Source organism: Caretta caretta, chromosome 5 (assembly GCF_965140235.1).
Source record: "Caretta caretta isolate rCarCar2 chromosome 5, rCarCar1.hap1, whole genome shotgun sequence".
In the NCBI taxonomy this organism is placed as follows: Eukaryota; Metazoa; Chordata; order Testudines; family Cheloniidae; genus Caretta; species Caretta caretta.
The window spans coordinates 63,938,262-64,082,440 of NC_134210.1; the positions used below are offsets into that span (position 1 = coordinate 63,938,262).

Here is a 144,179-nt window from a genome sequence, read left to right on the forward strand (position 1 = left end):
TGTACCACGCATAGGATCTTCTAGAAGACCATCACTTCCTATGCATATAATACACTGCAAGGATTACCGCTTCTTGAAATTTAGTCTGCCTGCATGTGTGTGTATTTAAAGAGATCAGTAAATATCTATATCAGGACACTAAAGTTGTCCACCATGCCTTAGGTGACTGGTAATTACACACCCACGCACGCTGGGCTGGTCAAATTCTTTCAGGAAGCACACAGTAAAGCTGTATTGTGTCCATCACTGATACCCCTTTTCACAGAGTTATTTTAAATCATTTAAATAATATTTTAAATCATCAAAAGATTCTGTGATGGGGCAGCTGCCCCTCGCTGGCAGAAAAGGGGTTAAAAGCAGCCCTAGGGAGGCTGCGCCAGAGGCAGCCAATTAGAAAGGGTCTGAGACGAGTAGCCAATCCAACTTAGATTGGATTTGCAAGGCAACCTGGCAGGCTCATATAAGAAGGGCTCCAGGGCAGAGCAGAGGTCATTAGCTAACTGGAGAAGACTAGGCTCCTAGCAGGAGGAAGAAGCGCCAGCTCCTGGGACAAAGCAGTGCTGCAAGCAGGGACTGGGGAGCTACAGAGAGCTCATGACTGGCTGCTAGGGCCTGAAGGCTGAGGCCCTGAGGTAAGGGCAGAACAGGAGTCTGGCGTGACATGGAAAGTAGTCCCAGGACAAAGGACTGTAATTGCCACTGATGAAGTGGCTGGATGGAGATTGTAGGTCCCCTCCGAAGGGGAGAACACAGATTATGGCACAGCTAGAGAGCAGTGTCCCTAAAGAGGATGCCGCAGTCCTGGGAGTGGTGCAGGTCCTGGAACGAAAGTGATGGCAACGAGGCACCACCAGAGGAGGGTGCCCCTGTGAGCAGACCTAATTCCCATGACAGCCAGCAGGAGATGCCAGAGTGGTGAGTCCAACCACGTCACAGATTCCTACTACAAAATTTGCATATTCAGAGATATAAGATGAAACTGTTAAAAGAGCATGAAACTGCCATTGTGGGATTGTGGCTTAACATTTGGTTTTCACTGTGGCTTTATCATTTAATTTCGATCCAAATAGACAAGCTTGACACTATTGGTGTTCCTACTTCACATAGGGAATAGAGCGCTTTTAAAAAGTGAAGACATTTTCTACATCTGGACTTAGGTTATATGGTAAAATATCTAATTTTACAATTATAAAACAAGAACTGAATGGACCTTTGTTCAACTGTGCTGCTATTGACCCTCTTAATGCTGGAAGAACTCCGCTGGGCTGGCAATGCTGAACAGAGGATTCATTCAATAACTTAAAAATTCCCATGCTGTGTGACAGCTCTTTGTTTTCTTACTCAAGCAACTTGTTTTGCAAGGGAACCAGTGAGTAAAATTATAACAAGCAAGAAGAGAATTCATAACATAGTATAACAACATTCATGTTATGGTCCAAATGACAGAGAGCTAGATGAGGACTCGGGAGACTTGGATTGTGTTCTCAGTACTGCTCCTGACCTGCTGTGACCTTGGGTGAGTCTCTTCACCACTGCTTGCCTTTTTCCACTCCAACCCAATGTCTGTCTTGTCTACTTGGCAAAACAGACATATACCACTGAAACCTACCTGGATAATAATTTAGGTTTTATTTTGAGCCATTTAGCCTCCAGCCAAGTTCTCAGTAATTCAATGTTAAGGATCAGTATGTAAAGTGGATAGAGTGGCTACTTGATTTTTAGATTCAGGGTAAAATTTTCAAAAGGACCTGGGGTTCAAACCCTCAAAGGTCTTTAGGTCCCTCTCTCTCCCTTTAAGTGCCTGACTCTATCATTTAGGCACCACTGACATTTGAAAAACTGCCACTCGGTTGCTCCTAAGTCAGCTAGGTAACTAAATTTCTGGTGGTTGGCATTCACAAGCTGCCTAAGTCCTGCTACTACCCCACAGCTAAGGAGCAGCTCAGAGCCCAAGCTACTTTGAGAATCTGAGGAGGGATTCTCAAAGTAGATGGAAGAAAAAGTATCTCACCAGCAGGGCCCGGTACTTGGGTACTGTGTGTGTGCTCTGAGCTGATACCTGTCAAACCCCTCAGGAGGGCCTGATGCAGGCCATTGAAGAGGGCTGTCAGCTTAGCACCCACATAAAAGAGAGCCGAAACACAGGGTGAGTGTGAGTGAAAGAGAAACAGTTTCAGCAGCCATGGTATGGGGGGTACCTAAGCAGCCTTACTGACTGAAGTATTCCCAGGAGAAGGTTCAGGCAAAATCAAACCTTGGCTCTGAGTTATTAAATCTAAATAGGATATTTTCCCTGTCCTCCATCTCAATCACAGTGCTTCTTGTCAAAACACCATGAATGACATTTTCATTCAGAGATTCAAAATGCTAACTTAGTACCTTCCTTACCCTGAGCAATCATTTCAGGGAACTTCTGGAAATTGGCATGGCTATCTACCCCTCAATTCAGGAAAGCAGTCACAATCTCCTTCCCCCTACCCCTTCTCACAATTTAAAACATAATTTAAGCCAACAACAACAAATATGAACCCACCAGAAATGTGCCACGCTTCACTGTTCATTGAGGCAGCTTTTTGTCACTTCCTCGCATCTGCATATGGTCTACATAGATAGTAAGCAAATCAGAACACAGACAATATCTTTCTACACAGCTAAAATGCCTACCCCATTATTCATGTTATGTAAATAATCATCTTGCCAAACAAAGGGAGGAAGATGGAAGCACCAAGCCTGCTAGTGATGGGATTCTAAAGCAAAAGATTGGCAGTTGGACAAATTTTTGTCTTGGACATTCTCAACGTATGGCCTGTTCCATTCATACAGTGGTCTTTTCATTAATATACACTATTATTGATCCAAACTTTTAGAAACTCAATTTTATCTTTAGGCTTGTCCTACTAAAAGCAGTTTAAATTAGCCAGGCAGAAAGCCTCCCTAGAGAGGCATGATAGCATAACTTATTTTCTGCCCCAGCTGAGGCTAATTTGGTTGGCACAGAGGAACCCTGCAATCTGGGCTTTAAGCCCACCTGCCAGCAGGATTTCATGCCAAGTTGCCATCTCTAGAGGATGAGGATGGATTGGTGCCACTGATGCCAATTGTCAGATCTCTCTAGATGACAGCGATGCTGATAAAATTACAGTAGGGTGGTTTGCTGAGGAGCAGTCTGAATCGATTTCCTACAGGAGTTGAAGGAGGTGGGAAATGCTGGGCTCAGGTGGTTCCATTGATGAGGTCACAACCTTTGGATACTTATGACCCCAATTTAAACATTTGTATTTATGGTTGTGAGTTCTGCACAACCCTAAAAGAAATTACATTATCAGGCCTGACATGGTAATAACCTAATCAAGTCAGATTTATGCCACAGGCAGGATACATTTATTAGAGCTTATTTGCCACCATCCCTTGGAAGAGCATGTGGGAGTTCATCAGGAACAAAGGTATCTTCAGTGACTAAAGCAGAAAACAGATTTGTTATTTTCAAAGGATTAATAAACATCTCTCACACACACACACACACACACACACCCTTGAGAAATACTCCAGTTTAATCTGCTGACTACAATGCACAGCATAAAAAAAGAGCAGATAGTATAATGATGATTACACATGGCACAAGTATTCTTTGGAAGGTGTCTTTCTGCTTTCTTTCATAAGTTCCTGCTAAGTACAGTACTGGGCCCAACACCTGAAAATAGTATGCTTAAATTTGCTACAGTGAGTGGCACCATTGATTGAAATGGCCCTCCTGACAGTAGTAGTGTTCAGCATGTATGTTAGTGTTTGCAGGATTGAAGCCTTAGCATTACTCCACAGCATTAATGAATATTTCTTTCTCTGAATTTTCATGTAGAGTTTTGCTTTGGGTCCCAAAATCCAACTTTAAAAGCTAGATTTATTGACATTATTAGTCCAGGGCTTGCCTGTAGAATACTGCCAAACATACATCATATAGGTCTAATAGAAACCAAAGGCAAGGAAATTCAGGCAGATGGCTGCTAATTTGTCTATAACTCACTTTGTTTTGCTTTGGTATTGTGTCTCAATGCGTGCTGCAATACAATAGCTAGTTAGCCCTGAATTTCTTGGCATCTCTGTGTGCTCATATTGTGTTCCTTACCACAATGCTTTGCTTTGCTTTTCTGGGGTGGGGGGGGCAGGAAAGGGGGAGAGACAGACTGGAAGCATTGGGGGGAAATAAGGTAACAAAATAAATAAACTGAATATTAGAAAATGTTAATTAAATAGAAAATTATAAACACAGAGCCAGAAATAAAGCAAGACTGGTTTAAACCAACTAAGGATCTGGTTCACAATCCCCTAACACTGGAATGGGCATTTGAAGGAAAAAAAACACTTCAATGAACAGCCTGTTTAGCCTGTGATTCAATCAGATCCAGAGTGAAGCTGATGAAGTAATTATGATTCACTCACTATATGATACTCCTCCTTTGACTTCATATAGGGTGGACTTGGTCAGATACAATATTACAAGAGCCCTTATGATCCTTCCATTGTCAATAATGTAAAGGTTCAGAGAATCATACAATATCAGGGCTGGAAGGAACCTCAGGAGGTCATCTAGTCCAACCCCCTGCTCAAAGGAGGATCAATCCCCAATTTTTGCCCCAGATCCCATAAATGGCCCCCTCAAGGATTGAGCTCACAACCCTGGGTTTAGCAGGCCAATGCTCAAACCACTGAGCTATCCCTCCCCCTGGTGGTAGCTTCTCACTGCTCAGAGAGGAGGTTGTGAACCCAAAAGGTTGCAATCTGATTTAATTAAGATTAGGCAATATAACAATTTCAAACTCAATTCTTCTTACCAATATGCAGTTCTTGTAAAATTAACCCAAAAGTGCATTAACTGATTTTACAAGTTAGCTGATGTGCACTTGAATATCAATGGCAAAATCTAGGCCCATTTGCAGCAATAAAATGGTTTGAAAAGGAACTACTGAATAGGGGGACTGGGACCTAGATCCATGAAGGTTCTTAGGCATTGCAATACTAAGCATCACAGCACCCAACTTTTAGGCACCTAGAAAAATCACAGGACCAACACTGATAACAAAGCAGAGTTGGGCACCTGGACTCCCTATACAATGCATAGAGAGAGATAGGTACCTTAGAATGTGATACACAAAGCCATCCGACTAGGTGGGGAGCTGCCAACCTGCTCTCCAATGGGAGAGGCCAACCAGAGGGCCGTGTTCTAAGCTCTGCCCCGTCACAGAGATATAAGTCTGGGCTGCAGGTTTGTGGGCAATAAGCCGCACATAAGCTTAGCTCTGCTAGTCACTCATGAACCAGGGGAAATTAGGCATTTGGCCACCCAAGTTGCATTTGAAGGCAAGTACTTTGGTGTTAACATTTTAATGTTGCTTTTTAATGCAAAAGGGTCACCAAACTCCACTGAAGTTCTAGGTGCCTATGACATTGCAATTTTTAAAATTCACTTAAAGAATGGATCACAGAAAATATTTAGAACTAATCATTTTAAAACAACATCCTATACTTCAATTGCTTATCAGATTCAAGCTATTTTGGGAAGGATATAAGTTATGCAATCCAAACTAAAACACATAACATGTTTTAATCAGACTCAAACCAAAATGGCAGATCATATTATGTAATTCCATGAAAAATTGGGTTTGAAATGTAAACAGCTATTGATCCTCAAGTCTAATGGCACCTATGGAATTTGCTCCCGAAACAAATGGGGATCAGGGGAGATCAAAAATCAATAGTGTGAAGTACTCAAATTCACTGTTGTTGCTTAGGAAATAGGCTACTAAGTGTTGCTTGAGATGTAGCCTCTATATGGCAATTATGTTCAGTCCCACACAATAACTGTAATAATCTAACCTGAAAGTGATGAAAGCATTGATCCCTGGGGGTTGGTCCTTGTCTGAGAGCAAAGGATGCAGTCTTCTGGTCAATGGAAGATTGAAGAAGGCATTTCTTGCCACTGTTGTAATCTGCCCAGCAAAAGGGAGGAGTCCAGTATCAGCCCATTGATGGTCTGATGTCCTCGAGGCCAGCATTGTTTGACTGTTGGCCCATGACAAGACAATAGGTAGGGGTGTGTGTGTATAGTCCTAATTATTTTGTTCCATTTCTAGTTATGGTACACAGTTTAAAAAAACCTGTGCTTCTCAAATTACAATGATTTTACCATCAGTTTAAATATTAATGTCTTAATGTTGTATTCAGAAAAACAGGGACACACTGTAAACACTACATTTGAAACAGCAGCTAAAAATCAATTAAAGACCAGAAAATAATACACCAGTATGGTTGGAAAAGGGCAGTGCTAATTTGTGCCAGAGCTGAATTTACTGCATCAGTTATGAAAGTAAAAAAATTGTTTGAGCCCCAGCACCTCTCTCATTACAAATTAAGCACTGGAAAAGGGCACTGTTACTTTAAAGCCTTGTGTCTATTTCCATTGTGTTCAAATAATGGCCTTGGATAGGGGCAATGCAAATCTGAAAAGGAACAACAAAAAAGAGTATGAAACCAGGAGCATCCCTGAAAAGTAGAGATGTAGCTCTCTACTAGCTGTAGTAGCAGATATCAGGGCAGAGCACAGTTTGGCAGCTAGCTTCTGTCAAAGGGTTGCAGGGGAATGAAGAATCTAAAGCCCCCCCTTAACTTGTGAATTTAAAGTCACCTCAGCGCCTGCTCAAAAGGGAGCAGGAAAGAGGAGATGCATCCCATCTGATAAGAGAAGCCTCAATGGCCTCTGAAGCAAATCTACATCCCACAGTTTGAGTGCCAAAAGCCCCAGCTCCCCACTACCCACCTTTCCCCTGGCACTTTCTAAACATCAGTTCTCCATTTAGATACAAAAACCAACAGCACACTGAAAGCCTAGGGGCAGCAGAAAATGAATTAAATGTATAGTAAAAGAAACAAGGAGCACTGCACTGTTTGGATTATTTATTTCTTATTTAATTCATTAGAAACATCAATTTTTTTAACTGACTTTAATCTGCCACAGACTTTCTGAGGGAGTGCTGCAAACACAGGGGACTGCGCCACTATACTTAGGTACATCTTAATGCAGAGCATGGGGCCTGGCTCCTGAGGTGCTTTGGAGAGGTGGTTTGAATCTTGTGGACTTCAGGGAAACCATCTTGGGAAGTAGGTGGGCTGGTGGCTTTGTGGTTGTAAGGGGGCTTGAAGGACAGCAGACTAGAGGGGAAGGGCATAGGTGGGACCAAAGAAGGTCCAGTTCACTTTAGGAAAAGAGTAGCTTTCGTTTGCTGAGCCATGCCCCCCATTAGACTGCAAGAGCTTCAGAGCAGGGAATGAGTCAATCTATATTTTCTATAAGGTGCTGAAGTCCATTGTGCTATGCATTAAAAAAAAAAGTAGTAAACAACAATAAAAATGATGATAGAATGATAACCTTGCAAGAGAACAGAAGGCAGCTCTGCCACTCAAGTATTGGAAAATTTGAGTGGGTGACATGCTAGTGTAACCCTTCTGCCCGTCAGAGTTGGCAGCAACAAGGGCCGGGTTCAATATCTAGGGGATCCATTCCAATAACACAATGCAAACCGGCTCGAGCCCCCACCCAGTGACCTGGGACAAATATATACCACCCCTGCTGGGCGCCTCCAAGAGGCAATCCTTCCCCTCTCGCAAGCACATAGTCTGAGGTAGCAAAAAGCCTTTTAATAACAGAGAGAAACAATGTGGCATTATGTTGGGAAAACACCACCAACAGGATTCATAACACAACCCATGAGCAAAAAAAACCCACCCCAAGCAAATTGGGGCATGCCCCTTTCCCTTTGGTTCTTGAGTCCAGCAACCCCAAATCACCCAATGACCCAAAAGTCCAGTGACCCAAAAGTCTCTGCCCCTGGTCAGGGCAGCCCCAGAGTTCGAAAGTTTATCTGCAGAGCTTTACCTCCAACCTGGGTGGAGATGGGACAGGGGTAAGAGGCACCTTACATAATCTGAAGCTGACCGCCCTACAGCTCCATAGGCCTTTGCTCCGCCAGCCACCCCACGAACTCCTTCGCTCAGCTCCGCTCCGCGGCCCACAAGTAGCTCCTGCCATCCCACGAACTGCTCCACCAGCCTGTCCACAAGTCACTCCAGCTGTCCCACAAACTGCTCCACACTATATCTTCAGGCCCCCCCACTACTTAACACAACGCTCAGTGATTTTAGCTCTTAGTCAGTTCAGCTCTTTGGTGAATTCAGCTTGTAGTAGGGGAGCCTCAGTGCTGGTGCACTGTTAGCCCAAAGGGAGCTCAGCGCCTGTAACTAGACTTCTAATGAAATCAAAATTAGCTCTGATATTCTACAGTGGAGAGAGGAGGAAGTGCAATTAGCATGTAAGGCCCTCACCAAGGGGCCCATGCCACCAAATATTAATACTTGTCCCCAACCTCTCTCAATTCACAGAGTTTTGGAACCCATGACCCTTGCCTAGCGAGTGCCACTAAGTTGATGGTGAGTCCCTCCATCATAACAAAAGGCCAAGTACAGTTCCAAGCACAGTTCCCATAATCAGGGTAATAACAATTTATTCTTCCTGCCCCAATAACAGAGACACTGGGGATTCCACAGCAACCAAAGTGACCATTTGGGCAGCTATGGCTTCATTCTAGGCGGGGTGGGTGTGCCTATGCAAATGAGATCGGCCCCTGAAGTTCTTTTCCACAACTTGCCACACTTCACCACCAGATGTCAGGGTGGAGCTCATCCTGACACTGCTTACATCAGCAACAAATCTGCATTTGCAATGGTGTAGATGAAAGCCCTAGATCACTGCTGGACGTGCTGCTTCTCTCTCCTATTCATTCCTTTGCACTTACAGTGCTCGGCTCCAGGGCAGTGCAAGAATTCCAAGGGACTTTACAGTATGAAGAAGTTCACTAATCCCTGTCCAGGAGCTGGGGGATGAGAACTCCACTATGAGTGGCTTTGTCGTTGATAGGGACAGGGAAGCAACTGCAACAGCAGAAGGAGGGAACAAATTGCTCCTTTCCTTGGCGTTTGTGGGACCTTAGCATTTGAGTAGGACTCTGTCAGTTTTTCTCCCTCGGCTGGTGTAGTGTGATCCCTTCCTCATCTGGGTCACACCCAGCCAGTGGGTACCTGCTTACAGCCTACCTTATGATCACGCCCACCAGCTAAGAAGCACTGTACCATCCAGTAGGTCTTTTCCATCTCTAATTTTTGCAACTCTTTTACAATGTAATATTTGAAGCTTCTAAGGCTATGCAGTCATAATTTCCCTAGAATTATAAACTTGTAAATTAGTTCAGCCACAGACATAACTGATCCCCTCTATATTTGTACATTTTGACTGTTTTTCAGTATGAAAATCATGTAGCTATTTCAGTTTATGATTTTAGCTGAACATATTGGCTCCACCATCTTCAAAATTCCAAATTCTGGAGTGTAATCAAGATGATCTTTCTGTTCTGGAATTCAAAGCATGGCTAAATTAAATTTCCTTTACATATGAATTAGGATCAAGAGCAAATAGACACTAGCACAAGCCACAGTGAGCATAAAAATCTTCCCTGTTGGAACATCCACTGGGCTTGTAATAAAAAGAAGTTTATGGTTAATCTTCAATATTTCACTATCTGACCAATCATTGCATATCCTCAACTCTTCAGGAGAAATCATCCATATTAAACTGAAGGTCGCTCATTTTTGGAAATTATTGCCCATTACAAGTAAACTATTTTTAAAAAAATCAGTATTTACTAAACAGGTATAACTATATAAGCAAAAGTTAACACCTTGCCCCAGAATTTATTTAGGCATTTCAAAGAATAGTCTTTAAAAAAAAAAACAGACACAGATCTGAATTTTCTATAAAATATGCTTAAGCCAGGCTATTGTTCAGCATAGTAACTGAAGGCATACTCCCCTCTAGTGGTTTGAACTGGTCCTTTAAATATATTGGTAGAAAAAAATTTTTCCCCCCAAAGATTAGAATGTGTTTTCTACCATAATACCCACAGTGAAAGATTAAACCATAGTTGCAGGAATGCATCCATACCACATGAGAAGAATTAGCAAACACGAAAATGATGAAAATATATATATAATGCTAGAGAGACCAAATAATTCAAAGGCAATTTAGAAAATAAAAATCAGAAGTGATGAAGTTTGGTAAATAAAATACTGAGACCTTCATTTACAGCAATGCCTTTCAAACTGTGATTGACTGAGCACTTCCTGCTCACATAGTGCTCATTCTCATTTTCAGTTGCTAAAATATTTTAAAAAACTAAAGGTGCTTCACTAATATCAGAGTTTGAAGTAAGCAATTATAGCAGTTGTCACAGGAATGTTATTCAATAACTAATGGAAGGGGAAGTGATCTATGAAGGGCGAGTGTGGGACATAGGTGCTGGAACTAGGGATGCTGTGGGTGCTGCAATATTCAGGTTATTCCAAATCCCTGGCTTGAAGCGGCTTCCATCATACACAGGATTTACAGTTTGGTTCAATGGCTCTCAGCACCCCCACTATACAAATTGGTCCAGCACTCCTGGTGTGGGATGATTCATGAGACACACTCTCCTTTAAAATATGATTTACTCTGTCAGAATTTTGGTAACACCTTGTGACAGATATGGCAATTTCCTGGAATATCCTTGAAAAAACCTTATTGAATTGGGTTTAAGTATCTTGGGAGCCAACCCTATTAAATGCAAAGGGTATATATTGTTGTGAACATAGATGGTATGGAACCTCTCTACGGGGGAGACGGGATGTGAACCCAGGCAAGCAGTATCCTCTCAGGACCACGGCAGTGAGGAGTATCAGCTGCATCAAAGATTGAAGTACCACTCTCCCAAACAGGGCCGGCTCTAGGTTTTTTGCTATCTCAAGCTCAGGTGGGGCTGGGGCTCGCAGGCGGCGCTGGAAGCGGAGGGAGTGATGTCATCTCCTCCCAGCCCTTGCAGGGGCTTTGGCCCCTTCCCCGCCTGGCTGCGCAGATGAGGGGTGGCACAAGGCAGTGCAGCAGCCAGTGCGCAGAGGAGGTGGCGCAGCCCCGGCTCCCCGGCAGGACTCGTCCTCTTCTCCCCAGGTAGCGGCTGGGCCCTGGCAGCTCAGCATCCCGGGGCTGGGACTTCCCCTTCCCGCTGTGGCCAGGGCCCCGTGGCACCCTCGCCCTGTCTAAGTGGCGTAGCTCCAAGAGCGCAACTGTCTGGAGGAAGAAAAAAAAAGGCTGGCTGGAATGATGCCGCCCTCGGAAATGTGCTGCCCCAAGCACGTGCTTGCTTTGCTGGGGCCTAGAGCCGGCCCTGCTCCCAAATTTGGCATCTGAGCTAGCAGCTAAGTCCAGCGCATAGTGCTTTACAAATATAAAAGTGTATTGTGCCGCCTAGCAGCCTCGTAAATTTCGGATATTGGAACATTTTGGAAACTGGCTGAGGATGTTGCCTGGGCTTTGGTGGAGTGAACCTTAATAGACAAGTGGGAGAAGTACACTCGCCAGCTGGTAGCACAGTCAGATACAATGCACTGTCCATTTTGATAGTCTTTCTGATGAAATAGCCTGGGTCTTGGAGAGGCCAGCTATCCACCCAAATAAGTATGGGAACAGCGTGAAAGATCTGGCCCTGTAGATGTAATATCAAAGAGCTCTGGAGATGCAGAGTGCTTAGCTTCTTCTCCCTTTGTGAAGAATATGGTTCGGGGAAGAACCCAGGTAAATGTAATTGATTAACTTAAGTAGAAGTTGGAAACCACTTTGGGAATGAATTTTGCATGAGGTCTTAGTACCACTTTGTCCTTACGAAACTTATGGACTTGAACATGAGTGCCTGCTCACTCTCCTGGCTGAGGCAATGACCACCAAAAACACCATTTTGAGGGTGAGATGGTGGATGGAGTGCTCCAAGAGAGGCTCTAAAGGGCACTCCATCACAGCTTCAGAAGGATGATTTTGAGGTCCCATGCTGGAGCAGTTTCTCTGACAGGTAGATAAGTGTGCGTTAGGCCTTTAAGAAACTTGAAAACTGGTGGATGAGAGCAGTGGCGCGGGAACACTTTATAGCAGGGGTCCTGAAAGCCAGCTAACGAAACTATAAACCATGTGTGTTGAAAACAATGTGAAAAAGCGGGTTTCAGAGTAGCAGCCGTGTTAGTCTGTATTCGCAAAAAGAAAAGGAGGACTGGTGACACCTTAGAGACTAACCCATTTATTTGAGCATAAGCTTTCGTGAGCTCATCCGATGAAGTGAGCTGTAGCTCACAAAAGCTTATGCTCAAATAAATGGGTTAGTCTCTAAGGTGCCACCAGTCCTCCTTTTCTTTTAATGTGAAAAAGCACAATTCCTGCTCACACCACACAGGGGCAGCACAGCTCCTCGATTCTGAAGAATCATGAACTAATGCTAGCTTCCTTCTGACAGCACCTGCAAACTTTTCACAGTGCAACCTGGAGGTGCTGCAGCACTTGCTGCTCCCCTAGTTTCCATGCCTATGGATGAGAGAAGATTGAGAGCAACTGCACTGGTGGATGGTGTGCTCGTATTGCTGCTAAGTGGACTTTGAGCAACAGGAAAGGCCAGAGCCGTTTAACTGCAGCAAGAATTGGGGATCTTTTGTACCTGCACCAGATCTAGGCGGTGTTAAGCAGCCCTTATCAAGAATCTTTTCAACTTGGTGGAGTAAGTTGTTGGGTTGTTTTTTTTTCTTTTGCCCCCCCCTGGAGGTTTTCTTGCTTTGTAATAGGATTTCTTGACCAGAGCAGTCCTTCTTCATGGTGCTTCAGCAGCCAACATTCAACATCAATTGTAGGGACTGTAGGGCTGGGTGGAAAACCTGGCCCTGATCCAGAAAAAATAAGTCTGGCTGGCCTGGAAGCTAGATCAGTGACTATGTGGACATCTGCAAAAGGTCTGTCAGCCAGAACTGTATTGGCCAGTAGGGAACTGTGAGGATGAGTGTGGCCTGGTTTTGGCAGTCACCCTGGGGATTAGTAGCACTGGTCGGAAGGCATATAGGAGGCCTTAATTCCACTGTAGGCATCTGGCAATGATCCAAGTCTCATGCCACCTCCAGAACTGAAATTTGTACTGGTTCTTGGTGGGAAATAGGCCTATCCATGGCATGCCCCACAGACTTGGTGATGGACCTCAGCAGTGACCATTCATGATTCCTGAGAAGACAGTCTGTCACCAGGTCATTGCAGTCTTCTGGGGGGTGCAGCTATTGGGGTTATGACATCTGGCACCATTTCCACAGCTTGACTGCTTCTCTGCAGCAGGGGGAAGAGCATGCTTGTTTATGTAGGAAGTGGTGCATGGTTCCATGTTCTCCGAAGGAATTTTTGCAGGCAAATTTGGAGAAACCTTCTCAGGGATGAAGACAAAGGTTTAACTCTTGATTTTTCACCCTAGTTGTTCATTAGCAATACTAACTGCTGTCTTGAAAAGGCGAGGCTTGCTTCGGTATCTGTAGTGGGATCCTCACTGACACATACTTAAAGAAACTGTTTTGGCAGATCAAGAAGATCTGTATTTCTGAACTGTTAGGTCTAAGTTGGGCAACCAAGTTTCAATACACCTTGTTTGCTCATTTTTTAGAGTATGTGTGTGTGGAGAAATGGAGAAGTCTGGCAGACTTCACTACTGACTTAATAACTCACATTGGTTTTTATTCTTGCTGCTCACATCTGCTGGAGAGAATATATTGACAATCAAGTGAAGAGCCGATGTAAGGATTTGGTTTAGTATAAAAACAGTTACCTTTCTGTAACTCTTGCTCTTTGAGATGTGATACACATGTCCATTCCACTGTAGGGGTGTGTGCACCTCATGCACAGTTGTTGGAGAACTTTTTCCTTCAGCGGTACCTGAACAGTGATTGTAGGACAACCCACCCAAAATTGGCATTGTCCATGGACTGACAGGAAATGGTATAATGAGATGCAAAAATGTAGACTGATGACCAAGTAACTACTTTACAAATATCTGTGATCAGCATTTGTGCCAAGAAAGCCACCGAATTTGTCTGTGCTTTAGTGGCATGCATCAATACTCTATCTGGCAGGGCTATATTACCCAACTGGTAGCATAAATGAATGCACAAAGAGATCCAGGATGAGATTCTCTGAGTGGAAACTATTTGGCCCTTAGCCCTATTTGCAGCTGCATGGAAGATCTAAAGGACTTAGTATACTCCAGGTAGAAAGCTACAGCTCACCTCATATCCAGTGAATTAAATGTCTCTTGCACCTAGGGTTTTGAGGAGAGCATCAGAAAAGAGTGCCTGGTTAACATGCAAATTAGAAACTACCTTCATGAGGCTGGACATAAACTTTTTCCTTATGGAAAACTGTATAGGGAGGCTCAAATTAGGGCTCACAACTTGCCCATGCTTCTAGCTGAGGTAATGGCAACTAAAAATGCTACCTTCATAAAGAGGTGGAGCAAAAAAAAAAAACCAAGTTGCAAGGGGTTCAAATGGCTGTCCCATTAACTTTGGTAGGACCAAATTCAGATCTCAAGGAGGGATAGGACTTGCACACGTGGGTACAATCTGATCAAGCCCTTTAGGAATCTGGTAACAATGGGGCTGGAGAAAAGGGATCTACTATCCACCAAGGTATGGAAGGCTGAGATAGCTGCCACATGTACTCTTACAGAGCTAATCTCTGATGTTTTAGGTATAGAAGTTAGTCCGGGGGGGATTGCTCTAGGGATACACCCATATGCCAGGACCAATGGAGAAGCACATCCATTTGGCCAGGAAAGTGCTCCAAGCTGAAAGTTTTCTACTATTCAGAAGCATATCCTGGACATCCTTAGAACAGGATCTCTCAATTGGGTGGGGGAGGCAGAACCCAGGAATGGTGGTACCAGATCATTGGAGGCTTGCCCTTTGATTACATCAAGCATGGGATGTTATGGTACCATGAGTTTCTGACAGAGGTAAGCACTGCAGGCATCAGTACCAATTGCAGACCTTCTTTCACCACTGTGTATAGTAGCACCAAGAGGCTAAGCAGGTCCCTCTAAGCAGGGTGGTTGGGGGTAGAATTGACTGACGACTCTGCTGCAGAGATCTTTCAGGGAATGCCTTTGATGATCTTGGACTTAGGCTCAGGTTTTGGCAATCCCTTCTTCTTAGCTGAAGAGTGCTCCTGCAAAAGACTCTCCCCCAAATTTGTCTCTGCTTCTACTCTGTTTTGGCACAGACACCCCTGAACATGGAACTGAGTCTGAGGAGGGCCGAAGCCTTTTCTTTCATACAGGTAAACGGGACCGAGAAACTGCAGACATTTCTGGTGTGCTCTGTACCATGGGGGTCGAAGTGCTGCCTGCATGAGCAAATATTTGAGTCTAGCCACTCTCTTTTTTTGAGCAGGGTTTAATTCCCTTACAAATATGACATTTGTCACTTATTCAGGATTCTCCCAAACATTTCAAAAAGGATGGATGTGGGTCACTGACCGCATAGGTTTAGCGCAAGTGCGGCAGGACTTAAAAGCTGGTGAGTGTGGTATGGTTCCAGTACTGATCCCGGTATCCAAAGATGAAAACTAGTCCAAAAAGACCTAAAACTAAAATCTATTGCTAAAGCTAACTTAAACTTAACTAATTACTTCCTAACAATAACAGGATTTAGAGACAAAGGCTTGAGAGAAGCTTATGATAAGTCTGAAATTGCTCCAACAACTGTCATTGGAAGTAAGAAGGAAATGAGGCGAGGCAGGGGCATCTTGGCCCTCTTATACCAGCATACTGTGGTGTGTGACAGAGTGCTCGAGTCACTCTGATAGGTATCACTGAGGGAAAAAGTTCTGACAACTGTGCACTAGGTGCGTCTGCATCTTCAGTGAAATGGACACATGCAGGCACTCAAAGAAACAGCAGGATTCCCATGGATAAGCCATCTCCTAAGAGGAGAACAAGCCACTCCCCACCCTCTCAATGAGCTCAGACATGAGCACTTGGCACAGATCATGTTTGCTTCCCAGCTTGACCTGAAGTAGTTCCTGTAAGACACAGACAATGAGTTGTAGAAGCAAGCAACTCAAAGATGAAGAGTTCTGAAGCAATCCTGATGGTTGAAAGAAGGTATTATGGTACCTACCTGGAGACACCAAATGGACTCTGATCCTTTGTATCAGGTGAGTCTTGGAAGACCTAGAATAAGGCAAGGATCCAGGGAGGATAAAGAAATAGCAGGAATAAAAGTCTCCTTTTTAAGGTCTTTGCTGTATCAAGATGGGCACCCAAGGTTAGTGGACACTGACAATTTTGGCCTTAATGTCTCTGTGCCTCAGTTCCTCAACTGTAAAATGGGGATATCACTACCACCCCCCTCCCCCCACACCTCACAGGGAAGATAAATTCATTAATGTTTGTAAAACACTCAGATGGGGAATACACTATAGGAATACTCATGAGTAAGACTGCATGTTTGTCACAGAAGTCACTGATTCTGTGACTTTCTGGGACCTCCATGACTTCTGCAGCAGCAGTTGTGGCTGGCCCAGGGACTGCCTGAGCTGCTCAGGCAGTCCCTGGGACAGCCACACTGGCCGCTGCGGGGAAGTCTCTGGCCACTGTGCCCCCCTCCCCCAAGCAGCAGCAGAAGTTTAGGTGAGGGGTGGGGGGCAGTGGGTTGGGGCACAGGAGAGGGTGAGGGCCCTGGGCAGCACTTAGTTTGGAGCGGGCTCCCCAGAAGTGGTGACATCCCTCAGCTCCTAGGCAGAGGCGTAGCCAGAGGACTCTGAATGCTGCCTCCACCTGCAGGCACCACCCCCACAGCTCCCATTGGCCTCAGTTCCAGACCAATGGGAGCTGCAGAGACAGCTCTTGGGGCTGAGGCAGTGCACAGAGCTGCCTGGCCATGCCTCTCCCTATGAGCAGAGGGAGGGGGATGTCGCTGCTTCCAGGGAGGTGCAGAGTGGGGGTCCCAGGCCTTGCACCACCGCCCACCCCCAGGATCCATGGCATGTCCCAGGCCTCACCCATACCCCAAGATTTAGTCAGGAGGTAGATAGTACAAGACAGGTCACAGGCCATGAAATCTGTTTACTGCCCATGAGCTGTCTATGACTCTTACTAAAAATACCCATGACTAAAACATAGCCTTACTCATGAGAAAATTAATGATTCCGCATTCAGTGCAGAATTTGGATGGTGTGCATTACATAACTCCTAGGGCCAAACACTGAATGATGAGGATAAAAGGGAATACTGAATGGTTACCCTTTCAGTGAGCACTGTCCACCCTAGGAAATGAAGCTGGGGTACATGGGAAAAATAGTCTTTAATTACATGGCCACATACTCTCACAATGCATACACACAAGGGGGCTGACTTAAGGTTGCACGAACAACTTTAAAATCTGGTATTTCCTAAATTGTGAGTGCTTGAGTTTGCAATCTTAACACATTTTGGCAAATGTTCAGCTTTGTGGTGCAGTAAAGTGCCAACTAGTGAGGTGGTATTGTAAATTCTTTTAAATGCTACAAAACATTGTAGATGGTTTCTTCCATATCCTTGAATATTTAATATGTACAATGTTCTGAAAGTATTCTATTTGAAATTCACAGGTTATCAGCATATCTATTAATTTTATGACATTACAAGCTTTCGCTGTATGTTAAACCTCTGTTATGAATGCAAAAATAACAATTCATTATTAAAACAGCAAAGTTAAAATTAATAATTTTAATGCATACTGCATCTTTAATTATGGAAGTACTGGATGTTCTTGCAGATCCATAGTTAAGATTGAGTTGAATTCTGCACTTAAAGCAGGGATTCAATCTTTGTTATGTATGAAGAATGCAGTGAATCTTCCTTTTGTACTCAGAATAAATGCAATTTTGAGGAACTCTCTGAAATTTACAAGTAAATCAATTAGCTTGAGTTAAAATTGATGCTTTAAGAAATTGAGCACCCTGTCTCAGACCCATTTTTGTCCTGAATGATTTTAATAACCAAATAACACAAACTTTTCAAACTTTTCCATAAAGTTACAATTTACTGACATCTAGTAGATTGGCCACTCCTGAAGAACTTTGTTAATTAACATTCTTTTTTTGCCATTATTCTTCATAATGGTAAATTTCTCTCATCAGAAATTGACAAATGTTTTTTCTCAGAACTTCACAAAGAACTGCATTCTTTCAAAATGGTTGCCATCTTCTATGGTTCCCAATGGGAACGAGACTAAAGGCTCCCTTAGCAAAAATAGCTACCTCCTTCCCTTGACAACGAGAGTGAAGCCCAGGTGTTTTAGGGAGAATGATAGCCCCTAGCTGTTTAGAGATCTTAGAACATCCAGCTCCAGTAGTATCTTCTGTATGGCTTTCAGAATTTTCAGCAGTGATGTCTTTGATCAGTGAATAGGTACATCAGAAAATTTACTTGATGACTTAATATCTATGACCACCAACCTACGTTCTCTTCCTATGAATAGGATCCAAAGATGGCTAAACTCTTTGTCTAACAACCTTTTGCTTCATTATATCTCTTCCAATGGCCACCTCAAATGTTTGTAATGCTGTATAAATAACTTATCAAATTTGATCATCAGTGAAAATTCAACTTTAACTTTACTTTTACTGATAAACTTCTAATGACCACCCACAACAAAATTGCTATTAGTCGATTACATCATCACTTTTTTTGGGTGGTATGAGTTAGAAGTCTGGACACAGAAAGGAAGTGAACTGGTAACATTTTTAATTCTCTGTAAGTGGCGGAGTCCTGTGGCACCTTGTAGACTAACAGATGTATTGGAGCATAAGCTTTCATGGGTGAATACCCACTTCGTTGGATGCATGCATGCAGATCCAGACTAACATGGCTACCCCTCTGATTTTTAATTCTGTTTCTTAACTTGGGAAGTAGCAAAATGCTTTCAGTTTGTTTTTTTCCATTACAATGAGGAATATGAAGTGTAGCCTATAGAAAGAACCTCTCCGATGAAGTTTGTAGGAGTTGGGTAAACATCTTTGTGATCTTAAGACTTATGCCTAGACCTTCACAAAGGCAAATTTCACTTCGGAGGTGAAAACAATCTCAAACTATAATAGCTTTGTAATTGGTCAATTCAGAGAAAAGAGAAATGAAGATTTCCTATCCATCTGCTTTCATCTTCTTGCCCCTGAATCCAGGACATGTCTAAAGGCTTTCCGAGAGTGAAACCTATAATCCATTATATCCAACATATCATCCAATATATAAAGTTTCCTCTTTGAACAAAAAGGATGACATACTTGGAATTGAAGACTACACAAGAGCTGATTGGATAGATTGGGATTTCACACATCAACAATTTGACTGAACAGAGTAGAGGAGGGGCTACAGAGTACTTATTCAAATTCTTGTCGCCCGCAGATGCTGGTGTACACCTGATCAGAGATCTTGCTTCCACTATTAACTAGAGATTGTCTTGATAGAATGTGCTCGAGAGAAATAATATGGTTTTAGAGGAAAGTTTCAGGGTCTTTTTTGCTTCATTGAAATTGTTAGTGGAACAGTCTATTCCCAATCAATTTCCCTCTCTAAAAGGTTTATGATTGATTGGATCCTTACCCTTCAGATTCAATAACTTGAAAATGGCCTGGGCTGAGTGAGCCCTCAAGACCTCTTGAGGATACACATAAGTCTCCTATCTTGTTTACTTAGAGTCCCAAGGATAAAAGGGACACAGACCAAGGAGCCCCAAAGAGAATGCCCTCCTCCTTCCAGACATCTTAAATATACTCTTCTAAAATGGACATTTAGGTCAGACCCTGCATCACCAAATTCAATAGGAATTTTGTTCATGTCAGTTGGGCAGGATCACCCCCTTTAAGATTGCAGATCTTTTAACGCCTGATCCCTTTTCCTGCTTCTCTATCCTGGGAAGAAAGACAGGCCACAAAGTCACTAAATCTAAATTTTTACAAAGAGGGGGTGAAAAATAACCACTAAAAATTTCTTGCTCAGATAAACAATTTCCTGACTATGATGATACCAGAACTGAAGAGAACAAGATACACAAATCTACAGGGGGATCCATGTGGGCCAATTCTTGAAGAACTTTCATTTCAACTTTAATCTTTTCAGACATAGAAAAGTTTTATTTTATACAATTAGAGATAATGAGAAATCTGACTGATATATAATCTGACATTAGTCTGAAATTTAGGGATGATAAATTCCATGTCACACAATTACCAAACCAGACCTAACTGTTCTGAGGTATTGTATATTACAATTTTATTTTCATTGTATAAAACAAATTATTTAGGGAAAAAGCTTATTTTTCTAGATTTATTCTGTTCCAACAAAGCCAGCTGACAGACAGACTGTGGGTTAAAAATAGAAGAGCAGCTATTTTTTTTATTTGTTTCAAATGTGAAGTTACATTTCTTTTATTTAGCCAAGATCTCAATCTTAACTTATTCACTTTGTGTCTAAGTATATTGGATTTTTGTATATACTCATTTTTGTCTGTTAAAATACTAACTGTCATCTTCAGGAAAAAGTTTGGGAAAAAATTCTGCTTGCATACCTTTTTTCTGTCATTTGTTTTCCACATTTTATTAGGGACATCTGTATAAACATCCAGGATCTTTGAATTTTCTTAAATTGCATCTGCTTATTATCCTTCTGGACTCAACCTCTATTTGTGGCATCACAAATAATTACTGTTCAGATGATCATAATGTAAAAAACAAAAAAAAAAATCCACAAAGACAAATTGTAGGCAGGGATCACAGAACATGAACTAACTAAACAAAAGAGATGCTGACCTAAAAACACATGTCGTAAAAAAACCACCATGGAAAATAAAGACAAATATTATCTAAGTACCCTAAAAATATAATTAGAAGTATTCCATCAAGTCATTGGATTTTTAACCTTATTAAATTATTCCTCCTGACATACATTTTTAAAGTATGATTTTGCTACAATATTCTTAAATTTGATATAATCACTAAAATTAGTATACATTTAAGGGTAGAACATTTTAATAATTAACTTATAAGGAAGGCAACACCATCGGAGAACAGCATCAGAAAACTACAAGAGCCCATATATCCTTTAGTTAAATTTAATTTGTCAGATAAAAGTTATCTATTTACAAGCAGTGTGCATTGTAACAATTTCTATTAATAAAGTCACTCAAATCTTCTAAAATATTAACTGGCTGCATAGCACATTTGACATTATTGCCTATACTGAAGAGGGAAAACAAAATGATTTACAATAAATTTTGGCTGATATGGATTCTGAAGGGTTCATGTGTTGAACTCTCCTTTTAAAACAAATCACCTAAATTTTTTTTCAGAGCCTAATTTAGTTGTATATTTCTCACCATTTCATTACAACGATCACAACACGGACATTTTAATAGAAAAAACAAAACATGTATCGCACACAGTATCAAAAAAAGGAGCACTAAATGGAATAAAGTGTTTCCTTTCCCCAGTTTTACATTCTGAACAGTGATTCCATGAAGATATTTTATTCAAAAATGTAATACACTGATTTTGTTCCACACTTGTGACAAGAAGGCCTGAGTTGGTGGGGAAAGGAACAGTCAAAAAAAGCCTGAGGGGGGAAAAAGCTCATTTAATTAATTTACAATAATTTACAGCTCTTTTTTGTAAAAAGGCATTACAATTGATCACAAACAGGAGAAATCCTGGCTATTTTACAGTTCTCGGTACAGAATTTAAATATTCAAGCTTGTGATGAAAAGCGGCAAGGTGGTCGCAGTGTACAATGTAAACAAGTAGCTTTGGAAAGTGAACAAGGTCTTTGAGAGTTCTTTACTAAGAAAAATAAAACAAAATAAAACCCAAACGCCTCATTCCTTCCTGATACACGATCACAGGTCAGTGTGTAAGAGTTCATTTACAAACATAATTTAAACTGTATTCAGCCTAAAAGCACTTTGACATGAAGAGTTTTATAGTAAGATCCAGTCTGAATGGGGCAGTGTTGAGGTCCCTGTAAAAGTAAACATCTTCCATTTCTTAAAAAAAGTGCCACAACATTTGCAGCACAGTGCAGCATAAACTTTAAATACAAAAATATTTTTTTCTTCTGTTGGGATAATAGACCTTGCATCCTGGAAAGAAGTAACAATACTGCTACTGATAGAATATCCAGTCCATGTCTTTCAAGTCATGTAAGGCAATTACTGTGTTAGTTTACTGTATATGGCTAAAAGAAGGTCCAGAAAATGTTAGTCTTTGTTATGTTTTCCGGCTACTCCATGTATGTTCAGGTGTACTTTTGTGATCTGCTGAGTGTTCAAAGGGAGATCTGTGTCCTAAGGGAGACCTTGAGCCATAAGGAGACCTCTGATCTAGTGGTGACCTTGGACCACTACTGGAAGCTCTATGGTCCATCTGCCAGTCTGAGTGGTATCTATAGTCCCTGGAAGATTTATGATGGCTGTAGTCTGAACTGGATCGGTGATCTGAGTGTATCCGGTGGTCTGAATGGGAACGGTGGTCTGAATGAGACCGACTGTCTTTTAAATTTCCTTCCAGGCTTGACCTGTGATCTCTACTCCTGTGGTCATCCAGCTTTCTATGTTTACTATCACTGTAGTATCTGAAAGATAAGATAAATTGTTATTTTGGTAACAGTAATAAAACCAAAGGTTAAAATGGTGGCAACCTAGCAGAATTACTTTAAGAGCACATTCTTTTAAATTCTGCACTATACACAAAAATGAAGCTTTGGTGCTCAGAAACTTGGCTATTCTTGTGTTTGTCAAAGGGAGCATGGATATAAAAAAAACAGATGAGATATATACTTTGTCAAATTCAATTAGAAAAAATGGAAGTGTTATAAAATTAAGAGATTCCAAAGAGCCTGGTAACCATGTTTCGTTCCATGCTCTCATGCCCCATCATCACTGACGGCTTATTTGTCCAGTGTTACTGAAATACGTCTACCTCTTACGATATCAGAATATCAATTTTTTTCCTCCCATCCAACACAATTTCCTTCATTTTGATTACCTATTACTTCCTGTCTTATGTTGTCATCTTCTGCTTTTTTTTTTAGGGTCAGAATATTCACTTATCAGAACTTTCTATTCCTTGAACTGACCTCAAATCTTACCTTTATTGCTATTTATGATAAGTTTATAGTAGAACAAAATGTGCTAGGTATTTGTCCAAAAGAAAAGACAAAGTCTTTGAAGAAAGGAGCTCACAATCTAAGACAGAGAGGTATGGGGAAGTAGTACAGAGGGAAAGGATTTGTATATGTAGATGCACAGGGGGATGGAGGTATCCAGTTTACTGGTTTGATCCTGAAATAACTAGTTTCAAAATGCTGCATCTTGGCAAAATAAGGTCGGTCTCTCTCTCTCTCTCTCTCTCTCACACACACACACACACACACACACACACACACACACACAGTCTTCAAGAGGGATTTAAATGCACAGAGGGTAGATGGTCCTGTAGATGAACTCAGGAGAGGCATTACATTATTGGGTAAGTGTGGAAGAAAGCACATTTTAATTATAGCACAGTATTCTAATCAACTGAATTTGAGTTTCACTAAATTTCTGAAATCTTTGTATGTGAAAACATGTTGGATAAGTATCTACAATGACCAAACTGGCAACTTGTTTTTGGTATGAACCACCTACTTAACTGAAATACAATTAAAAAATCCCCAGAAACAATACCAACAACAACAAAACAAAACATCCCTCCCCCAGATTTCTATGGATTAACAATAAAACTCACCTGCTGTCCTGTTTGTAGTGATCCCAATCCCTGTGATCTTTTCCATTGCTGAAGGCAGAATAGGGCCTTTTCCTAGAGTCGCTTTTTTTGTAAGCATCTCCCTGATGTCTGTCTTTGTGATGATCGTGGTATTGTGACAAATGTCTGTCAGAGGAATAACTGTCCCTGCTACTGTCATCATGGTTTGTATTCTCTTTCAGTCTTTCCACATCTGCTTAATAAAATAGATAGCTATGATTATGCATTTCTGGTAATTTCATAAACTACAAAACTTCTAGTTGAAAAGTATGAAAGGATTATTGTACAGGACAACACTTCAACTTCTTAGATTTAACTGTGTGAGAGAAATACAATGATTTCTAACAGAAGCTGACAATAGGAGCAAAAATGTGTGAACTGAGAGAAGTGGGGGGTGAATAGGCAGAAACAAGAGTAGAAACGCAGGGTGGAATTTAGAGGTGTAGAGATAGAGATTATGTAGGATTTAGAATGAATTGATGAAAAGTTCAATTTGATTAATTAAAGCACAGGAACCCAAAAAAGGATGTGGGTAATGTTGCCTTTACCAGCGGAATGTTGAACAGTAGTAGGGGGAGCAGAGAAAGTTATAGTATTCAAGGTGAGAAATGTCCAAGGCATGGACAAAAGTTTTAGTTGTGCAACTAATGAAACAATGGCATTTTAGTGTAATTCAGAGGAAGTAGTACCATGGCTTCCTGATTGGATATATATATGAAAGAGGAAACACAAAAGTCAAATATTGTATTGTGGATGCAAGCTCATGAGAGTGGGAGGATAATGTCACTGTCAATGACAAAAGGCACATATTGCATCCTACACCATAGACTGCTGGTCCCTGCTTTAAATGAAGACCTTAGAATCCATGATAGTGATTACAACAGCAGCAAGAAAACAAAAAACAAAACAAAGAAAAAACCCACGCTGAAACTAGTCATCAAGTGTTTCTCTTTCTTAACATAATTAAACACAAAAGTGTATTTTCAAACATGTTCTACTAAAGGATTGCCAAATAGCAAATTATTGTTAAACACTAGCTGCAGTTGGATTTGTGCTTGACTTAGTTTCATCAACAAAAGTATGTATGCTGGGGCTCACTAAGTAAATCTATCCCTCTGTAGGGACAAGTTCACTTAGTGCTAGGAGGAGTTTTAGAACGTTTCAGAGTTATTGAAGTTTATTTCATTTCAAATACCCTACTCAAAAACATTTCAACACACCACCACCACGCAGAACATCTTACCTGGATTTCTAATCACATGTGTGTTCACATTGCTGCTGATGTTCTGATCATTGTGTTGCTAAAAGAAATAAATACAACATTGCTAAACATGGCGTTGCTAAATCTCAAAATTACAAATAGTAAGTGCTAAAACATTCCATCTGATCAAAAAGGTGATATTATTAAGACACAAAAATATATCCTCTAAATCAGACATTTTCATTTGTACAAGGTAAATTCAGAGTCCATTAACACTTTATCCTTAAGTTTTAATACTTTAAAAAAAATCTTTTCAGAACGTCTCTAAATATAAAACAATATATTACCTGAGATTCCTGGCGTTTTTTGATTGCGTGTTTATATAGTTTGTGCAGCTTTCTGGCATCAAATTCTGTAAACTTTGACACAAAAATCCACAAATTTCTAGAGAAAGGAAAATTAAAAAAAAAAAAAAGACAGGTTAGCCTTCCTGCGTGCACTGGTTTTCCTTTATGCTACTTTGTATACAAGGGGCCTGATTCACCATTGTGATATTTCAGTGCCACACTGGTGTAACTACATTGAAGTCAATGGAGTTGTACTGCAGTGGTGAATCAGCTCCCATCACATGAGAAGGTAGCATATCTAGCAATACAAGAAATAATTTTGCATAATTCTCGGAAGATATAAAGCACTAATGTACTTAAAGCTACACATGTATTATTAATTCCTCTCTTTTTCTTTACTGCTGTGTAATGTTTATAATAATTAGTTTATAATGCAGATATGACCATGAAGATGTAACTGACATCAGTGAAAACTCTGCTAATTAAGGGTAGGATGGACCTGCCTTTACAATAGGAGTTGAGTACTCAATTCTCTTAAGAGAAACAACATGGGTGAGGTAATATCTTTTGATGGATCAATTGTTAGTGTTGGACAAACTTTTGAGTGTTGATCTCTTCTTCAAGGTCAAAAAGCCCCCTCTTTTTTGAAAATCCCCTCTAAAATGGAAACTCAATGGTGTAACTTCCAAGATTTTTCCCCCCAGTGCAAGACTTTTGTGCTACATGCCTAATTTCCTGAAAATAGCAGAGGCAGATAGGATGCATCCATATGATTCCAAGGGTTGGTCATGTATCATCTATTGCCTTGAAACCAGATGAATTTTCACAAATGAGTAATCACAAAGATACTAGTGGAAATGAATCCTAATTCACTTTCTGGAAGTTTGTCCAGACTGGGAGAGGGAACAATTGGTGATAAAGAATTTGGTGGGAGGTCCCATGTGGGGAACAAAGTCCTTGAAATTTCAGGCCCCTACTGATTCAAGAGAGAGTGGGAAAGAGAAATTTCCTTGGTGCTGTCCCCAATTTAACTTTAAAAGCCAGGATTGCAATATAGAATGTGGACGCTTGAAGTGCCACTTTGATTTTCACGGTTGAAAGAGAGGGTGGAAGTGGCAAGGATAAGCCTGGAACTACTCGGAACTACCTAACACTATTTGGAAGGAAGTAATGAGGTGCAGCCCAAGTTCTTGGGTTGTGGAGAGGCCATTATATTTACTCACACAGTGGCTGTGCAAACTCTGGCTTCTTTTTCGCCATACATAGGGCACTGAGAGACAAACTACACCAATATCCGATTGGACAAACAGCATGCTAAAGACAATTATTCCCTACAGTTCTCAGAGATTCCATGTATGACCAATTATACAAGTGTAATTAAACACAGCTATTGTATATACTTAAATAAAGCTCTTAGGCCAAAGTAGTAATAATAAATCATTTGCCAGGAAAGAGCAAAGTTTAAGTGTACTGAAGAAGTAGTAAACTAAGCACTGAAGATGTGTTTTGAAACCCTATGAGAACATCAATGAATGCTTTGTGGTTTGTTTTCAGCACTACATCAGCAAACTTCACAAGTACAATGTCTTCTCCAGAACTGAGAGTTCGAAACTGACAGAAATCACTCTAGTTCAGTGGTTCCCAAACTTTAACAGCCTGCGAACCCCTTTCACTAAATTGTGAAATCTCGTGAACCCCCTCCTAAAAAAGAATATTTCCAGGGATTTAAGTTTAAATTTCCTCTGCACTCCGTGGGGCTCCCACTGCTGGACCCCATTGACTGCCCTGCAACTGGGTCCCACCTGCTGCCTCCAATGCCCGGGGTCCTCTGGCCGCCATTAGTGAAATTTTTCTGGTGAACCCCCTGTAACATTCTGCAAACCCCCAGGGGTTCGCAAACCCCAGTTTGGGAACCACTGCTTTAGTTAATAGAAACAGTGATGGATTTTTCCCTTTCATTCATGAAAAATGTAGGATTACTTACTTCCTCCACTGCTTAATTTGTTCCGGATTTGTGTACTCTTTTAGACATTCAGTGATGTGATCCCCAATTTTGATCAGACACTGTCTAGTATGCTCCAGCTGTTCCCTTTCCGAAAGACCTTTTTCTGGTCTATCCAGCTGTTTCAGCGCTGCTTTGACAGGCCTCATTCTTTCTTTGCACTGTAAAGTGGAAAAAGGAATATAAGTCAGGAAGGAGTGGGGGAAAAAAGCTAAATTCTACAACATGACCCACCTTACTACTGTGATATTTACACAGGCAAAGACAGTGCTACTCTAAGCCAAATGAATCATCAAGCCTCTGGCTCACAGCTCCTAAAATTCTTTTACACTACAGGTTTCCTTTGGAAAAGTAATAATTTAACCCGCTGCGATATTAGCTCCTATATGAAAACATTAGATTGTATTTAAGATTTAAGAAAATACTAATTTACATGGTAAGATTTTCTTAGAAATAGGATATTAGAAACAGATACGATGACTCTAGGTATTATAATTCTAATGTCTTTTTTTTTTTTCTGACCTTTCAGCACAAATACACAATACCAGACCTGTGTTACTTTCAAGAAACTTGTATACAAATTCAGTGTCAACCATAAATGACAGTATTCAATAAATTTAGAATACATGAATCCTAAAACAATTGGAGCCTAGAGGACAAGTGACATTCCACTGGGGAGAGGATCTGCATTCCTTTTCTTCTCTTGTTTGGGAGTGGTTCCCTACCCTTCAGAAAAATCTCTGCAGCTCTCTCTCAGACAATCTTGCCAGTGGATTGATCCCTCTGAATGAAGCCAAGACTACCAAGGAGATGCTGGTATGGACAGACAGATGAAACTCAGTTCAAGTTTTCCTTGCATGGGGAAGAGTGGAAGAGGCTGGCTCTCCTTGTCTCATATCCAGCCCTCCCAAACACCCATTTCTTCATGAACCAGTGGAAAAAAGGGGCTATTAGGCTCTGCTTGTACCTATCTTGATTCTCTAAGTGAAAAGAGAGAAGGGGGTAGAAGAGGACAGACTGAACTGTAATATCTTATAGTGGAAGTGATGCTTTCAGTAGGTGAATAGGAGAAATTGTCAAAAGCAGGGCCTGACTGGACTTTGTAGATAAGCTCCTGCCTGGTTCACTGATATTAGAAGGTCTTCTGGAGAGACTGCAGCAAAAGTGCTATGATTTCCATCACAACTTTGTCTCTTTCATCAACCTGTTCAGTGTCTTGAGCACTAAAAGCACCTGGACTACTCTCTTATTGTTTTCTTATTATGATGAATATGGGGAAGAGTATATTTTTTAAAAAACTCACACGGCCAGAGCATTCAACAAATACTCTTTATTCAGCCATTTGTAAGCACTGAGAGAATAACAGGATAATAAGCAATAGCCAGCATAGATTTGTCAAGAACAACACTGTGCTGAACCACAATAAGTCCCTTTTTTGACAGGGTTACTGGCCTAGTGAATGGAGGGGAAGCTCATACATGATAAATCTTGTTTTATAAGGTTTTTGACATAGTCCCATATGATATTCCCATCAGAAAACTAGGGCAATGTAGTCTACATGAAATTGCTATTAAATTCTGATTGAAAGACTGTACTCAAAGAGTAGTTATCAATGGTTCACTGTCCATCTGGGAGGATGTATCTAGTGGGGCCCCACAAAGATCAGTCCTGGGCTCGTATTACTAATATTTTCATTAATAATTTAGATAACAGAGTTGAGGGTATGCTTATAATATTTGTGGATGACATCAGGCTGGGAAGAATTACATGTACTTTGGAGGACAAGATTAGAATTCAAAACGACCTTGACAAATTGGAGAAATGGTCTGAAATCAACAAGATGAAATTCAATAAAGAGAAGCGTGAAGTACAGTAGATTTCGCTTATCAGCAACCTCTCTGTGGCCAGCAAAAAGTTGCCATTATCTGGCAGTTGCCAATAAGCAGAAAGCAGGTTTACAAGGCTGCAGCTGGAGAAGGAAGTGCTGGGATGTCGCTTCCCTAGCTACAGATCTTCTTGTAGCCAGGGCAGCCAGTGGGAAGAAGGGACTGAAGCCCAGATTCCGGGGCTTTCTATATGAAACGGGGGGTGCTGAGGGATCACAGAGCTGTACACCACCTTTCCCTACACTCTCCAGTGACTGGGGCTCACCATTTCCGAGTGATTTCTTCCCTGCATGCAGTCACCGACAAGGCAGAGCCAGGAGAGTCAGGGAGTGGTCTGACATCCAAGCTACAGCCCTCTCCACATTAGTGCCCTGCCCACAGCCTCCCCTCCGAGCCCACAGCCTTGACCTCATGCAGGTCCCCATGCACAAGTAGGTTTGTGGGGCTGCAGTCCCAAAAAGAAGCACTGAGACATGCTGAGCACTGGTCAAAGGCAGCTTTGTGGGGCTACAGCTGATGCCTCTCTTCCAAAAAATGTTGTTAACCTGTTAATAAGCTGCGTGCTGATGCAAACATCTGAAGCCCCATAATATTAAAGGCAGTGAGAAGGGATTGGTTCCTGGCAACATGTTGCTATTAACTGGAAGTTGTTAATATCCAGGTTGCTATTAAGTGGAATCTCCTGGATTCAATGTACAAGGAAAAAAAAAAAACAAATGCATAAATACACAGTGGGAAATAACTGTCAAGGTGGTAGCACTGTTGAAAAGGATCTGGGGGATTATAATGGATCACAAATTGAGTATGAGCCAACTACGTGAAAAAAGCTAATATTCTGGTGTGTATTAATAGAAGGATCATATTTAAGACACAAGCGGTAATTACCCCACACCACTTAGTGTGGTGTCCAGAACACCTGTGCTAAGAAAGATGTGACCAAATTAAGGAGAGCAACAAAAATGACAGAAGGTTTAGAAAAACTTACCTGTCAGAAAAGGTTGAAAAAACTGGGCATGTTTAGTCTTGAGGGAAAAAAAGACCCAAGGGGGGAGTTGATTTTCTTGTTACCTATCTCTCTTATGGTTCTCAACTTTGAGTTAAACCAATCTGGATTCCTTTAGATTCAGTGGGCCCAATTCAACAGGAATGTAAAATTGGTTAGTAAATTGGGTATGGATGTTAGTCAATCAAAGTCTGCACAGGTACAATATATACAATGAGAGCAAAAAAAAAAAAAATGTAAATCATCTCTGTATCTGACATGTTGTGCTACACCCAGACGGAAAATTCAATTGAGGGAGTCTAGGCAGTCTGAGAACTCCATGTTGCCTAAGGTAATCTGTCACAACCTTCCGCATTAACATTTTCTATTAAGGTAAGATGAGAAACCGAGTGACAGTCAGCATGATAGTCAGTGTTAAGAAATGCTTCTTGAGCATGAACCTGACTGCTGGTTTGAATGAACATGGCATATTGTGTCTCAGTATGCATGTTTTATGGCCAAACAATGGCCCCAGTATATGCATCCCTCTTGAACACAGACAGGCCCATCTTATAGATTGCAGGCCACAGCTCCCTCAGCATAGGCACAACCTCAATGATCAAGACAAGACGAAACAAAAGATGAAATATTACATTCGTACATTCCTCTCACAGACCAACAACAAGGATCCTCACACAGACCTACAACAATCCAAACTAATTCTAACCTATCTTGTCTGTGAAGCACACAGATCTCAGGATTTCACATTTTTAAATGTTATATGTTGTTGGGCATATGCATATCAAATGACCTGTGAAGAAATCAGAGCATTATTTAGGGACCATGATATCACTGGGTGATCATTGTCATAATGTTTTCATAGGACCTCACTAAAAAGGAGAGTGCATATTCAATATGTAACTCAGAAGTGCAAGCACACATCTGAAAAAGCTGCTATTGGGCTTGTGCATAAATTTTGTAATGTTTGTCTGCATGAAGACAGAACTGAACCTTTTATATATATCTCGCCCACACTTTTGGTGCGCTATTCTGAGACCTCACTGACAATGGATCAAGTGCCACAATGGCTAGGCACATTGGCATTAACTGAGCACATGGAAGCAATTTTAATTCAGAACGTCATACTTTCTGTGTTAAAAATCAGCATTAAGATAGCAATAAGGAACTTACTACACTGAATGTCTTCTGATCCAGTTCTTCAGATTCTTCAGATATAGGAACTGGGTCACTAATTGCAGTAATATGGACTGGAGTATCTGCTGATGTAGCTTTCTTGGTTTTGTCTTTGTTGTCAGATTTGACTTCATTTATCTATAAATAAAATATTAAAATAGATCTGAAAAGGGAATTGCAGTTTAGGTCTACAATTACACTATCTTACTACACATATTTACCATTCACATATATTTAATTTTTTCTTTCGTTTTTTTTGCCTAGGGATGTGGAAAGAGAGGGGGAAAAGGAGTGTGAAAGTTTCTTATCCCACTTGCACTTTCAGCCAGCGAAACTAGGTGGCAGTAACAATAACAGAGCACTACAGTGATCTGAAATGCCTTTCTACCTCAAAATCAACCTGTGCCTTTTTTTAAAAAAAATTGTATTTTATAATATACTGAAGTCTAATTACCTTCTCTTCCTTTGCTTCTTTTTCTTTCTGTGTGGACTCCTTTACTTTGCTTTCTCTCTTTTCTTTCATATCTTTTTCCTTTAATTCTTTCTTATCCTCTTTTTCTTTTTTCTCCCTTTTCAGTTCCCTCTTATTTTCCTTTTCTTTTATTTCTCTCTTTTCTTCTACCTCCTTCTTTATACCAATATCTGGTTCAGATTTTTCATCATTTTCTTTTTCTGCTTTTATTTTTTTATTTGGATGTTTCACTGAAGCGATCTCATCCTGCAATATTTAAGTATAGGCATCACATTGAAAACTCAATTCCTAGCTTTAAAAATTTTACAGTAGTCAGATTAAAAATAATACCATTCTTCCTCTAAGTGTGATTTAATATCTATAAAGTGCAGCTAAATCACACAGTGATAATGTAAAAACCAATTACAATTCTGAAGTTTAATAGGCATGTGCCAGAGAACGTTGAATTGGTCAATGCCAACTTTATGGGAACACAAGGGTATCACATTCTAAAAGTTTTATTGAGAAGGAAATAGAAAAGTCAGTTGGGCAGTCTCATGGATCCTTTGCTTGGAATGGAGGTGAAGAAGCTCATCTGGGGAGTGGACTGAAGATTCATTATTTAGCTTTAGGATTCCATTGCTCCTCCCAGAAAATAATTTAGCAGGTTAAGCTTCTGAGGCTACGCAATAGCATGACTGTAGTCTAAAATATCAAGGCTGATTGGAGGAGGAGAAAAACAAGCTTTACACATGGTCTTAGTGGTTGTTTATAATCAAAAGGGAATACATACAGGAATTCTTAACTAAAATTAAGTATTGATCCTTATAGTAAAGAAAACCAAGATGATTTACATCCGGTTCCGTCTTTGTTGTTGTATTTGTATGTATTCCTGATCTACACAAGAGAGTTGTACTGGTTTAACAAATTCTTTTTTTAAAACCAGTTTAGTTTAATTTATAGAAACCCTACGTGGATGCTCTTATTTCAGTTTAAAGGTGGCTTATTTTAGTTTAGTTTAAAACAATTCCTAATCTACTGAAGTTAAACGAAAATAAGCCTGACTCAAACCAAAATGACTTGCACCAGTTTATCCCATAAATGCACCAGTTTATCTCAATATTGGTTTAAAAATCACATCTTTAAACATGTGCAAAAAGGCCTTAGACCTTAAATACATTTTATCTTTTTTTATTGCTTTTCATGATACATTAAAAACAAATGGTAGCAAGGAAGCCTGGAGGTAGGGAAGGTATGTGTGAGAGAAGTTACTTAATCTTGCTGTGCCTTGCTTTTTCCAACCAATAAATGGAGAAAGCATTACTCAATATCATTTGAACATTTGACTGAAAATGATTCAAGTGCTAAAACTGGCTGTCTTTGAGGATTTGGTTCAGGCACCGACAAATAACTGTTAAAAAAAAGTTCCACCTGAAGAATCAGTACAGCTAGTAATGATGCCCTAGGCACAAAGCAGTACAGCTTTATCTATAGCTCCAATGCTGGATTAGTATTTCTAGCAAATTTGAAGTCATGGGTGGGAAACCTATGAAATCACAAAATGTCATTTTCCAGACTATAATCACACTATTACGTAAGAATTCAGAATCCCACACTTTATTATGTAAGAATTTAGAATACTGCCATAGCTGCAGTTTTCTTTATAATTAGGGCCCTACCAAATTCACGGTCAGTTTCATAGTCATAGGGTTTTAAAAATTGTAAATTTCATGATTTCAGCTATTTAAATCTGGTATTTCACAGTGTTGTAATTGTAGGGGCCCTGACCCGAAAAGGAAAAGGGGGTGGGGGGGGGGGCAGGGACTACAAAGTTATTGTAGGGAGGGCTGCGGTACTGCTACCCTTACTTCTGTGCTGCTGGTGGCAGCGCTGCCCTCAGAGCTGGGCAGCTGGAGAGCGGCGGCTTCTGGCCAGGAGCCCAGCTCTGAAGGCAGAGCTGCTACCAGCAGCAGCGCAGAAGTAAGGATGGCCTGGTATGGCATTGCCACCCTTACTTCTCCACTACTGCCTGCAGAGCTGGGCCCTCAGTCAGCAGCTGCCGCTCTCTGACCACCCAGCTCTGAATACAGCAGCGCAGAAGGAAGAGTGGCTTGGTATGGTATTGCCACCCTTCCTTCTGCACTGCTGCTGGCAGGGCGCTGCCTTCAGAACTGGACGCCCGGCCATCAGCTGCTGCTCTCTGGCCACCCAGCTCTGAAGGCAGCGCAGAAGTAATGGTGGCAATACTGCAACCCACCTGAAACTCACTTTTGGGTCAGGACCCCCAATTTGAGAAACGCTGGTCTCCCCTGTGAAATCTGTATAGTTTAGGGTAAAAGCATACAAAAGACCAGATTTCACAGGGGGAGACCAGATTTCATGGTCCATAATGCGTTTATCATGGACGTGAATTTGGTAGGACCCTATTTATTATTAAACTAAAAGGGATTAATCCTCCTCCATAATGTTTAACTAACATAAGATTAACAAGAGTTATCACAGAAAATATGAACAACTCAAAGGTTAAACATGCTTTGCTAGGAGAATGCCATTCTAACTATTTTGTGTAAAAGCAATATTTAAGTGAGATGGAACAAAATGAACTAACAGACAACATTTCAAAAATACCCACCTTGTTATCCTCCTCTTCATCAGATTTTTCTGAGAGCAGTGGAGAAGAATCACTTTTTATCTCCTCTTTAACTTTTGCGAGTTTTACCACTTTATTCTTCTTAGCTCTTGTCTTCCTCCTCTTTGAGTTTCCCTGAATACAAAAACATCATCTTAGTTCTGTCAACTGAAATGCCTCATTGCCATGAGCCATTCAGAAAGATTTATTTCTATATTAGATAGAAGTTGATTTTATTAAATGGTATTGAGATATACAAGTTACCTCGTTAGACCAGAAATAGGAAAGGGATCCAGCCTGACAATAAAGAGCACATACAAACTAAAGACAAAAACCCTACGTAATCTGATTTTATAAATCATTATTTGAGCTAGCCAGACACACTCTGATTAAATGGTCATCAGTGTGACGAACAACTGGCGAGAGCAAGGGTGAGGATCTGCTAACAAGCAGATTACTACTTTATCATATTGTTAAAGATCTGAAATTTCACTTACCGCACCAGAAAGTCTTTGTGCTTCCTTCCTTGCAAGATCTTTATTGAGTAATTTAATGAGGTAGTCTGCTCGGGTCTGCAACTGCTTGGCCTGGGGTTTCTTATCTGGATCATCTGGTAGAATCTGAGAGGAGAATAAAAAACATCAAGTATGAATAACAGTATTTCCAATTTGGAAGATGCCAGAGTGGAAAAGCTGCAGCAGGCTGGAATAGCAGAAATACAGAGGAGAAGAGCACTAGAGGTGGCAAAAAGCCGCATGATTCTGGATCCACTCTGACGCTACGCTGTAAATGTGCTAGTGTGCCTGAAGGAGTGGAAAACATCTTGAAACCCACCTTCAACTTTTTGCTCCTTCCCACTATGTACTGTGACAGGGTCAGGCCAGATGGCTACAGGAGAGTGATACAAGGCAGATATATTAGCCCGAGGTTAAGCAGGTCCCTTTTCCCTGGGTAAGGTAACAGGGGAAGGTTCCAGAACAATCAGGAACTTTCTGGAAACAATTAAGGCAGACAGGCTGATTAGAACACCTGCAGCCAATCAAGAAGCTGCCAGAATCAAGTAAGACAGGCAGGCTAATCAGGGCACCTGGGTTTAAAAAGGCGCTCACTTCAGTTTGTGGTGTTGTGTCTGAGGAGTTGGGAGCAAGAGGCACTAGGAGCTGAGAGTGAGAAGGCGTACTGCTGGAGGACTGAGGAGTACAAGCATTATCAGACACCAGGAGGAAGGTCCTATGGTGAGGATAAGGAAGGTGTTGGGAGGAGGCCATGGGGAAGTAGCCCACGGAGTTGTAGCTGTCACACAGCTGTTCCAGGAGGCACTCTAGACAGGGCATTCCACAGGGCCCTGGGCTGGAACCCGGAGTAGAGAGCAGGCCCAGGTTCCACCCAAACCTCCCAACTCCTGATCAGACACAGGAGGAGTTCACCTGGACTGTGGGTTCACAAAAACGCCAAACCGAGGGCAGCTGTGAATCTCTGAGGCGAGCAAATCCGCCAATAAGCGAAAGACCCACCAAGATAGAGGAGGAGCTTTGTCACAGTACACTAATTCGAGAGCCTCAAAAGCAATTCAACGACACAAGAGTTACCAGCCCTGGTTTTGTGTTTCTGCTCTCGTAACACATAATTCAGCTAGGAGAAGCTAGGCTCCTGCACCACATGGACATCAATGGATGGAACTTCCACCTCAAATAGCATACTTGCTTCTAGTGAGTGGGGGAAATGAGTCAGGTGAGCAAACAGGGATGGGGAGCAAAAAACAAGAGTAAAAATGAATGCAAATAGCCAAAAAAGAGAGGGGATGAGAGGTAATAGGAGAGGAGAGTGCTAATGGACTGAAAAAGAAAGATAAACATTGTACCAGGACATGGCACAATGGGGTAAAGATGGCCATGACATCTACCAGTCAACCACAAGAAGGGTTCCAATAAAGCAGAGTTGACGTATACTTTTTGTGAGATTTCAAATGACCATAAAATAAACAGTTTCAATGGCTCTTCCTTACCAACTAAGCAAAATGAATTTAAAATATGCTCACCAGCTGGATGACAGGACATACCTTGTGTGTCAAGCTGAGGTCAGGATCCATTTTTATCATTTCCCAACTACCATACCCATATTCATAGATGCCTATTAAAAGATTGGAGTCATCCTCTTTGCCCCAATCTATATCAAAATGAGCTGCCTTAGTGTGACATGGAATGGCATATCTAGAGGGAAGAAATCAGAAAGACACATATTTTTATTTCTGAAAACTAAAGAGGTTGGAGAAGACTCGCTGAGAAGGTAACTCAGATGTATTTTCTAAGGTTTTCAAAAACATTTCACAACAATTTCGTTTAATTAAATTAATGCTGTGATCTTTGCGCTAAACAGGCCAAGATTACTAAAGAGGCATGATAAGGCCCATGTCTGGGACCATCATTCCTGAAGTCATGTTACTCATTACAGTCTCAGCACTCATTTTAAAAAGTTTCTAACTCAACATAGCTGCGAAAAAAAGCTTGAAAATGTGACTTAAGTATAGCCAATGCAGTGTCTACAGACAGTCTAAAACTTTAGCTATAAGAGTTGTGAATCTCAGTGAGTTAACACAAAAGCCACACACTTTGGGAGGCCCGGCCATTACCACCAGAGCAGAAGCGTCAGCATATGGCTAGAGATAAGTGCCCATCTCAGCCATCCAACTAGATACATTCCAGTAACCAGGGTAAGTACTGCCATATCCCATGCTTCTTCAGTGATGGGAGAGGGAGGAGGGAAAGAGAGGGGCCCCCTGTTGTCACTCCTGGAAGGGAAAAGAAGGGAACTCTCCACCACCATTTTAAATGGAGGAGAAGGAACCACAGGGGAGCTCCCCTCAGGTCCTGGTATGCCTAAAATCCAGATTGCTTTAATCGGGCCTGGGTGCTAAAAATGTTTGCATAGGTCAGTATATAAAGGCATTTAATGTAATAAGTTAACAGAAAATAGCTTATTTTTCATATTAAAAACAATTACTACTACTCACTGTTTCCTTTCTTCTGGATCTGAAGGAATAGACTTGTGCAATGGTGCCAACTCTTCCTCATGAGAGATGACTAGCTTTGCATTCACTTGTACTCCTGATATTCGGAATGTTGGGCCTTTAACTTTTCCAAGTCTGCCCCCTTGAATTAAGAACCATAACAATGTAAAATATATTGTACATAAAATGGATAAATGTTAAGTGTATTTTATCAACTGGCAAGTTTAAAGAAAAAATAAGCCAGATTCTGATCTTATATGTCCACCATGCAGCGGTGCACCTTAACATTTTATTCATCTACTCAAATTAATTTTGGTTAAAACAAAACTCCAGTCAACCCCCAGAATCTCAAGTATTGTCAATTACTGATACCCAGATTTAATTTAAACTTTTGAATAAAGTGAAAATGAACTGTCTACCCTTATAATTCACCCAGAAAAAAACCTTACACACACTGGTATTGATTTCACAATCCACCTATTTGATGTTTTTAGTGTATCTGCAATAGTTAGAATCAGATTAATAACTCTGATATCACACTTAACAACTTAATAAAACTTATTCTTGATAAGTCCTTTTTATTCCATTTTGTTTTGCTCAAACATACTGTACCTGCTCTTTCTTGTCCAGAGGAATTGTCCTTTAAAGCCTTAATGCATCCATTGTGTACCAGTTCCCCCAAGCGCCTAAGGTCTGTCTCAGATTTATCAACTAATTCAGCATCTCTAGCTATAGCATCTAGCCTGTAATAAAACACAAGTTCTTCTTACACCTCTGAAGTTTTGACACTTTGTGAAGGACTCCTTCAAAATACGAAACTAAAGAGGTAATGTCAGTCCTCATTCATCCTACGCATGCACATCTGATATGTTGTGTGAAGTTCTAATCCATATAGTTTAGAAATGCTATAGAAAAACTAGAGAAACTGTAAAAATGTCAGTAAAAGTGATCTAAAGACCAGAAAACAAGACAAACAGGAAAAATAAGGGAGCTAATTTTACTTATACAGTATTGGAGTGTGTACATGGTGGGTGTTTGAGACAGACACACCCCCACTGACAATTGTTGGTAACATGACCCCACAGTTTATAGAAAGAAAGACAGAAAGAAAGACAAATTGCTCACATAACGCGGAGTAACACAGTTTAAGAAGAAAAAGGAGTACTGACATTAGAAAAACATACTTAACAGTAACACTAACTGGGCAACTGGGGCCTGACCATTGTGAGTCTTTTCACACACTTCAATAGGCATTGAACAGGCTTTATGATAGCTTACAAAATGAGGTGGATGAATAGCCATCACTGAAGATGACTTAACACTGTGCTAGTTAAGACAGGACTCTGAAGGACATATTGAAGAGTCCTGCAAAATGCAAAGGGTCAGATTAAATGACTTGAGGTGTCCTTTTGGCATTCAGTATATATATATATATAAAAGAAGAAAAATAAAGAATATGAAGATAATTTAATACTATTATTAAGGTAACAGACTAGCACAGTGTTCTCTTTTCAAGATATGGACTCTTGGTATATTGTTTTGATGTTTAATCTTATAAAATTCCAAATTGTTACATAACTATAATCAAATAGGTTTACCTTTCCAGAGGGCCACCAAATTTCTTGTAACTCTTGATAAACCTAATAACAGAAAATAATTGCACTGTTTAAGTGTAAGATTAACTAATCACGGTTTAAAAACTACAGTGAATAATATGCTTATTGCAATATAAAAACCAAGTGATATGGATAATGCTAAAAAGAAAAATCACTAGGATAGTTTAATGAATCAAGATAATCCACATTTAAAAACAAGTGCTTCATTAAGTTTACTAGATAATATAAATAAAACAATAGAAGCTACAATTTATTTCAGAAATTACTTTATTAGTTTCACAAGACAACAGATATTCAAAGCAACTAGATGAGTTTAGTCGTAAGATCAAATGTGGATTTACAGTAAATAGTGAATTCAGAGATATTATCTCTTGTTTAGTTAAGAAGGGGTAATGATTCAAGACAGATTATTTCAATTAGGATTTAAGATACATGGCAGAAAGGAGAAGGAATATTATTGCAATTAAAAGAATCACATGTGGATGGTAGGTTATTAAGAAATATGAAACATCCGGGATAAAGAAGGGAAGCAAAGCAGCTCAATTTCCTTTTCGCACATGATCAGAATCCGAGTTACTACTGTAGTCACAAAAGCACCCTTGAAAAAAAAGCAGCAATCCATTAACGTCGCTAGATGAAATGGAGAGAGAATGAGGATCTTAAAGTTATGTTTATAACCCAAAATATTCAAGTGTTACAATCGTTTTAATGGAGATAAATTTAAATACTTAAATTATAGAAACAAATCAGCATTTTGAAAAGGTAAGATTAAAAAAAGTAATTATTATTCTCCCTCATGCCAAACATTGTTTCCCGAACCAACTATCTGACGTGATCATGTCATGTAGTTTACATCAAAAGATCACTTAGCTTAAGTGATTTCTTATGGTTTTAAAAACTTAAAGCATCATGTCACAGGAATTCAATTACAAATGGTGAGAAATTCAAAACAAAACCCACTCAACTTCTTGTAGGTCTCCCTGCAAAGAAGTGCAGGCTCTTTCTCCACCTCTGGTTTATAAATAACTATGAAAAAGAAAATATTTAGCCTACTCATACATCTTTTATAAAAATTTCTCACCATTGTAACAACTGGTTTTTGAAAGTGCAGTATCGGGGGAATGCAGGGATTAGGAGCTGTACATACTATGAAACAAGTCAATCAGGCATCACACTCAACTTTAGTATACCATATTAAAATGGGATCTCACTGTGTACGTATTAAAAGTCCATTATGTCAGCACCATATAAGTACTTAAAGGAAAATACCCAAATGCCTAGAATAAAAATTCTTAATCCAAATTCAGTTAAAATTGACTTTGTTCCATAGTTTTAAACTATAATCTGATGAAATTTCATTTCACAGCTATAACAAAGCATTTCTCCCCCCACATCTTACCGCCTAATCTCTGCATCACTAAATCCTTTAATATTCTCTCGTGGAATAGTGCGTGGTCTTCCTCGTTTTTTGGGTCGTTTTCTTTCAGAGATAGAATCACTATCAGAACCAGAGTATCTTCTGTTCCTACTACGCCTCCCTTCACTTCCATTGAAGCTGATCTGGAATTTTGAAAAGGAGTAAGTCACAAAGTTATGTAACCAAAATTCATAATAAAATGTTTCTCAGTTTATCTAAAATACACTGTAATTAATAAAAGAAAAAGGGGAATGAGAAGGGAAGAAAAGTTTGTCATAACCCAAAGATACCTGTTTTGCACAGTTTCGCATTCTTGGAAGCATATAAATTTCTTCAAGCTCCTTCTGTCTTTCCTCCTCTTCTAATCTTCGCCTGTGGAGCTCTGGAATGATTTCTTCCCAGTTCCTTGAATTTCGTTCAGGCTCCAACCCAATGTCATCTTCATCCATATTGGAAAAATTGGCCACCTTGTAAAGCAGAACACATTTAAGAGCCAATAAGAGTATAGGAATCTACCTCTACACCATCACAAACTATAATATTAGGAAAATATGGTTCATATATTTATGACAGCACATGCTTACTTTTATATTTACAACTCACTCCAATTATGCCTACGTATAATGTATACGTTATGTACTCTTTTTTCACATATGCATGCATGACACACAACACCTTGCCTTGTAGTGACACTGGGTGGTGGGTAAGAAAAAAATATGGAGTACAAACATTAAAATGCCTTAATCATAGTTAGGACTACGACTATGACATGGAGGTCAAGGAATCCATGACTTCCAGAGACCTCTGTGACTTGAGCCTCCAGGGCCTAGGAGCTGTAGGGTCCCCACCAGCCCTGGCGGCTGGGAACTGCGGGGCCTGAGCTTCCAGCCACAGAGGGCGGCAAGGGTGCCCCACAGCTCCCAGCTGCTGCTGGGTTGCTCTGCAGCTCTCTGCTGCTGCGAGCCCCTCCCACAGCTCCTGATCACTGTGGGCAGCGGGGGTAGCCATAGCCAGCCCCAGAGCTCCAAGCCAGAGCCACACGGGGGTGGGGGTGCCCTAAGCTTGGAGCCACAACTGGTGTGAGGACCTTGCATCTCCGAGACAGGCCCCACCGGGTGGCGTGGGGAACTTGCAGCTCCCCATTTTGTTATGCATATTTTTAGTAAAAGTCACTGATTGGACAGGTCATGGCAATTAAGAAAAATTCATGGAAGCCTGTGACCTATCCATGACTTTTACTAAAAATATGCATGACAAAAATCTTAGCCTTAATCATAGTCATTTGGTCATTTCATGGTATCACTACAAGGTTAAGGTTGTTTTGGTGCCCTAATTGTACATTTCTTATCTTAATATATTTGAACTTTGTTTAAGTGTAACTTTGACTCTGTATTTTTTAGCCTTCTAAGGCTTGATTTGGGGATAATTACAAAATCTCTGTAATGTTTCATACCCTTAAACTACAGATATATTCTCTCAAGCCTATATCCATTTTGATGGAGCTTTTTCCTCAGGAATTATTTTGATACACTGCCAAAATTTTCCTCAGGAATGCAACCAAGACTGGCAAATGGTTATTTTAACCATTTATAATTCAGTTAAACCCAAGTGGAATTTCACGGGACAAAGACAAGATACTTCTCTAGCCCAAGAGCTTTCTCCATGCCAAACTTCAAAGGCCTGCTGCAAGCAATGAAGGTGTTATAGCTTCTCCAGACAAACCACCACAAGAAGCTTTTAAAAATGAACGTATTAAGCAACCTAAATTTGAGGCTGCGACCAGCTCCCACTAGTATGAAAGAGCTTAGACCTGAACACTACCCCGACACCCTTTTAAAATAATGTTAGATGTATATGACAGTCTTGACATGAATAATTTATAGATATCACAGTAAAGTTGCAACTGAACCGACAGCAGGTGAATTACTTGATGTCTTACTAATCAGGCAAAATTATTCAAGTTTAAGGTTTTTTTAAAACCTCATGTTGGAGACAACCACCTTGTGCATGTGAAAAGAGATTTGTGAAAAAAAGTTTAATGAATTTCCTTAATTTAATACGGTTGTTACATATGAATAAAGATAAGATGGATATTTCAGGTATTTCTGTAAATTAACAAATATTGTAAAGGAAACTGCTGCTAACAGAAATAAATGAGAGAGCAGTACCTTAAACTGGGAAAGCAACTCGTCTCCTACAGTTAATGGTCCTGGCTCATTTTCCCGTGTTTCAGCCCTCTTCAAGATTTCATCTATATCCATTTCCTGAAAAAAATAACATTTCTTGTTACCATTAAAAGACTGAAAACAAGATTAGATTAATGTGTCCAACATATGTAGAAAGTTAGCCCTTTTTACCTGTGGCTCCTGCTCTTCTCCTTCAGGTTCCTTAAAAAGTTCCTCAGCACCAAACTTTAAAATTGCCGACAACTCTTCCTTATTAAAAGGAGTAGAGCTGAAAATACAGGAAACTAAATTTCACTGTCAACTACTTACAGAAAACACCTTAACTTTAGATTAGTGTGACAAATTCTTCATCATGATTCAAGCAAGTTTTCTTCTCAGTGCATTGTTAGAAAAAGTTGCATCTAACATACAATATGAAAAAAAGTTTTTGAAGGTAGCAAAAGTAATTTTGAATCAGAATTAAGAATTCTTTAAATTTTACATATACAAGTTCACTAGATACTTCCTCACTCAACATCTAAAAAAGTAACATTATTTTAATTAGATGTCAATAATATTAAAAAAATATCACCCTTTCTGGATTGTGTATCAATATACCTTGAAGGAGCGGAACCTGTGTGGAGTACAGTCTTCCCTGTAGTGTCCATTCTCTGAATTACTAAATGATCTAACACCATCTTCTTCTTGGCTCTTTCAAGAATATCTTCCTCTACTGATCCCTTTGTGACTAGCCGATAAATATTAACCTATGTACAAAAACATAAAAACTTGACAAACATTTGGAAGTTACACATTAAAACTACATTTAAATTAATCGAACACTGACAAAAAACTTATGCAAAAAGGGGAAGAAAAAATAAAGATGTCAAATCTTTGTTTTCAATGTCCTGATTGTTGTTGATCTGTGTTTCCAGATTTAAATTCAGTTTAGAGACTAAGTCAGCTCTTTCACTCAAGTCTCTCCATAAGCAGTTTCATAACTAGTATAATTCCAGAACTTTTAATTAAACTCCAGTGATGAAGCACATAGATTCAGTTATCTTCTAGAATGACATCCATGCACAATTTATGCTTAAATCATACTACACTTGTGGCAGACCCACAGTTTCCCCCATACTACTTGCAGCTGTCATCTGGTATTCATTGCCATGAAGGAGCAAGTTCCAGCTGTTCAATGAACAAGTCCTATTTTAGTCAATATAAGGCTTAGTTAAGCACTAGCAAAGCAGAAATTTCACATTATATTTGATGTAGAGAGCACAGCAGTATGAATGTACTATTACAAATTTACTAGTGTGACAATGTTGTAGCCAAGTCCGTCCCAAGATACGAGAGAAACAAGGAAAGCTCATCTCTCCATCAACAGAAGTTGATCTAAAAAAAAAGATATTACCTCACCCACCTTGTCTCTCTAATTGTTCTAATGTGTATTTTACAAAATGAAAATTCTTTAGCAAGTAACATGGTTATTGTTATTAAAGTCAGCATCCTACTTACACAGATTTTATATGTATTATACACAAAAATATACAAACACATTATACTGAGACACCTTAGAGACTAACAAATTTATCTGAGCATAAGCTTTTGTGAGCTACAGCTCACTTCATCGGATGCATCACGGAAGCTTATGCTCAAATAAATTTGTTAGTCTCTAAGGTGCCACAAGTACTCCTTTTCTTTTTGTAGATACAGACTAACACGGCTGCTACTCTGAAACCTGTCATTATACTGAGAGTTATTTATGAACCCAATATTTATTGCTCTAAAAATATATGCAGACTTTGGCCTCCAATCCTGCAACTGACAGAACCCCATTGCAGGTTTAGGTCTTACAGCTGAAATACATACCTGTTTCTTTTGGCCAATCCTATGAGCTCTAGCCTGTGCCTGCAGATCATTCTGTGGGTTCCAGTCAGAATCAAATATAACTACGGTGTCAGCAGATGCCAAGTTTATACCTAGCCCTCCAGCTCTCGTAGACAGTAAAAAGCAGAAATCCTGCAAGTAGGAAAAAAGAAAGAAATGCATCATAAACACAATATCAAAATCCAGCCAAAAATCAATCTGAACTTAAATGAATTTAGATTGTGTAAGCTCTTCGGGGCAGAACCATCTTTAGATTGTGTATTTGTACAATGCCTGGTACAGTAGGATCTCAGGTCCATAACTGGAGCTTGTTCCTGCTGCTACCACAATATAATTAATTGACTAATAAGAACTGACATCAAGTGTATTTTTTTTTAGCAAATGTTAAAGTAGATTCTCATGCTGATCGAAGTCCCAAGGATGTGGGGACTCCCTACTGCAAAAGGTAAAGCTGAACCTATCTTGCTAAATTTAGATGACTCATCTTTTGGTGCAAGTTATCTCCTAATGTTGGATGACAAAAGGAGCCAGAATTCTAGAAGGTAGACACCAACAGAAAGAATAAGTAAAAGTTAAACTATGAAGCGGAGTATTTGTGACCATTTGGATAAAATTAGTTGTAGGTCTCATTTAAACCTAAATAATATGATCATGGGCACTTTATGTATACACAAACGGATGTGAAACAGTAGAAAATTCATAATCCAAATTGTTTTTAACAAATGAATTTTTAGCTACATGCCTAGAAATCAAATTAGAATATTGCAATGGACTTTTCTAGACAAAATGTTAGTTCCTTTGTGAGGTGAGGGGAAACAGCTTCCCAAGTACAGACATTGAATTATGATGTACACAGCAAAATCCAATAAAGGAAATAAGCTCTTTTCAATGTAAGAAAAATCCTATTTTTATAAGAATCATTTTATAGTGTTTTGTTACATAACAAAAGGATAATCCAACTAATATCATTCAGATCTAATCTAAAAATATATACTTTTCTTAAGGTTGAAGAAGGTATTTTACATAAGTAATCAGGATCATACTTTATGTTAAAAGAAGATGCATAGTCTTGTTGCAAAAGCACAGAAATAGAAGTCATACCCCCCACACATGTGAGGTTTAACTCTTTATGTTTGTTAAGTGTTCTGAAATATTTGGATGGAAGGTGCTGGAGAAGTGTGAGGCATTAGGATATGGCCAAAACACTCTAGTGAACTTGTTTTGTCAATGTTTTCAATAATAAGTTCTACTTAGGAGATTTATTGACAGTTGTAAACATTCCAGATAGATAAGGATGACATTTCAATTTTAATACTAAATTTCCTTGGTTTTAAGCCCTGAAATCTTGGCTTTTACTGTAATGGTTTTTATCATAATTATTAATAGCAAGAAGCAAAATATAAATAATTGAAAAAGACATAGCAAATTCCATAACTGAAAATACACAGTAGCCTACCTCTGATCCTTCCGCGTTAAAATGATCCAGTGCTTGCTTCCTCAATTCCCCTTTTATTGAGCCATCTAGTCTCTAGAAAGATTGAACGCTCCAGTTAAAATACAAGTCTATATAAAGGTTAGTCCTTACAATGTACACTAATTACAGTAAATTTGAATTCTGAATTGACAAAAGTACAGCCATAAAAAAATACAGTAACTTGAAATCTCACCCCCCACCTCAAGTTCCCCCTAAACCCAGCCAGGCAGTTTCAAAATAAGTTTTAGGCTATATTACTAGTCTTAGTCTTCTGTTCATAAGTTCAGTCTTCAAGAAGGGTATACAACACTGCTGATTAATTTTTCTTAAGAAAAAACTGTACAGATCATTTGGCAAGGCATTTTCTGCTAAATAAAGGTGACATTAAGACATTAAATGCTAAAAGAGAATGTAGACTCTTTAGACCAGTCCAAGAACAAGAATAAACTCTTACCTGAAAGGGGAATTGACGATACTTCAAATATTCTGCTAGGATGTCCAGCATCCTCACCATCTGAGAGAAAATAAGAACTCTGTTGCCACGCTCCCTTAGGCGAATCAGTAGCTTGTCAAGAAGGATTAGTTTCCCGCTGCTACGGATTAAATGCTGCAGGAATAATAAAAATCTTTACTAATTTATGTGGATTCATTTTGTAATATTCTGTGGTCAGAAGAGTACATTTTTTTTTTTATTATATTGTAGTCAGTGTACTGTGTGCATGAATCAAAAGTTGAATCATTAATGAACAAAATAATCAGGATATTATATTCAATTCTACCCCAGTATAACAGAAGAACAGTATGAATTTAGCTTGCCTAAAGCAGGCAAATGTGTGCAGTGAGAGCCATGGTTGTTAGGCAGTTGATGAGAGCTTTCACATCATACATATACTTGTAACTTCTTGATACTTTAAACATTTAATCTAAAATGACTCCTCATTCCCAAAAATATAATTTGCTGGGCTGTCCTAGTGAGTAGCAGCAGTCAGAAGAATGTTCATGCTATTTTAATAGAAAACTTCACCAGAACTTCCAACTAAGGAACTCATTCACCTTGGTATACTACACATAAGGCCCCTTTAATTTTTTTTTTCAAAAAAAACCTGATTTTTACCAAAAAATCCCCATGTTTTACAAAGGCTATTCTTTTTTTAAAAACAATTTTCACCTGAATTTTGGACCGCTTAAGTGCATGAAAATATTGATTATGTTAAGAAAACCCAATATTACACGTTCGGTAGATGTGTGTATGTTAATATTAACTTAAGTGTAAATGTGAGGTTGTCTGTAAGGCAGCATAGTGTCAGATACACACATATACACACAAATGGGGTGTGTGTGTACATATGTCAATGCTTGAGTCCTAAAGAAAAGTAGTGCTGGAATTCTCTGGACTTGTCTCCTCACTAAGGAAGGAGAGATGCAGCGCTGATAATCTGATCCGTCCTGACCTCGGGGGTACAAAGATTCCTCTCTTTTCAGGAAGAAGCATGTACAGTAATATAGTATTATGCAGCTAAATACACTTAATTAAACAAACAACCACAGCATTAACCTTTTTTTCTTTTCAATACTGTTATTTTTCTCTATTTGTTGCTTTTTTCTTGCCTTCCCATCCCCCAATATTAAGCCCACTATTTATCCAGAAAACTGGGAAAGCAACATTTGGCACCAATTTTTGCCAGTTTTTAATTTTTTGTAATAAATACTGATATTTTTCCTGGGAGATTTTAAACAAAACAAAAACCGAAAACAAAAGATCTTGACTATACAGAGTTACCTTTGTAACTAAATACAGTTGCTATACAAATATGTTACTACCCTAGGTGATGTTCAGGTAGTGGGGAGGTTATCTGGATATTTTATACCAGGAACATCACTATGGTATCTGAGTGCCTTAAAGGTAAAACAGAAGTAAAACAATGTAATGCCTTAAAAGTGAAACAATATCACTGGGAAACTGGAAACAATATAAAAGTGAGTGGCTTAAAAGTAAAACAATATAGTATTTTTCCTCTTACACTTTCTCTTTCCCCTCTCTCCTCACATCCAATCCTTTCCTTCCCTCTACAAAAAAATTTAAAAAATTGCACTATAATTAGTTGGATTTGTTTAATTTTTAGTTTTCTAGCCTGAAGGAATGTTGGGTATTGCAGAGTTCCTGCAAAAAGTGTGTTGTCCCCTAGGTACAGCAGCACATTGAGTTAACCACCATTCTCTTCTGTACGTAGTAGACATGCATTCATTAGAAATTAATATTTATATAGTGCAATAGGTGCATGGCACTTTACACATTGGTATGATTAACTAAGGTCTTAATCCTGTAAAAAATTACATACATGCTTAACTGTAAGCATGTGAGCAGCTTCACTGAAATCAATGGGACTACTCAGCTGCAAACACTTAAGCACAAGTACAAGTGTTTGTATCATCAGGGCACAAGAAATATCCTACGGTAAAATTAAGATGGAAATTACACATCATTTACAGTTTTTCACTAATGCTAACTCATTATCTTATTAAATTGGAGCAGGGAAGCTATCACTTTGAATATGCATCTATTAAAATGATGAATGAAGAAGTATTTCTGACAAATATGGCCCATGATTTATGTATGATTTACACTCAATATGCCTAATTTTAAGATAACTATCTTTCAGCCTTCTTAAGAACTACTTTAAAATGCAGATTGGGTTGAAATCATGGGCTGTCACTGCAAAATTCAGTACTTCTGCAAAAAATATTTAAAATGAGAAAAGATCCAATGAATAATTTTTCCTCTCTGATCTTCAGAAACATACAAAAAAGGCCCACACTTCTGTCACTACAGTACACCCTTACTATAACGCCCTTCACAATAGCAAACCTTGGGCTATAGCGAACCGGGTCCATGGATCCCACCTCAAGCCCCAGGGCTGCTTTGTGGGACTGAGAACTCCTCTGGCTCTGGGACTGCAAGCATGGGGGTGACAGCTCCTCCGGCCCTGGGGCTGCGGCAGAAAATTCCTCCGGACTCATGGCAGAGTGCTCCGGAGGTCCTGCAGCCGGTGGAGCTATCTGTCTCAGAGACAGCCTGTCAGCTCTGCTGTGCGGCTTGAGGTGTCGGCCACAACCCTCATCCGCACGGTAGGACACTTTCCCTTTAATGAACCCCTGGCTAGAACAACCAAATGGCTTGGATCCGCAGGGGTTCGTTATAGCAAGGGTGTACTGTATTAATTGTTTAGAATGCTATATTTGTCATCAGTTATTCTATAGTCTACTTGGCTACAAATTCGCATAGGTTTATACTTATACAGCATTAGAAAGCAATCATTACAGAGGCATCTTGGCCTTTTAATTTGTTCTATTTCAGATTGATTTAAAATCTGTCAAGTTTTGCTTTGGTTCAAAATACAGTCCCAAATTCTCAACCCAGTAGACTACTTCCTTTTTAATTTAATCAAATCAGCTCTATTTTTATTCAGAAATAAAGGATGGATCACACTAGTAACTACGACACAAAATCTATTCAATACATATCTATAATACAGAATGCACATCAGAAGTTCAGGTCTTCACTTTACACAGTATACTTCAATAAGACAGTTGATAAATGCTGTATAAACCACTTGCATGCATATTTCAGAAATAAAACTAAGAGAATAATTTCATTAAAAAAAAAGTGTTTTTTACCTGTAAGGCCTCTTGTTTATTATAGAATTCATTATCATCTGGTGGTTTAATGAGGTAGCAATGGTTACAACACTTCTTGAGTTCCATCATGATGTTCAAAAAGCCTGAGGTACTGCCCTTTGAACCTTTACTCAGGGCTTTGTAATTCCTGGTTAAAATCCACCTATGATATAGAATATGTAGTGTAATTCTTAACCAGATTTTTTTTGGGGGGTGGAGAGAAGGAGCAAAGAGGAGACGAAAGGTGGCAGGCAGCTATTAAAATATGCAGTAACTGCAGGAAAAGAATGAAGCTCCAAACATAAAACTCACAAGTATCCCATATAAGACAAGCTGATTGAAAGGAATTAAATTAATATGAATTACACTAAAACAAATCTTAAAAGCAGAGAGCATATACTAAAAGTGAAATCCAGGATCCATTCAAGCCAATGACAAAAATCACATAGGCTTGAATTAGGCCAGGATTTTACCGAAGCAATTTTTACAAGTCTTTATTACAAGCTGAAAAATATCTGTTTAGCAATTAGCATCATGCAAAGACTCAATAAAATATGACAATCACACTTATATAGGAGGTGGATGTGTTTGTTTTTTTGTTGGTTTTTTGTTGGGTTTTTTTGTCTATTTCAAGGTAGCCCACTTACTTGTAATATTGCTTCTGCAATGCACTCATCTCCATTCTCAAAATCTGTTCAACCTTGGCAGGTAGAGATTTTTCTACATCTTTCTTAACCCTCCGTAACAGAAATGGCTCAAGTTCTCTGTGAAGACTTGCATAGCCAAATTCTCTCCCTTTGCCATGCTCCTCTTCAAAATCTTCCCAGGAAGAAAACCTTAAGGTAATATAAAAGATTTTAGTGGTATCAAGTTTTTCTATTCCTCTGCAGTGTTTGAAAAATGAAGCATTGATGCACTGTGGATGACCTGAAAGGAATGTGGACTAGAAAGTCAATATATGGAGAAAAGAAAATGACTAGCCATTAACCAAACTAAGAGTAGATTGGAGCAAAATTCAGATCATCATCCATGTGTGGCGCATGCCTCTCATTTGGGGAGGCTAGCCTGAGCGCTGAAAGCTACCCTGAAGAAGCGGAGTGCAGATGCCCAAGGCATCCATGCTCTGAAAGGCAGGCGTTGGCGGCTGCACCTCAGGGGAGGCTTAGCCTCCCCTGGCCTATTATACCCACCACTTATGATATCCACCAATAAAAAGATGTCAACTTTTCAACATTTGTTTTAATCCTGAATTAGGATGAAAAATTGAAATTTCAAAAATTTTTGTGGAAAGGGAATTCTGATCAGAAAACACAAACATTTCTTTTTGACATATTTGATCAAGAAATGAAACATTTTGATATTCCGGAAACTAAAATGTTTCATTTTGGTTTATTGAACTGACCGAAAATGCTTCATTTTGAGTTAGTTCAATAAATAAACTACATTTGCTCATAGTGGTACACTGCCTCATAGGAACTGTCATACGAGAGCCTGGTGCTCCTAGCTTCCCCTATGGGTCAGGTTCCCTGGCCCACACTATATTTCCTGTACTTCATCCAGTCACATTTCTCCCATAATGCACCATGTAGCTCAGAGGCAAATCCACACTGCATTATGGGAGACGTAAATCCTCTGAGGAGCCCAACCCATAGTTAAGAATGGGGGTCAGAACTACAACTCCTATTAAGCAATGCACTAAAAGGGAAATGCAGTTTCGTTTGGGTTCAGATCAGTTCAACAAAACATTGATTAATCCAATTTGGGTTAAGATGACCAAAAATGAAATATTTCATTTAGATTTTTCCAAAAGAACATCAAAATTTTTCAGCAAAACTGAATTTTTCACGGAAGAAAAGTCTGAGTTTGCAGAAACTGCATTTTCCAGGAGAAAACCATTTCAATGAAAAACTCCCAACCAGCTCTGAGAGAAATGCAAATATATTAACAGCACAGTGAAAACCAAATTACTGTTCATTTTTTCATTACTGTTCATTGCATTTTATGTAAATGTAGTTTTGGGGGCAGCTTTTAGCTAATGATTTTCAATAGCGTTTAGTTTAGTGCAATGGGCCATACAGCATCACTGGTTCTGAATCAATACGGACTTCTTTATAGGAACCAATGACATTGTATTTCCCATTGTATTTTATGGGCAAAAATATGTGACAGAGAGGCATTTGCTATGCAAACATAAATGACATTAACTGATAACCTTATTAGCTGTCTCAAAGACAATGATTGAAAGGATGTTGAGAATTAACTGTACAGAGACTATCCTCCAAAACAAGGCGAGGCATACTGTCAGGGTTGTAACCCATATAAAGGCATTTAGTTTTCAGTACCAATCCATTTATTTTAATGGTTTTCTAAAGCAGAAAAGTTTTAAACTATTTGTCAGACGTGGCATGAAAAATAAGTGCATCTGCTACATGTTTAAATATTATATGATATTTTAAAGTATTTTTCACTGTGAAATTTTCTGTTTAAGAATACTATAACTATGTTAACAAGAGTATGAAAGATCTTATTTACTTTTCTGGCATGATGAAGTGCAGCAAAGACCAGAGCTCTTTGAGGGAGTTTTGCAGAGGAGTTCCAGTGATAAGAAGACGATGGTTTGACTTAAAGTCTATTAGTGTCTTGTATAGAAGGGAATCATCATTTTTTAAACGATGAGCTTCGTCCACTCCTATAAATGCCCAATTTAGACCACCAAGGAAAGACTTAAAAAAAGAAAAGAAAATTATGTAAAAGAAGCATTTGATAGTTAGAATCATGAAAGCCATATACTATTATTTTTCTACAATAAATAAATAAATTAAATAAAATTCAAACCTTAAAAAACTGACTACTAGTTCTGCCAGTCCCTTTTCACACGCCAAACACGAAGCAGAGTAACCAGTAACTGGATATAATGTTCGTTAACAAACCTTTAAATTAATGTTATATGGACACCAGTGTGTTTTAATATTGAACTATGTCTTTTAAGTTGGCTGGGATCAACTGCAGAAAGAGTTCTTCATTGTTAAAATATTATAGTTAGCTGAAGTGTGAGCTATACCAACAAAAACTCAGGCCTCAACACTTCATTAGCTTCCATTAGCTTTCCTTTGGATCCACTAGCTCAGACCTTCAATTAGCTTTCCTCTGGTTCTGAAAGAATTCACAGGACTGCTACCTATCACACATGAGGCAGTACAAAGTACATTACAAAAAGAAATAACTATGGTCCTTCTTCCCAGAATATATAAAACAGAAATGAGGGGAGAGAACACAGCACTTGCTGCTAGAAATAGGGAGAATAAGAAGAGAAAAAACTGTCAGTCAACCACAAAATAATTGTGGCATGATGCTCTGACATGCTTTTGTGATGTTTGTATTGATAATTAAGGTATAAAACAGTTTTTTTGTTTAAAGCTCAACTCTGAAGTTCTAAGTGCTCTGAAGTCCACAAGGTTAACTGGAGTGCCTTCAAACTGATATATGAAAACACTGCATTACTGTTCATCATCATCATCACACATATCAAAATATCACAATATCACAACATCATCATCATCACACATATCAAAATATCACAATATCAAAATTGAAAGAGCAGCAGCAGGTAGCAGCAGCATAAGTAGCTGGAGAAACAAATCAATGTCTCTCAGAAATTTGAAGAACAACAATCTAAACTGCTATAGAAAATCTATCATATTTATAAAACAAAGTGTGCACATTTCCAGGAGCCAAAATAAATGTAATGGCAAGTACAACTCTATATGTTGTGGTACAGAATAAATGATGATCTCTATTAATGGAAAATAAAAATAATTCAAAATTATGACTTACCTTATCCTTTAGCAAAATTTCATAAGTTGTCAAAAGAATATTAAATTTTAACCGTTTGGTCTGTGGATGCATCCATTCGTGAGTTCTTATCTACAAAGAAAGATTGTAAATTTGTGAGAAATTTAAGATAGAAAGTTGGGATGGTCATTTTCAACCTGATTAACTTTAAATACTACAGAAGTATGAATGTTAAATAATATACAATAATCTGACTCTTTTTTTCTATTTTGTGCTTGTTTAACATAATCACTAACAGGAAAGAATTAGACTTACAAGTAGGGTAATATATATTTGATAAACACTCAAAAGTAACTTGCTAGATATAGGGGCAATGTCATAAAGTGATCAAAGAAAACCAGGAAGGTAATTTGCTCCTCTAAAATGAGAAGGCGCATTTGAAGGAGGAAGGTGAAGAAAGAGTTACTCAACTATTTTCCATTTTGAAGTATATGCCACCTTGGTCTACAAAAAACATTTGAGATACATTAGCAATTTATTCCAAAATAATAACCTAGACAAGCTTTAATATCATTTCTGACCATCAAATGATTTTATTTCTCAAATAAACATTCAGTAATCAACTCATAAAATCTGTTCACTGAAATGATACAAATCTATTGTAGTATTTTAAATTAATTTTAAAAGTTATTGTATGTTCATGGTGCATCATTAATCTGTGTCCTAAAGCAAGTTTGTAGCTAAACAATACTTGGCTACTTCATTGTTACTTTAGTAAAATAAGAACTGTTTAAAGCCTTCTTAACTGCAAAGGAGAAAAAGTAACAGGCGATACGTGGACCATGCTTACTTATAGAATATTCCACGAATTTTTGGGAAGCTAACATGAAAAATTAAAGGTTTTTGATTTTTAAACTTCCATTCTGAAAGAAATTCACAACTCAGAACATTACATCCAGAGGTTGAACTGGAAGAGAAAAAAAAAAAATGGTACTCTTCCAAATTCTGGCCACAAATGAAGCTCAGCAATTCTGCGGCTCTACTCACATCAGATCTTATGTAACTGTTGTGACCAGCAATGAAATAGTCAACTATGACATTTAGTTAACAATCCCTTGATGTGAATAGGGGCAGTTAGCACTTTTTAAAGTTATTGTTTTATGCTTCTCTGCACACCCGGACAGATGTCACTGTATTACTTTACATTCTGTTCACAATTTTAAATTTTATCTTCTCAACCACAAGGGAAAGAGAAAATTTATTTTTAAATGGAAGCTTACATTTTTAAACAAGCTCCCTGAGTGTAGTAAGCAGAGACTAAGAAGGAAATAAAAGAGCATATATAAGTAATTATTTTACACCAAAATCTAAACTTTCAAATTTTCATATTAAATATTGTATTTCAGGCAAATACACGTTTTCTAATTTTTAACCAAACACACAAAAGATGAATAAGAGGCAAATGTTTGAAAGAACCCTTTTTAGCACTGTGTTTTTCATTACTGTTCAAATGTACTCACCATGTTTCTGCTATTGATGTCTCCTAAATAAACCACAGCGTTCATCTGAGGAGCCCACGTCTGAATTTCTCTTTGCCAAGATGTCAAAGTAGAAAGTGGCACTACCAGCAAGAAAGGCCCATACAACTGATGTTCATGAAACAGGTAGTTCAGAAAAGAAATAGTTTGTATTGTTTTACCCAAACCCATTTCATCTGCAAGAATACAACTGTTCCCTCTGCAAAATGAAAGAAATATAAAAAAAATATATATATCATACTGCTAATCACCAGGATAAAAATTACATTCCTTTAAGCATTTATGAACAGAAGTTCATAGATGTTTTGCAAGATTTTTCAAATGTATATCCTATGAGGAAATTTAATTAGCTCACAGATGAGGAGGACTATTGCTTATAACTGTATATTCAGCAATAAAACAAAGAATGTTTTCATACAACCAATTCAGAAAAAAATGTTTACAAACTTTTTTGTAATGGTGGTTCCTTGAGATAGATTGCACATGTCCATTCCACTGCAGGTGTCGATGTGCTCCAGTGCACAGTTGTCAGAATTTTCCCCTTAGTGGCACCGATCAGGGCAGCACAAGTGCCCTCTGCTGCCTTATGCACAGGCATAAAGGACGGAGCCACCCAAAACTGCCCTCAGCTCTCTCCTACCGAAAGACTCAGATAGAGATGGGAAGGAGGGCGGATCATGGAATGGACATGTGCAACACACCTTTAAGAACAACAGTTATGGAAAAGATAGTAACCATTTTTAGTTCGAGTGACTGCACATGTCCATTCCACTGTAGGTGACTCACAAGCAGGCTCAACTGGAGATGATTTCAGAGTCTATTTGAACAGGGACTGGAGGCCCACTCATCCAAAAAGCATACCTAGATTACTGAAGGATAGAGTAGTGAGAGGCAAATGTGTGACATGATGAACAGGTTACCACTTTGCAAATATCTAATATGGGCATATCAGCCAGAAAAGCCACAGAGGTTGCTTGGGACCTAGTCGAATGAACCAACACACTATCTGACAGCTTCACATTAGCCAACTGGTAACACAGTCGAATACAGCCAAAATCCTTGGTGTGGACATAGGAATGCCCTTCATTCTGTCCGCAAACGTAATGAATAATAGGGAGAAAGACCCGAGAGGTTTAGTCTGTCCCAGATAAAATGCTAAAGCTCTTCTATCATCCAGACAGAGCGCATAGTCTCTCCTCCCCTTTACTACTTACTATCAGTTTTCATATTAACCCAGCAATACTCTTACCCCTTTCAGAAAGAATGTCCCTACAGAAATAGTCTGTCCAAACCCTTTAAAAATCTTTCAGCCATCAGGTTGGAAAAGAAAACGGTTACCCAGAGATGGGTGAAGTGCCAAGATGGATGCTATGTGTACTCTAACTGAGCTAATCACTAATCATTGATGTTTCAGGGACTGAAAGTAGTCCAGTGTGTGCTGAATAGAAAGCAAGAACAGGTGGAAACCCCTTTCAGTCTGGAACAGGAGGAAAAGCTCTTCCATTTAGCCAGGTAAGTAATTCTAGCAGATGGTTCCTACTATTCAGCAGCATATTCTGAAATTTTCTAGAGCAGGACTCCTGCCTAAGTTAAACATGAAACCTCCCTGCCGTCAGGTGAAGGGCCTGAAGACTGGGGTGGAAGAGGTCACCACAATTCTGTGAAATCAAATATGCATGGTGTGGGAGTAACAGTGGGGGACTAATTGAGAGGCTTAAGAGCTGTGAAAGCCACACAGTGGCAACCAGTGTAAAATGGGCCTCATCCTGCTTGATCTGGGCAGAAGATGGATTGGGGGTGGAGGAAAACATACAAAAGATCCTCTGACCATGACAGTAAAAAAGCATCCACTAACAAACCTGGACTATGGGCCTCTCAGGAGCAAAACTAATATATTCTGTTGTCTTTTGTTGCAAGCAGATCCACTGGGGATCTCCCAGAGCAGGAAAATTACCCTTGCTATATCTGGGCAAAGGAACAACTCGTGGTAATTGACAAACAACCTGTGCACTCTATTCTGAGCCCCCCCAGGAGGCAGGTCACCTTCAGAATTGCTGATGCAGAAGTCCCAGAGTAGGATTGCTTCCTCACAGTGTAAAGAGGACCACCTCCGCTCCCCATCATATTGGCAGTCAACACTAACACGTTCCTTCTGCTGACGTGAGGAAGGAACAACATGCAAGCTAAGTGGATATCTCAAAACTCCCTGATGTTTATGTCTAGACTGAGATCTGGGATAGACCAAAGACATTGCATCTGCAGGGGTCCCAAGTGAGCCCTTCACCCCAGGTTCGAGGCATCCATGCCTAATGTGGCACTGTATGGAATATGGGTGACCATTTATAATATTATTGATATCAATATTACAAAATCACAATGAATCTTATATAATATAAGCATGTAAGGTATCAGTGGAAAGGTTATGATTTGTTAAATATGATAAGCTCATTTATATGTACCGTCTTTGTTTTGTGAGTTATACATATGTGTAGTATATTTGTATCTCAAACTTGTGCTGTGTATCTGGGCGACATCCCCAGACAGATTGGCATCAGCATTATCCAGCCTGCTTGATGGCCCATCAAGGACAACCAGCAGTACAATGAACCCATTGAGAGAAGCCAGGGGCTAGCCTATGAGTCAGCAGGACATATAGGAACATGCTTATGGATAGGGGACTCTATGTACTCTTCAGTGCCCATGTGCTGTGAGCGAGCTTATGTTTGGGGCAAAGGATGTACAAGTCACACGGCAAAGGATATAAAAATGCAGCTACATCATCTCCATTTTGTCTTCAATCTTGCATCTCACCTTTGGAGTAGCTTCTCTACAAACTGAAGCTTTGAACAAAGGACTGATGGACCCATCCAAGCTTTGGATGTGTTCCAGAGGGACTTCATAAGCCAGAAAACTCACCAATTCTGCTAAGATGCTGATATATAGACTCGGAAATCATATCTATGTACCTCATTGCTTTGGCCATTTAACAACTCTCTTCTCGTTCTTTTTTTTTATAATAAACCTTTCGTATTAGATACTAAAGGACTGACTGGTAGATTGGTATGATCCAAACTAGTATTGCTCTGGTAATGTGGCTGGCCCTTTGGGGATCAGAAGAACATTTTATATAGTGAATCGAGTTTGAAGTAACTTCTCACTATAATGGACCTATTTGCTGATTGGGAGCCAGAGACTGGAATGCAATAAAGGGGACTGTGTGTGTTCTTTTTTTTCAGATTCTTGATAACCAGTGTGGGGAAGCAGGAGCACAGTTTGTGACTGGTTAATGAGTCTAACTACAACCACCAGTTTTGGGGGAATCTGCTCTCCTTTTTCCAGCCTGCCCTGACTTTGGCATTTTCAGTGTGGGCTACTCTTCAGGTACCTCATGTCACACCTACGGTGAAACATTGTTGAGGCAGGCCAAAGGGAACTCCCTTGCAGACACTGGTCAGATCTGTCCACCAATCTAGGGAGGATAAAATCCAATTCCGTATGTGCAGTAACATCTATGTGATGCCTCCTTGGTGAATACACCTCAGCCCATCAACCAGCCTTGAAGGAGTCTGAAACAGCCTGGCATATTGGACTACATAAACACACGCTGCCTTGTGTGCCAGCAACCTTGACCAGTTTCTCACGATGATGAGGAGATAAACCTTTAAGTCTAGAATGAAGTTTTGCATTGAATGAAACCTGGCCTGCAATAGTAAGGCCCTGGCCATTGTCAAATCCAGGACCACTCCAATAAATTATATTTTTTCAACTGGAAATGGGACTGACTTGTCTGTGTTGATGAGCAGTCTGAGCGCATCGAAGCGGGATCAGATTATGTTTATGCTGAACCACCTCACTGTGACCTGGATCAACCTCTTATACCAATCATCAAGGTAAGGAAAGACATCCCCTGACCACCAGGGAAATGCTGCTACCACCACCATACACTTTGTGAATACATGCCAGGCAGACAAGAGACCAAAGGGGAGCACTGGGAATGGATAATGGTGACTGCTGACAGTGAATCTCAGAAATTTTCAGTGGGTCTGATGGATTGTCACATGGAAGTAAATGACCTTTAAGTAGAGAGCAGCATACGAATCCCCTGGCCTCAGTGAAGGGATTATGGAGGCCAGAGTGACTGAAATTTCAATTTTTTTAGGAACTTGTTTAACTCCCTTAGATCTAAAATAACCCGGAGACCCCCTTTTGCTTCCGAAATCAGTAAGTATTGGACGTAAAAACCCTTTCCCTTGAACAAAAAAGGGACCTTTTCTATAGGTTCTACAAGGAAAAGTGATTGTATCTCTTGAAGAAACACTGCCTTATGAGAGAGAGGTCCATGAAGAGGGATGGGGAAAGGGAGTCTGTGGAAATAAACTGGAGTGTATATCCACCGTGCTCAGAACCCACCAAATTGTTGTGATGTAGGTCCAAGAATGATGGAAACAGGACAAGCAGTTTGCAAAAACTGGGAAAGAAAAAAATGGCACTCTTTAAACTGGTAGGCTGCTCTCGACCCACCCATCGAAACAAGCTCTCGATTTAAAGGACATTTACTTCCATGTGACAATCTTGGAGTCACCATTATCCCAGTTCCCAGTGCTCCCCTTTGGTCTCTTGTCTGCCTGGTATGTATTTACAAAGTGTATGGCGGTGGTAGCAGCATTTCTCTGGTGGTCAGGGGATGTCTTTCCTTACCTGGATGATTGGCAATAAGAGGTTCATCCACGTCACAGAGAGATTGTTCAGCATAAACATAATGGATGATAAGCTTCAGAGGGGTAGCAGCCGTGTTAGTCTGGATCTGTAAAAGCGGCAAAGAGTCCTGTGGCACCTTATAGACTAACAGACGTATTGGAGCATGAGCTTTCGTGGGTGAATACCCACTTCCTCGGATGCATGTAGTGGAAATTTCCAGAGGCAGGTATAAATATACAAGCAAGAATCAGGCTAGGAATAACGAGGTTAGTTCAATCAGGGAGGATGAGGCCCTCTTCTAGCAGCTGAGGTGTGAACACCAAGGGAGGAGAAACTGCTTTTTAGCTGGATAGCCATTCACAGTCTTTGTTTAATCCTGAGCTGATGGTGTCAAATTTGCAAATGAACTGAAGCTCAGCAGTTTCTCTTTGAAGTCTATAATGGATGATGCCATCTGCCTTAATAAACTGGCAGATGTAGATGGTGGCTATGGGTGTCTTTTGTGACCTCCGCTTCTTCTCTTTGGCAGATCCTAGGCTCAAGGGGCAAACCCCTGAAAACACTGGGACTGGCGAGGTCAGAACACCCTCTGCTTCACTGCAAGGGTGCAAATGTGCAGGGATTTCAGGATTCCTCTCATCAGTTTTTAGTGATAGGAGGGATGGCCCTTCAAATTGGGGTCCTGGACTGTTGGTTGCACTTCTGGAGGGAGGCCAGAAGAGCATAACCAAGATGAGTGCCTCCTCGTGATGGCAGAGGCCATGCCACGACTGTAGACAGGGTTGGATTAATGCAGGAGCTTTAGGGGCTGCAGCCCAGGGCCCCGGAGTAAGGGGGATCCTGGCGCAGCAGGACTCAGGCAGACTGCCTGCATGCCATGGCCCCTCGCCACTCCCGGAAGTGGCCAGCGCTGACACATTTCTGCGGCCCCTGACAGGGGGCGCAGTGGGGAGGCAGCTCTATGTGCTGCCTATGTTGCAAGCACCATCCCCACAGCTCCCATTGGCTGGGAACCAATGGGAGCAAGCACTGCCCCCTGCACGCCAGGAACCAATGGGAGCTGTGGGGGGCAGCGCTTGCGGGGGTGGGCAGCGCATGAAGACATGCTGTCTCCTCCCCCGCCAGGAGCGTGCAGAGACATGGCAGCAGCCAGCTGCTTCCAGGAGCAGCATGGGGCTATGGCAGTCAGCCAGCCTGCCTGAGCCCTGCTGCGCCACCGGCCAGGAGCTGCCTACGGTAAGCGCCTCCCTGGTAAGCTGCCTATGGTAAGCGCCACCTCGAGCCCCCTCCATCACCAGCCTGGAGCTCCCTTCTGCACCCAAACTCCCTCCCAGAAAGAAACTAATACAACAGATGTTCTAAGGTAAGAAGTAGGCTATTTTGAATTAACTTAACTATATTCTACATGTTTTAAGACTGAAATGTAACCACAGAATGGCTTTATGTTAATTGAAAGGCAAGTTTAGTATAGCGTTAATAACCTCGATGCCATAATTGTGATCATTTTGTTTTAAAATTAGGAAAAAGAATTGTATACAGGGGCCACACAAAATCTAATAGCCCCAGGTCTGCAAGAGAGTTAATCCAACCCTGACTGTAGAGGCTGCTGCATCCTCCTGCAGAGCTGTTCTGGCAACCAATTTGTCTTCCTTGATCAAAGTCTGTAACATCCTGTTTCGCATCATCTGGGCGCTTGTCCTGGAACTTTGGAACTGTATCTCACAGGATGAAATCATAGTGCCCTAGAAAACTTGCCGGTTTGCAATATGAAGCTGTAATCCACCTGCAGAATAAAACTTCTTCCCAAATAAGTCCAGCTTTTTGGCCTCTTCATTTTTCGGGGTTGATGCCTGATGACCTTATCACTCTCTCTCATTGGCTGTCAACACTACAAGTGAGCCCAGAGGGCAATGACAATAGAGGTGCTTGACCCCCTGACAATGGACACAGCATCTGCTCTCCAGTCTTTTTGTAGTCAGTGACAGGGAAGCTGGGGTCTGCCAAAGAACTTTGGTAGGCTCTAAAACAGCATAGGACAGATATTCTAGCTGAGGTCGCAGATGCCAAAATGAGATTTTTCCTGAATCTCCTCACGGAGAATGTCCAGGGCCACAGACATCCTCCTCACCAATTCCTGATGAGTCTTAAAATCATCAGGAGGCAGAGAGATAGGTTCTACCACAATTGCCTCATCAGGAGATAGAGGGAAAGGATGACAACAATACCAGGGACTGGTCCAGTTTCCACTGCTCTCGTGGATACTCGTGAGAGGTATCCTGAATGTGCTCAGTGCCAGGCTTAGTACCAACACTAGGATGTTTGTGGCATGGATGTTCCTGATTGCCTGTAGATGGAGCCAGCTGAGATGGATGTGGGGACACATTCGATTTGAGGGGAATCCCCATTGGTTCCAAAATGGCCCCTGGTATGGCCCCGATCCCCAAGTGTATTTGGCTCAAGGGTCGTTTCGGTAAGCTCCTAGCTGAAATTGAGGCTGAAACCAGGGAAAACAGGTGGTATTCTCTTGATGGTGAGACTGGCTAGGGACACACAGGATTTCACTGCAGAGCCTGATGAAGAAAAATACTCTTCTTGAGACCATGGTGGGCTTGTATAGTTCGGTACCGGAGAGGACGGTTCAGACCCGGGGAGATCACCTCGATTTCCCTAGACATTACCATCTTGATTAGTACCCTGATGGCCAAATCAGTTGGATCTGCCCAGTGCAGAGGTGAAGCTGCTAATTCCAGTATCTTGGGCACCGGTGCCAGGCAAGACTCCTGAATTGCCAGTGACAGCAGCACCAAGAGGTTCAACAACGCTCTTACAGCCTCAAATGCCTCAGGAGTAGATGGTTCTGGGAAAATACTCTCCAGTACTGGGGAGTAAGGTGATCCCAATGATGGTGCTTTGAGAGCCAGTCTCAACAGGCCCATACTGGGCTCTGGAGTCAATGAACTTCCCTGCTTAGAGTCCTTAGCACCCTCCCGAGTCCTTAGATGACCTCAACCTCTTTGCTTCCTTCCAAGATCCTGGTATCAAGTCCAATTTACAGTGCCTCTTCCTTGATAACAGCAACACCGATCTACCGCTCTGTGCTGGTAATGCTGAAAATGCACTACTGGTGCTGAGCAACGACAGTATCTGGATTGAGGTAGATAGTTGTGGTAGAGGACATAGTGCCGATTCCAGCAGCAGATTTCAGTCTAGTTGCCCTGTCCTTTTTGGAGCGGGGCTTAAAGCCTTTACAATCAGCACATCTGTCACTCAAATGAGCCTCCCCCAAGTGCTTAAGGTAGCTGGGATAAGGATCACTCTTAGGTATTGCCTTACCACAGGAGTGGCAAAGCTTGAAACCCAGAGAGCACGACATATCTCCTGTACCTTGGCCGGTATCCACACAGGGTGCCAGATCCACACACAAACACAATTTAAAAATATATATATATATTTACTTACTACTCTATTAAACTATATTAATAATACAGGACTACAACAGGTACTATTTACGTGCTTGAGTAGAGACTTGCAGAAGGAAAAGGAGCTCTAACAACCAACATGGGCAGCGGGAAGGAACTGAGGGGGTCAGGGACAGCTCAGCCCTTTATGCCTGAACATGGTGCACGAGACCTCAGAGGGGAAAACTCTCTGACAGTGTGCACTGGAACACAGACACCTACAGTGGAATGGACATGTGCAATCATTCAAAGAAGAATCTTAATTACTATCATTACTGCAGTTTGAAAATCCTTCATTAATCAAATGGTAAAAAGGGACCCAAGATAAATGTTGTTCTATATAAAGCTACTAAATAGTTCCTGTGCATGAATTTTAAAAATAAACTTCAATGTGTGATATTTGAGGGTAACGTAGTTTATTTTGTATTTCACCTACAAACACCAGAGGGAAAAAGGAAAACCAAAGAAGTCCTGCCTGTACAAATCAACTACGTGCTAAACTTGTGTATTTGCAGGTGAAAGCAATCCCTCTCAAATCTTTACTGTACAATTTACTACTCCAATGACAAAATAATCCATTCTGCTAAGGTTTTATGAATTTCTACCATTTACAAGTACTAGAAAAGCATCAGACTTTCAGAACGTACTTACTTGCACCAGGAGTGAGCGAGCCAGTTTAGTCCATTTAACTGATAGTCTCTTAACTCTAAACCTTCATGGCCACCAATATATGATGGTTGCTTCTTCAGTGCAACAAACCTTGGCCTCTGTTTTAAAACCTATCAAAGTGATATTGAACATTAGCCCTACTACTGAATGTTTTAAGATTTTAAATATAATTTTACTGAAGATGCAGGAGAAAATGGAAAATAATTTAAATTATGTTTAAATACATTACTATATTAACTTCTAAAAGTTAACATAATTTCACTTTTGAGTGAAAATAATCACAATGGGGACATTTGTCTGCTTAGAACTAATAAGACCACTGACTCAAGTTATATACCTTAACAGTCATTACTAAACTAAACAATTTTAATATTTCATTCTGTGATCTGAAAAACTTTATAATGTATACCATCCCTAATCCAGGAACAAAACAGCCAGCTACAAATATTTTTATTGTCTCAATTCTCAGACGTCTATGAAAATTATCTTAAATCTCACTCACCTTGCAGTCCTTAAAAGGAGTTGTCTTGGATTGATTTCTGCTAAAATACTCATCGATGCATGACTGAAATTTTTTGGCAATGAGAGCACCATCTTCCCAGCTGCACTCTGAGTAAGGGAGACCCTGCCACTTGCAATAATAATCTGGATAACCTGCTGCTGACTTCTGATTTGAATGAGCTGTAGAATACATTTGAAATACTTCATCAATAATTTTGATTTTAATGAGACATTTATTTCATTTTTGTGACACAATAAGTGACAAAGTGCTCAGAATTAAAGAACCCATGATTAACCTCCATCCTAATTTATATCCATATTATTTTAGTTTGAAAGTAAAATAATTAAGAATTCTAATAAATTTATTATCCACAAATATATAATTTGGAGAATTGGGTCTGAATTTAACAAGATGAAATTCAATAAAGACAAGTGCAAAGTACTTCACTTTGATTTAATTGATTTAATTAAAAATCAAATGCACAATTGCAAGATTGGGAATAACTGGCTAGATAGTACTACTACTGACTAGGGTCTGGGGGTTTAGTGGATCACAAATTGAATATGAGTCAACAATGCAGTGCAGCAGCAAAAAAGGCTAATATTCTGGGGTGTATTAACAGGTGTGTCATATTAAGACATGGGAGGTAATTGTCCCAGTCTACTCGACACCGGTGTGGCCTCAGCTTGAGTACGGTTTCCAACTCTGGGTTCCACATTTTAGGAAAGATGGGGACAAACTGGAAAGAGTAACGAGGAGAGCAACAAAAATGATAAAAGGTTTAGAAAGTTTAGACTCATGAGGAAAGGTCAAAACAGCTGGGCATACTCAGTCTTGAGAAAAAAAGACTGAGGGGAGACCTGATAAGTCTTCGAGTATGTTACAGGCCGTTACAAAAAGAACAGCGATCAGTTGTTCTCCATGTCCATTGAAGGTCAGATAAGTAGTAATGGGCTTAATCTAACTCAAGGGAGATTTAGGTTAGATATTAGGAAAAACGCATTAACTACAAGGGTAATTAAGCTCTAGAATAGGCTTCCAAGGGGGGCTGTGGAATCTCCACCATACAGGTTGGACAAACACCTGGGATGGTCTAGGTTTACTTAGTCCTGCCGCAGCACAGGGGGCTGGACTTGATGACTTCTTGAGGTCCCTTCAAGCCCTACATTTTTAAGAATCTATAAAAATAGAAGCAATGACAGTATATTATCCTTATTGTTATTTCCAGTCTCCAATTTGTCACTTACCAATTATTCTCTCCACTATTTGATATTGTTTATGAAGATCATCTGTAAGTTCTTGCTGGCAGTTATAATATTCCACATCTTCTGGAGAAGCATTTTTCAGCCTGGAATGGAAATTATGAAAATAGTAATTACATTGTTTCATTCTAAAACTAAAACAATTTGACAGTCCAAAAGCTTTCAGTGTAAGCACCAAAGGAAAGTTAGAGGGAAAGCTTCTTTGAGAAAGGAACTAAAGGATATCTCAGTGGAGAAAAAACATCTGCTACAAAAAATTCCTTATCTGAATTAGGTGCCCTCCTGACTGGAAGCTGAGAAAAAACTACTGAGAAACTGTACTAGTGTCAGCTACACCTGATAAAAAATAATTAATATAGGTATAATACGGAATGTCCACTCCCAACAGTTAAAGTATTTTATTTTGTAGGACACTTTTTTCACTTAATGAGAACAACACTTGAAGGGGGTTAAATCTAGGGAAATCCATCTCAACCATTCCTAAAAGTAATGGACAAGAACCACCACTTTTCATATAGGACACTGAATAACCCACTGGAAACCAGCGTCAAAAGAAGGCAGTAGAAGGTAAAGATTTTCTCCAAACATTTCGTTCAGGACTTCTAACAACATTGATAAGAGAGTGCTTGTTGATCCAGACAATGGGCAGAAAAATGAGACAGTAGAACTGGAAAGCCTAGCAAAGTGAATAGAATTAAAACTTCTAAGAAAAAGTAGTAAGTATCACTGTGGAGAATGTAATGAACAGTTCTGTTAAAGTACAATGGTCAAGAAAAGCAAATGGTAGGCCATTTGAGTAAACAGTAAGCAATGCATACTGTTTATTGTGTAAATATTTTATTTATACTATGCATATTATAAACATTTAAGAAAAATAACTTCCAAACAGCTTAGTTATTTATTAAAGGCATGATCCTGCAAGATGCCACATATCATCATTCACTCATGAGTAATGAAGTTGAGGATGCTGTACACCTTGCAGGACCTTAAAATGTCGAGGCGGTTTTAACAATAAAAAGATTATGTATTATCTTCTTGCTGAACACACACTATGGAAATATATTCTCATACGGAGATCAATCCCCTTACAATACTACATAAGCACAAATGCTGGTAAAAAAAAAAATCTGTATTATGAAAGATGACTATCGATAACATTCACCATCGTTTTGTTTCCTGATCCTTTTTCTTGTAGTTGTCCAGTTTCTTCATTCCTTTAACATTCTGCTGCTTCAAAGTTTCTTCAGTCTCCCATGTGTTATGGATATGAGACCAGCCTTTCCATTTAATTAGATACTGTGTTTCTCCCGGCTCCTTCGATTTATCAAACCCTGCATTTGGATCACCGTCTGCCTCAACTGCATAGATGGTGGTTGTAGCACCAGTGGCTGAAAAGGAAATCACAAGAGAAGTTTTAATAGAGCATAAGTACCGATGAATCACCTAACAATGAATCTGATATTAATATAATTCAATTGGTAATTTTTTATAATATGAGCATTTATCAACACATGATCAACTAGTTCTGTAGTTCTCTTCCACCTAGTGTTACTTGCGTAATTCTGCTGCAGAAGTATATGCCAATCAATAAATAGTCTCAAAGACTTGATTTAATAATAAGACAATGTAACCAATAAAACTGAGCATCTAAATTAACTGAAGGTGAAAGGAGAGTGGATGAAAGAAGGGGTAGACAGCCACCTTACAAATATCTAAAATAAACTGATAGACGAGAACTGACAAGCTTGTCATGACATCTCATGACAGAGAACATCAATCCCAGCACTCAACGGACTTTTTTATGGAACATTAGCTGCTAAGAGGGAGCAATCATCATAACTAACCTATTGCAGGCTACCAAAATTCCAGCAACACCACATTCCTAGATATTCTGATGATCCAGGAAGAGGTGACAAGGTCAAATTCTGCCAATGCCCACTTGTCTACCGTGACTCTGCAGTGTACGACTACAATGCGATCATAGATGTGACTAGTTGAGATAGGAACACCCATGCTAGCGCTAATTTAGCAAACAAGGCTAAAAATTGCAGTGAAGATGTGATGATGGTGGCTTCAGCATGGGCTGTACATGTTAGCACAGGACCTCGGTACATACTTGCATTGATCACACAACCATTTGCATACAACTTGCTTTGAGAAATGCAAACCACATTGTAGTCATCCACCATCTGAATCTCCACCAATATAGCGTCAGTGAGGTCAGAAATAGGTGGCATGATAATCCTACTGCCACCAATACCATCCCACTGGTTACTGATAAATGTCCTATTTAGCAGACTTTCTGCATTCTTCTGAAAAGGGGTTAAGTTTGTAGGAAGCTACTTAGTTGTGCATACAGTGTAGCACACAATATGAAGCTCATTTGCATGGCACTGAACTAGCTTCCCCTTAAACTCCTTCCACAGCAGCTGTCCTCTCATTCTCTTCCATTACTTAACCATGGAAGCTTCCCTATAAAGTATTCAATGAGGCTTATTTAAAAGGGCACTGTCAGTTTTAAAACACTTTCTGTCTGAAGCTTTTAACCTAGCATTGTTACAAATTAACACCTAAAGCTACCTATAACTGAAAGAGAACAGAAAATTCCACTTGTTTACTCTTTTAATTTGTCATGCTGTGCATAGTTAATTTCATGGTTTCACTCTATAATCAGTCTGTTTCCACTTCTGTTTGGTGGTTTCTCTCATACCAATAGGGGGTGATAAACATTTAAAAAAATCAAAAAGTGTTATTGTTAAACAACAAACATTGACAATGGGACTCATGGATATGTTTAATACCTGAAACTACATTTAACTTTTTTGTTAGTTTGTTTTAAGTTGATGAGATTTCATGTTGTTGATGTCGTTTTAAAGCCTTGGAGTAATGGGATAATGATGATGATAATGACATGGAGAAAAAATCAGGAACAGAATTTCTTATGGTGAGAGCTGTCAGACCTTGTCTACACTGGTATTTTACTCACTGAGGTGAAATTTAGACTCCACTGAAGTCAATGGAAATTCTGCCATTGGCTTCAATAGGCAAGGATTTCACCTCTAATGTAGGCATAATTTTCACCAATGCAGCAAAATTTGCACCAAGGTAAGATGGACCAATGCAGCTACACTGGTAGATGACATTCCCGAGAAGACAAAGCCCTACTTTCTGGAATACCAGAAGCAATAGAAGCTTCATCGCTTGGAATATCAAGGCCAGGTCTACACCACAAACATTTGTTGGCATAGCTACGTTGACCAGGGTGCAATGAGGTGCAATTTGCAACCAAGATAGCTGTGCTGGCGAAAGCCACTAGGTCAGTAATACACAGTTATACAATAACACAGTTATACAATCAAAATTGCATTTATTTTGCTTGGAAATGGTGGGGCAGGAGGACTGGAATAAGCAATGCTTGCAAAAGCAGAGTGCCAGCAAAGCACTTCTAGCATAGACTTGGCCAAAACCAAGACTGTACAAAGCTCTAAAGAATACACTCTAAGATGGCCAACCTGGGGCTCTGGTGCCACTTGCAGCTCTTCAGAAGTTAATATGTGGCTCCTTGTATAAGCAGCGACTCCAGAGCTGGAGCTACAGGTGCCAAACTTTCCAGTGTGCCAAGGGGTGCTCACTGTTCAACCCCTGGCTCTTGACACAGGCCCTGCCCCTACTCCACCCTTCCCGCCTCCTCCCCTGAGCCTTCTATGCCCTTGCTCCTCTTCCCCCGCCCCCAGCCTCCTGCATGCCACGAAACAGCTGATCAGGAGATGCGGGGAGGGAGGAGAAGGTGCTGATCAATGGGGCTGCAGGTGGGCAGGAGGTGCTGAGAGCAGGGGGTGGAGCTGATGGGGGGCTGCTGACGTATTACTGTGGCTCTTTGGCAATGTACACTGGTAAATTCTGGATCCTTCTCAGACTCAGGTTAGCCACCTCTTCCTTAGAGTATCACAGCTGGCTCCACAGAGAGGATAACATGCCCTAAAATGGACCTTTTCTAATTTAGTTCTGTTATTTCCAAACACACTTGATAAGCAAAGTAGTCAGTTGTTTCTGTTAAAGTGAACTATCAGCAGTGATTAGCAATGGAACTGTATCAACATTTGTCTCTCTGATATGAATGGGGCAGTTTAAACCTCTACAAACATAGTTTCACAAAATCACAGAAATGTAGGGCTGGAAGGGACCTTGAGAAGTCATCAAGTCCATCCTCCTGTGCGGTGGCAGGACCAAGTAAACCTCGACCATCCCTGACAAGTGTTTGTCCAACCTGTTTTTAAAACCTCCAATGATGGGGGTTCCACAACCCCACTTGGAAGCCTATTCCAGGGCTTAATTACCGTAGCAGTTAGTAGGTTTTTCCTAATATCTAACCTAAATCTCCCTTGCTGCAGATTAAGCCCATTACCACTTGTCCTACCTTCAGTGGACACGGAGAACACCTGATCCTCATCCTCTTTATAACAGCCTGTAACGTATTTGAAGATTTATCAGGTCCCCCCCCTCAGTCTTCTTTTCTCAAGGCTAAACATGGCCACTTTTTTTTTTTAACCTTTCCTCATAGGTCAGGTTTTCTACACCTTTTATCATTTTTGTTGTTCTCCTCTAGACTCTTCCCCATTTGCCCCCATCATTCCTAAAGTGTGGAACCCAGAACTGGAAACGGTCCATAAGCTGAGGCCTCACTAGTGCCGACTAGAGTAAGACTATTACCTCCCATGTCTTACGTAAGATACTCCTGTTAATATACTCCAGAATATTAGCTTTTTTTTTTTTTGCAGCTGCATCGCATTGTTGACTCATATTCAATTTGTGATCCACTAACGTCTCTAGATCACTGTCAACAACCATTTAGCCAGTTAGTCCCCATTTTGTAGTTGTGCATGTGATTTTTCTGCCCTAACTAAAGTACTTTGCACTTGTCTTTATTGAATTTCATCTGGTTGAATTCAGACCAATTCTTCCCATTTGTCAAAGTCATTTTGAGTTATAATCCTGTCCTCCAAAGTGCTTACAACCCCTTCCAGCTTGCTGTCACCGGCAAATTTTATAAAGATAGTCTCCACTCCATTATCCAAGTCATTAATTAAAAAACATGGAAGAGTACCAGTACCAGGACTGACCTCTGCAGGACCCAACCAGACACACCCTCCCCGTTAGACAATGAACCATTGATAACTACTCTGAATATAGTCATTAAACCAGTTGTGCATCCACACTCATAGTAATTTCATCTAGATCACATTTCCCTAGTTTAAATATTTTTAAACTAGGGAAATGTGATCTAGATGAAACTATTTTAAACTTTTTTTAAATAGTTTTCCCTCAGGCTTCGACTTTGGCCCCCTTGCCCAGGGTGTTGGCTGAAGCCCTCAGGCTTTGTCCCCTGTTCCCCTGCCCCACCTTGGGAAGCAGGGCTCAGGCAGGCTCAGGCTTCAGTCCCCTCCTCCTGGGGTCGTGTAATAATTTTTGTGGTCAGATGGGGGTTGTGGTTGAATGAAGTTTGAGAACTCCTGCACTACATACATGAGCTTGTGAATTCCCTTTCAAAACAGCCTATCTAGTCTGAAGAAAAAAGATTTCATGATATTATGAAACTGTATTTTCCCCGAATTCTTAATACTTCACTATCAAAGAGAAATAATTCACAATGTGTTTTAAATTTAATGTATGTTTAACATTATTTTGGGGGAACAGGACAAACATAAAAAAGTTATGCACGCTATATATTTTTTGAAATGTAAAAGTGTTTTTTTCTTTAACTGTAAGTTACAACAAAAGTTTTAAAAAGAATTTAAAACAGGATTATCAAAAGCTCATTCTGGACAGAGCCAAATTGCAATTTTAATTATGGCTGTGGGACAGGGCATAAATATTGAACTCCATATACTACCCTCATAATCAACATGAAATTCCCACTAATATCAAAGGAAAGTTTGCACAAAAAAAGTGTAAAATATGTATTTTACATCTTAACTAAAGTTTTAGTTATTATTTATCCATTATCTTATTGCCACATTCAGCATCACTCAGTGGGGAAGTATGCTCACCTCTATGACCATCATTCTTTCTAACCTTCCCTCTTCATCCTCTCCCTCCCCGCTCTGCTTTGTGGCCATATCAACACCAGGAAGAATGGTGTATTTTAGCACATGTTAACTAACACGTTAAAATCTTAATACAGACAGGGTAAGTTGTGGTTTTAAAATGTTAGCTGGTGGAGATCAACCCCTAGGGCTGAGACTAGGGTTTCCTTGACCAGATAACACACATTAAAAAGGACATTTTTTCTTAGACACCTGAATTTCTTTCCCTGAAGCAACTCTCAATTCCCACCTCCAATGGTTTCATTCCTACACCCTTCTCCATTTTACCCCCCAAACTACTAAGCAATTCAACAGTTAACGCAGATACATAAACCATTATCATTACACTGGGGAGCTAACATCCGAACTGTATGCAAGCACGCATGCATGAGCAAGAATACTCCATTTGTTTACTCTGAATTCAAATTTAGGAAGTTATCTTTGCATTTATTAAGGTAGAAACTGGTTTTTAAATGAAAGTTTAGATGCTGCAGAAACTGAAACAAATACATAAAAGTTGTAAAAACTGCTCTTGGATTCACTGTAGCATTTTGAGAATATAGGTCAAAAATACCTCCTTTTCGTCCAAAACGACTATCCATAAACTTTTCTATAGTTTCAAATTCATCTTCTTCAGGTTGTGGGACATCCTCTCCACAGACTTCCAGCAAGTCATCTGAATCTGTCTTTGTTTCTTCAGCTTCTTTGTAACTAATATTGACTGTTGCCTGGCGACGAGACCCTCTTTTATCATAATCATCATCCTCATCCTCATCGGATGAATCAAGTTGCCTCTTTTTCTGTCCTGCACTCTTTTTCCCACTTTTTGGCTTAATTCTTAAAAAGAACAAGAGTTGACAAAACAAAGATGTTTTCAATACAGAAATACCCACAAATGTTCTGCCATTTCTTACAGAGTATTAATATTTCACAGTGATTGTTCAACTGTACCACACTCAATTAGATAATGTAGGGAAAAACATTCACTATGACTCACTGCTGTGATAACATCTTTTGTAACTTCAAAAAACAACTTCCACTCTTGGGATACAGAACTCTACTAATAAATAGTTACATTTGGATTTGAGCTTAAAGAGAGACAGAGAGAGAGAGACATTCATATTCCCATCAGAAATCTTATAACAAAGTATCTTAATTTCCAGAATTCTTACCTGCTTGGAGGTTTCCTACTTTTCACTTTATTTTTTGGCTCATAGTCAGATTCACTCTCTTCACAACTGCTTTTCTCTCTCTCCTCCTCGGATTCAGAATCTGAACCAGTCCCAGAGACAGATCCTGATCCAGACATTTGCCAGTCTTCACTGCATATATTGAAAGGCAGAAAAGTCAAGAATTAGAATATTCAGCATTACTGTGAAGTCCATATATATGAACACCAGCAACTGGAATAATCTCGTTGACAGAAATAAATATTAAGGCAGTTAATAATTCAGTGTCATTAAAAAGACAGAAAATATTATGAAAACTCATCGACTCTCTACTGCCATGAACATGGATATTGCATCTGGAAGCATGGAATACCATCCAATTTCTGAAACCCACCCCCCCACAAGTCAGATGGCTTTTCATTAAGCAGTAAATCAGGAAGTAATATAATGACACCAGAAACACTTTTCTTCACTTTACCTCTTACAGAAACAAGAAAGATTATATTTTCAATGTTCAGTGTTCCAGTAAATGGATAATTGTTCAGGAGTTACATGAACTTTTAACGCTACAGTGTTACATGAACCTACTATAATCAGGGTTTCTTCCATGGATATTAATTCTGGGCATCCTGACAAACTGATATGTAGGTTGGCAAGTGGCTATTTGGACAAAGAGACAACAGCTATGAAAATTTGTCTTTTAGGGCTCAATATTCTGTTTCAGGAAACATGGACAGAGGTCTCTGCGTATTTGGTAAGATAATTACATACAAATGTACTAGTTAAAATTAAAACAAAACAATTGTTTATATTAGATTATTAGATATATAAATTCAACAACAGTTTTTGGTTTTACATACTCTAATATAGATTTCTGTGAATTTTTAAACGACAAAGGATAGGAAAAAAATAAATAACTTTTGTCAATCACAACCAAAAAGAACTAAACATACAAAATTACACACTAATTTTAAAAGAGAAGTTTTTTGTTTTGTTTTTAAAGAGTTCATGAAAAGTGCCAGATTGACAGTCCTAGAAATTGAAGAGGTCTATTTTCCACAGAAACTATATCACACAGGCAATGGCAGTACAAGCTTCCCTACACTGCACCTCTAACCTTCCTCAACTCTGACCAGGTGAAGGGCATGCTTTTTGGGGTGATAGGATAGTTTTAATTTCCATAAGTCATTCAATCCTTGGTTGCTGTACTGAGATCAATAAGACTGCCAATTAATGTCAAACATGATGGTCATTTTTGCCCTTGAGATTTCAAAAAGATGACAAATTGTAACAACTTTGTCACTAACTGCTTAATTCCAACTAGTGACCTGGAGATAAAATGACCTATATAGCCTATTCCCAACTACCTTGGCCATATATAGATAATGTTCAGGATAGGATATTCAACAGGAAAAGTAATGTTACAACTAATACACTCCACTGTAGATTCTACAAAGCATTGCTGGAGGTGCTTTTGAACAGACACGGTCAATACAAGTGTACCTGATGCAGGGTATTTTACTAATTGGGGAATTTAAAGTTCTGTTTTATATATAGGACTCAACCTGAAATATATGTTGCATCTAAACATCTATGTATTAGAAAACACCCCAACATTCTAATCAAAAGAGAGAAGTGATAAAATCAAGTCCAAAAACCAACCTGAAGTCAGAGTAGAACTGAAATACTTTTATATATTAGATGAAGTATATATAAATACTAAAATATGCAAGCAGGAAGGACATTTTTATATAGTATTCTTATATGTAAAATATCCTACTCTTTATGTTTTTTCCTCTTGGTCTCACTGGATGAGTCATCCAAAGTGTCTGCACTACTAGAGGAATCCTGCAGAGAAAGCAAAGAATATATAGAATTCATTATCAAATATTAAAAGAGCAGTGCAACTGTTAGCGATCTGGCTTCCATTCTTGAATTGGTATAAATTTATTTTTCATGTTTGATTCCCTCTCCTTCAGTACACAATGATGCACTGAATACGACTAGGGTTTCCATATTTTAGTATGATTCAAAATCTATCACAATTGTTTACGCATTCACAGTGCTCTACTAGAATATCTTTTTGAAGACTACTGTGCCTGCATGAAGCACATTTTTAAAACCGTCATAAATTAGTCAAAACGAACTTCCATCAGGAGACTGAAAATCTCCTCTGTAGTTTACAGATGATCCCTGTACTAAATACTACCTTTGTACCTACTCAGGCCTAGAATTGTTTAAACCGTTTTTTAAGAAAGGCAAAAATATATCTGACTCCTCACTACCTTTACTCTCCAAAAAAATGGATGGACCATATCAACTCAGACTTCCCTAAAATAATTTTCACTTAGGCGGAGAACAGTTCTGGAAAAATTTCATCCTGAAAAGAAACTTAGGAAGAACCATTTAGCAATAGCTGTAAGTTAAGATTTTCTAAGTGTTTACATGGAAAATCTTAATTTACATTTCCCATAAAACTAAAACAGTTAAAAATGAAAACAACTGTGTACAAAAACAGAAGTCCAGGGTAACAGAAGAAGAAAATGGAGAAATTATGAGAGAAGATACTTCTGACCATAGTGTTTAATTATTCTTTAGAAGTGAATAGAGATGTCCACAAACTTTTTTGTTTAACAGATAACTTTCACCCTCTCAACCTCAATAGTATCCTCTTTAAACATGTGCTCGCATCCTAGATTCAAATAAAATCAACTGTTCAGACTTTAAAACCTTCTATTTTGTATTTGAATAATTCTAAAAGCACTACAACAAGAAAATGAAAGTGATTCCTTGGAAAAGACTACAAGTTTAGGCCAAGGTTTCTCAAACTTTTTTTTTTTTTTTTTTTAAATAGTGTGGACCATGTTCTCACAGGGATTGGCATGGAGCTACATCTCCTCCCATTCACTACTGCATAACATACTTTCAGAAACGACAGCAACTGCTTAGATGGAAAAGTAATATTTGGAAAGTACTTTTATGCTTTTAAGTAATTTAGAAGCTGGAAACACAAATGAGAGCCAGTAATACGTGACTTGCCAGCTTGGTCAATCGATCACAATTTGACAGCATCTGGCTCAAGCTTTCTAAGAAAGGTAATTTCTTCATCACTTACTCAAATATACAAAATTAAAAATGATTCAACATTTCTCTAGAAGAGCAAAATTCTCTCCTGAGATGTGTGTACACAATGCTTATTGCCTTCAAACAGACTTTCACACATACATATGGAGTGAGCTAGGACGCCTCTATGTTTACATTTAAAGCATAGATTCAGAATAAGCTATTCACCTCTTCTGACCCACTGTTTGATGAAGCTGCTTTCTGCTGCTGCTGCTGCTGCTTCCTGAGCATTGCTGATCTCTGTACAGCCAAAATACTTGGATTTGATTTCCAAAACTGAAACAGAATTCAAATAGAAGAGCCATGCAATCAAATACGGTGGAACTTTACAATGATTTAATACAGTCAAATTCCCAAACTGAAGTTTTGCTAATAAAAGTAACTATTTTCAGTTTAAAGAATGAGGAGAATGTTTCAATTTGTTACAGCACTTTAATGCAAAATGTAGCATGCTTTACAGTAAATTTAAGTAAGAACCCTTAAATTAGCACAAAAGAATACATATGCTATAGTCACTGCTAACACATTTCAATTTTAAGTTGTTATAACTCAGATAATTCCAATAAGGAATGTAGTTAATACAATTGTCAAATAATTTTGCTTCATATGGAAGCATTGCAACACTTTAAAAAATGAATGAAGAGGAAAAACTTTGAGTTTTAAGCAGAATTATGTTAATTAATATTCTGTTATATTTATTATACTTTCTTTCATTCAAGGGGAGTCACAATACTTACAAATATTATATATTACACACAGAAGGAACTAGAGCAAATCTGAGGTTATTTTATCCCACTGGATATGCTCAGAAGCAATTTTCTGAAGAATTTAGATTTTCTTCTGAAATTTTGCAAACTTCTTCCTCATAGAAGACTGACTACATGCAAATTTGAAGTTTTCCAGTTCAACAGTTTATCAGATAACAGCAAGCTAAAGTATACAGATATGATTTTCAAAAATGAATAGAGTTAAGAAAGGATTTAGTAGCATAGAAGCCTAAATAAGTGGCCTGATCTTGAAAAGTGGACTATTAATCTACTACAATCAATACGAGCAGCTGGGAGCTCAGCCCTTTTGATAATCAGGCTATTTAGGTACCCTGGTAAGAATTTAGGAGCATAATTTCGGGTATCTATTTCTGAAAATCTTGGCCTTAATATTTTCCATGATATTCAAGTCATGGTATGCAGATATTTTACTCATCAATCCAAGCTCAAATCCTAACAGTTTAACAAGTCTTTCATTCCAGTTCCTATTTATAGCTTATCTAGAGTGAAAATAGCTATAGGAGATAACCATACAAAGTCGAATATCTTTCACTGGAATGTTTATTTGTGCATTTTACCTCAGCTCCACCAATTTTTGGTGGTTTTGCTTGAATTTGTTTCTTCTCTCTAGATGTGTCAGACTCTGATTCTGACTGACTGCCTGACTCTGAACCAGAGTCAGAGTCACTGCTACCTGACTGGCTGCTACTTCCATCGCTACTGCTTCCAGAACTTGAACCAGATCCAGAACCTGATGCTGAACCAGAATCGTCATCCGACTGGCTGTAATTAGAAATAAAAGAATTATGGAGCATTTTGAGTAGTAAAATAAAATCAAAGTGAAGTTAGAAATAATTTAGCTTCACCTGTAAAATTAATTGTGAAATTAGCCAAGCATGCATATAATAGCCTACTCTTAAATAACACACTACATCCATTTATAGGACTCCATGCTGTGATAACTGGGAGCACTTCACAAGTTGGGTCAATTAACAACATATCCATAGACTATGCTCCCCTGCAGCCCACAGCTTCAAAGAGAGAGGTTAAAAAGACTTTGCCAGTTGATTATATGTCCACAGTTTTACTTTCAAAGGTGCGGGCAAAACAAACTTGCCTTGCTTATCTTTATAAACAGGGCCAAATTCAAGGTAAGAGGTATCCATCTATTCCCTATAAGAGGAAATTGTATATTGGTGAAAGCCCTACACCCAACTTCCATGAGGTTCAGCTTTGGGACAGGTAGCTTTCTTGTCCAGTGTAGGTTATACAATGAGTTCCGGATAGACACACATAGTATGATTTTCACCCTGCAGTTAATTAACAGCTGATGCACAAAGAAGAACTGAGATGGAAAGAAAGGGTCAGAGATAGCCCCTCCTCTTTCCAGACAGCCAGACAACAGGAAAGGAGAAAGGGGTCTGATAAACTCATAGCTATTACCCAAACCTTGTATAAAAGTTTATGCTTCAAGCAAGGACCAGGGACAGCAGCCTGATATAGGACAGTTCATCCAGTCCAGGCAGGCAGAATGGTAATGGCACTGCATTTCACAACCATATCAATTATTTATTTGTTTGTTTTAAAGAACACCTATTTAATTTCTGTATCACCCATCACTCTCAGGTGAGAGAGAGAATAAATATGCTCTAAGACTGCAAAGAGGTCTTCCAGCAAAAGAAGGACAGAATAGATTGTCTTTCCTAATATTTTTGAAGTAAAAAGAAAAAGAAAAAACTTTTAAAAAAAACACACATATTTCAGCCCTTCTTTGTATTTCATAGAGAAATCAAAATAGGACAAGCTATCAATTTAAACAAAATCCTTTGTAGGTCACATTTCATGCCTTGTGTTGTAAATCTGGACCTGGTGATTTATACAAAGACAGCGTTATCAGGAAGGGTTATCAGGACCCTTGGATTCTATTCCTGAGGGCTCGCCTTCATAGGTAATTATATTAGCATGATTTTACTGGTATAGTTATCCAAATATAACTCCCCATGTTGACACTCTTATGCCAGTAAAATTCTCCCTTTAGAAAAAACGAGTCTCCCACTAAACTACTGCATCACCATCAGCAAGTCACCTGCCCTCCATACATAGTTATGCTTGAGATGACTAACTGTCCCCTTTTCTCTCTCTTCCTCCTTTTTAGTTACAGCACACTTCAAATAATTTATTTAATTTAAAAGAATGAATTAGTGTACATAACATTTTGAAACAGTATTTTTATATGCACATATGGTGAACTATGTTCAAAATAAATTCAAAACAAATCTGGTTTCTCAAAACAATTTTCTCTATAACCTGTGCTAAAGTCTCAGATTCTAAAAAAACCCCATAATATTAATCTAACATAGAAGCCCCAATATTTTTTAAACAGACATCTTGATGGAAAGCATTATAGGGACAATATTGCCTTCAAAGTAGCCGACTAATTTAAAAAGAATGGTAACAGGACTGTAAATAGGCATCTTGATAAAGAACAACAGGTAATACCAAAAAACAAACTATTACAAAAATCAATCCATCCTCTTAACAGTCTTTCAGTTACATCACACGTTTAAAAAAAATAAATAAATCACATAACTTTAAACAAACTTTCCTTTGTGCTAAAACTATTTGAACCAATGTATGCAAGTTGCAAGTTTCTCTATCAATGACTGATGAATACATAAGACTACAAAGCATGCAGTAACTATTTAAAGACTACCAGTAGCTTTATCTTAACAAACAAAAAACCAAAGCCTCTGTAAGCTAATTGGATATTTGTTAAGAGCATGTTTTCTACAATAAAATAATGTGGCTGGAGCAGTGCTTTTTAAAAAAAAAAAAAAAATTATGTCCTCATGGATGCCAAGACAGCATTCCAAATATGAACTGAGAGTAAATCCCCCCAATATTAGCACTAAACAACTAGCTATTAGTCAATGGGAGCTGTGAATGCTCAGCACCTCGGCGTTTAAAAATTAAACATCATGAAATTGAGGCAATCATGATGACCTTCTGGGGTCCCTTCCAACCCTTATATTCTATGATTCTATGTAAAATTTGGCCCTTAACCTCTGCACCTTACTTTTCCCATGTCTAAAAGGGGACAATACCCATCTTTAGGGAAAAAACCCAACATTGATATCCTCAGGGTATGTCTACACTACACTACAAAATTAGGTCGAATTTATAGAAGTCCTTTTTTTAGAAATCATTTTTATATATTCGAGTGTGTGTCTCCCCACAGAAAATGCTCTAAGTGCATTAAGTACCTTAACTCGGCAGAGTGCTTCCACAGTACCGAGGCAAGCGTCGACTTCCGGAGTGTTGCACTGTGGGTAGCTATCCCACAGTTCCCGCAGTCTCTGCTGCCCATTGGAATTCTGGGTTGAGATCCCAATGCCTGATGGGGCTAAAGCATTGTCGCGAGTGGTTCTGGGTACATATCGTCAGGCCCCCCTTCTCTCCCTCCCCCCCGTGAAAGCAGCAGCAGACAATCGTTTCGCGCCTTTTTTCTTGAGTTACCTGTGCAGACGCCATACCACAGCAAGCATGGAGCCCGCTCAGGTAACCGTCACCGTATGTCCCCTGGGTGCTGGCAGACATGGTACTGCATTGCTACACAGCAGCAGCAACCCATTGCCTTGTGGCAGCAGATGGTACAATAGGACTGGTAGCCGTCATCATCATGTCCGAGGTGCTCCTGGCCACGTCGGCCAGGAGCGCCTGGGCAGACATGGGTGCAGGGACTACATTAGAAGTGACTTGACAGGTCATTCTCTTTAGTCCTGCAGTCAGTTCTATTGAACCATCTTATGGTGAGCAGGCAGGCGATAAGGATTGCTAGCAGTCCTATTGTACCATCTTCTGCCAGGCAGCCATGAGACGTGGATGGCTTGCAGTCCTTCTGCACCGTCTGCTGCCAGCCAAAGATGTAAAAGATAGATGGAGTGGATCAAAACAAGAAATAGACCAGATTTGTTTTGTACTCATTTGCTTCCCCACCCCCCGTCTAGAGGACTCATTCCTCTAGGTCACACTGCAGTCACTCACAGAGAAGGTGCAGCGAGGTAAATCTAACCATGTATCAAATCAGAGGCCAGACCAACCTGCTTGTTCCAATAAGAACAATTACTTAGGTGCACCATTTCTTATTGGAACCTTCTGTGAAGTCCTGCCTGAAATACTCCTTGATGTAAAGCCACCCCCTTTGTTGATTTTAATTCCCTGTAAGTCAACCCTGTAAGCCATGTCGTCAGACGCCCCTCCCTCTGTCAGAGTGACGGCAGACAATCGTTTCGCACCTTTTTTCTGTGCGGACGCCATACCAAGGCAAGCATGGAGGCCGCTCAGCTCACGTTGGCAATTAGGAGCACATTAAACACCACACGCATTATCCAGCAGTATATGCAGCACCAGAACCTGGCAGAGCGATACCGGGCAAGGAGGCGACATTAGCGCGGTCACGTGAGTGATCAGGACATGGACACAGATTTCTCTGAAAGCAAGGGCCCTGCCAATGCATGCATCATGGTGCTAATGGGGCAGGTTCATGCTGTGGAATGCCGATTCTGGGTTCGGGAAACAAGCACAGACTGGTGGAACCGCATAGTGTTGCAGGTCTGGGACAATTCCCAGTGGCTGCGAAACTTTCGCATGCGTAAGGACACTTTCATGGAACTTTGTGACTTGCTTTCCCCTGCCCTGAAGCGCATGAATACCAAGATGAGAGCAGCCCTCACAGTTGAGAAGCAAGTGGCGATAGCCCTGTGGAAGCTTGCAACGCCAGACAGCTACCGGTCAGTTGGGAATCAATTTGGAGTGGGCAAATCTACTGTGGGGGCTGCTGTGATGCAAGTAGCCAACGCAATCAAAGATCTGCTGATATCAAGGGTAGTGATCCTGGGAAATGTGCAGGTCATAGTGGATGGCTTTGCTGCAATGGGATTCCCTAACTGTGGTGGGGCCATAGACGGAACCCATATCCCTATCTTGGCACCGGAGCACCAAGCCGCCGAGTACATAAACTGCAAGGGGTACTTTTCAATAATGCTGCAAGCTCTGGTGGATCACAAGGGACGTTTCCCGGCCATCCCACGTTGATGTTGGTGAAAGGTACATGACGCTCGCATCTTCAGGAACTCTGGTCTGTTTCAAAAGCTGCAGGAAGGGACTTTATTCCCAAACCAGAAAATAACTGTTGGGGATGTTGAAATGCCTATAGTTATCCTTGGGGACCCAGCCTACCTCTTAATGCCATGGCTCATGAACCCGTACACAGGCAGCCTGGACAGTAGTCAGGAGCTGTTCAACTACAGGCTGAGCAAGTGCAGAATGGTGGTAGAATGTGCATTTGGATGTTTAAAGGTGCGCTGGCGCAGTTTACTGACTCGCTTAGACCTCAGTGAAACCAATATTCCCACTGTTATTACTGCTTGCTGTGCACTCCACAATATCTGTGAGAGTAAGGGGGAGACGTTTATGGTGGGGTGGGAGGTTGAGGCAAATCGCCTGGCTGCTGGTTACGCACAGGCAGACACCAGGGCGGTTAGAAGAGCACAGGAGGGCGCGGTACGCATCAGAGAAGCTTTGAAAACCAGTTTCATGACTGGACAGGTTATGGTGTGAAAGTTCGGTTTGTTTCTCCTTGATGAAACCCCCTGCCCCTTGGTTCACTCTACTTCCCTGTAAGCTAACCACCCTTCCCTCCTCCCTTCAATCACCACTTGCAGAGGCAATAAAGTCATTGTTGCTTCACATTCATGCATTCTTTATTCATTCATCACACAATTAGGGGGATGACTACCAAGGTAGCCCAGGAGGGGTGGTGGAGGAGGGAAGGACAAGGCCACACAGCACTTTAAAAGTTTACAACTTTAAAATTTATTGAATGCCAGCCTTCTGTTTTTTGGGCAATCCTCTGTGGTGGAGTGGCTGGTAGGCTGGAGGGCCCCCCCCCCCCGCATTCTTGGGCGTCTGGGTGAGGAGGCTATGGAACTTGGGGAGGAGAGTGGTTGGTTACACAGGGGCTGTAGCGGCAGTCTGTGCTCCAGCTGCCTTTGCTGCAGCTCAACCATACACTGGAGCATATTGGTTTGATCCTCCAGCAGCCTCAGCATTGAATCCTGCCTCCTCTCATTACGCTGCCACCACATTTGAGCTTCAGCCCTGTCTTCAGTCCACCATTTACTCTCCTCAGCCCGCCACCTCTCCTCCCAGTCATTTTGTGCTTTCCTGCACTCTGACATTATTTGCCTCCACGCATTCGTCTGTGCTCTGTCAGTGTGGGAGGACAGCATGAGCTCAGAGAACATTTCATCACGAGTGCGTTTTTTTTTTTTTTTCTTTCTAATCTTCACTAGCCTCTGGGAAGGAGAAGATCCTGTGATCATTGAAACACATGCAGCTGGTGGAGGAAAAAAAAGGAACAGCGGTATTTAAAAAGACACATTTTATAAAACAATGGGTACACTCTTTCACGGTAAACCCCCTTGCTGTTAACATTACATACATAGCACATGTGCTTTCGTTACGAGGTCGCATTTTGCCTCCCCCCACCGTGTGGTTACCCCCTCAACCCTCCCTCCTCCCCGTGGCTAACAGCGGGGAACATTTCTGTTCTGCCACAGGCAAACAGCCCAGCAGGAACGGGCACCTCTGAGTGTCCCCTGAAGAAAAGCACCCTATTTCAACCAGGTGACCATGAATGATATCTCACTCTCCTGAGGATAACACAGAGAGATAAAGAACAGATGTTGTTTGAACACCAGCAAACATACACTGCAATGCTTTGTTCTACAATGATTCCCGAGTACGTGCTACTGGCCTGGAGTGGTAAAGTGTCCTAACATGGAGGACGGAATAAGGCTGCCCTCCCCAGAAACCTTTTGCAAAGGCTTTGGGAGTACATCCAGGAGAGCCGCGAATGCCAGGGCAAATTAATCCTTTCACATGCTTGCTTTTAAACCATGTATAGTATTTTAAAAGGTACACTCACCGGAGGTCCCTTCTCCGCCTGCCGGGTCCAAGAGGCAGCCTTGGGTGGGTTCGGGGGGAACTGGCTCCAGGTCCAGGGTGAGAAACAGTTCCTGGCTGTCGGGAAAACCGGCTTCTCCGCTTGCTTGCTGTGAGCTATCTACAACCTCATCATCATCTTCTTCATCCCGAAAACCTGCTTCCGTGTTGCCTCCATCTCCATTGAAGGAGTCAAACAACACGGCTGGGGTAGTGGTGGCTGAACCCCCTAAAATGGCACGCAGCTCATCATAGAAGTGGCATGTTTGGGGCTCTGACCCGGAGCGGCCATTCGCCTCTGTGGTTTTCTGGTAGGCTTGCCTCAGCTCCTTAAGTTTCACGCGGCACTGCTTCGGGTCCCTGTTATGGCCTCTGTCCTTCATGCTCTGGGAGATTTTTACAAAGGTTTTGGCATTTCGAAAACTGGAACGGAGTTCTGATAGCGTGGATTCCTCTCCCCATACAGCGATCAGATCCCGTACCTCCCGTTTAGTCCATGATGGAGCTCTTTTGTGATTCTGGGACTCCATCATAGTCACCTCTGCTGATGAGCTCTGCATGGTCACCTCTTCTGATGAGCTCTGCATGGTCACCTGCAGCTTGCCACGCTGGCCAAACAGGAAATGAGATTCAACAGTTCGCGGTTCTTTTCCTGTCTACCTGGCCAGTGCATCTGAGTTGAGAGTGCTGTCCAGAGCGGTCACAATGGAGCACTCTGGGATAACTCCCGGAGGCCAATACCATCAAATTGTGTCCACAGTACCCCAAATTAGACCTGGCAAGGCCAATTTCAGCACTAATCCACTTGTCAGGGGTGGAGTAAGGAAATCGATTTTAAGAGCCCTTTAAGTCGAAAAAAAGGGCTTCATCGTGTGGACGAGTGCAGGTTTACATCGATTTAACACTGCTAAATTCGACCTAAAGTCCTAGTGTAGACCAGGGCTCAGATAAAAATCCCATATGACAATCTGTAACCCAATAAATCCCCTCTTTTTGTCCTATACAGAGGTGTTAACAGGCTACTCTACCTTGAATGTCCCTTAGAATATGAGCTAACTATTTATGCTAAACCATCTATTCCATCTTGCAATTAGCTGTGATTCTCAGAATACCTTTCCCAGACCTGAAGAAGAGCTCTGTGTGGCTTGTCTCTCTCGCCAACGGAGGTTGGTCCAATAAAAGATATTTTCTCACCCACCTAGTCTCTCTAATATCCTACGACAGACATGGCTAGAACAACACTGCATATGCAGTGTAAAGTATTTTTAATGTAGCTGGCTGTAGCTGTTGTAGATATTAAGGGAAGAGCCCTACTATCTACAACTGCCCCATTACGAGATATGAAGCCCAACAGTGTCATTCTCTTTCCCAGTCTCTAATCCTAGAGCAAGTCAAAAGGACAATGTTAAAAGCTACCTCAGTTCCCACCTTTGCCTAGCCCAGTGGGAGAGAAACAATGTTTCTGTTACCTAGAGAACAATGAGCTATTTCTATAAAGTGCTCATTGGGCATGTCTCCACAGCAAAAAAAAGGAGGTGGTGAGGCTCAGATCCCAAGTCACCTTAGGTTCACACTGCAGGGTTAAAAATAGCAGTGTAGATATTGGGGCTCAAGAACCTGCGGAGGGGGGAGGGTCTTAGAGCCCAAGCTCCAGCTCGAGCCCAACATTTATATTGCTATTTTTAGCGCCGTGGCATGAGCCTTGCAAGCTAAGTCAGATGACCCAGGCTCTGAGCTCATGGCCGTGGGTCTTTTCACACCCTAGCGACGTAGCTGGTTGACCTAAGTTTTAGGTGCAGACCAAGCCCCAGTGTCCTCAAGTAGGCTAGTGAAGTAGTGTGGAGAAACATGCTATTGAGCTTCTGCATCCTTACCCAGGAAAGAAAACAAGACACTGAGATTGCTCCTAAACCTCCCCCTTCCCTGATCAAGGGCTTGTAATTTCCTATATGGGAATTAATGAGACAAAACACACAACAGAGGCAGTCCTCAGGGGTTGGTCTAAGTTTCTAATGTAAAAAAAAAAAAAAAAAAAAAATTAAATGGACCAACCCTTTTTTCCCCTTTTCAGTTTACCTTTAACAGCTGGATCACTCTGCTCTAGTACACTGAAGAATGGATAAATAGTTTATGCCAACATGGACCACTGTAGTAACCCTTTAGATTGATACTACAGCCCCAACTGAGCTTTTGTTTTTTGTCCCTGAGTTCTACTGGATCACTGAAGCCTGACAAGTTCTCTTCTGATGGTAGAATATCCTTCACAGCCAGAAAGGGACAGTCAGCTTTTATCCTCAAGAACAATCTAACCCAAAGTATAGTTACTTTTGTAAACTGCTTTGATATATGAACGTATTATGAAAGTTTAAGTTTTAAAATTTACTTCGTGTGTGTAGGTGAGAGAGGGGAAGAAGGGATTTATCTTAGGAAGCATAACACTCCATCCATATTTCAATTCACAGCTTCTACCTAAAATATGACAGTAATTATTTTTCTCAAGCTCACACACTTGCTGGGAGATTAGTTCTTCCTAACCAAGCTGATGGAGAAAAGAAAGAGGAAAGAAAAGGTGGGTGGAGGAGAGAGAAGAATCCATTTGTACCACCAGAAGAAATGAGAGGAACAGAATTAAGTTGGAAAGTTTGGCAAAAGCCAGAGGGATTGTTTTTTTTTATTTACTTTGAAAGTCTACTTCATCTACTCCTGTAAGTTTAGTTTCAGTAATGAAGAGCCAACCATTCAAAATTATTAATAAAGGTTAAAAACAAACTTCTACACATCTCCAAAGAAATAGTTTTAGCCCAGACTCCCACTCCATAGGCTTGTAGGGTCTGAAAACTGTATGTAATTTGTGTCAACAAACATTGGTGTTCATGGGGTACCTCATTTAATTCTGAAATAACCCTTGTAGCAAAGCAGAGTTGATTAAGTTTTTCCAAGACCCAGAAAGTCATCATAAGATACAGGGGTTGTCTGGAGGAAAAAAAGTAGAGTGTTGACTGGAGGGTTTGTCTGGGGCATGCAGAGGGTGAGTGGGGGTATTGCCTGTGTGCACTGGGAAGGTTTTGGAGAATTGGGAATGTCAGACTGGAGTAAAACATCAGGGTTTTGGCATTCCTACCCTAGGTGTATGAGGACTTGGGAGGATATGCCCTACTCCATTCTCACCAGCCCCTGGCCTTCCAGTCTTCTCTTCAACCAGTACCTGCTCTCTTAGGCAACATGTACAAAAAAGAATTGAGGCATTGGTAAGTGAAACAGTGGTAAGTGAACCAGCACCAGCGTAAGTACCAACAATGCAGTGAGTTCACATTAGTTATGCTATTTCAATTGCAGGTTCTATGCATTTTTGCCCCACGTGCATACTAGTGTTCTGTCCACTGACGCATCTCTCCCCCTCTGGGTACCTATTCCACATTTTCCAGCACAGCACTTTGCAACAGGTGTAAGATTATACAGTATATAGTGTATGTATCTGCACTTATTTACATACTTTTGTTTTAGCTGTCACTTTTGAATGGTGCTGTCCTGCATGAGGAATTGCTCATCTGACGCTGAGGGGCAGAAGCTATGCCCTCCTAATTCACTGCAGACCATGACAAAAAGCCTAAACCTCTGCTGACCACGTTCCATGCACCCCACCTAGTTCCTCCATTGCCTTAGGTGCGAAGGCAGAGAAGAAGAAAAAAAAAAGGGAAATGGGCAAATGAGAGGCTGAGATTATAGTCAGTGATGAAGGGTGAAAAGTCAGTCTGGGACATATACATTAAAGCCTCTATTCTCTTTTTCAGAGCGTAGGGCTATGGGAGATGGTCCTAAGAGAAAGACTTGTAGTTGTAGCAGCCCCAAGTAAATAGGGAGAGGGGGAGTCCGTGTGTAATTCAGACTAAATACTCATTTCATGAGGAGATAGGTTTCCAGGTGAAATTGCATGAGGAAAATATACATACAAAAAGTTACAGGTTTAAATTACAGTGTACTTCAAGCTATTTTTGTGCCCTTCATTGTTTCTCTGTAAGATGGATTTGGGGATGTATCCCTTGGAAGCCAAGTGGAGCCAACTTCAGCAGAGTTCCATCTTGGCTGCTCTCAGGTGAACACTGAATTGGGACAGTCAGACTGGGTTTGAGCAGTTTGCATGCCAATCTGTAGTCAGTCTGACAGATGATAGAGGCAGTTGTCTGATCAAAACTGTCAGTGAAGAATGAGTAAAGGCATTCTAGGATAGCACTAACTCCCACCCAAAAAGTGGTTTTTATTTACACTTGAACATCACCGGAAACACCTGGATGTACATATGTGCTAAGTGATCCACAGTGTGATTAAAATTGAAGTTTTCCTCGTGCATGCAAGACCTATCTGCATCAACCGCCTTGACATAATATGGTTCTAGAACAGTGTTTTTTCCATCCCCAACATTCCACATCAATCTCACTGTCGACTGGCCTTAGGAAAACAGTGCATCCATTCAATTTTTGAAAGAATTTTCAATTTTTTTGCTGAGTGCTAAGACACTTAGCATTTAAGCTTTCTTAAATTAAAAAATTAGATCTACCAGAAAAATGGACATGAGAAATTCATCACCCAGATTTCTAGTGCCGCAAATGAGATTTACTTCATCCTCCAAACTACTTCCTGTTCTAACAGCTTTAGTTACAGAAGAGAAAGAGGAAACTATTCCCAACTGTAAATCAGTTTGAAAAAAAGTTTAAATACAGACAAGCTGGATTTATGGAACTAAAAGACCCCTCTCTCTCCAAGTTGTATGACAGTGCCAGAAGTGGTTTAATCTTTCTTGATGTGGAAAAGGAGAGATGTGACGTTAGAAGGGAAGTGATCAATACGTTTCAAGCAAGAATCATTACAAACTTTCATTTTTAACTGAACTACTACTGGTAGTGTTTCACACTATATCAAACCTGACCTTTAAAATAATTGTTTTACTGGAGAACAACTACATGACAACATGACAATTGAGTTAACATTACAATGAAACAGTACCTGGGCTCCCTAAGTGACAAAGATGTTAAGATGTGAATCCAAACTAACAGCTGCAAGCAAATGTAGTCAAATCTTAATGCCTCCTTTGCTTGAGGTTTGCCCTGCTTTAGAAGCAGGGTTACTTCCTCAATATATCATTTCCTTTTTTTTCTACCCTTCCCCACTTTCTCCAAAGGCATTTTATGCCAGCAACTCCCTTTCCCAGCTGAAGATTGATGGATACTGCTCACGGTTATCAACTCTGCCTCTTTAGTTAGGCCCAATTCTGCAACCCTCTTTCACAATGAATACTACCTGTTCATGCAAGCAGTCCTTTTGAGCTGTATGGGACTACTCACCTGAATAGGTACTGCTCATTCTGAGTTAAGGTTCCAAAACTGTACTCCTCATTCTTATAGTTCAAGGGATCACTGAAACATTTGTTCACCCAGGAGCTCAAAATGCTGTCATCACTGTTTCTAGAAATGTACATGCTTGCCCACAGAGTAAGAGACCAAGGGCTTGTCTACACTTACATTTTATAGCGCTCTAGCTTGCTAGCTCAGGGGTGTGAAAAATCATCCTCCTGAGCGCAGCAAGTCTGAGTGCTTCAAAGCGCTAGTGTAGACAGGCTCCCAGCACTCTGAGCCAATCCCCTCATGGAGGTGGATTACCAGGAGCGCTGGGAGACCTCTCTCCCAGTGCTTACGCGCGACACAATCGCACTTCAAAGCGCTGCCGTGACAGCGCTTTGAAGTTTCAAGTGTAGCCATGCCCCAAGTCTGATACGTGGATAAATATCCTTGAATAGAACTACTGCAAATGAACATGCCTTCGTTCACCAATGCAGTTCCTCCATGTTTGCCTCTTCCCTTAATTTCTATTTGGGTTCAACTCTTCTCCTACTGTCCCAGGATCATATCTGTTTCATGCTGTTCAAAATCAGGAAATTAACTTGAACCTAAAGTTTTCATTCTGTTATTCTTGCTGGGATTGTGATCCTCTGCTCCTGCTGGAGGTGTTCTTATGTGAGGAAGGAGATGGGAAAGAAGAGGTGTGATTGGCAGTTTGTTCATTTGCTTCCTCCCCAATTCAGAGAATTCCTAGCAGCAATACAGAGGATTGTATCTTTGCTTGAGCTGCTCTTAAACACAATAGCAATGTTTTCTTTCCCTGCCCCCCGTCCCCCTGATGGTATTAGCTCATCTTAAGTAATCACTCTCCTTACAGTGTGTATGATAACACCCATTTTTTCATGTTCTGTGTGTATATAAATTTCCTCACTGTATTTTCCACTGAATGCATCCGATGAAGTGAGCTGTAGCTCATGAAAGCTTATGCTCAAATAAATTGGTTAGTCTCTAAGGTGCCACAAGTACTCCTTTTCAATAGCAGTAGAGTGAAACTAAGTATATGTCAGTCCCATCTACTGAAATCAAAAAGAATCTCTATGGATAGTAATTTCATGCTCTAATAACAATATAGCAGTAGGATATATTACCGACCACCTAACCAGGATGGTGACAGTGACTGTGAAATGCTCAGGGAGATTAGAGAGGCTATTAAAATAAAAAAACTCAATAATAATGGGGGATTTCACTTATCCACATATTGATTGGGTACATGTCACCTCTGGACAGGATGCAGAAATAAAGATTCTTGACACCTTAAATGACGGTTTCTTGGAGCAGTTAGTCCTGAAACCCACAAGAGGAGAGGCAATTCTTGATTTAGTCCTGAGTGGAGCACAGAATCTGATCCAAGAGGTGAATATAGCTGGACCACTTGGTAACAGTGACCACAATAGAATTAAATTTAACATCACTGTAGCAGTGAAAACACTACAGCAGTCCAACACTATAGCATTTAATTTCAGAAAGGGGGACTACACAAAAATGTGGAAGTTAGTTAAACAGAAATTAAAATGGTACAGCGCAAAAAGTGAAATCCCTGCAAGCTGCATGGAAACTTTTTAAAGACACCATAATAGAGGCTCAACTTAAATGTATACCCCAAATTAAAAGACATAGTAAGAGAACCAAAAAAGTGACACTGTGGCTGAACAACAAAGTAAAAGAAGCAGTGAGAAGCAAAAAAGCATCCTTTAAAAAGTGGAAGTTAAATCCTAGTGAGGAAAATAGAAAGGAACATAAACTCTGGCAAATGGTAAAAATATAATTAGGAAGGCCAAAAAAGAATTTGAAGAACAGCTAGCTAAAGACTCAAAAAGTAATAGCAAAAAATGTTTTAAGTACATCAGAAACAGGAAGCCTGCTAAACCACCAGTGGGGCCACTGGACGATCACGATGCTAAAGGAGCACTCAAGCACAGTAAGGCCAATGCAGAGAAACTAAATGAATTCTATGCATGGGTCTTCACAGCTGAGGATGTTAGGGAGATTCCCAAACCTGAGCCATTCTTTGTAGGTGACAGATCTGAGGAACTGTCCCAGACTGAGGTGTCATTAGAGGAGGTTTTGGAACAAATTGATAAACTAAACAGTAATAAGTCACCAGGACCAGATAGTATTCACCCAAGAGTTCTGAGACAACTACTAACTGTAGTCTGTAACCTATCATTTAAATCACCTTCTGTACCAAATGACTGGAGAGTAGTTAACGTGACACCAATTTTTAGAAAGGGCTCCAGAGGTGATCCCGGCAATTACAGGCCGGTAAGCCTGACTTCACTACTGGGCAAACTGGTTGAAACTATAGTAAAGAACAAAAATGTCAGACATATAGATGAACATAATTTGTTGGGGAAGAGTCAACATGGTTTTTGTAAAAGGAAATCATGCCTCACCAATCTACTAGAATTCTTTGAGGGGGTCAACAAGCATGTGGACAAGGAGGATCCAGTAGATTTGTGTACTTAGATTTTCAGAAAGCCTTTGACTAGGTCCCTCACCAAAGGCTCTTAAGCAAAGTAAGCTGTCATGGGATAACAGGGAAGGTCCTTTCATGGATTGGTAACTGGTTAAAAGATAGGAAACAAAGGGTAGGAATAAATGGTCAGTTTTCAGAATGGAGAGTGTAAATAGTTGTGTCCCCCAAGAGTCTGTACTGGGACCAATTCTGTTCAACATATTCATAAATGATCTGAAAAAAGTAAGGTGGGAAAATTTGCAGATGATACAAAACTACTTAAGATCGTAGTCTGCTTGGGACTGAACTAAGAGCTATAAAAGGATCTCTCAAAACTGGGTGACCGGGCAACAAAATGGCAGATGAAATTCAATGTTGTCAAATGCAAAGTAATGCACATTGGAAAACATAATCCCAACTATACATATAAAATGATGGGGTCTAAATTAGCTGTTACCACTCAAGAAAGAGATCTTGGCGTCATTGTAAATAGTTCTCTGAAAACATTCATTCAATGTACAGCAGCAGTCAAAAAGCAAACAGAATGTTGGGAATCATAAAGAAAGGGATAGATAATAAGACAGAAAATATATTGTCTCTATATAAATTCATGGTACTCCCACATCTTGAATACTGTGTGCAGATGTGGTCGCCCCATCTCAAAAAAGATATATTGGAATTGGACATGGTTCAGAAAAGGGCAACAAAAATTATTAGAGGTATGGAACAGCAACCATATGAGAAGAGATTAATAAAACTGGGACTTTTCAGCTTGGAAAAGAGACAACTGAAAGGGGATATGATAGAGGTCTATAAAATCATGACTGGTGTGGAGAAAGTAAATAAGGAAGTGTTATTTAGTCCATTTCCTAACACAAGAACTGGGGTGATCAAATGAAATGAATAGGCAGCAAATTTAAAACAAACAAAAAAGTATTTTCTTCACACAATGCACAGTCATCCTGTGGAACTCCTTGCCATAGGATGTTGTGAAAGCCAAGACTATAACACGGTTCAAAAAAGAACTAGATAAATTCATGGAGGATAGGTCCATCAATGGCTATTAGCTCGGATGGACAGGAATAGTGTTTGCCAGAAGCTAAGAATGATGATTACCTGTTCTGTTCATCCCCTCGGGGGCACCTGGCATTGGCCATGGTGGAAAGACAGGATACTGGGCTAGATGGACCTTTGGTCTGACCCAGTATGGCCACTCTTATGTTTGTATGATTATGGGCAGAAAGATAAGCATCCTACCCCCTGTGTGAGCTGAATTTCAGTAAAACAAGTTTAAGGTGGGGTTCATATAATACAGCATTTTTGGTGGGTTGTTTTAAATTTTGAAATGAACAGTTGATTGTGCTCTGTTAAATTTCTGTAGCAGTGCTTCACTCTAATTTGTAAGGGGGGAATTAAACCCAAGAGAAGGAACTTTAAGTATCAGTACATTGTAGCATAAATAAAAGTGATGAGTCAGAAGTTGTATGTTTTCTCCACCCACCCTTCTATTCTTCTGTTACCATTAAATCATATATTGATTTATTCTTGTTTCTTTTTCTGCCATTTCATATTTACCTCCACATTGTTTTCTTCCTCTTACTCTGTCCTATGTTACATTACCTCTTCTAAAGATCCCTTTCATTTGTTCCATCTTCCTTCATATTCCACTGTCTCACATCAGAGGGCCACCCATCCCATTAAGAGAAACTAAGAACCCAAAGGTATACATGGAAAGGAAGGGATATTGGAGCGTGTCCACCCACCCCAGAAGTTCTTAGTGTTCTTCACTGACACATTAAGCTACTGTAGGAAGAAGGAACTGTTAACAACAACTGTGTGGGAAGTGGACAGCCAAGCATCTGCTGTCACTAATTGTTGGACAACAGCTTAGTAACTGTACACTTTAAGTGCCTCTTCCAGTTGGCTAAAGTATGGGCTCACAGAAATTGCAATTCTTTGGAGAGGTATTATACAAACTTTTTTTAGAAAGTGTGAGCCAAGCAAATGAACATTTTTGATACATAAAAACAATTATTCTGAAAAATTAAATTGCATCATCACTGATAAAGATATTCATTATTTATTTATTTTTAAAGAAAAACCTAAAGATGCATGCACTGCACTTTATTAAACAGAGCTCAAAACAAAAAAGTGACCAAGAGCACAGGAGACATAAGCAATGCACAAAGTAGTTTCAGGGGCACTGTGGGACTATGCAGGGAGGACAAATAGGAATGGGTCAGCTGCAAAGCCACTGTTTTCAGTCCTGATCCAAGTTAGAGGAGTGGCAAGTCTTGCTCCAAGCAAATAACTGCAACAGAGCTGACACTGCTTGTACAGACACTGGATGAGTCTTCTCCATGAAAAATAGCATGTTCTTAAACTCATGTTAATTAATACACAGTAACTCACCAGGTAAAAATCTTAGATGAGCACAGTGTATGTTGCCAGATTGAGATAAATCTTAAAGGGGAGTTAACGGGGTTGGCACCCACCTCTCACGAGGGCCCCCTCTGGTTAGGTGTGTCTGTGTTTTCAGTAAGTAGTCCCGGCCCTGGTATGGGGCTGTATCCCCAGGGCTCAGTCTCTACAGCCAGCCAGGAGCTCCCTTAATGCTCCCCTGGTCCCTGCTAACAAACAGTCTTAGGTTTAGTCCTAGCAGCCAGACAGGAGCCTCTCACTCCCCTAGTCCCTGCCCCTACTTAGCTGTCTGTGATCCTGCTGCTTTTTCCAGCCAAGCACGCAGTCGTTTCTTCTCTGGCTTCAAGTAGATACTAACTACTACTCTGTTCTGCAGCTCCTTTTTATATAGGGCCCTCCTGGCCTGATGGGCCATGCTAGCAACCCCTCTGATTGGTTGCTTCCTCACAACCACACTAGGCTGCTTGGAGGACCTCTCCACTGCTCCTTTCCTGGGATAGGTGTGGCAGAATCCTGAGGCCTCCAGCAGGGGGCCTTTAGGCCTAGCTCACCCCATCACAGGGAAGTTAGTGATACTTTTTGAGGGAGTCTCTCCCTCCCATCCCCACCCCCATGCAGCAGATATGTCATCAAGTGGGGCCTGGTGCACAAGTTCACAATGTATAGTTAAAAAGTTACATTTCATGTTCAATGTTGGAAAAGAACCTTTCACAACATTACACATGTATAACTTATAGTCTCAGAATCAGCACGAGAAGCAACAGTGTGGAAAACAAAACATTTCCCAGAGTGGTTTAAATTTCTTGCAAAAAAGGGGTACAAAGAAAAGCATGACAATCCAGTGAAAAGTTGGCAGATTTAACTTATTCTTTCTGTATCAATACATTTTTCAACAAACTATAATGAAAAATAAATCGTACTCACAGTTTACAATCCATTTTTTTTCTTTTTTTTAAATTGACATTTCAATGAGATTCAACTCCTTGTCACAGGGTGAGCTCGCCCTTTGAGAGTCCTGGGCTCTGCCTCACTCGTGACTTAGTTTACCACTCAGTGCAATGGTCACCTGAAGGAGTATGAGACAAGAAGCCAGGTCTGCTGGGGGCAGCCTGAATTCAGATAGGAGTGAGAATCAAAAGAAGCAGCAATTGGCTGAAGAACGTAGGATCTGGGAAAAACAGGTTTTGACTTTCATGCACATTGAACTATTATTTTAATAAACTAGAACCCCAAGAAGGAGAATGTACTTGAATGACAAGGACCGTGCTATTATTAGAGACCCCAGGAGGGTAAACAGAGGGAGTGGAGACACCGATAGCCAGATTAAGTAAGCCGCTACTACATTCTTGTTAAACTGAAATCTGTAGTGTGAGTATGATGGAGCCACCACTTTGACATAATTTCATAGACAAAGTTTTGTAGACATATGCAGCTTAAAAATTGAAAACTCATCTAGAAATTTTTTCATAAGAGAGTTTTTAAATTAGCTTATCTGTGTGAAAGTACATAATGTAAGATTTAGCATCCTGGCACAAAGGGAACAAGGCAGTAGTGTCCACTTCCATACTTCCAATGTTTTTTAAAAAATTAAAGTGTAAATTTAACTTTGATTTTCCTAACTTAAAAAAAGCAGTATCCTTAAGCCATATTCCTCTGAAGTTACCAATAAGAATGTTCAACCTTAAACTTTTTCCAGAATAAATATGACAGCGTGAATAATTTCTGTACTGAGCATCTGTTGCTTTGCTCCTATGCAGAAACACTAACTCTGCTGATCCTCCCAATTCTGTTACCCCTCTTAACCACATATTTAAAAAATTCCACAGCATTTCCATGTAAACCAATGAAATCCCCATGTGGCTCTCTTCTTGTGCTTCCCACCTCCCCTCACTCCAACCCACTAAACTCTTCTATCTCCATGTGGCTCCTTGCCATCCATTTGCCACTCTGATCAGATTCACTGGCCTTCCGTATACAGAGACGAGCATCGGCTCCCAAGACGGCCACAAGAAGTCCATGGCCCACAATTTACACCCGTTACATCAGAGGTGGGAAAACTATGGCCTGTGGGACCGTCCTGCCCGGGCCCTGGGCTCCCGGCCAGGGAGGCTAGCCCCCAGCTCCTCCCCTGCTGTCCCTCCTGCCTCGCAGCCTCAGCGCGCTACGCCACCGGCACTCTGGCCCGCCACTCCTGCCGGGCAGGGCGGCAGCGTGGCTGTGAGCTCCTGCTGCTCTCAGGGGCATGGTAAGGGGGTGGGGAGGAGTTGGATAAGGGACAGGGAGTCCCAGGGGACAGGGGGCGGTTGGATGAGGCGGAGGTTCAGGAGGAGCTGTCAGAGGAAGCGGGGGGTTGGATAGGGGGTGGCAGTTAGGAGCGGGGGTGTGGATAGGGGTCAGGGCAGTCAGGGAACTGGGAGCAGGAGGGTTGGATAGGAGGTGTGGTCCTGGGGGGTGGTTAGGGGCAGGGGACTAGGAGCGGTGGGGGGGAGGGGTTGGCTAGGTCGGGGGTTCTGAGGGGACAGTCGGGGCGGATAGGCTGTTTGGGGAGGCACAGCCTTCCCTACCTAGCCCTCCATAAGATTTCGCAACCCTGATGCCCTCAGGCCAAAAAGTTTGCCCACCCCTGCGTTAGATAATGCCTACACAGGATTAGACTACCTGTATCAGAGCAAATGCAGCTGAATACATTGTGCAATAGCTAAACGAAACTCCTAAACTAGCCAGTGATGCCAGTCCTTACTGAATCCAACACAATTAAATACAATTGGAAGGGCCAGTTCTAGTTGTTTGAGATAAGCATTACCACGCATTACTAATACCTCAGAAGTGAAAAACTCACTTTGTTTTAAACTTTTGTATCTCAAATACCCAATCTGAGTTTTTCCAACCTAAAAAAAAATAAAAAGAACTCTGGCATCAGATGACATATGGGTAATTTCTCATTGATTTAGTTTTATTGTAGTGAAATGTAAAAACAAAAACAAAACAACTTGTGATAGTACACTTGAAACTTAGAGGCTCTTTGAACAGAGGTACTAATTCTCACCAACACACTTTAAACGCTAATGTTATATAAGCAACAGAGAAAGAGTCTCTCCCCTATGTGGAGGACTGTGGTGAAGCTCAGCAGGGTCCATGAAGCCCATAGGTTGCCGTTAGATTTATAGCATCTTCTTCCAGAGGTCTTTTAAAAATGTTAAATCTTTTGATGAAAAGGTGTCACAAACTGCTTTTACTTTCTGATTTGTGTTCGAATTCTACAGAAGGTCTTGTCCATAGTAACAGGTGTTTTGTTCCCCCCATTCCCCCCAAAACCATGTTTCCCGTTTGGGTCAGGGAAACGGATTGGCTTTAAAGTAGAATTTAAACAGGGCATCTCACTTAGCAGAATTAGTTCTCTGGCTAGGAAGTGTATGTAATGTTCACATAGAGAGGGTTCGGGGACAACACTATCCAGGGTCACTTCTTGACTACTAGCAGGGAGAATGACATTTCCCTCCTCCCCATGCACTCTTCAATGCTTCACTGCCCTGTTCTACCTGAAGCACATAGTAAGAGCAGAAAAATGGAAACCAGATCACAGCAACCCTCTGTTCAACCCATTAGTGTTGATACTATCCTTATGCAATTCAGGAGTAGGTAATGCAGTAGTGACCTTCCCCAGTGGGGCTGAGCTAACTTGCTCACTAAGCTTTTCTTGACACTAACTAGCAGGCAATTGTAGCTGAGCCCCCATAAACAGCTACTACTCCCCAAAGGAAAACTTTTTCAAGAACACCTGATTCAAACAATGTTTCTTTCCTCCTTCATAGCAAAGGCCATTTGCACAAAGACAGTATTATTGTTACTGAATTTATCTACTCATGCTTCCTTCCTACTCAGAGGAACAACAATTTGTGAGGCTACTGTTAACTGCTCTGGACACATTCCATAATCCTGTGATATTGTCTTTACATACTGGAATAAGCAGAAATAAAAAGAAGTCTCCATAACAATTATGTAACAGAACATTGGGATGACAAAAAGCAGGGTTAGATGATAGGATGTTTAGTCTTATCCAACCTACTCTTTCCACCATTGCCAGCACCAGAATTATAAGCACGAAGGCTGCTACCATAGACAAGGTTCATATGCAATATGCTTGGACTATGAACATAAAAGTTACATGTTTTTTTTCAGAAGTGGTAAAATAAAGTTTTCTAACTAGCAGCTGCTATGGGTGAACAGGGATAGAAAAGCCAGATGATAAATTTAATCAGCCTCTGGATGTGGTGGAGACTGGACACAAAAGTAAGGGAGATCTGCACTCTTCATAAGCAAGATCCCTGCTTCCTTCCTTCATCCCAACTGAGGGGAATGGAAGACAGCTAGAATTCCATTACCAGGCTGCTGCTGGAACAATCTTTGAGGGCTTCACCTATGCAACAACTTCTTGCTAGTGTGTGAAATTTGAAGTCCACAACCAACGTTTCCCCCAGCCCCTTTCTCTGCTGGGAAGAAGCTGAATTCTCTCTCTGCTCCTCCCACTCCAGAGCCTTCTAATTATTGTGATAGACAGCAAAAGAGGTTATCTGATGATCTACCGTTACCCAGCCTCCTGGCTGCTACTTTACAAGCTCCATTTTAAGTCCAGTTGTCCTCAGTTACTGCTCAACTTTCTCAGCCAGCAAAAGCACTCTAGATCAAAAGTGAAACTCATCTGGAGAGGGCTCATTTTTATGTTTAATTATGATCCATGGACCAGGATATACATTGAGGTCTACATATTCCCTGCAACACACAGCAATATCACAAAGTTTGTACAGGGCTCAAGTGAAGAATATGGGAACAAAATTAATATTTTGTTCAGTGCCTTATTTGTTGTATCATCACCAAGAAGATAAAAGACCCTTTTAGATTCATCACTATTTCTGTTCTTTGTTTCTCTTACTTCCCCACCTCTTTTTAGCCCTGGTCTACATGGGGGGGAGGAGGGAAATCGATCTAAGTTATGCGACTTCAGCTACGTGAATAATGTACCTAGACATACTTAGATCGACTTACCATGGTGTCTTCACCATGGTGAGTCGACTGCTGCCGCTCCCCCGTCGACTCCGCCTGCGCCTCTCACCGCAGTGGAGTACAGGAGTCGACGAGAGCATGCTCGAGGGTTGATTTATCGAGTCTAGACTAGACACGATAAATTGATCCCCACTGGATCTATCGCTGCCCGCCAATCTGGCAGGTAGCGTAGACATACCTTCGTGGTTTCTCTCCCCATTCCCTGTCTTTGAGTGCCTCCTCTGTCCTTTTCTCTGCATTTCCTTCCCTGCAGCAACTCCCAATTACCTACCCAGTGTGCTTCAGTCCTATTCCCACCACGATTCCATCCACTAAAATGATCTGTGATTAAATAGTTAATGTTGACAGTGAAGTGTCATCACGGGGCTTTAATGCTGATCTTCTAGTCAGATTAAAAGGGAACATGGGAGTTCATATCTCTGGGTTACGGGCTGAATGCAGATATCACTGCATTGGTTACATTTGGAAGCTTATCTCTGCAACAAGGAGGATTAGATGCCCTTTTAAAAAAGCTTAGATTCTGGAGATTCTGAAAAGAATTAAAATATAACAAAACTACATGGATGGACTACACATTTAAGAACCCTGTGTTAGATTTTACCTAGACAGTACCGGTGGAATTTACTTTAAATTCAGATTACCTTCACAACTAGGGCTCAAAACTTTTTAAAAATGAAAATGTATACTGTATCTATCATTCACAAAGGAAAGCTTCCTGCTTGCAACTTGCAAGTAGGCAGGTGGATTGTTTAAGCTCTATTCATGCATTATTAGGCTATAAGGTTAATAAATAATACATTTAAACAAGCTGTGTTTAAATGCAGAGTGAAATTTGACTCCACATTTAATAATCAAGCTAATTAAGTATATTAGAATCTCTGCCTGGTATGCACTTTTAATCAGGTTATTGGAAATACTTGTAACAGCTTATTTAATAGTAATATTTTAAATTTATGTTACCTTTTTTAAACAAGAAAACACACATACATTGCTATTCTATATACATTATGTAGCAGGTGCAGTGTTTCAGTTTGATATGAGGCATCTCTCTTCCTACATTATCTTTAATTAGGGTGCCTTGTGTTTCTTTTTAAGTAGGCAATGCAATCCCATACATTTGCAAAAACATTTGAGATGTTCCAGACAAGTTAACCACAGTTTTTGAATTTTGATTTACAACATTTTGAAATTCAGGAGGCCAAGCTTTGACATTTTTTTTTCTCCTGAAAAAGTGAAAATAAGCATAGCTCTGAACTTGTGCAACATTATGGTATTAAACTGCAGCTGAAATTCCACAACCTTGCTGCTTCCAATAAAAGCAAGATAATTGTCTACTCATCAAGTAAGCCTTCAGAAACATTAGAGTGAATCATTATCAAGCACTAAAACAAAAATTTGGAACTTGTAATTTTAAAATGCATATACATTATTACTCCTAGGTATAACTGAAGTTCTCATTACACAGAGGCATGATGACATTTACTGTGTAAATACATTTTTGTATGTCTTGTCCCCTCCCATGTACAGCATGCATTATATTACTTTAAATTAAATAGAAATCTTTGAACTTCCTATAATCATACGAAGCTGTTGACACCATACCAAGAACATTTGTAGGATAACAAATTTTAATTTCTGTCCACAGTGCTTAAACACATTAACCACATTAAATTGATTAGCTAAATAGTTAATATTTACACACTGAAGCTTGAATGAGAACTAGTTAACATCCCATTGAAAAAGAGAGGTAGTTCATACCTCCTTTACAACTGTTTCAGTCTAAAGATGGTAAAAATAAAAAAAATGGAACAATTTGGCTGAATTTCTCTGCAACCCATCTAAAAGATTTTTTGCTTGAAGTTGCATTTTCTACTATAGAAATCAGAAATCCAGAGAGACCCTAAATTTACAAAATTCATAAAAATTATACACACAGTTTTCATCTTTCCTACTCCAATTTATGAAAACCAAAAAATAGCTTTTGAGGTTCCATGAGGACTGTTTTGCTTGGTTTGAAAACAAGTTCTGTATTACACTAAATAAATTTCCCTATAGCAAGAGGAATGTCTTCTAAACCAGTGGTTCTCAAAGACAGTCCGCCACTTGTTCAGGGAAAGCCCCCTAGCGGGCCGGGCCAGTTTATTTACCTGCCGCGTCCGCAGGTTCAGCCGATCGTGGCTCCCACTGGCTGCGGTTCACCGTTCCAGGCCAATGGGGGCTGCGGAAAGGGCAACCAGCATATCCTTTGGCCCGCGCCGCTTCCTGCGGCCCCCATTGGCCTGGAGCAGCGAACTGTAGCCAGTGGGAGCCGCGATCGGCCGAACCTGTGGACATGGCAGGTAAACAAACCAGCCCGACCCGCCGGGGGCTTTCCCTGAACAAGCGGCAGATCGGCTTTGAGAACCACTGTTTTAAACAACTAAAAGCAATGTACGTTCTCACGCACCAAAACAAAGTTTGAGACTAGTAACTTCTAGATTACAGATTGTTAAATAACTCAAAATGCCAATGAATCAATGGCCATACTTGAGAAGACAATTTTGCTACCTGGTTATGTACTGGTTATGTCACACTGGTGAAGTTTTTGTAGCTCAGCAACTAAGGAAAACTACAGATTACGTAACAAAATCAAAGACCTACCTCCTCTTGTAGGTTAGGTTGGGCTTTTATACTGTACCCATCACCATGGTATCTGAGTGCATATGTTGCATTTCCAATATCCAAGGTTTAATTTGATATTCTGAATACATTTTTCCATCTTCATATTTATTAGCCAAGACAAAAATTGGTTTATAAACAGTAAAGGCTCTTCTCTTGGATCAACTATATTACCTAAATACTAATTTAACACACTAAAATAACTTCCTTTACTAAGGTCTACAGTTGTTATGAAACAATGCTGACAGTTAATAAATAATGCCAAGCAAGCGGGTTTTTTTCGAAATGCATATAGCGCAGGCTAAATACCAATAAACTGTATACTTATAATACAACATGCATTAAGATACCAAGCTGACGCATTATATAAGGATCGGAAGAGGACAGAATGAGACCTAAAAACTATGTTCTGCATCTATGACAAAGAGGTTCAGCTGTCCAAAATAAAGTTATAAATTCAAGCTGTCTTCAGACAAGACCATATAGCAGAGACTTGAAATGATTAATGCTTACCTTGATTCTCCACTACTGTTTCTTATGCTTTCCTCATCACTGTGCCCATTCATTGTAAATATTCAGAAGTTTAAAATATAAGTCCACTCAGTTTTTGAGATGGATATTAAAAGTTCCCTTTATAGTCTTCCTTGTACTCCACGTGTTTTACAGCTGACTTGTTTGTTCAACTGTTCACCGAAGGTATTCAAGATCCTTTCCCAAATTACCTAAAACAGAGTTAGACATATAAAAGTGTTAAGAATATGACTTGAAATACTGTATGGTTCCATATAACCTCTAAAGATGCTAAAGATAACTGACCTAACAAACTAACACTTAAAAGGATCAAATATGAAATCTACTTAATTAAAAAAGTAGTTTCTGGCACTACCCACTGCAATTGCTGACAGTTTTGTAATCACACTTTCCTGTTTAAAGAACGTTTCTCTTTCCCATTGCTCTGTGAAAGGCCCACACAAAGAACAGAGTATGACTGGTTATACAAAGGAACTGTTAAACTGAAAGTCCTGTGACAAACACAAACTGAAAATAAACAAAAGTATTTTTCTAATTTATAGTAAGTGAGAAGGTACTACCAGTCAACATTTTGGGGCAGGCACTATCATTTATTGTACGTATCAACGGCTGAACAATGTGATCCAGACCTACTTGGCTTTTAAGCACTACTGCATTATAAACTTTAAACAAGTACTGGGTAAAAAGACAAGTATTTTATTTCAACTGATGGAACAATACTCAGATCACTAAAGAAATACTATAAACATACTGTAAAAGCGTTTCCAGGTTCAAGCATAACATTTTCTCTATCAACCAGCCTAACTGCCACACGTTTAAAAAGTTATGCTTGTCAAGAGTTATCCAATAACAAATCTAATTCAAGATCCCACAGCTAGAATGGTCAATATTTCACATACCACGATAATCAGAGCTGTGTGTACTGAAGTATCCAAAGCGTCCGGGGTCACTGTAAGTGTCCTACAGCAGGAGTACAAGGATAAACCTCCTAACAAATCAGCGAATGAAGAGTGCCCCGAAGGCACTGAATGGATGTGAATGAGATGAGGGTTTCATACACAGCTCGCCCGTCCGCCCCTCCACCTCCTCGTTTGGCCACAGTGATCCGACTGAGCCTGTCCTGCTCGGGTTTCCTCGGGCTACTGTTACAGGCATCATAGTCTCTCATCCAGACCAGTACACAAAGGACATGGCGGAGGGTATGAGCGACCAAGGAGCCCGATAATCCTGCCCCAGCCACAAGCCCAACCCGACTGGGAATCAGAGACAAACAGGCCGCTCACAAGGGGCAAAGCGCGTCCGTGGGGCGGCCCGTCGCCGCAGCACTTCCAGGCGCTGTTGCGGTGGGAGCGCCCCTGTCGATTACAGACCTTGGGGTCTTGTGGTTCAACAAAGCTGCCCGCTAGGCGGCCTGGCTAGCACCCGCTGCGGCCCGGGCTCCTCGGCCCCGCCATCCCGAAGCCACTCACCGGCATCCCCCATCCCAGTTATTCGGCCTTCAGCAGCTTCCAAATTTACCCGCCCGGCCCGGTGGCCGCAGTTTCCTCTCCCTACCATACACCTCCCCTGTTGTGCTGTGGGACCCTCCGGCCAAAGAGCTTCCCTGGCTGTAATCCTCCAAACGCAGCGGCCTCTTACTTTCCCAACCACCCGCCCTCCAGGGGCGCCCAGGTCACAACCGCCCCGGCCTCCGCCCCCTCCAGGCAATGGTCGGTCTCCCTCCTCTTCCGCGGACGTTTCCCCGCTCCCGGCGCGGCCTGCACTGGCGCCGCTCTTGGCCACGGCTCCCCGGCCGACTCAGCCCCCGCACTGCACGCTCCTCACATCGCCAAGGCAGCCCGAGGGCCGCGCTCCCACCTCCCAGCCGGCTCCCTCACCAGGAGCCAGCGAGCCCAGCCCCCCGTCCCCTCCGTCGCTCACAGCGAGCCCAGCTCCCTCGCGCTCATCACCCCCGCCCAGCCTGGAAGCGGTAAACAGGCCCCACTCCCGGCTTCTTCCCACTCAGCCCCCGGCCAGGCCGCCGAGCCCCCGGCAGCCGCAGTGAGTCCAGCTCCAAACCGGCGAGAAACTAACGAGCCCAGCCCAGCCCGAGCCCGGGCAGGCCGCTTCCTACCTGCGCGTGTCTCGGCCGGGCCTCCCCAGGGCCGCGCTGTCGGGACACAGCGTTATCCCACTGGATAGGAAAGTGCTGCCTGCAGCCCGGGCTCGGGGGCTACTCCGGCCGCCGCCGCGGGGCCTGGGCCGCTTCTCCCCCGCCGGCCGCACTGGGCCCCTCGCTGACCTACGCGGCGGACTGGCCCGTGGCGCTTCGCACAATGAAGCCCGAACCGGGAGGGGGAGAGAACCAGGGTGCGCGCTGCGCCGCTGCCGCCACCGTCTAGGTCCTCCCGGCCGCCGCCATCACGCTACAGCCGCTCAGTACAGTCAAGTCTCCCCCTCCCTCGGCCCGACGGAAACCCCGGGCGTGATGTCAGCCCGGCGCCCTGGGACAGTGTGAGCAGAGGGAGGAGCTAGGCGAGGAGGGCAGGACTCAGCAGCCGGGAGAGCGAGCCGCGGGAGGAAGTTGGCGGCCTGACGGGGACCAGGGACTCTGCAGGGTGGCAAGGCGGCTGAGGGCCCGGAAGAAGGGCACAGGGCAGGGTGAAGTAAGGGGGGCATTCACTGTTGGGCCTGCTACCTCCAGAGCACCAGCCGACCAGGGAAACACCGAGTGCTGCTGCCAGGAAAGGGAACCTTAAGGCTTGGCCTGTTGCAATGTATCAGGTTTAAGTCATTGTAATCTGCTCTGACTGTGAACCTCACTTATTTTAAAAATCATCGCTCAATTTTGCTTTTTACCAAGAACCTTAAAAACAAGCTTAAAATTGTTCATATCCGTTTGTCTTCTTCCAGGTTTGCAAGTAACCTCACTAGAACAGGCGGGTGATTAGTTCCCACACCATTTCTGGGTTTATATGTGGGCTCTACCAAATTCAGGGCAGTGAAAAACGTGTCACAGACCATGCAATCTGGTTTTCTGTGTGCTTTTATCCTATGCAGACTTCATGAGGGAGACCAGCATTTCTCAAATTGGGGGTCCTGACCCAAAAGGGCGTTGCAGGGGGATCAGAAGGTTATGGGGGACGGACGGACGCATTATTGCCACCCTTACTTCTGCACTGCCTTTAGAGCTGGGTGGCCAGAGAGTGGTGGCTGTTGGCCAGGCGCCCAAATCTGAAGGCAATGCCCCTCCAGCAGCAGCGCAGAAGTAAGGGTGGCAATACCATACCATGCTGGGCTCAGAGTCAGAAAGCTGGGCTCCCAGCCAGCAGCCACAGCTCTCCAGCTGCCCAGCTTTCAAGGCAGTGCTGCTGCTAACAGCAGCACAGAAGTAAGGGTAGCAGTACCGCAACTCCCCCCTAGATTAGCCTTGTGACCTCCCCACAACTGCTTTATGGGTCAGGACCCCTACAATTACATGAAATTTCAGATTTAAATAGCTGAAATCATGAAATTTACCGTTTTTAAATCCTATGACTGTGAAATTGACCAAAATGGACTGTGAATTTGGTAGGGTCCTATTTATATGCATTAGAATAGAGGACAGTGCCATGCTCCTCTAAGGGCATGGAAGCCTACATACATGACTTCCTATATAACACAGGCCAGAGAAATCCCCCAAAATAATTCCTAGAGCAAATCTTTAAAAAAAAATCCAATTTTAATTTAACAATTATCAGTGGGGGAAACCCACCACAATCCTTGGTAAACTATTCCAATTGTGAATTACTATCACAGTTAATGCCTTATTTCCAGTCTGAATTTGTCTAGCTTCACTTCCCTTTCTCTGTTCAGCATCCCAGGATTGTATTAGCTCTTTTAGCCACAGCATCACATCGGAAGTTCATGTTTAGCTGATTATCCACCATGACCCCCCAGTATTTTCTGGAGTCCCTGCTTGCCAGGATAGAGTCCCCACATCTTGGGATAGTATACCAGTATACCTAGTGCAGACATGGCCCTTGTCTCTATTTACCTGCCATTTTGTACCCTCAACAATTGTATAGATTTATATTCTGTAATAATCCATCTTTCTGCTGTTACTTACCTGGTGGTTGTTACTTACTGGGTCAGCGCCACAGGACAATTGTGGTGACAGCTATTAAAACCTTTATCACAAATGCTTAAAGGCAAGGTTTCATTCACAGTGTTGCCAGATTTTTAGTAACCAGAGGTATGAGTTCCTAACTTCTCCCTTCAAGGGTTGAGCAGGGTCAGAAGAATGTATTGTTTGCTCATCGACAGGAAGATAGCAAAAGGGAAGTATCATGAAGTGGGTACTAGAAGAGGGTTGCCGGATTATTAGAATAACTGGAATGAAGAGGTTAGACAATATTTCCCTGCTTGTTGGGCTCTACTGCTCTGGAGAGCGGAAGTGCAGCACAGCCTGAGCCAGCAGCAACTAATGCCAAAAGAACCTTTCAGACTGAATATATGGAGTCAGATATTTGTCACGTACCTGATGGCTGCTACCTCTCTGGAAGGGTAGGTGGTGGGCAACGGCAGGGAAGAAAAGGATAGGTGGCAGGTGATGGGGCAGGAGAAGATGGGCGATAGCTGGCTGGGTGGGAAGTGAAGGGCAGGCAGCGGGAGACAGCAGGGAAGAGAAGGATTGGGCAGGAGGAGTAGGGTAGGTGGCAGGTGATGGAAAGGTAGGGTTAGGGTTGGTGGCAGGTGACTGCAGGGAAGAGTGGGTGATAGATGGTTGGGCAGGAGGGGTAGGGTAGGTGGCAGGCGATGGCAGGGAAGGGTAAGGTAGGTGACAGCAGGGAAGGGAAATGGAGGGGAGACTGCAGGGGAGGGGAGGGCGGGTGACAGCCGGCTGGGCAGGAGGAGTAGGGTATGTGGCAGGCGATGGCAGGGAAGGGTGGGATTGGTGGCAGGCGATGGCAGGGAAGGGTAGGGTAGGTGGAGGCAACGGCAGGGAAGGGTAGGGTAGGTGGAGGCAACGGCAGGGAAGGGTAGGGTAGGTGGAGGCAACAGCAGGGAAGGGAAGTGGAGGGTAGGCTGCAGGCAACGGCAGGGGAGGAGAGGGTGGGTGACAGCCGGCTGGGTGGGAAGGGGAGGATAGGCAGCAGGTGGTGGCTGGAAGCTGGAAAGCCCTGCCCTGGCTGCTTCACTGCAGGAACTGGACAACTAAGCTGTCCACCATTCACGGAGGTGACAGTTGGGATCTCCAACAGCCCCTCTTTAGAACTCTAGAGCTGATCCTGGAACTGGGCGTGTCTGATTGGCTGTAGCTTATAATGAAGCTGCCACCTCAACCAAAGAGGTTTCAAAGTGGAGATAGAGACTGGGGAAGGGCAGCCACCATTCCACTCCTCACAACCTTAGAGAAACTGCAAAACCCAGTTTTTTGACCTTCCATTTCTTACAGTAATTTGCACTAACAGTATTGAAAGACAAAACAAAATTAAGAAAGCCCAGCCCCTGAAGGGAAGAGAGAAGGGATTTGCTGAAAAATTTTAAAGTGTTCAGAAAAAACAACAACAAAAAACAAGGATTCAAGGCCTTGAAAATCTGCCTTACAAGTGACTTAAGCTAAATAAATTGAACTTCTTATCAAAGAAAAGTGAGGGTAAATAACCATTGGAAGAACTTATTTAGTGATGTGATGGACACTCCATTACTTGAAGTCTTTAAATCAAGACTGGATATGGATTTTTAAAATATATGCTCTAGTTCAACCAGAAGTTATAGATTTAGTGCAGAAATTACTGGGGAAATTCTATGGCCTGTATTATGCAGGAGGTCAAATTAGATGATCATAATGGTTCTTTTTCCCTTAAAAATCTATGAATATGTAATTGTATGAGTACAGTTGATAAATTTGTGGGGGTCTCAGATGTCAAGATGATGGGTTTGCAAATGATTTTATTCTGCTCCCCTTGAAGTCCGTTGCAAAACTGCCCCAACATCAATGGTGCAATAACAAGCCTCAAATGAGTTCATCTCTATCAAACAAACATGGTCCACAGAATTATGAACACCTTGAGAAAGTGAGCAGACCTTCAGAAAACCTCTAAATAAAAGCGGAGGAAGGAAATAGAAGGTATCCACTGAAGAGAAAGCAGTTGTTACATTGTGTCTAATCCAAAGATATATCAAAGGTGCCCAAGGAAGGAAGGAAGGAAGAAAAATTCCTACCAATATCAACAACAAAAATTGGACAACCAAGACAACTTCAATTACTTAATTACAGAATACAGTTGGCTCTTTTAATAAGCATCCAAACTCTAAATGCCACCAAAGATACCAAATGCTAGTCAAACAAATCCTTCTACTTTCCTGTCTCAGTTCTAAAATCCTTTACATACTCCTAATTATCCAAAACAAAACACATTTCTGTTTGTTCCAAATCAGATTATATGTAGAAATTATATGTAGAAAAGCATTAGGTATCAATAGAAAAGATAGTTAAAATTAAATAAATTCAAAGCTGATGTTTGTTAGAGACACTGGATAAATCCCTATTGCCAAACAATATATTTCTTTAAATTCACGGTTATATCTACAATGATGACAGAGTCATATAGAGAAGATGGAAACCAGGCACTGTTCCCAAATAAAATGATTAGTTTAGAAATCCATACCATCATTAATCAGAAAAAATTACACTTTCAAACAAAAGTAAAAATACAATGATTTAGTCACACATGATCTAAATATCTTCATGTAAATTCCAATCCTGGAAAAGAACCATGTAGGTGGATCTCTACATCTGTACATAGCTGATGGGGCTGCACCTGCAAAGTTTTCTTTGCAGGATCAAAGCATTAGCCCAGAAATACTTTAAGCAAGTGTATAACTTCATGCAAGTGAGTAGTCTCACTGAATGGTTAAGGCCTTGTCTTCACTTGGAAAAAATGCTCCCCCATAGTCCTTACCTTAACTTGCTAACATGTGAAAGCTACAAAGTTCCTGGTCTTTGCTGGGATTTTGACTTGTGTTACCATGTATGTTCTAACAGGACCTAAGAACATACCTTTTTTCCTAGTGCAGTTGCATGCTAAGTGTTTCCAGGATCAGGACTGTAATGAAGTTACTATTGCATACAGCATCACTCATTAGGAAAAGTGGTACTAAAACCAGGGTGAAAAAACATCTGATGAAGTGAGCTGTAGCCCACGAAAGCTTATGCTCAAATAAATTTTTAGTCACTAAGGTGCCACAAGTACTCCTTTTCTTAAAACCAGGGGCTATTTCTGCCTTTTGTTTATTAGATTGTTAGCATTTTATTGCATGTTTTGCACACACGTTGTCAATGTATTGCATAAATTAGGGGCACAGATTTGCACTTCGCACTTAAATTATTTTAAAATCTGGCTCTTGGAGTTATCATTTAAATTTAGTATCCCTTTGAGATTAAAGGTGCCAGTTCACACTTCTCAGACTATCTGCAGATGAAGGAAGATAATTTTGCATTGCTTTAAAATCAGTTCACATTTGGGAGCTTTTCTTCACAATCATAAAGGCATAAATACTTTTTTATTTTAAAAATGAAGGCTTAAAGGCTGCAGTCTTTCTTGGCGTGAGATAAATACCTAATACAAATAATAATAAGTATACCTGCCTTTGGGCCAGATGTTTAACACCATTAGTTTAGTGTTGTCCCTTTCCTTTGAAAAGTAGTGCCTCCATTTCTCTATTACGTCTCTTCTATTATTAATTATCTGTGTTATGATAATGCTTAAAAGGTCAAGTCCCATTGTGCTACGCATAATACAAACATCATAAAAAGATGGTCTCTATCACCAACAGCTTACAGTTTAAGTATAAAGTCTTGTCTACATCAATGGTTTTCAAACTTTTTTTCTGGTGACCCAGTTGAAGAAATTTGTTGATGCCCACGACCCAACGGAGCTGAGGATGAGGGGTTTGAGGTATGGGAGGGGCTCAGGGCTGGGGCAGAGAGTTGGAGTGTGGGGGTGAGGGTTGTGAGGTGAGGCGTTCAGGGTGCGTGTGGGGGGGCTGGGGTGCAGGAGCGGATCAGGGCTCAGGGCTGGGGGGTGCCAGCTCCAGGGTGGGGCTGGGGATGCGGGGTTTGGAGTGCAGGAAGGGGCTCCAAATATGGGGGGGCCCTCAAAGCTGGGGTGCAGGGTTGGGGCACGGGGTTACCTCGGGCGGCTCCCGGTCAGCGGCGCATTGGGGTGCTAAGGCAGGCTTCCTGACTGTCCTGGCACTGCAGACCATGCTGCACCCAGGAAGTGGCCAGCAGCAGGTCTAGCTCCTTGGCAGAGGCATGCAAGCAGCTCTAGGTGTCTCTCACCCGCAGACACCGCTTCCCTCAGGAACCATCCAATGGGAATGCGGAGCCAGTGCTCGGGGCAGGGGCAGCACGTGGAACCCTGTGGCCCCCTTGCCTAGGAGCCGGACCTGCTGCCTCTGGGGCACAGCGTGGTGTCAAAACAGGTAGGGACTAGCCTGCCTTAACCGGTCAGCACCACCAAGGGGACCTTTAACAGCCCGGTTGGCAGTACTGACCAGCACCACCGTAACCCAGTGCCTTACATTCCGTGACCCAGTACTGGGTTGCGACCCGCAGTTTGAAAACAACTGGTCTACATGGCCTTAAACAAGGCCTTGTCTATTTTCTCGTCCCTCTTCTATTCCCCTATTGCTATTATATTCACTCTTGCATTCTATGTTTCCACCATTGTTCTCTTTTCTTTTAGATAGCCATTGGAGTGCCACAATGGTAATTTATCTAGGTGTTTATCATTGTCTGAGAGTATTCCATCTTTCTTACCTTTCTCTCTAGCCTTCATATTTACTTTTTAATCCTAGTCTTTTCAATTGCTTCCCTTCTTGCCATTCAAGCCTCTTCTGACTTCTCTTTTCCCTGGACTTCCCTTCTCATCTAGGGCCTAATTGTTCGTTGCTCAGTAATGAGGAGTGGGTCATATTACATTTTGGCCGAAGACAGAGGAAAACCTTTTCCTCTTCTGAAAATAGCTATGAGATCTATTAAAATATAAGAAATATGATCAGTCATGTACAGAGAGAGTGAATCATGTGGCACTATTTTTATCTAAAGAAAAAACACAACATATGCTGCCCTCAATATGATGCCATAAGTGTCATAGAATATCAGGGTTGGAAGGGACCTCAGGAGGTCATCTAGTCCAACCCCCTGCTCAAAGCAGGACCACTCCCCAATTTTTGCCCCAGATCCCTAAATGGCCCCCCCAAGGATTGAACTCACAACCCTGGGTTTAGCAGGCCAATGCTCAAACCACTGAGCTATCCCTCCCCTATTACCAGCAGGATAGTGAGTTTGTGTGTGTGGTTTTTGGGAGGGGGGTGAGGGGGCGAGAGAACCTGGATTTGTGCAGGAAATGGCCCAACTTGATTATCATGCACATTGTGTAGAGAGTTGTCACTTTGGATGGGCTATCACCAGCAGGAGAGTGAATTTGTGTGGGGGGGTGGAGGGTGAGAAAACCTGGATTTGTGCTGGAAATGGCCCAACTTGATGATCACTTTAGATAAGCTATTACCAGCAGGACAGTGGGGTGGGAGGAGGTATTGTTTCATATTCTCTGTGTGTATATAAAGTCTGCTGCAGTTTCCACGGTATGCATCTGATGAAGTGAGCTGTAGCTCACGAAAGCTCATGCTCAAATAAATTGGTTAGTCTCTAAGGTGCCACAAGTACTCCTTTTCTTTTTGCGAATACAGACTAACACGGCTGTTACTCTGAAACCCTCCCCCTCTGTGTGTGCCTGTATAGTTGCCATAGTGTATCCATGGCCTTTTCCTGGTTTACTAACACAAGTTACTTCAATTAAAGTTGTTTTGTATCAGTGTATGTCCACTTTAACTAAACTGGTTTAATTAAATGAGTGGAAAAACTCTGTGAGGACCAGCCCTGACTTGTCCCACTATGGTTCCAGGGAGGTCAGTAATCTTGATAATGGGGCCATGTCTACAGTACAAAGTTTGGTCAACATAAATTACTTTGAAATACAACCAGCAAAGTTTCTATATTGCTTAGGCATATGAATACTTGGCTGCTTGTGTCAGCACTGTGCATACTCACCAGCAGCACTTGGGTAGCTATAAAGTGTGGTGCACCACAGGTAGGTATCCTACTGTGCTGTGCACCAAGGGGTGGCCAGGGATCCCCTCCCTCAGGCTCCCCATGGATGAGGCCACTGAAGCAGAAGTCACACACATGGTTGAGTAAGTGTCCACCATTGAGGGCAGGTGGCAGGAACAGCCACTGGAAGGGAGGGTAGAAATGATAAAGGGAAGTGTCAGGGTAAGGAAAATGGAGGCTGTATGTGGGGGAGAAGGTACAAACAAACTGGAGGAGTTAATGTAATAAAGCAAAGAGAGTGTGGGGCACAATGGGTGGGAGGGAAATGAGGGCAATCACAAGAGCCGGTGCATGGGGCAAGTGGGGCTTGATGGGGCAGGGGAGGCAGGAAACAAACAGCAAGGGGGGGGCTGGGTGGTGCAGGGAACAAACAGCAAAAGGGGAGGGGGCTGGGTTGGGAAGGTGAGTACAAAACCATGAGGTGGGGGCATGGGTAAAGCAGGTAGCACACAGCAAGGGAAGGGGGCCTGAGCCAGGCAAGGATCAAACAGTGAAGGAGGGGCTCTGGGCAGGGCAAGTAACAAAATAGCAAAGGGGGCCCTGTGTGGGGCAAGAGGGACAGGCAAATATATAGTAATGGGGGCCTAGGGCAGGGCAGTGGAGGCAGATACCAAACTGGGGGGGGGGGGGAAGCAGCAAGCTTTGGAAGAGGGGGAACACCTGAGCTGGGGGCAGTGAACTGCAAAGGGGAGGGGGATCGTACAAGATTGGAGGGGTTGCAATCACAGGGGGGAGGGGCTGGTGGGCAGGCCTGGACAGAAGGAGGAGAAGGCAGCCCCGCATCCAAATGTAAAGTGGGGGAAGGGAAAATCCAAGGGGCAGGGGGGAAGTGCATCTACATGTGCTTGTGAGAAGAGTCCCTGTTGCAGTAGTAGTCCCAGAGTAGGTGAGTGGAGGCTGGCAAGGAAGTAGGCCAGCAGCTGGTCTTCAACAGCAGGAGCAAGAGTGGATGGACTATGGGGAGGGCTCCATCCAGCTCCCCCACTCACCAGCAGCAACAGCAGCAGGGGTAGAGCAGTAGCAATACTAGCAGCAGCCTCCTCCTCCAGCAAGTCCTCTGCACAAAGCCACAGGCAATAGTGAATGAGGCAGGGGATTGCAGGAAGAGAAAGGATGGTTGTGATGTTTTGGGGATCATCCAGTTCAGTAAGGGGTTCTGTCACCACATGCCCTGTAACTTCAGGGTGCATTGGTGCTGTGTCACTATGGTTCAGATGCTGACTCCAGTAGCCAGCCCATAAGCACAAGATCTCACCTGGCTCTCATGGACCTAGTACTCCTTGCAGGATGACACTAACAGCCCTTCCAGTCTCGAATCTTCCCAAATCCATCCTCCCTGAGTTCTTAATTATCAGACACTTGAATCATTCCTCTCTGGTTCCTCACCTTGAAGGTATAAAACCAGCCCTCCAGTCATCAGTTCACTATGGTGCACACACTCCACACAGTTTACATACGAGAGACCTGCTTGGCGTAAAAATAGAGAGTTTATTTTATAGAAAAAACACTGATTCAAAGATGAAATAATGAGGGAAAGCAAACATACACAAGTTATACTGAAAATAAACATAAAGACACACTTCAGGCTTTACACTTCCGTATTAGATAAAATCCCTTCTAATACAATATCTATTGCATTTGAACAGTTTCCCAGCATACCTCCTAGCTACAGTGTTTCACAGACAGCTTCTTGCCTGGAGGCTATCCATCAGGTTCCGGATAGATTTCATGTCAAACCCCTTCCATTTTACAAGAGTTTGCATTTTTTTTCCTTCAGTCACTACAGACATTTAAAGTGGGGAAATTTCCAGTTATCTCAATATATTTCCATTAACTCTAATGGCCCATCACTGTCTTTCCCTGGGTTGTACAATGGATGATTACTTGAGTTCAGTTTTGTGTAAACACTTAGCTTGGGAGGTGCCTCTCCTTTTCTGATCATTCATTGCCATGCAGTGAGCTGGAGTCGAAGTTTAGGAGCACAGTTCTCTATATACACAAATACATACATTCATAACCATAGCCTCCATACATATCTCATAATGATCACCTATTTTAGAACATTGCAACCTTTCATAAAAGGCCTTACTAGATATATTTTTACAGTACAATAACCAGGGGTGTCTCTACCAATTTCGCCGCCCCAAGCAGTCACCACTGAATTGCCGCCACACCCAGATGAGCAGCGGAGCTGCCGCCCAAAAGCCACCGCGGCTAGAAGAGAAGCGGAGCTGCTGCCAAATTGCTGCTGAGGGACACGGACTGCGGCCCCATTATGAATGCCGTCCAAACACCTGTTTGGAAAGCTGGTGCCTGGAGCCGGCCCTGACAATAACCTTGTATGCAATCAGTTGATTTCACTGCTTATTTTTGTGGTTTAAACCTGCTGTTCTCCCCTTGGGGTATGTGGACTCTGATTGTCACAATGGTCTCATGGTTAATGCAGTTTAATGTAGCCCTGGAGAACTAGATTATATCTGTCTCTGCTACAGCGTTCCTATGTGATTCTGGACAAGTTACTTAAACCAGACTTTCCACAGGGGGTTATAAAGGCCATGTTTACACTAGAAATACTCTACCAGTACAGGAATACCCATAAAGTGCAATGGCAAAGCATTCCTAGTGTAGCTGCAGCTATGCTTTGTACTGTTTTAGTAAGACCACTGACACAAGCGTAACAAGCTATGGCAGTAAAATCACAAATTTGTCAGTATGGCTGCATCTGCACTGCAGAATTCTGCCAGTAAAGCTATGTCAGTCAGGGATCACACTTCTTCACACCCCTGACTGACATAGCTATGTAGGCCTTGCTGGAGCCCTAGGCATGGTGAATTGTATGAACCAAAATAGGCCTGGCCTTGGCAGAATAGTAACAAACCAGGTATTAGCTAACTCAGTAAGCACATTCCTGACCTGAGAGGATGGAATAACACCCAGAGTTCTCAAGTAACTATGTAAACACATTTCCGAAAGATGGTAGAGGGCCACACTGAACCCTTGCAAGGTAAGTATGGAATGACAGGATAATGAAAGAGGATATTTTGTTCAAATTAGGAGGTACAAGGCACAGGATAATAACAAAAAGCATATGGGGTGTAATATGTAACTTTTATCAATATATAAAACAAGACTGGAAGGATCAGCATGTTTATACTGGCCTAAGGGACAGCATAATGTTGTTGATTGAGTCGCTACCTTGTCGCGGGCATGTTACCCCCAAAATCAGACTTCAGGAACCCCTATAATGGCCTGCCTATATTTGTAATTTAATCCTCAATTTGTCTGTTTTTGGTAGGTGAAAGGGGGTAGCATGCCATAGAGGAATTGCCAGGGGGCTTCCCTTCAACCTGTGCAGAACTTCTTAGAATAGACTAATTCTCTGTCCAGGAGAACATGGATACAGCCTTCCACTCAAGGGATTGACACTCAGGCAGCAATTCTTCAAAAACAAAAATAACCTTTATTTTACATGAGATTTCCTAATACAGTACACCTAAACCATAATATTATGAAAACACAGCAAATCTAAAACATAAGAAATAAAACCATACATTCTTTTAACAAAGACATAAAATTCTATTAGCACAGATACACATTTAAGTACTCCTAATTACAATATCTTACAATTAGAAAATAGCTTTAAGAGGTTACATTTTATATGCGAGGACCAGTGCTGGTGCTGACAAGTTCTTAAACATTAACGACAATACATATAACAACAAAACTTACATACACAATCATCCAGCTTTATAATCTCAAAAACACCCCTTCATACATTCTAGTTATTCCTTGTGACAGTCATCATGCTTGCTTCTCCACAGTCTTCTGTCCCTTTTCTCTCTCTAGATCCTTCTGATCTGTCAGGACTGATGTTATTGGTGCTACTGCTTCTTTGCTTCTGCCTTTATCCTTCAATGGTTTCAGCTCTTATCTTCAGTTTCTGATGTCTCTTCTTGTAATATTCACTCACTCCAATACTTCCACTCACATTCCAACACAGACTGACAAAAGCCTATCAGTTATCTGCCTTATATACAGATTTTGGCCTGTTCTGATTGGTTATTTTTACAATCCTGAACATTTCCACCAATCAGGTTTAAGCCCTCTGTCTGTCAATCAAAACTGTATCTGATTGAAAACTTGCATCTTAGAAGATGAACCTGACTGAGAACCTGTGTTATGCTTAACTGACCCCTTCATTCCGGTTTTGGAGTGATCCTTGTTTCCCCATCAGCCTGTTTGCTATTGGCCAAATCTCTCCCAGACCTCCATTTTGGATTTCTCTGACTGTGACTGCTTGCTACCGCCATCTTGTCATTGCTAGCCATAACCAACTAAAACTATATTAATTATTAAAGCTTTATAATTATAAACATCAATATCTAAGCATACTCTAACGCTATGATTCACCGTCTCCACCCTCTTTTTATTATCTTAAACAAGTTTAATTTCAATCTCTCCCTCTTTCAGTTAGTGTTGGCAGCACAGCGCTCTTAGTGCTGTCTGTCTTATACAGAACAGAGTAGCCGAAAAATCTCTTGTATCAGGCATACATGTGTCAGTGTACCTGTAATCATTGAGCCAGAACACTAATACCATGTTGGCCTAATGCCTTTGCCACCGAACCAAGCCTGTGGTCTTTCCTTATGAGTAACACTGAGATCTGCTGAATCAACACACTGCACTCTGCTGGTGCGAGTTACACAGGAGCTCCCCAAACCAGCAGCACTTAGCAATAGGAACAACAAACTATAATGGCAGAAGTCCGTAGCATAGACCTGGCCTAACCATTTTTGGGTGTCCAGCTTGAGACATCTGGGGTCTGGTTTGCAGAATTCTCACTCACAACTGCAATTGTGGTCAAATTAGTGGATACTTTTGACCCTAATTTCTCTGAGCCACAGTTCCCCATGTGTAAAAGAATAATAATGTTCCACACCTCACAGGGATCTTGTGCAGATAATTTAATTAATATTTGTGAAGGACTCAAATGTTACAGTAATAAGCATCTCACAGGGATCTTGTGCAGATAACTTAATTAATATTTGTGAAGCACTCAGATGCTATAAGGATGAGCCCCTGAGGAAATTAATAATTCTGTATTCAGAGCAGAGTTTGAATGTGTGCAGTAAATAAGGCACAAAGCACATACTGAACAATGAGGATAAAATAGAATTCTGAATAAGTGCTCATTGACTGAGCACCATCCATTCTGTGCACTGAATGAAGAAGGGATCCTGTAACAAAAATAGTGTGTGAACATGAAATTAGGGACTGAATGATAATCCATACACCCAAGGAGACCAAATTAAACTGGAACAAGCAACCTTAATTATGGCATATCCTAACCTTTGAGTGCTAAACTTTGCAGCCTCAGTGGTCTTTTAAAGCAGTTTTTGGTAAGTAATTAGATATAATGCTCTATCCTAAATGTAGTTATAATATACACTGAATCACAGTCTTTCCATTTCCTAATTCTGCCACAGAAATAGAGTTTTGCAGCCCAGCAAATTCCACACTTCATCAGAGGCTATGTTCTTCTCTGCAAAATGTGTGTTTTGACATCAAGATAGCCATTTTCATATACCTTTATTGTAGGGAAGACATAGTAAGTGAGCACAATACCAAGACCTCTTAGTGCTGTCTGTTTTATACAGAACAGAGTAGCTGAAAAATCTCCTGCATCAGGCATACATGTGTCAGTGTACCTGTAATCATTGAGCCAGAGCACTAATACCATGTTAGCCTAATGCCTTTGCCACCGAACCAAGCCTGTGGTCTTTCCTTATGAGTAACATTGAGATCTGCGGAATCAACACACTACATTCTGCTGGTGCGAGTTACACAGGAGTTCCCCAAACCAGCAGCACTTACCAATAGGAACAACAATGCCCTAATTGCAGCTTGTCAAGGTTCCTCCCCCACTCTGAACTCTAGGGTACAGGTGTGGGGACCTGCATGAAAAACCTCCTAAGCTTATCTTTACCAGCTTAGGTCAAAACTTCCCCAAGGTACAAAATATTCCACCCGTTGTCCTTGGACTGGCCGCTACCACCACCAAACTAATACTGGTTACTGGGGAAGAGCTGTTTGGACGCGTCCTTCCCCACAAAATACTTCCCAAAACCTTGCACCCCACATCCTGGACAAGGTTTGGTAAAAAGCCTCACCAATTTGCCTAGGTGACTACAGACCCAGACCCTTGGATCTTAAAAACAATGAACAATCCTCCCAACACGTGCACCCCCCTTTCCTGGGAAATGTTGGATAAAAAGCCTCACCAATTTGCATAGGTGACCACAGACCCAAACCCTTGGATCTGAGAACAATGAAAAAGCATTCAGTTTCTTACAAGAAGACTTAATAAAAATAGAAGTAAATAGAAATAAAGAAATCCCCCCTGTAAAATCAGGATGGTAGATATCTTACAGGGTAATTAGATTCAAAAACATAGAGAACCCCTCTAGGCAAAACCTTAAGTTACAAAAAAGATACAGAGACAGAAATAGTTATTCTATTCAGCACAATGCTTTTCTCAGCCATTTAAAGAAATCATAATCTAACACATACCTAGCTAGATTACTTACTAAAAGTTCTAAGACTCCATTCCTGGTCTATCCCCGGCAGAAACCAGCATATAGACAGACACAGACCCTTTGTTTCTCTCCCTCCTCCCAGCTTTTGAAAGTATCTTGTCTCCTCATTGGTCATTTTGGTCAGGTGCCAGCGAGGTTACCTTTAGCTTCTTAACCCTTTACAGGTGAGAGGAGCTTTCCCCTGGCCAGGAGGGATTTCAAAGGGGTTTACCCTTCCCTTTATATTTATGACACAGCTTGAGAATAATATCCTAACCAACTGGTTACAAAGTGATCACAGACCTAAACCCCTGGGTCTTAGGACAATAGAAAAATCAGTCAGGTTCTTAAAAGAAGGATTTTATTTGAAAAAAAAAAAAGGTAAAAATCACCTCTGTAAAATCAGCATGGAAAATAACTTTGCAGGGTAACAAAAGATTCAAAAACACAGCAGAACTTCCTCTAGGCTTAGTTTCAAGTTACAAAGAACAGAAATAAACCTCCCTCCAGCAAAGGAAAAATTCACAAGCAAAGCAAAAGATAATCTAACACGCCTTGCTTGGCTTTTACTTACAATTTTTGTAATATGAGAGACTTTTAGGATGGTTTATAGGAGAATGAGTTTTCTGACCTGACGCTTCTCTGCTTCCCAAGAGAACACACACAAACAAAGCCTTCCCCCCACCCCCCAAGATTTGAAAGTATCTTCTTTCCCCATTGTTTCTTTTGGTGAGGTGCCAACCAGGTTATTTGAGCTTCTTAACCCCTTACAGGTAAGGAGGAATTCTAGGCTACCCTTAGCTGTATGGTTATGACACCTCACAAATATTATGCAGTGTACAGCAGGCTGCTGTAACCATAGGAATATTTTCCTCATTTAGATCTAACCTGCCATAAAGTCAGTGCCAGCGAGCTTTTAGTCTGCCAAATGCACATTCAACTGTCATTCTGCATCTGCTCAGTCTATGGTTGAAGCATTCCTTGGTGCTGTTCAGGTTTCCTGTGTAAGGCTTCATAAGCCATGGGAGTAAGAGGTATGTTGGGTCTCCTGGGATCACTATTGCATTTCAGCATCCCCCATTGGAATCTTCTGATCTGGAAAGAAAGTCCCTGCTTGCAGCTTTCTGTACAGACCAGTGTTCCTGAAGATGCGTGCGTTATGCAACTTCCCTGACCACCCCGTACTGATATCAGTGAAATGACCCCAGTGATCCACAAGTGTCTGCAATACCATAGAGATGTACCCCTTTCTATTGATGTACTCCATTGCAAGATGGTCAGGGGCCAAAATTGGGATATGTGTGCCATCTATCGCCCTGCCTCAGTTGGGGAATCCCACTGCTGCAAAGCCATCCACTATTTCATGCACTTTTCCAAGAGTCACAGTCCTTCATAGCAGGATGTGATTAATGACCCTGCACACTTGCATAAACACAACCCCAACGGTGGACTTCCTGACTCCAAACTGCTTTGTGACTGATTGGTCGCAATCTGGAGTTGGCAGCTTCCACATAGCGACTGCCACACGCTTCTCCACTGAGAGGGCAACTCTCATCTTTGTGTCCTTGCTGAATTGAGCTCTGCACACAGTTCCAGGAAGGTGGATTTGCACATCCAGAAGTTCTGCGGCCACTGCTCATCATCCCAGACCTGCATAACGATATGATCTCCCCACTCAGTGCTTGTTTCCTGAGCCTATTACCGACAGTCCACCCTGTATAGTTGCAGGTGTTGTTTCTCTCCATGACACACAGCAGGATAGACATCACAGATTCCTGTTTAGATTTGGAGCTCATGGTACACCGCATGATCAGCTGCATTGTGTTTATAACACTGACCACAACAGTAGAGAGCAGTGCAGGATCCATCCTTTGAGGCAGAGATGGCAGGCGTACAGTAAACAGAGTCCATTGAAAAATGGCATGAAACATAGTCGGAAGCCCATGGACTTTGCATCATGGGACGTTGATCCCACACCCATGATGCACTGCTATCCACTCCGCCTTCCCACACTCCTAGCTGCAGAAGGTGGCAAGTTGCACAGTGGGATAGCTACCCACAGTGCACTGCTTTCACTATCGATGCTAAAGCGTCAACTGTGGATGCACTCTGCGACAGAAGGAGCATGTGTGAACATGCACAAGCAATGTAATTATACCATTTTTGATCATCGGCATAACTTGCATCTACTTAACTCTGTAGTGTAGACATAGCCTTAGTGATGGTTGTGACAGATTGACAGTGTCCTGTAATATCCTGAACAAGCCTTTTTGAATTAAATTAAACCTTAATGAATTAGGGTTAATACCTTAGGGATATGTTCTGTTGTAAAGGCAAATGTTTAGGTACTATTGTGAGACTGTATGGAACTTCTTTAGCAGACAACAAAAGTAATGCAAACTCTGGAAGATATGAGGAAGTTCAAGGGACTTTGTTGTGGACCAGTATGTGTGAAGTGGATTTCCTAGGCTGAAAATACTCTGGTCAGAGGGAGAGACTCATGTCCTTACCCAAAAGAGGCAACAGCGAGGGAGCTGGAAGCCTGAGAGTAGCTGCCCTTGCTGAACCCCTGAGGGAAGATACAGGTGTAGTTGCCCTAAACTGTGACAATAGTTTTACAATCTATGGCCCCAATCCTGCAAGTACTTAGGCATGGTCTACACTTAAAAATATATATATTTTTATATATAACTATAACTATTTTGGCTAGAGAATTATTATATCAGAAAAAGCCTTACTGTGGACAGTTATACTGGTATAAAGGTGATTTATACCAGTATTGTTATTTCCCTTGACTTAAGGGAATAAGCTTATACAGGGAGACACTTTTATATTGCTATAACTGTATCCACACTGGGGACTTGTATTGCTTTAATTATACTGGTAGAGCTAAAGCAGCATCTTTTACATGTAGCTGAGTCCTCACACATGTCCTTCACTTTACATTCTGTGAGCTGTGCCATTGACTTTCACAGGACTATTCACAGCATGTGAAGTTAAGCATGTGTAATGCCAGGTCTACACTTGAAAGGCTTTGCCAGTATAGCTATAGCAGTACACTATACTGACAAGTGCTCTTGTGCAGAGGTAGCTTGTACTGGCAAAGCTTAATCCCTCCCACCCCGCATTCAAAATAAGCTACACTGGTAAAAGCGTGATTTAGCCATCTTCACTAGGTGTTTTTGCCAGTGCAGCTATGTCATCACAAATCACATTTTTTCAAACAGCTGACCAATATAGCTATGCCGATGAAAGTTTGTAGTGTAGATCTGGCATAAATCTTTGCAGGACTGGGGCCTAAATAGACAAGAAAGAGGCCATGTCTATACTACAAAGTTTTGCCAGCATAACTATGCTGGTTAGTGATGTGTCCTTTTGCTGGAATAATTTATGTTGTTTGGGAAAGTGGTTTAACTGTGCACACAAAATAACTGTTTGCCACTAGAGGCAGCATCTCCACCACAGGGCTTTGTTGATATAGTAAAGCCAGAATAGCTATACCAACAAAGCCTCTGTAGTGGAGACTAGCTCAGAAAAAGGATGGCAATACAGATGGTCAAAAAATGAACAAACAAACAATTTTGTGAAAAATTTCAACATTGTTTTTGTTTCTGAGGATTCAAAATTATTTATTTTTCATTTAAAATACATTAATGAATTCCCTTGCTTCCCCACCCCCCCACCCATTTGTATATTTTTTCCTTTTTCCTTCAAAAGATTTTTGAAAATGACTTGGAAAAAAGAAAAACAAACAGAAATGAAAACTGTTAAACTATTTTTAAAATAGTTAAAATAGTAGTAGTTTTGTGAAAAAATTCTAAAATGGACAATTTTTCATGAAAATTGTGAAGTTTGAAACAAAACAAAAATTTTTGATAAAAATGTTTGACATTTTTTGAGTATTTCTAGGTGGGATAAATTTAATATTATCTCCATGTGACAGATAATGGGTCTGATTCTCCCCTGACTTTTATTCTAGTGACAATCCATTGCCAGTGAAGTAATTCTCAATTTTCACCAATGTAAGTGAAAGGAGAAAAAGGCCTTAAGTGATTTTCCCAAGGTCACACAGGAGGTCTACAGCAAACCTGGAACCTGAACCCAGATTTCCTTAGAAGCTTAACCACAAGACTATGCTTCCTCTCTGATTACATGCCTCTTCTAAGTATCTCATTCCCAATCATTACAATGAAAATTTTTATGAAGTCAATCACTTATATCCAGAAAGGAAGAGGGATGGTCTATTCAATCTCTATTTTTAGATGAGAAAAAGTGTTTTTTATAAGAGAGTACAAGTCTATCTTCAAAATTAGATAATTAAAACAATGTCCCCACTTTTAAATCGGATTTTTTAAACTAAGTTTCTGGATGCAATATTTTCACAGGCCTGGTCTACACTTAATTTAGATTAACATAGCTATGTCATTCAGGAGTGTGAAAAATTCACATCCCTGAGTGTTGTAGATATGCCTACTTAGCTCTTGGCATAGACACTGCCAAGTTGATGGAAGAATGCTTCTATCATCCTAGATACCATCACTCAGGGAGGTGGATTATCTACAGTGATGGCAACCCCGCTTCTGTCGCTGTAGGAAGCATCTACGCTATGGTGCTACAGCGCTGTAGCTATGCCACTGTAGTGCCCAAAGTGTAGAAAAGCTCACAGTAACTTCCCATAAAGACTAAAACTGAAAATAACTCCCTTCCACTGCTGCCGACTCAACCCCATGTACAAATTCTGACTTCAGAGAATGATGAGACATTATTTTGTAACAAACTGATCAAGGAAGGGAGGCAGCTTACCACAGTGGGTTGCGTAAAATTAAAATGCCTTGTAATTTCTTGTCTCTCTTCCTCCAAACAAGAACTATTAACTCTTATTATTTATGAAAGCTATTTTTTATTTGACACTGACAACATGCTTGATATTTTTAAAAAGCATAGGGCTCACCTACACTACAAGAAAGAGTATGAGAGAACATGGTTCTTTGCCTCGGCTAGAGGAGCTTGTGTTATAAATAATACAGATGTTTATTGCCACTGTGGATGGGAAAACACAGTTTTATAACTTTCTTAGGGAAAGTTCTGCTCAGGTCTTTGAACCACATTGTAAACAAGGGTAGAGGAAAGTTTCTTCAAGAGTTTTCTTACAAAGAATAATATTAATTCTGCTCCCCCTCTTAGCTTTAGAATCTCATCCTCACCGGTGTGGAAAGAGGGGCGGAATGTGTTTTTATCCTTTTCAAAGGGGTCAACACTATCATTAGGAACAGGAGTCTGAGGAAGTAGTATGGAAGTACTATGACTCCTAATAAATACTTTACTTTTCCAGAATAGCTCAAGATCTGATCTGAAGGAACCTGAGTGAGTTAAAACTTGCCATGTTTTTTGAGTCTTCTGCAGGTCTTTTTGGTGTAAGACATGATCTGACCCATAAAGGTTTGAAGATCTTGTCAGGGAAAGATCCTGGTGGGAAAGGTTCAAACAGTATTGGAATGGCCCGAGCCCCCAACAAAGAGGCAGGAATGACATTTTCAGGGATTTGTGTGGTATTATAGATGGTTCATTCCAGATTTTGCCACAAGTGTGTGGCCCCACTGGTGGACCTAGTGAAGGATGCAGCTCCCAAGGAAGTCCAGTGGTCTAAACATTGTGCCAGTCTTCAGAAAATTTAAGGATCAACTGACTTGGGAACCTATTCTGATTTTTCAAAACCCTTCATCTTGCAAATGGACACCTCTGACATCAGCCTGGGGGTTGTATTGTCCCAGAATACAGAAGGAGAAGAACACCCTATCTTTTATCTCAGCCAAAAATTGTTCTCCTGAGAAGCTGTGTACTCAGTAATTGAGAAGAAGGACCTGGCAGTGAAATGAGCTATCAAAGCACTCCAGCCATTCCATCTTGTGACAGGTCATGCATCCCTTCACTGGCTGCATGCTATGAAAGACCATGAAAGATCATAAACCCTGGATCATGCAGATTTGAGGTACTGCACCAAGCAGGAAGTGACCATAAGGATTCAGACTTCTTCTCACGGGACAGAGGAAACTCATCCACACAGATTGAGCCCACAATGTCCAGCCTGAAGTCTAATGGCGCTTTGCAGACACCACACTACTGCTAAGGGAGTGGTGGAGCAATACTGGGCCAAGAAGGCTTGCTTAAAAGAGGACTTTGACAGTCAAGCAGTGGGATGAGTAAAGGAGAGAATGTCTTCAGGAAGGCAGCCAGGTGTAGCTTCTATGACAGAGTGATCTACAGAAGGGCCTGGACTGTGGGTAAGACCTGACCAGAAGGCCAGGGGCCTGAGTCCCTTCTTCCCTCCCACCCACCTTTCTTCTCCCTGACTATCTGAATTGTTGAGATTGTGTGAGCACCCTCTGGTGGGAAGGAAAGAGACCAGCTGGGACCATGCCCCAAACGGAAGGGAGAACAGGGGAGGTAGGAAGTGGCCCTGGGGAGGCTAGTCTGATGTATCAGCTAAGTGGGGACTGAGAGACTCTCCTCACCTCTTCCTCCTTGGACCTTGGACTGAGACCCAGTGGAGAAGGACAAGCCGGGTCCCCCTACCCTTCCCTTCTCCTCTGGCCAACTAAGGGAACCCAGGGAGCACTGGTGGACAAAGGACTGTAACTTGACTGCCAGCCTCTCAGACTGATCAGCAAGGCCATCTTAAGAGTCTAGGAGATTGCTGAGTTGCAGCCTGCCCAGTAGGCCTGCTACTCTCTAGTGAACTTCCCTACACTAACGCCTGTTAAAAATATATGACAACAAGGCCATCTCTTGATGAACATTGATTTCTAGTACAAACGTCTTTTCCTCATCTTCCATTTTTCCCTTCAAGAAAATGCTAGGATGTTCAGACATTATGAATATGCAGTAATGCATCCAGAGGTTTTTGTTTTCTACTTATGGTCCAGCCTGCACTGCCTGAAAATTCATACATTCATTAGTCTTTTCCCCCACTCTCTCTGAACTGCAAGGATTATATCCCTTTAGATATGCTTAAGGAGATTTATAACTTTGGGAGGGAGGAATGACAGTCTGGGGAGAATGCTGTTGTAAGTAATCTAGATAAAAGCTAATGGACCTCAAATAAGTTAGAAAGCATGTATTATTAAATTTCAGCTTGCACAGAAGTCACCAGTGCTGTTTTAGTTGCAATGCAAAAAGTGATACTACAGAAAACTACACATTTGTTAGAAGCATTTTAAAAGTAGAGCTGAGTGAAATTTTCATACAATTTTCATACAATTTTCTTTTTTGGAAAAAAAAACATGTTAATCAACCAAAACATTTCTCAAATTTGTGTCAGTTTTGCTGAATTATTTCAGTTGGAAACTTCCAACACTCCAAATCCCAGTGTTTTGTTGCAACATTGTTGAAACATTTTATATTTTCTGTTTGAAACAATTTTTTTTCCAAATGTCCTTTAATGTATTAAAAGTAAAATTAAGAACATTCAAAATCAAAACAAAACATTTTGTTCTGGGTCAAACAAAATGTTTTGTTCAACCCAAGAAATTTTTTTTCAGCTTGCCAAATTTTTTTTTAGAATATTTTCATTTCAACTCCAAATAATTTTTCCCCATTTTTTCAGGAACGTCTGAGAACCAAAAAATCTGTTATTTTCATAGCTCTAATTATTATTAAAATATTAGGATACTAAAAATTAAGATATTATTATTAAAAAGAGAAATTAAGGGCATTAAGTCGGTGTCTGCAAATACGCTATTATTTGCATGTTTCTGTCATGTTTTTCCATACACAGACCCCAAATAAAGTCAATGGGGCACTGTACAGGAGGGATCTACTGGTGAAGATCTTATTGCAGGATTAGGGCAAAGTGCAAGCATAGATGAGATCAACAAGTGCTTTAGCTTTGTCTAGATGACTTAAGGGTTAAATCTGACCATTGGAGGAATATTTACTGAGTTCAACAACAGCTCTCTGTACATGTGAGTGCACAGGATTTTCCTTAAAATGCAATGTGAACACCACATACCAAAGGTGTTGGGGATTATTTTTCCCACAACCCTATATCAAACAGGCAGATTCTTTCCATCCTCATAAGATCTATTAAAACCTCTAAGTTGTTCACCTAGAATCTGACGTCAATAGGAGTTTTGAGCACGTTAGAGCTGGATGAAATTTTTCAGATGAATACTTTATTTGCCAAATATTGCAGTTTTGGTCAACCTGAAACTATTTGTGAATTTGATGCAAATAAATTTTATTTGGGACTGACACACCATTCACAAAATGTTTGGAGGCTGTTCCACTCCATATAAAATACTCGACTAGTTAGTAGGCTATAGAGGAAGAATGACTATAGCCAGGTGGTAAGGGCATTTACTGAGGAAACGGGAGACCTAAATTCAAGTGCCTGTTCCTGTGACTAAGTACTAATACACAGTAGAACAACGACCATAGAGGACTTGCAAGAGACCTAGTCCAGTGGCTAGGACACTTTCATAGGGTAGGAAAAACCTGAGTTCAAATCTATGCTCCCCACCAAATATCCCACATACGGATAAGTACCCCAATCAATGGGCTGAAAGTTATAACAGAGGTGTCAGAGGAACAGCCATGTTAGTCTGTATTCGCAAAAAGAAAAGGAGTACTTGTGGCACCTTAGAGACTAACCAATTTATTTGAGCATGAGCTTTCGTGAGCCACAGCTCACACGAAAGCTCATGCTCAAATAAATTGGTTAGTCTCTAAGGTGCCACAAGTACTCCTTTTCTTATAACAGAGGTGGTGGTACATAATCCTCTTTCTCTGTGAATCTTCACCTTTATTTCCTTTGCATTTAACAAAGTGCCCAGAAACTAAATGAAATAGTATGTTTTGGGTTAAGCAGAATGCTTCATCTGAGCTGAAATGAAATTTGTCGACTTCTGCAATTCTCTGGAATTTTTCAGAATTTTTGGATTTGTGTCAATCTATTTTTTTTCCAGAACGGCCAGTGAACCAAAAAATCAGTTATTTTCCCACCTCTAATGCACAGCAAATATGTGCAGAGTAGTGGATATTAGATCCATAGTTCTAATGAAGAGAATATTGCTTTTATATCTGTTTGGATAAGGGGATTCATTCTGTGCATTATTTCTTATATATGCTAGGGAAAAATACAATGTAATAATCACATCTTTCTGTAAGATTTAACATTTTAATTCAGTTTCATTCAATCTACTAATGGTAGCCTGTAACAGAGAGACCAAGCAGAAAATGACAAAGCTTTCATTAAATAAATTACCAAAAAATCTCTTTTATTCGGTGGGACATTTATGAATTGACTGGAAATCTTTCTAAGGGTATGTCTTCACTACCCGCCGGATCGGTGGGCAGCGATCGATCCAGCGGGGATTGATTTATTGCATCTCGTCTAGTCGACTCCTGTACTCCAGGTCCACGAGAGGTGCAGGCGGAGTCAATGGGGGAGCGGCAGCAGTCAACTCACCGCAGTGAAGACACCACGGTAAGTCGATCTAAGTATGTCGACTTCAGCTACATTATTCACGTAGCTGAAGTTGCGTAACTTAGATCGATCCCCCACCCTAGTGTAGACCAGGGCTAAAAGTGATCAAACTGATTCACTGACTGCTAACTTAGCCCTGGTCTACACTGTGTGTGTGTGGGGGAATTGGTCTAAGTTACACAACTTCAGCTACGTGAATAACGTAACTGAAGTTGACGTACTTAGATCGACTTACTGTGGTGTCTTCATTGCGGTGAGTTGACTTCTGTCTCTCCCCCATCGACTCCAACTGCGCCTCTCATGGCGGTGGAGTACAGGAGTCGACAGGAGAGCACTTCGGGGTCGATTTATCACGTCTAGACTAGTCACAATAAATCGATCCCTGCTGGATTGATCGCTGCCCGTCGATCCGGCGGGTAGTGTATACATACCCTTAATGATCAAAATGACTCAAAGATCACAGAACTTAAAAACAAAAGGTGATTTTAATGCAAAGTTCTAAGTTTTGACCTGTATTCTTGCTGAATTTCAAATAAAGCCAGTTTGTGAAAGTCACATTGTTTTCTCACTCTAAGAAATTCCTTGATGATAATGACACTATACTATGGGAGAGCTAAGTGGTCTGTGTGATTGTGAATGGGTGGGAAGGTAGTTTATAAGACATTTTCTCTATTAAAATATAGCCTAGGTTATGAAAAAGTCTGGAAATCCCTGATTAGTGCTTTGTTCATCCTGTTTTAAATGTTAGGCAGTGGGGCTTTCATTAGTGTGAACAACATCTGACTTGGTGTATGGGCAACAGGCAGTTGCAAATGTCAGGGAGATGAAAAGTTAACACAAATAGGAGATGATCTTTTAGTTGCATAATATATATTTGCTTACAAGTACTGGCTTTCTGAGCTGAATGGCAAGTCAGATTTTTTGATTTGCAAAAAAAAATGTGTTCTGTAAATGTAACTGATTTTTAAAAAAAGTTTTCATAGGACAATGAAACAGAGGGTCAAAGAGCAAGGGAAAACAGGAAACAGATCCTGACTTACCACTCACAGTACTAGATTATGAATAACTACTGAAATCTATGGATTTGCATCTGTTTTCTGTGAATATAAATAGAGGATAATTGGGCCCATAGTAGCAAATAGGAGAGAGAGAGAATTCGTGAATGGAGAAAGATTATAGCCCCATGGTGGCCGAATTTACTGATCCTCTTTGCCGCATATGATAATCTTCAGAAGTTCAAGAGCCAGGACATGCCTGCTCCTGCCCCTTGTGGGAGATGCTTGCCAGGTCTCGGGGCTCCTGCTCCATGTGGAAGGCACTTGGTGGGGCTTCAACCTAGCTCCTGCTGAAGCCCCAAGCCCGGGCAGGTGTGCCCTGTGGGCCTGAAGCCCCAAGCCTTCCCCCTCCCTGCAGGCAGAAGCCCCTAGCCCCATGCTCCCCACCCTCCAGTCTTGTAGGCGGAGAATGGGGAGTCATGGGGGGGCAGGGGATTCTGCGAGCAGTACTTTAACTGTAAAAGAGCACATGTGGCTCATGAGCTGTGCTTTGGCCACCCCTGTTACAGTCTGTCTGAGAGGGGCTGTTTATCAATGTAATTTTTTCAAATATGTTGAACACCAGCTAGACTTCCTGACACAACATATTCAAATCCCAGCAAGATTGGGTTTACAAAAGAGCTATAAAAATCACTTGAAGTTTGGAAAGTGTACCTTATAGTCAGAGACTGAAGAAGCTCAATCTATTTAGTTTATTCAAGAGAAGGCTAAGAGGTGACTTCCTTATGGTCTACAAGTACCATGGAGAAGAAATTTCTGATAGTAGACAGCTCTCTAAGTTAGCAGGAAAAGGCATAACAAGATTCAATGGTTGGAAGCTGAAGCTAGACAAATCCAGAGTAGAAATAAGGCACACCCTTTAAAAGTCAAGGGTAAATAAGAATGGGAACAGTTTACCTAGGGCTATTATTCTCCATCACTTGAAGTCTTTACATCAAGACTGGATATACCTTTCTCGAAGATATGTCATGGCTCAAACTGGAGTTATGGCCATGATGCAGAAATAACAGGTTGACGTGTTTTGACCTGTGTATGCAGGAGGTCAGACACTAGATGATCAAAATGGTCCTTTCTGGCTTTAAAATCTGTGAATCTATGACTTACTATTTTCCCTTCCAAAGGAAGATAAATTAATAACCCTTTAGTTTACTATTTGTGGGTGTGGTAGATGAGACCTTGGAGTGATGTCTTATCTCTTCTATACATATCCCATAGCTTTTTTTTTTTTTTTAAAGAAAAGAGATTTACCCTGATGTCTTTAGTCATCATTGTCCCTCCTGTAGTATTATGCTGCTTGCAGACTGCTGTCCTCCATCCCAGAGATAGCTGCATTTCAGTGGATCTGTATGTTTGAAAAGTGCTCTGGGATGCTTTTGCAATGGAAATCACTATATGAAATATATTATTATTATTATTTTCTATATACTAACACATAAGGCATACAGATGTAAGAAACTAATTGTCTCTGGGACTGACTGATTCAAATCAAATAAAACCAAAAAATATATTTACCTACATTCTGTGGATGGGTCAGGTATAGTGAGAGAGCACTACCTTTTTACATCACTCCTGGAAATAACATCAAAGTCAGTATCAAGTATTTATCCCTGCACTATTTTTAACAAGAGCAGTGACACTGATATTTATCAATAATAACTTTCCAATTAATAGCTTTTCATAAGTTAGTGATGCAAATCCTTGATCTCACTTAGCAAGAAGGCATGAAATGCTAAATTAAAAAGGAGTGTTCTGGGCAGAGCAATATCATGTGTGGTTAACATTATTAATTATGAATCAAAACCATAATTTCCAATATTTCTTACAGGTACATAAAATTCATATAACATAGGTTATTTAAAGCTGTCCTAAATCTACTAATTTTAAAACTAAATTTACATTAAAAAACTTGCATGCAGTATATATTTCAAATATTCAAACCCTTTGTTGCTTTCCATTATTACACTACTGTGTTATATGACAAGAGAATTCACTTCCTCCCAGTTTTCTTTCTTGGTGTGTATGTAAAATAAACTAAATGTGGAATTTCAAGGCTGAAAAAAAAAAGAAAAAAGAAAAAAAGGAAGAGATAATGGATCAGGCCACATTAAGCTCAGGCTTCGGTTTCAGCCCTGGGTGGTGGGGCTTGGGACCCCAGGCTTCAGCCCTATGTGGTGGGGCTTTGGCTTTCTCACCTGGGCCACAGCAAGTCTAATGCCAGCCCTGCTTGGCAGGACTCCACCCCACCCGAAACCTGCTGGGGCCAACCTAATGGACCCCGGACCGCTGGTTGAGAGCCACTGCTTTAGAACGCAGTTTGACAGTGCAAAGTTAAGGGGAAGATTTTGCACTCCTCACTCACACAAAACTCCCTTTGAAATCAGTGCAAGCTGCATTGCATTTACACAAAGAATGGGAGCGCCAGTGGTAGAAGGGCTAGCGCTAGACTGGACATCAATGTTTTTACCACAGTATCTTCTAATTCTGCTGAGAGCAGTTCCAGGCACGATGGGCTGTAAAACCACTTGCGGCTGCTCTACCTGAGTACTCTGAACCTTGCTAGTACAACAGAATGAGATCAGTACTAGAGCAACAGTGGAAGATTTTCCCAAATCCTCAGGGTGGGATTTAGATGGGCATAAATTGGGATTTGCAGACGCTAATAAGAAAAGACAAAGAGATACTTGACACTACTCTCAGCCACTGATTTATTGGTTTGCAAGCAGACATTGTTTGAAGTGTTACATTTTTTAGGGAAATTTCAGCTATTAAATCTAAGTTAATGTTGTTTTGGTTTGGTTTACATGTAGAAATAAAATGGTATGACTTTCAGAAGTGGTTTACATGATTATGTCCACACCATTTCACTTTAAATGTTTTTATTTGTAACTTAGTTTCCCACCCCCACCCCATTCCCATTCACAAAATTCATGTTTATTTCTTGTAGGTGATTTTTTGCAGTGCTAAATATGACCCAATTCAAGATATTATAAGAATGTGGAATTTTGTTAGTGGACAGTCAAGACACAATGCAATGGAAGTCCTCTGCTCTCAGTGGGCCAGTATAACTTTGAAGCAGTTCCATTGGTTTCAGTTAAGTTACTGTGGATTTATTAGTGTAAGAGATGGGAATCTGTTCCTTTCTTCCTTCATTTCTATTTAAAAAAGTAGTCAGACAGCAGCAAAAACTCCTCATTTAAAAATTAATTGTAAATAAAATGAAAAGTTATGGCTAAAGAATTAGAACATATAGTATGGAACATCAAAAGAGATGTCTGCTCCTAAGTGTAACTCTTTCACAATTAACATCCAGCCTGACACAGAGCATGATATTTTAGTCCCCAAGTAGAAGTCGGCGAGAAGGTTTTACTTCCATTTTTAAAGATTTGTTAGCATTCGGGTCTCAATGGGCAGATTCCATTTTCTGGAAGTTTTATTTCTCAAGACCATTTCACTGTGTAAGATGTCTCAAGAAAGCCGTTAACGTATCAGAAAAGTGCTGATTTGAGAATTTTTTATTTCTAGATAATTGTCATGGGGTGTGTAGACCCCATGTGGTAACCAAGGAATTAATACAGGAACTGTCACCCAATACCGATTAGCAGCCTCACAGCAGCCAGGAGAATACAAGAGCTGAGTAGCAGAGGTGTGCAGTGGCTGCTAGACAAGAAGCAGGCCAGAGATAGAAGGTCTGGCCAGCAAGCTGTTGAGAAGCTGCCCCACATTGACAACACCCTCCAAAAGGGGTGACCAGAGCCACAGCCTGCAGAAGCCTACGAAGGTAAGAAGGAGCACAGGGTACAGCAGGAAAACTGTTGAGGCCTGATTCTGCCTGCCTGGGTTAAGGGATCTGAGCTGGAACCCACTGGAGTGGGTGGGCCTGGGTTCCCCTACCAACCCCTTAACAGAGACTTAAGAGCCAATGTGGGTTGCAGGACAAGGACCAGATAAACCCTACCAAACATTTGGGGAAGTCTGTACACCCCAGTAGGAGAAAAAATAGCATCCTTGCCTCCAGAATAGGAACATAGAGACTCAGACTCAGGCAGAGCTGGCTGACCTCTCTACCAATCTGAGCAGACTCTGTGCAACACTCTGTCTGACAAAGGGGGTGATCGTGCACTGGGGCATCAGCCCACATAATCTATATAACAATACAGCCTGAAGGCAAAACAATTCTTGTGTTAAAGAGGGACAGTGGTAAAGGTGAAAAAATTTATGCCATTTACACAAAGGCAATTTTCTTTTCCAGTAACTTTCTGAAGATTTATATTTTGGGAGACGTTTTTGTAAGAATAACCTTTTCCCTCCTAACCCAGTTTCTGCCTGATTTTCTGTTTGTGCCAGTTGTTGCCAATTCAGTATTGTGACTTCATCAGAGTAGCAAGCAGAAGATGGACTAGGACACATACATTTGTCTACATCCATTTCTTTGATATTTGTGCAAAATTATATTGAAATTATGAAAAAAAAGATAGACGCTAAATACATTTAACAGCAAGATACATTTGTAAATTTTGCCCAGTATAATTGTCTCACTTTGAGCATGCATTATAAAACAGTACATATGGCCTTATGTACATTTATTAGTAGGCCAGATAGGGTTCTGTGGACTCCTGCACACTTACTCCATAAACATTGTACTCCGATTGAACTCTGTGATTATGGCAATTACACTGCAGTGTTCTTAACACAGTCTAACTTCTTACCTGTACACACAAATACGATCATCTCACTCCAGTTCTGAAAATCATCCTGTGCTATTAGGCCCCTATAAAATAATTTCCTCAGGTCCCTTCATATCTTTGTTCCCATCTACCTCTGTATTCCCATTCAGTCCCTCACTACCATTATGGCCTCTTCACAGTCCCCAACTCCCACATCGTTGCTGTAGTGGCTAATGGTATATCCTATGCAACCAACTGATGAGCAGCTTGAAACTGCCTGTATGGCTCTCTTTCCACCACAATAACTTCCCTATACCCTTTTAAAAGGCACTTTAAAACTCACTGGCCTATGGCCAATAAATTATCAGCACATTCCCCACGCATCCCCAACACATTATTATCTCTTCATGTCTCTCCTTTTCTATTTCCCCCAATGCATGTGTGCCTTGTTGTTAGAGATTTCCATTGCTGTAACTGCTGTGCAATATCAGGTATTTGTATGAACAAGGCATGATAAAGGTAAGTTGAATTACACAGTATTTTTTTGGATTTGAGGACTGGCAAACAACTTTGTTCTGATTATGGTTTAATAGCTGATGTGCTCAGACACAGAATAACTTACTCTTTCTTCCCAGGATAGAAGTGCATCATCTGTCACTGTAAAACACGCCTTTAAATTCAGTGCATCCGTTCTTGTAAATTGCTACTCAGATTACGGATGTTGCTTTAATATTTTTAGTTTCTGTCTGTCAGTCACAATAACTATTAATAACGAACTAGAGAAATGGGAATGAGGCACACATAACATTTAATTATGCTTCAGATGCCTGGCAAGGAGTAATAACAGATTCTGGGTCCCTCTAGTGGAGAAATACTTTTGGTTCCAATTCACAACCAGGAGACACTGGAGAAAATCATTCCAAGCTATTTGATGTATTATATTGATGGAGCATAGAACTTCTGTTTACAAAGCTCAGCGCATAATTTGATGCCATAAATGCCAGTGATATGTGACCCTTTACAGAATAAAGGACCACTTAGTTCTGAATTTCCCTTATCTTAGAGATAGATCTCTAATATTTTATCTGCTGTACAGATAAGTTTCTTCTCTTCACTGTCTGAATTTTACACCACTGATTTAATTACTGAACACGTGGGAACCAATTCTGAAATAGTTCAACAGTATTCTAAAAATAGCGTGCAACGTATGTTTTGAGACTCTCCCAATTCCTCTGCTTCTCATTGTCACTTGTCTCCAGACTCTGCTGACCTCTTCTTATTGCATCAAAACAAGAAATTAACAACAACCATATTAATACAGATGCTTTTTCTTTCCTGTGGAAGGATGGAAGGCCCAGAGTTGAGGGCACTAACCTAAGAGCCCAGAAACCCAGGTTCCATTTCCTGCTCTTCCACATACTTCCTGTATGATGGTAGGCAAGTCACTTAGGCCAGGGCTACACTAGAAAAGATATGCTGGTATAACTGTCATTTTTGTGAGAAAGTGTTTAGGCAGCTAACTCTAGGGGATGGTTCATGGTTGTGGAGGGAGGAGCTCCTCCCATCTGATACATAACTTCCTCTGAGTGAGACCTAAACCTTGGCATTTCCTGTTGGCTAATTTGGGTGGCTCCTTGCTCAGCTTGCTAGCTTTTGTGAAGTCCGTCATTCTTAGATTCCTTACTTTCCCCATGCATTGTGTAGGGAGCTTGAGCACCCAATTCAGGTCTGTGGATTGCAATCGGTGGCAGGGAGCCTAAAGCTAAAGGTTGAAATGCTGAGACTATGTCACCTTTGTGGACCTAGCCTCTAGTGTAGATACAGTTTTATACCAGCAGCAAAGTGCTATTGCTAGTATAACTTATACCATTCCTCAAGCGAAATAAGCTTGACTGATGAAAGCACCACTGCCAGTATAACTGTGTCTATATTAAGAAAATTTGCCGGTATGGAATTGTCTCATAAAAAACGAAAATCACACTCCTAACAGACATTACTATATGAGCAAAAGTTTCTAGCGTAGACCTGGTCTTAGGTTCTCTGCACCTCAGTCCCCCGGTAAACTGGAATTAGGAATAGTTCTTCCTCACAGGGGTGTTGCAATGATAAATACATTAAAAATTGTGGGACAGTTGGATACTATGGTAATGAGGCCTATACCAGGACCTAAATAGTAATTATGAACATTTTTAAAAAATCTTGGCACTTCATCTACCGACTTCAGCACATGCACTCGTGTTTCCCCATATTGTTATGTTTTGTGAATTTATTTACCGGTTATCTGAAAAGGTGTGGTTAGCCCTACAATGCACCAACAATAGTTTTAGAAGAATACAGCAACACATGCTACAGAGAATGGGAAGAAGAAAAAGAAATGCTGCCCAGCAAAGCCAGATGCTAGCAGCATGTTCCCCAACCTATTCCGGTGTGATAGCCAGAGGAGAAGCATCTGCTGTTCTTTGCACAGCTGAGAAGCATAAAATCAAGGTTCAGTATGGCATGAGCAATTCAGCCTGATTAATGGCTGCTCTTAGTGGAAGGAAGGCTGATTGTGGTGGCTTGTCTTAGTACTACTTAAAGCTCATTAAGATGTGGGGGGTTGGGAGAAATAAAAAAGTCAGCAATTATTGTTCTGTAGGTTGTGAAAATGGATGATTTTTGACTTATTCAAAATGGTTGTTTCTGATTCTCTTCTAACTTCCTATCCCTACTTTTGTTTTCCACTTAAAACATGAAACTTAAAACTTGTGAGGACAGGCTGAGGGAACTGGGCTTAGAAGAGAAGAGTGAAGGGGGATTTGATTGCAACCTTCAACTACCTGAAGGGGGGTTCCAAAGAAGATGGAGCTCGGCTGTTCTCAGTGGTGGCAGATGACAGAACAAGGAGCAATGGTCTCAAGTTGCAGTGGGGAAGGTCGAGGTTGGATATGAGGAAAAACTATTTCACTAGGAGTGTGGTGAAGCACTGGAATGGGTTACCTAGGGAGGTGGTGGAAGCTCTATCCTTAGAGGTTTTTAACACTCTGCTTGACAAAGCCCTGGCTGGGATGATTTAATTGGGGTTGGTTCTGCTTCAAGCAGGGGATTGGACTAGATGACATCCTGAGATCTCTTCCAACCCTAGTCGTCTATGATTCTATGAAAAATCAAACAACTAAACTTCATTTTCAAGTTTTCTTGGAAAAAAGTGGGAAAGTTTCAAGATAACTTTTCCACAACAGTTTCTGAATTTAAAAAAGGCTATTTTCCAAACAACAAACACTTGTTTGAAAAACTTTTGGACAACTCTAATAGCAGCTCCTGCAATAAGTATTGCTCAGCACAGAGCTTAAAAACACAACAGAGCTTTAATAAACAGGTTTAAAAATGATATGAACCTAGCAGGTGTATAAATACATACTGTGAGAGGAGACAAGAAAATAAATATATTTATTTCTCCAAAACTTACTGACAACTCTAATAGCTTCTCAGAGCAGGGATTCTCCAGTTGCTCATTCTCAATATTGAACTTTAGTTTTTAGTGTATTTGAGCTTCCCTGAGAACTCTTCCTATACAGAACTTTCCCTCCTTGAACACTTTGTATTGAGAGACTGTCTGCTATAAGAATTTTCTCAGGTTGTTGTTGTTAAGAAAGAGCCCATGACTCACTTTTATATTCCCACTTCTACTAGATGGATACCTGGACCTCCCAGTTGCATTTCAAAAAGACAAAGGAAAGAGAGTCCTTAGGTTCTGGAAAATCAATTCTAAGATACATATCCCCAAAGGCTCATTCCTTATGATAAGATTCTTGGGGAAATTACCAATATGCATTTTCTTTTTAAACTACTAAGTCATAGGGACTCTATCAAATCATTCTGTAAGTTAATTGTTGGTTCTGTTTTTCCTAGAATCTCCTACACATAGGCTTTTTGGTACAGAGAAGTAGCTATAAGCAAGTACATTTAAACAAGGAAAGGGAAAAAGGGAAAGAATGGTGTAAATACTTGAACAGAATATGCAGCATTTGTTTGGACTGTCGGCTCTTAAAACAGGGAAGTAGCAGAATGGGAGAAGGAAGAATGACAGATTTGTCTCTTCAAGAAGGTGTCTTAATTTTCAGGAGCCATGAGGAGAGGAGAAGGTGCACTTTTCATGTAGGAGGATTTCTAGGAGTGCGGCTGCACCAGATGGGGATTGGATTGAAAGCTTTGCTTATCCCTTCACTGGGACTCCGGTGATGTCTTTCTTTGGCCCCCTAGTCCCTCTTCTGCCTTGGGAATCTGTGTGCATAAGTGTGTGCTAGTGAATGTGATATAGATGGTATGTATAATGTAGCTAACATTTTCTTTCTTTTGTTAAAATACTACAGCATATTTAACTTCCACCAAAACTAGGAAAATCTCTTAATAATCATAGCTGTGTAAGAGAGACTAATTGTGTAGCATGATGTAGCTCTAGATTCATTGACGTCAGAAAGAAGGATGAGGGTTTGCCAATAAAAAGAGCTCTGATGGTGTGTATAAGCCCCACACAGATTAAACAGGTTAACAGAAGAACTGAGGCCAGTGGGGATATCTCTGGGTAGACATACCCATGCAGTTTCGCTTGAGCTAGCAAGCTAAAAATAGCAGCATGGACATTTCAGCTTTAGTGGCAGCTCAGGCTAGCTGCCCAAGCTCTAGCTGAGCTGAAACTTTGGGTCTGAGCTTGGCTGGCTAGCCTGAGTCCCCCAAGTATGCCACAATGTCTTTGCTGCTTGAGCTCTAATGCAATATGGACATACCCTGGGTGGTATCTGAAGGATTATTAGGTATAAATCCAGCTGGGTCTTCATAAAGACAGGAGCACAGGATAGTACACAGAGGGTCAGGGAGAGGGATCCAAGACAGAGACACCCAGAAGACAGAAGGTAGGATATTCCTTCTCTGTGGGAAGATTTACTGAAGGCAGACTAAAGAAGGCTACAAAGATAGAATTAATCCCTGTGGTGGGCCCTGGAAAGAGGCAACAGGAGGAGAAGTGCTCCAGAGTAGTTGGAGTTCCAGGAAAGGAAAGAAGGAGCTTGGAGCACCTAAGGAGAAGCCAGGAAACGAGAGGAGAGGCTGGGTTAAGCCAAGCTATAGGAAGCAGCATAAGGGATTCAGAGTTAGGAGGTGGCCCAGGGAAAAAGCAGACCCACAGACCTAGCTGTCTAATAGAACCCAACACAGAGAGTGGCCCTGAGTTATCCTATCCTGAGTAGGGGGCATATAAACTTGACATAGGGATTACTGAACCCAGCAGACTGTGACTGAAGAGGGAGCCTCAAGGACAGGCTGAAGTGTAGCCCAGGAGAGGGCAGACAGATCTCTTGTGCTGGGATGTTTTGGGATTCTTAATTGTACTTTTGTTACCCAAAAAGGGGTATGGAACGAAGTTCTAAGCTGGATGGAGGGTTGAGTCATGAGAAGAGTCAGACCAGCATAGGCCTGAAGCAATTGTCAGCAGGGGCCCCTAGGGTGGAATAACCCTGCTACACGGCACCCAGCCAGGAGGGAGCACTTCAGCTGTGAGTCTACTCTTCTATGAGCATTTAGTTTGACTTGTTTGAATTTTCCCCTGAAGCGGTGGTTGGAAGCGGTGGTTGAGGCTAGAGAGAGAATGCAATTCCTATTTAGCAGTGGCCACTAAATCCTGCCTACCTTAGTTGTGAATAATGGAAACTCAAAAATGCAGTAATTTCTATTTAAATGTGAGCCTATATGAGAGTTAGATCATAAAAGTCAGTAAAAAAGGAGTCTCAAGGCGGGAGGCCACTCAACTTCAAGAAACGCTCAAAGATCTCAAAGCAGTTGACTCTCCTAATTCCCTATTTTACTGATTCTCTGTTTTTGTAGACTTGAGTAATCACTTGCACCCATGTAAACGGTTTAATACATCATAAAATAAGATTGGTAGTATTTGTGCTCCCTTATCACAGCTGTAAATGACTACACAAAATGCAAGGCAAGGGAGAATCAAACCAAATGTATACCTGAAACATAATCTGGTCAATATTAGCAGGGCAATAATACACCATTATAACATGCACCTGAATTGATTCTCAAAAATAAATTGTGACTAGGTGCATTGGTCTGTCTTAACTAAACTAAATGTATTGTGGGTTGTCTTTTTTGGTAAAAATGACTTCCTGTTTAACAATTATATGGATGTCTGTTCAGTGGTAATAATCACATTAATTTTGGGCTTCCATTTAAAAATATGCATAGTCTTGCAAATGACTGTCTTGGAACACAAACTATCACAGTTTTGCTTTTGTATTTGGAATGTGTTGTACACATCCATAGATAAATTCACTTTTAGTACCCAGTCCCTCAACGTTAGGATGTCAGCAGTTTGGTTAATGCACAGAGCTGATTCTCTGGGGACAGCAGCATTGCATTAATCAAAGTTGTTACCTGAATAACTCAATATTTATCACTTTTCCCCTGAAATTTAGTGACCACTTTGGAAAAGAACTTGACAAGTTGAGAAGCAGTTTGAGCCGCAATAAATATACATCAGGAAATTTCAATGCAAAAGATTTTCAGTGCCAAAGAGCTAAATGAATATTTGGCAAACAAGGTACCTAGAAGAGTTAACAGAGAGAGCTTGTGAATCACACCAGAATATTCAGCTGTTGCCTTTACTTTTCAAAGCAAGTTCAGTAGCTTCTTACTGCTCTTAAGTTGAAGCTAACTTCCAATGATTAGCCTGATTTCCTCCCCTGCTCCCAACTTTACTTTGAAAATATCTGGAAATGAATGGCTAAATTCTTCACTACCATATAATCCCTCATGGTTCATCACCCTGCATGATTTATAGACAAATTTTTTTGCCAACTCCCTTCCCCCCAAAAAAAACCCCCAACCCATGCAAAGGTCAACAAATTACAAAGTGATTATAAAATACCATTTCTCATTCAAGAGATGAATTTTCAATAATCTAATAATTTATATATATATATATTATCGTGAGGCAATGTTAAATTTGCGTGGTTGGCAAGCTGATACAGATAGCTACCTTTAAGGATGGTAAACCAGAATGATTACTTAAAAATGAACTAAATCTCTCTTTTCTCGTCCATTTGATATCACTTACTACTGTAAACTCAGGAGCAGCATTTGTTAGATTCTTGAGTTAAATCAATTGCAAATATTTAAATTGGATATATTTGAACAGCAAATGAAAAAAAAAAGTCAAGTATTAGAGATCCATTGAGCTAGGCAACATACAAATGAAGTAGATACTCCTTGTTCTAGAGAGCTCAACATCAAGGGCCCAGGTCCTGCATTCAGTTCTGTATGGGCAGAATCTTGTGCCCTTGTGGAGCCCCATTGATTTCAGCTCTGCGTAAGCAGTCTACCTGCATAGATCACATTGCAGGATCGGGGGCCAACTGTCAGTCAGGCTGCAACAGATGTATGAAACGGACAAGGAGGGGAGGATGAGGTAACAAAATGAGCAAAACTTAGCATGAATGAAGAAGATTCAGCCTGCCACTTACTAAATCAATTATAGTTAAACTTACTGAGCAATTTAGAGCCTGATCCTACAAACTTTACTCCTGTTAGCAGTTCCATTAGTTTAAATGGGACAATTTGCATGAGTAAAGGCTGTATGATGGACTTATTCAATCTTATAGATGATCAGAAAGCCATTTTTGTCTCTTTGCATCCATCAAACCCCTATAATTTGAATGATTAATAAAATCTTATTGATTTAGTTTATTCTGGTTTATTGTTTGACACTTAAACAAGTATGGTCGCTTAAAACAATATTGTCAAAACTTCTACCTGTGGTTCATCTTTGGTCCATCAAGAAATAACAAGTCACTAAAATCCTCACCAAAAAGTGAGTGTTTATAAATTAAATACTTTTCCTGCGCTGTAAAATGCAAGAATCATTGTCCCTTGGCTATGGGGAGTGGGGTGGTGCTGGTGGTGGGAGGGTTTGCAAACGTTATGATATGTTGTCGTCTTCCTACAGGCTTAGGCCATTTCACTTACAAGATCCACTTCTAGGTATATGATGACTTATGTGTCACATAGGACTAGTGAGTAGATAGCATTTCCAAGTCCTAGAGTCACTATCACATTTTTCAGACTGCTGTTTAAAATGAAAAGGCATGATCATTTTCCTTTTTCAAGTTGCCTGAACAGGAATAAACTCCATCTGACAGATATAACCTTTCGGGCTTCTCCGCATTCCATTTCATGCTAGTTTGAAACTCAAAGCTATAGCGGTTCTTAAAATAACATGAAATATATTTGTGATTAATTTCTCATCCAAGAGTTCCTTTACAGAAATTATGTGTAAATAAATAAATTACAGTATGGTGTGACCTGATAAATAATCCCACAAAAGTGTATTTTTGGAGGATTAGTTTACAGCACCTGTAAATTTATTTATATATATTTATTATAATCCAACTAGAATAGTATTAAATTCAGTAGCAGTATGATTGACAACTGTTCTTCCAGAGATGCCTGATAAAAATCAGTCTTTCACATTTCTTTTTCCTCTGACTCTGAAGAAGTGTCAAACTGCAAAGTGGGGAAAAAAAGTCAGATTTGTATTAAAAAACTAATAAAAATGCAGTTGGTTACAGTAACAGTGAGGACCTCAAAGATTAATCCATTCCTAGGATTAATGTCTGACCTGAGATGAAAAGAAAAGGAGTACTTGTGGCATCCGATGAAGTGAGCTGTAGCTCACGAAAGCTTATGCTCAAATAAATTGGTTAGTCTCTAAGGTGCCACAAGTCCTCCTTTTCTTTTTGCGGATCTAGACTAACGCGGCTGCTACTCTGAAACCTGACCTGAGGTGAACTCTTCCAGTCTGTCCTGAATCTCTGGGAAGCTCCTGTGTCTCAGCCATTGGAGTTTAATTACTGGGTTAGGCTTAAGTATATCAGTATAACTGTGTCTCTTACTCTTTTAAGTGAGAGGTTAATGCTTTTGCTCCTATAACTCTATGACAAATGAAACTGTGTTTTGCATATACTGCGTAAGTAGTTGGATACAGCTCTGTCTTCATGGCAAAAGAACATTGGGATGTTTAATTAGTGTAGTTGGCCATGCATACTCATATTGCAATTGGCTTCTGGGGTGGTCTTGCACAAGACAAAGGCAAGGTAGACACCCAGGGCACATAATTTAGGGGAACTATTGGAATAACCCCTTCCCCCATTCCACTGGAATAAACTTGGTGGTTCTCTAATAGGTCAGTCCTCCTGAAATGCTCTTCTCTGTCTGCAGAATTTCTTCTACCTACTTAGCCTTTAAAAGGGGATGCCCCTGTTTTGTTCTGTCTCTTGCACAGCAAGTTTCCTCAAGCAGTGGTGCTGGAACAGAGACCCACTTTTTGAAAGTGGATGGGTTTGGCTCATCCACGAACCTGCCCCTTCCCCTCCTCTTCCCCCTGTGGTCTCCACCCCGCATCCAGACCAGCATGGAGCCCAATTGGGGAGTGCAGGCAGTTGTGGGAGCTGCATGGACCCTCCACCTGCCCATGATGCAGGGAGCCTGGGAAGAGTCTCCAGCCTGTGTCCCCACACTCTTAGCTCCCTGCCTGGCCCAGGGCAGGTGGAGGTGCAGGGGCCGCAATTCCGCACCAGTTCCCCAGAGCTGCCCACATGGCTCTGTCCCTGACCCAGCTCCAGCTGGCAGGGGGGACAGGCCTTCGGAGCTGTAGCACGGCATGGTAAGAGTCACGTGGACAGCTGTGGGGCAAAGGGCCTGGGGTGCAGGGACACAGGCCGGGGCTGCTCTTGGGGGCCCCCGCCCAGGACAGGTGGAGGGTCTGCACTGCAGCTCCGCATGGCTTTTATATCTTATCATGGCTAGGCTGCGGCCGGAGCCAGGTCAGGGACAGAGCTGTGTGGGCTGCTGTGGGTAGCCTGGGTCCCTCCACATGCCCTGGGCAGGGGATTTGGAGGGCGGGGACATTGGCAGGGGGCTGTTTTCAGCCCCATCCCT

General features: G+C 41.0%; 1 protein-coding gene across 2 annotated transcripts; it reads right to left on the bottom strand.

Moving 5' to 3' along the window:
- Positions 1-21,056: 21,056 nt before the first annotated feature.
- On the bottom strand, positions 21,057-104,779 carry CHD1 (chromodomain helicase DNA binding protein 1). 2 transcript variants are annotated; one of them, XM_048849670.2, is made up of 38 exons: positions 104,393-104,779; positions 103,179-103,239; positions 102,262-102,470; positions 77,334-77,538; positions 76,157-76,264; positions 74,646-74,713; positions 72,869-73,018; positions 72,271-72,533; positions 66,776-67,001; positions 65,599-65,699; positions 64,352-64,530; positions 63,832-63,959; positions 55,007-55,223; positions 53,529-53,618; positions 52,227-52,417; positions 50,342-50,530; positions 49,695-49,857; positions 46,474-46,626; positions 46,002-46,073; positions 44,528-44,677; positions 43,274-43,422; positions 42,848-42,944; positions 42,659-42,754; positions 40,781-40,957; positions 40,473-40,633; positions 39,056-39,097; positions 38,070-38,200; positions 37,461-37,599; positions 36,510-36,660; positions 34,948-35,070; positions 34,454-34,585; positions 31,825-32,088; positions 31,368-31,508; positions 27,291-27,469; positions 25,307-25,403; positions 25,002-25,059; positions 23,741-23,951; positions 21,057-22,586 (listed from the first exon to the last, which is right to left on the bottom strand). In XM_048849670.2, exons 3-38 carry the CDS (start codon positions 102,312-102,314, stop codon positions 22,223-22,225), a joined length of 5,418 nt encoding a protein of 1,805 aa, XP_048705627.1. In that variant the 5' UTR covers positions 102,315-102,470; positions 103,179-103,239; positions 104,393-104,779; the 3' UTR covers positions 21,057-22,222. The 2 variants fall into 2 exon arrangements, with proteins under 2 accessions (XP_048705627.1, XP_048705628.1); XM_048849671.2 differs by lacking the exon at positions 103,179-103,239.
- Positions 104,780-144,179: the final 39,400 nt, after the last annotated feature.

Coding starts and splice junctions, on each gene's coding strand:
- CHD1 (XM_048849671.2), bottom strand. CDS start 102,314: ATGAATGGGCACAGTGATGAGGAAAGCATAAGAAACAGTAGTGGAGAA. Junction 35,071..36,509: donor ACCTCAGCTTGACACACAAG/GTATGTCCTGTC, acceptor TTCTCCTCTCAG/ATTCTACCAGATGATCCAGA. Junction 23,952..25,001: donor ACATGTGATTAGAAATCCAG/GTAAGATGTTCT, acceptor TTTATTAAGCAG/ATGTGGAAAGACTGAAAGAG.